Source organism: Triplophysa dalaica, chromosome 14, assembly GCF_015846415.1.
Source record: "Triplophysa dalaica isolate WHDGS20190420 chromosome 14, ASM1584641v1, whole genome shotgun sequence".
Lineage (NCBI taxonomy): Eukaryota > Metazoa > Chordata > Actinopteri > Cypriniformes > Nemacheilidae > Triplophysa > Triplophysa dalaica.
Window position 1 is genome coordinate 13,448,933 of NC_079555.1, and position 144,179 is coordinate 13,593,111.

At 37.5% G+C, this 144,179-nt stretch overlaps 5 protein-coding genes across 10 annotated transcripts; 2 read left to right on the forward strand and 3 right to left on the reverse strand.

The window, feature by feature from the left end:
• Positions 1 to 32,894: 32,894 nt before the first annotated feature.
• Positions 32,895 to 43,619, forward strand: loxl1 (lysyl oxidase-like 1). The gene is made up of 7 exons (XM_056766734.1): positions 32,895 to 34,401; positions 38,074 to 38,182; positions 38,499 to 38,636; positions 40,761 to 40,917; positions 41,007 to 41,102; positions 41,680 to 41,795; positions 41,876 to 43,619. Exons 1-7 carry the CDS (start codon positions 33,306 to 33,308, stop codon positions 41,880 to 41,882), a joined length of 1,719 nt encoding a protein of 572 aa, XP_056622712.1. The 5' UTR covers positions 32,895 to 33,305; the 3' UTR covers positions 41,883 to 43,619.
• An 8,802-nt stretch (positions 43,620 to 52,421) lies between these two features.
• Positions 52,422 to 56,569, reverse strand: scamp5b (secretory carrier membrane protein 5b). 4 transcript variants are annotated; one of them, XM_056766418.1, is made up of 8 exons: positions 56,552 to 56,569; positions 54,746 to 54,812; positions 54,525 to 54,644; positions 54,397 to 54,424; positions 53,871 to 54,027; positions 53,682 to 53,783; positions 53,250 to 53,367; positions 52,422 to 52,858 (listed from the first exon to the last, which is right to left on the reverse strand). In XM_056766418.1, the coding sequence occupies exons 4-8, from the start codon at positions 54,422 to 54,424 to the stop codon at positions 52,670 to 52,672; spliced, it is 594 nt and encodes a 197-aa protein (XP_056622396.1). In that variant the 5' UTR covers positions 54,525 to 54,644; positions 54,746 to 54,812; positions 56,552 to 56,569; the 3' UTR covers positions 52,422 to 52,669. The 4 variants fall into 4 exon arrangements, with proteins under 4 accessions (XP_056622396.1, XP_056622395.1, XP_056622398.1 ...); XM_056766417.1 differs by having other exon boundaries at positions 56,393 to 56,555; XM_056766420.1 differs by lacking the exon at positions 54,397 to 54,424 and having other exon boundaries at positions 56,393 to 56,555.
• An 887-nt stretch (positions 56,570 to 57,456) lies between these two features.
• abcc8b (ATP-binding cassette, sub-family C (CFTR/MRP), member 8b) lies at positions 57,457 to 82,188 on the forward strand. The gene is given in 42 exon segments (XM_056766878.1): positions 57,457 to 57,479; positions 57,591 to 57,642; positions 58,280 to 58,439; positions 59,589 to 59,730; positions 59,881 to 60,002; positions 60,105 to 60,271; positions 61,667 to 61,888; positions 62,609 to 62,797; positions 64,302 to 64,466; positions 64,900 to 65,055; positions 65,197 to 65,331; positions 65,469 to 65,631; positions 66,531 to 66,571; positions 66,744 to 66,895; positions 67,093 to 67,195; positions 67,447 to 67,578; positions 68,073 to 68,145; positions 68,239 to 68,344; positions 68,490 to 68,522; positions 68,623 to 68,649; positions 69,825 to 69,923; positions 70,222 to 70,339; positions 70,403 to 70,483; positions 70,581 to 70,718; positions 71,390 to 71,503; positions 71,599 to 71,683; positions 73,104 to 73,133; positions 74,115 to 74,359; positions 76,803 to 76,969; positions 77,066 to 77,135; positions 77,258 to 77,415; positions 77,509 to 77,601; positions 77,680 to 77,782; positions 78,705 to 78,818; positions 78,911 to 79,031; positions 79,510 to 79,640; positions 79,719 to 79,797; positions 79,871 to 79,979; positions 80,151 to 80,254; positions 80,338 to 80,471; positions 80,560 to 80,622; positions 81,945 to 82,188. Coding segments are annotated over 42 exon segments (4,857 nt in total). The 3' UTR covers positions 82,083 to 82,188.
• Positions 82,189 to 82,478: 290 nt separating this feature from the next.
• Positions 82,479 to 116,339, reverse strand: mob2b (MOB kinase activator 2b). 3 transcript variants are annotated; one of them, XM_056766466.1, is made up of 5 exons: positions 115,902 to 116,339; positions 87,117 to 87,277; positions 86,013 to 86,106; positions 85,020 to 85,144; positions 82,479 to 84,118 (listed from the first exon to the last, which is right to left on the reverse strand). In XM_056766466.1, exons 1-5 carry the CDS (start codon positions 115,916 to 115,918, stop codon positions 83,847 to 83,849), a joined length of 669 nt encoding a protein of 222 aa, XP_056622444.1. In that variant the 5' UTR covers positions 115,919 to 116,339; the 3' UTR covers positions 82,479 to 83,846. The 3 variants fall into 3 exon arrangements, with proteins under 3 accessions (XP_056622444.1, XP_056622443.1, XP_056622442.1); XM_056766465.1 differs by lacking the exon at positions 115,902 to 116,339 and adding an exon at positions 96,479 to 96,682; XM_056766464.1 differs by lacking the exon at positions 115,902 to 116,339 and adding an exon at positions 93,921 to 94,152.
• Positions 116,340 to 125,229: 8,890 nt separating this feature from the next.
• dusp8b (dual specificity phosphatase 8b) lies at positions 125,230 to 134,806 on the reverse strand. Its single transcript, XM_056766736.1, has 5 exons — positions 134,415 to 134,806; positions 128,937 to 129,103; positions 128,232 to 128,391; positions 127,880 to 128,003; positions 125,230 to 127,119 (listed from the first exon to the last, which is right to left on the reverse strand). The coding sequence occupies exons 1-5, from the start codon at positions 134,521 to 134,523 to the stop codon at positions 126,030 to 126,032; spliced, it is 1,650 nt and encodes a 549-aa protein (XP_056622714.1). The 5' UTR covers positions 134,524 to 134,806; the 3' UTR covers positions 125,230 to 126,029.
• Positions 134,807 to 144,179: the final 9,373 nt, after the last annotated feature.

Below are 144,179 nucleotides of genomic sequence, written 5' to 3' on the forward strand. Positions count from 1 at the left end.
AACCAAAAGTGCTGCAGGATGCCTGAACACATCTTGCTAAGAACCCCGATGTTTTTCTATGTTTTTGGGCATTCTTTCTCTGTTTCACACCGTCAATGATATACTGACCCATATTCTAATCCCCGTGCCAAATACAATTTTTTTTCCCCCACAGATTTGCTCAGCAAACACAATGTCCGCTCCTATTTATGTGTACTCGTGTTCCTTCCTTTTATTAAAAATAGATCAACATTGATTTTCGGACTGGTTTTAATCTAACAGCTTTTAGAAAAATCAGCGTGACTGAATATATATTAAGCTGTTCCATTATGCATGCGGAGAGCTGAATGAATAATGTGGACTGCTTTGCTCTCGGTGTGTTTTTTGATCGGGGCCACGGCTAATAGAAACCCTTACGTCAACAAGAGAGAGAAAATACAAATCACTGTGTCCTCTGCCCATCCACATCTTGTGGGCCGACCTCTTAAAACAAGCCGTCCACTGTTAATACATCATACAGATAACACAATGTCAACCGCTTCCGATTCATGTGCCGCAGTTGTTGCTGATGAGAGTTTAAGCCTTTGGGTATCCAGAGCGCATGGAGTGTGATGTTGGATGTGCGAATGGGAATCAGCATGCGGCATGCGTATCTGCATGCGAGGAGCTGTTATCGGTGGATTGTTATCTTAGCTTGACGTAAAAGTGAATTCTTTAGAAGCGGAGGCGAACGCCGCAGATGCTCCGAACCTCAGTCGTGACAGGCTGTAAATCCGGAGTATTCTGAGGTAAAGCTTAAAACCAGGCCATAGATCATTGTTACTATTAAATAATATAGTGATTTAATATAATATTTTTAGGGCAAGCAGGGAGTCAGAGAGAGAAATAAACTTAAGGATACTGCATATAAACTTTAATCTAATGCAGGTTGTGATCTATCAACACTGCGTTTTAAGTTGAAAACACTCCACACAAGAGCGTCTTATTTTATAGTCTGGAAGCAGCCTGTAAATGTGGCACAAAGACTCGTAAGCATCCCTCGAGTCTTAGGTGTGTAAGTGGAGTTAGCCTACAATTTCGAGACACTGTTTAGATAGATCTCACCACCATTGTGATAATCCAGTTAAGAAAACACGGCACACTGTTAGTGTGACACAAATTGGCTGAAAGTGTGTTGGCAGCTTTCCAACCGTGACTCAAGGTGAAGGCACAAATACAAGGCTTTAAGAGGGCATTCGGTGGACAGATCAATGTTGACATGCGTGTGCGCGGGATCATGGATGTCGCGGTGAATGTTCATACCTTGAGATTGTTTAAGTATCAGTTTTTTTAATATTATGAACATATTATCTAGATATTACAGAGAGAGTAAACTATGAGATCGAATGCAACAGACAGTTTAGAATTTATCGCACGAGAGCCGACATGCAAGGCCAAATTTCAGTCATTTCAATCATCTATATGCGTGTACTGTACATGTGGCAGAATTGACAATAAAGCAGACTTTGACTTTTGACTCTTCCAGTGTGGTTCAGTGCAAGCAAGGAAGTCTGAACTTTTGTCAAAATTGTCAATCTCACTTTTGATTAGTGACCTTAAAATATCATTGCAAAAACCCACTAAAGCATCACTTTTATCCAAAGAACTGAGCACAAGCAGCACAGACACACAGGATGGAATACAAAAATACATGGCCAAAGCTATAGCCAAAGATCATGTATGGGCATCAGGGGCATTTGCTACGGAAATATTATTGCAATTTAAAACAATTAATTTCAGTTCATCACCTTATCAAATAAAACGTTCAATCAAAAACCAAAAAAATATTTCACAGCGATAACATTATATGCACGGACTACCATCCAAATGATTTTAGGATCCTCTTTATCTTTATAACAGTAAACGCTACCGTAAACTGTAACTACAATCTATTGGTAACAAATATCTATCAAATGGAAATATATAAAAAATTTGTGATCAACAATAAAATATAAGAATTATATAAAGAAACCCATAGCATTTAATCTTAGACCAGCATTACATCATCTATATCTAAATATTAACCGCAAACAGCTGATTTATTGTCCTGCAGTCCTGTGGCTGTTATCGCTTAAAGCACACATTCAGTCTGACACACTGTCTGATGACCGACTGTATGTGTGAGCAATATTATAGCCTTAAATTGCATCTTTTTGATACAATCCCCAGTGTAAACGCATTTGAGAGACAAGATTATAAACGTAAATGTGTATCTATTGCAACATGCAGAATACAGTAAAACAGAATCTAGCAGGCTACTGATATAACTGATAAGTTTTTGTTTTATATTTTCGAAATACAATTTTCTTTAAAGGTGCAACTTTTAATGAGTGTAACTTTAAGAAAAAACTTTGTAATCAAATGTGAATATCTTATAGCTTTGTAAATGCGGTTACAAATCGTGACAAACATGCATAGCAGACTGCTTATGATTTTATTTCAAACTTTACTTTTGATAGTGATCAGTTTGCCATACCACTTTATCTTTACAAACTAAGATGGTCTCGCAATCTCCTTTGGTGGCTTTATATGGTTCTGCTCCACTGGAAGACCCCAGTCAAACATATTTGTCCATGTGTAAAATTAGATTAGGCACAAGTGCCACAGTTAATTTATCAGTGATAGCTATGTATATAATCTATAATTTAAGCAGCTTTTTAATTTCATTTTATATTATTTTATGATTAATTTTTATCAGGCTTTAGATTAACAGCGAGCCTTGAAGCAGAAATTCGAATTCTCAGCACTTTAGTGGTTTTTTTCAGAAAGTACGTGACTTAGAGGGCTGATTACGGAGCACTAAATGTGAGAGGACGTGCGGAGAACACACATTAAACCGTTATTCTTATCGGCTTCGGCTCACAGAGTCCACAACATCTTTATTTACTCGTCTCTTTGATCACATTTTCTGTGTACACTAACAAATATATCTTGATTTTTGCTTTGTCGTCTAGGTACCGAGATTAAAGAATTGATCTATAGAGAACCTGGTTTCTCCAGCCTGCTGCCGTTACACATTTATATCTTTGACCAGGCCACGGATACAAGAATACATGCAACAGAAAATAAGTTGTTTATATACCTGTTTATCATGTGATCCGATCACAAGTGGTCAGGGAAGATAAACAGTTTACACCTACACAGTTCTTGTGACCACTTGTGTTTAGATTTCAGGGAGATGCTCTCTTATTTTGTAACTACTAACCTACTTTTTAGGGCAAAATCAATTTGACTTGAAAATATTCCAGAATAGCCCATGCAGAATGTATTTGAATCCCAAAAGTCCTTTTGGAACTTAGTCAGATGCAAAGTTATTCAGCCATCTTACTGTTGCTGAAGTCTCAGGTGACATGCAGCTTCAACACATCCAGTGTAGTCAACGCCATGCGCTGTAAAACCAAATACTTCTAGAGAAGCCAAGATAACAGCATTAATAATAGAAATGAAAAAACTGTGCTCTATATGCATTTGGAAGTTAAATCTCCCCTATGAATTAAACAGTGCATCTGAATGTAGGTCTGTACCTGTTTGATGAAAGAACCCACGGGTCTCAGCTTTACATTGATTTCGCAATATCCATGCATTAACCCAAGAGCCATTAGCAATTCAGCGTATCCTCGGTGGGGAAAATTGTTTTAAACATACAAGCACGTTCAGTTGATTCATTCGATTTTTTTTAAATGCATAATGCATCCCATCTTGAAGCATCTTCCGTTATGATTTTTTTAATATATCAAAACAATACTTTTATGGAACAATACATTTAGGAAGCATATACAGCCGCAGAAAAAATGAGAACCCATTTCAAAATTATTTTCAGTTTTTCTGAATTAACTATTTACTAGTATGGGTTAAGGTAAATAATCATTTTGTTTCAATGATGAACAATATTTATCCCAAATTTCAAATATAAATTTCATGTCTATTTGAATTTATCCGCAGAAAAAGGTCAAAATAACAGAAAATATGCTCTGTATTTTTTCAGACCTCAAATACTGCCAAGAAAACAAGTTTATATTCACTATCAAGCAATACAACAGTAATATTTGAATAGTTTGGATCCAAAACGATACAAATCTATTTGGCTTAATTTAAGTAAAAATGTGTTTTCTTTACAAAGTAAGTGGCAAGATGAAAACCACTATTGTCAGTTATTTTTTGAAGTTTCACATAAAATCTTTAAGTTCTAGTAACCAAAAAATTAAAATCCAGATTTTGATTTTAAAAGATTTATTATAAAAAGTTTCCCCAAAATGCAACAAATCCATGACATGTTTTTTTCAAAATGCAATAAATCCATAGAATCAATATAAAGTTATTATTCATATTGAAATGAGTTGATCCACATATGACAGCCTCTGAGTCAATATACAATACTGAAAAAAAAATACTTTCAATCAGTCATCGCTCCTAAAATGAATTCAACGAGTCATCATTTTAATGCTATAAATTAGTGCCTCATCTTCTTAATCTCCTCACGTAAATGATTAGATTTCGATGGCTTATGTTTCTACCCCACTACAGAACCAGCACAGGTTCATCAATGTCATCAAAATTATACATTTTTTGTTTGTTTGTTGAACACAAAGTACAAAGTAGATCAGGGAAACTAGGATGCCGACCGAAATTGTGAGCGCCGCCATTAGTGTTTACAATGCATGTAATGGTGTGCTGTGATTGGTTGAGTGGATATAAAAGTTCTAAATTAATTTTATGTGATAACCTCGATTACTATTACGGTTTTCATGTGCTTGTCAAATTGCAATCGAATGATTTTATGTCACTCCTGATGTTTGATTTTGTTGGAATTCAACAGAGACTGGACTGAAATGAACACAATAGATCTAATAAGGCTAAAAAAAATTGCGTTTGAAATGGAACACAGTACTTCTTCTTGCTAAGAGTTTTGGCACATCTTTTTCCCCAAAATAACAGCATGCAATGATAAGCCTGTAGCATTAGCAATGCAAACTGTATAAAGCATTTAAGTGATTTATAGCACCTAAACCGCAAGGAGGGTAATACATTTTGACAGAAGCACTTTATCAAGTCTGTATCAATATTATTTGGAAAGAGAGTGAATGGGAAAGAGGCAGACTGTATTTGTGTCTTTTGTTTTCTCTATGGAGTTGTAATGCATAGCATGATTAATGTGTGTGTGTTCCCATTCAACTTGGGGGATTTTTTGTGAGTTGTTGTGTGTGGAAGAGCAAGCAAGCAAAAGAGAGAAAAAGAGAAATAATGTGTGTGCCAGCATGCATGTGTCTGCAGTTCTCCAAAGTTTCCAACATCTTTTTAAAATCATTGGACCCCCACTCGTCTGCTTGTGTCGTTTAATTCATCTGTCAGTATTTTGTCACATCGAAACCAGTCACCAAATGATCTCAACAAACAAATCAGAGGCCATATTTTATTTTCCTTTAATGTAAAGCTTTGCCAGGCCGAGCTCAAAGCACAGAGTGGTCTCAGTCGAGAGAAGCAAGCACTTTGAAAAGCTCCTGTAGTGTCAGCGTATCGCTCGTGTTAAACTAATAGTATCAGTTAATTGATTGGCAGTGACTGACTCCTCCGGTAAGAGGCTGAAAGATGAGCCTACAGAATAAATGAGCAGTATTGTCGGTCTCAGCGCTTGGCTAATGAAAGAAAACGAAATTTAAAAGCTGTGGAACAAGACGGACCAAATCTGTGAAAAAGAGCGAAAGAAAGATCAATAAAAAGAGATGTATGAGATTTTCGAGAACATTGGCAATGTTCGGTTTTATTGTTAGACTCTTTTGATAAAATCAGAAAGCGGGATTTCAAACATCTATTCATTAACGTCTAGAAGGACTTGGGGGGGTGTAGCAGAAATAAGCTCAATCTCGACATTGTTCAGGCTTTTGATGATATATTGATGCATCTCTTGATATTTGCATGTATTGGGAAATGAGATAAAAGGCTGTTTCTCATACAGAGGAAGGAAAATACAGCAACAAATTATTTAAAGACCCATGACATTTTTTAATGATATTATTAATAAATTAATACTTTTTCTTGAGATTATGATTATTATTATTATGATAAAAATGCTTTATAAATATATTTGTCCTGCTAAATGAAAAAATATATATATATTTTGAAGAATATCTAGTTCTGGGGCAATTTTACTACCGTTGTTGGTGGCCAATGTTCATCAAAACAAAGAAAGCTATGCAGATTTGCAGCAACAAGAGGGTGAGTACATGATGAAGGAATTTTCATTTTTGGTTGAACTGTCATTTTAATGTCTAAGAAGTGTATTAAAATCACAATGTTAATTGTGAAACAATTGTTACATTTAATTCTTATTCAACCTATTTCACCAGCAATATCTTTGTGAATATACCGGGACCACGGACACTTTTATTACCTTCGAGTGAAGATCAAGAAACTAATTAAAACGTGCCTTGAGTTAATATTAACCCAACGACTTGATAGAGACTTAGACGAAAATATTATAACCTTTCTGTTCATCCAGACTCTCAAAGTTTGATCTTAACCCACGGCAGTGCGTTTCTCAGTCATTAGATCACTTTGTTTAATTTTTCTTCCTCTCAAGCCATCTCATTCATCACTGGATGGAGGCAAGCCTGAAGCTTCAAACACTCCTGTGTAATTAGCATGTAGATAAGAAAGCTACCAAACAGGTAATATGTCACTTTAAAAGCTCTTTTTAATGAGACAGCGAGATTGGCAATTGTATTTACTAGCAGGTGTGACTGTCAAATTATCCTGTTTACACAACAACTTTCAAGTCTCGCTTGTACAAATAAGCAACCAGCATCTTTTCTTCCGCACTTGCAACAGCCTTGGATAACACCGGTGACCATATGGTCAGTGACGTCAGTATGAGAAATCACGGTTTCCATAACATCACAGTTCTTATCACAATTAACAAGACATTTAATAAACAAGTCTGATCGAGGTGCGAGTTCATCCGTCAAATCTTAATTAAGTAATGTGGCTTTTGTGTGTGAAGCACCGCATATGGCTCTCACCCGGACCAGAAAACTGATGCCCGCTGTTCCAGAAAAACAGGTAAAACCTTGACCTGACACGTGAAGGCTCGCATGAAAATAAAAAATACTACTTATACTAATACTGTACTTTTCCCCAAAGGTGTGTAATAGCGCCACCTGCTGTAAAACAGTACGAACACTGATTGCCGTCATAACTCGTCTTGTGGCGGGAACCATTGAGATAACTCGTCAATGGCGGTGAAAGAGTAAACAACTACACTGATAAAAATGTATACTGTGCACTTTCAAACATGCTTCGCACACAAGAAAAATGTGAAATCTAAATTGATCAACGGTTCTGAACTGGTAAACGTATGACGATTTTTCTAACAAAAGAAAAACCTGACACAGAAGTGGGCATCAAATGTCCCATGTGAAGAGACACCAAAAACACAACAGGAACGATTTTTCAAATTTAGCAAGCATCTGCTCTCTGCTTTTCAGGTGAAAAAGAGCATTATTCAGCCAGGTCACTATAAACAAAACCCCCAGTGGCTGGTGAAAAATATCTGAAGCCTGTCTTCACAGTTGAAATGCTATTTAGGTCGAGCTCTGTGCCATGGCTGTCCTATGTGGTAGTCTTAACTAAAACAAATGGTCTTTTATTTCCGGCCTTCCTGTGCTAGTTCAGCTAGCCAAGCTGTAGGGCGGTAAACAAGACAGGCCAAAACCGCAGACAAAGATATATTTCATGCACGGACAGCAGAATCCCAATATATTCAGCAAACAAAAGTATCAGAGGAAATCTGTTGTGTGAAGCGCCATTGGCAAAGTCTGGCTGCGTAGGTTTGATCTCCTCAGCGTTCGCGTCTAATAGGAACTAAAATCATTTAGTTCTAATGATTCTTACATAACTCAGAAGGTCCACTCATTATCACTGACCTTGCTGTGCTGAGCATGATATCTAAATCTTTTTTTTTAACTGGGCATATGGTCCATCAGGGTAACTTGCTAGAAAGTGCCCAAAACCATCTCAAACCAGGGAAGACCAGCAATCCAGCTTAGGCTGGCATAAACATCTGGAAGACATCTATTTAATGTCTGAATTTACATCTGCATGATGTATTTTTTGCTCATCTGTAATACGTCATATACTGTATGTCACATTGATTGTTTCATCTACATTGACATGTAGCGGTTGAGCTTGGTATAGAAGTCCACATTCAAAATATTGGAGAGACAGGTTCGCCAAAGTCAAGTTTCACTCTATTGTTTATGAATTTTCCGCAAGTACTAGAGAATATGCAAAACAATGTAACAAAAAATTGTGACCAAAAATATATATTAAAGCGTGTTTTGTAATACAGTGACTTCATGATATGTAGGCATCCAACCCAGCCCCACTTCTTAATCAACATCATCTTTACTTATCCTGTAACACTGAACGGTATTAATCATTCTCTTCTCGTGCTGACTAACAGTAGGATACTTGCGAACTTGAGAAAATCAACATGCACTTGGGCAGATTTGATCAAGGGTATTCATTGGCTAGCGAGCAGCAGAGAAGACGATAAGCCATCTTCTATAAGTTAATTAGCTTTTTATCGCACAACACAATTACGAAATTGTCAAGCCATTGCTTTAAAGGGGGCGCAGAAAGCGTTTTGAAAGGAATACAATAACAGAAAGGTCGAGAGCAGAAGCAAGGGGAATGTCCATTCTGCAGGGGTGACACTATAGCTGTAATTCAGAGGCGGTGCTAAATCAGTGCCGGGAGCTTTACTCTACCTCCGTTGGTGAGTGGTGGCCTCATGCAAAGTACACAGTACAGGGGACTGAGCTCTAACTGCCATACTGATAAGGAAGATTAATGGGGTTGTCTCACCGCTTGGCATACGATCAGGGCTCGAGCGATCCAAATGTGACTGCTATCGCAGCCATCTGTATCCCCGCGAAGCAGCGAAGTGGATGAAACGAAAGGACAGTCTCGCAAAATCGTGAGAGCAAACTGTACACGCCGTGAAAGAGCTCAACAAAGAATCATCCAGCACGGGCCTTCAGCGGTTGTGGAGTGAACGTGCAAATCAAAGAAAATCGTGAGGTTAGAAAAGAGCAAAGGAAGGGTCGAGGAACATGGAAAAAATATTTTCTCGAAGATATTTGCATGGAAATTCCATCTCTTTCCATTGGTGTGATGTGAATCTGTGCCATTATCAGTCTGGTAATCTCAGCTTTCCGCAGCGCTGAGTCTTACACGCTGCTATTTTCTGAACACTTTTCCTTTCTGCATATCTCACAAACTTTCTCAAAGCAATAGATATGCTAAATGGAAAGCGCTGACTGAAAATAAAGAAAAACACGGTCTTGAAATAAAATAGCACGACAATCAAACATGTCCAGATTTGTCTTTGACAGGAGATAGACATGAAATGTGTGGGAGATTTTGACCCTATAGTCTGACTTTTGTATCGCACCCACCCCTTTAGCCATTTAAAGAAAATTCCAAATTTGTATGCATTTTAGGCTTCCATCTATCAGTCTATTGTAGCACAACATTGGGTGAAGCCCCTTAAGCCTGATGAAGTGTCTGTTAGCTATGGGTTTATAAACTGCAGCGGCTTACATTGTTATAGATTTAGCCTTGAATGGCATTGTTATAATTAAAGTGCCATTTTTTGTGATAACAGACAGAGACAGCATCACCAGCAACCATTCTGGTGCATTCCTTGTATTTGACAGATGGGCACAGCACAGGTTCTTGTTGAAGCTGCTATGTGCACCTGATTCATGGCAACCATAATCCTCATGCTTGTGTGTGTCATTAAACAATTCTGAGAGATGTTCTTGTTTAGGAACGTTGATTTGATGTAAGCAACACACTCCTTACCAAAAAGTATAATTCAAGTAAATGTTAAATTACAATGAACTAAATTATACTTGTAAGCATATATATAGTAAGTATACCAATGTAATGATAGCATTATTTTGAGTGTACTTTTTTAAAACTACTGTTCTTGTGTACTTTAAAAGGTACAATGTTATTTCGAAGATCTTTTGACAGAAATGCGATATAATATACATAGAGTAACTATGTCAACAGAGGTGTATAAAGACCTTACATCATGAAGCGTAATGTTTTAATTACCTTACAATGAGCTATTGCTATCTACATACACTGCGTGTCCCTTTACATGGAATTCATCATGTTGTTTTTTTACACCCTAAATGGCCAAACTGCTCTACAATCCACGTTTCATAAATATGTTATCTTCTTCGGCAAAGAAGCAAAAATTTGACAACATTTTAGTTCTGTGAAAAGGTGAAACTTAAGTAGACTTTGATTTAAGCCTTTACCTAGCAAAGAACACTGAATGCAAGGTCTATCTACAGTATGCATACAGTGAGTCTAAAGATGTGTGACTCTGGGCAAAGATATTAATATTAACCATATGTTCCACTGACGTTACAATGAATGGCAAGGAATCCAACGCTCAATATGGCCTCTATAGCGAAGGAAGTCCTACCTTCCAGTAAAACGAGCCAATCGTCAAGCAGTAAAGAATGACGATTCTCTGGGGCAGGGCTCTTGAGAGGTGCTTGCCAGCCTGTGTGCAAACTCAGTAGATTCTTTTTAATGCAATTTAAGCTTAGCAAAACAAAGTTATGAAACAATTCATTTCAGGTTTAATTATATACTTCCCCCATTCAAGTATATAGGACTGTGGACTTGCTATGATGTAAATAGCTGCCCAGAGGCATTGCAAACATGGCCGCCGAATGGCACGACTTCTGTAAACGGACTTTGCTCTGGGTCTCATGGGATTCCACTGTGAAAGACCTGAGGCCACACCATAGTTAAGATCTGACAAATTTTACACAAATTTGACACTGTCAATCACCAGATACTGATAGCAACCCCGTTATCTCTAGGAATCTCAGGCTCTCCGCAGAACGCAGCAGCACGCCACACTTTACAACAGCCTAAAATGGCTCTTGTGACACCCCTTTTCATCCCTCTCCACTGGCTACTTGTGACTCCTACACCCCATCAAGAACCCTGCATTCAGCAAACCAGCAGCGACTTGTACTGCCTTCCCATAAGGGCAGTAAATCGTTTTCACGCTCATTCTTACATTACATTACATTTATCCATTTGGCAGACGCTTCTATCCAAAGTGACTTACACTGCTTTATCCTATACATTTTACCTAGGTATTTGCAATCCCCTGGGATTGAACCCACAACCTTTCGTTGTTAAGACAATGCTCTTACCACTGAGCTTCAGGAAAGCTACAGGAAATCCTCATTCACAACTCCTTCCTGGTGGAACATTCTTCCTAATTCTGTTTGGTCAACCACATCTCTAACAACATGAAAAAAAAACTACTTAAAACCCATCTTTCTCTCAACAGGTAGTGGTCTAGCATTTGTTGAAACCAGTAACTTTGCATTGGCCTCCATTGTATTATTGACAAGTCGCTTTGGATAAAAAGGTCTGCTAAATGTGAAATAATTTAATAATTAACACAAAATATGAAATTCTGTGAAAGATTTTAGGATGTTTCTATAATACAGTCCCAAATAAGCCTTTTCCCCAACAAAATAACACAGACGTGTATACCTTACACATATTTTTGCGCATTAACAGTAAGCAACACAGCTTTCCTCCAAAGCTCTGCTAAGTTTATCACCATTTCTCTGCCCTTCGTGTCCAATATGAGGTCACTGTAAAATGTCATGAATAACTATTAGACTGTGCCATAGTTTCTCCCTCTCAGACAACGAGCATGATATGAAGGGCACAGCGGAGGAACGATCCGGGGCCGAGCTGAAGACAGCAGCCCGAGGACCTATGTCAAGTCGAGACTCTCCCCTCCGCTAATCTGCATGGCATTTATCAACCAGATCGCCCTAATGGAGATGTCAGCAGAGAGAGGGAATACGAGAGAGGGAAAAGAAGAGGCCATTGGCGGCACTTTTGCCTTCTGAAAGGCATCGTGACAGAGACGAAGAGCTGAGGAAAGATTAGTGATGTCTCCAAATGAGACCTCGGGCTACTTTAGTGAGAAGGAAATTGTAGCTCTTTAATCATATTAAAGCGATGTCCATGACCAGGTTAGGATGGGAGGTTGGTCAAACCGGAACTAGATTTGGGGTCAATACATTCAGGATCCTACAAACTCTATAACCACGGAACAATGTATTGTGGAATGACAACAAAAAATGAAATATGGCTAAAAAAGATTTTTACAGAGATGGTGACCCTTTGGAAAAAAGGTGAGCAATTTTATATCCTGACACATCTCTGTGACATATCTTTTGGAGAAGCCATATTACAAGGTCTTAAAGACAAACGATTCCAATCAAAGGTCAAAAACAAAGATGGACCTTTGAACCAACGTTTAGCTTGTTATCATGCTTACAACTCCTCTGTTCTAGTTACGGCGCTGTCAAATGATCCTACCCACCTCCTCCATCATGTTGACCTCACACAGACATTTGTCTTTTCTCTGTTTGGGCTTTTCGAAAACCAGGGGAACTGTTGCCACTTTGGCCTTTAATATCTCTCACGCATCCACTATGATAAAGGACGGTCGGGGCATGGCTTCTCATTGCCGTGGAGAAAACGGACTGGCGGAGCAACAGATTAGCACAAATATGCTGAGTCACTTAGATGGAAAACTCTGGGTCACTTTGCTATGTGAATGTCAGCTGGAATTGTTTAGAGGCAACATAGCTCAGTTAATTCTGCATTTATAAAAATCATTATTTTTCATTAGTGTAAATATTTTTTATGTCAACCACCATGCAACTGCCAAAAATTCTTAAGAGCAATGAACCAATGATCCACTTTTAACCTCCAAAGAAATTACGAAGCATCAAAGTCATTTGTAACAGAAATTAAAGGGACAGTTTACCCCAAAATGGAAATTCTGTCATCATGTATTCACCTTCTTGTCATTATAAACCTGTATGAAGAAAAATGAAGATATTTTAAAGAATGTTGTTAACCAAAAACAAATGAAACCCGTTGACTTCCATAATATGGACACAAAACCAATGCAAGTCAATGGGCACTACCATTGTTCGGTTACCAACATTCCTTAAAATATCTTCTTTTGTGTTCTGTTGAAAAAACTAACACATGCAGGACTGAAATTACAAGAGGGTGAGTAAATTCTTATGGAATTTTTATTTTTGGAAGAACTATCCCTTTAAAAGACATATTTCTGCGATAACATTACCATAACCTTGTGACTTTAGTTTAATTATAATTTTGCATCTGCAGGGGGGGCAAATAAACTCATGTGTAGGTTCAGACCCCAGCATGAGCCTTGTTAATGAGTCTTCTATTATACAAATAAAGTTCTTAATGAGCTACGTTTAAAACACCAATATAATGAACCTGTTCTGTGCCCGTTCCCCTCAGTGGAAGAAAGCTCCATGTGGCTCAGTGGTCCTTTAGTAGAACTCCATCTCTGCAACATCTTTATCTCGGGCAGAAATTGAGGATTAGTGTGAACCCCTCTTGCACAGCAGTTCTCCTTCAACGTTCCTCTGTGGATTTCAATTATGTAAGGCCCATCTCCTCTCGCACAGCTCAAAGGACCATCCTCGTCTCTGAAGTCAACCTCAAACTACCATCTCATTATATTCACACCTCCTGAAAAAGGCTCCTTTTATCTTCTATGAGGTGTTGCTTAATCAGAAGTAAAGAAATGGGTCAGACGTGTTTTGGACGAGAGAGATGCAAACCCTCTAAGCGTTCTGCTAAATTAACGTGTTTCAGTACAGTGCTTTTTTCATAAAACTACAATATAATGAAACTTTGAAAGTTACTAGAAAATGTTCAAAATCAGCTTTGGTAATGAATTGGATGTAAATTCCAATGGTCTTATTTCTAATTTCTACTTAAACACATATTACACTGCAAAGATGACATAGTACTGATTCTAGTGCATTTGCAGAAAACACGACAACTAATGATTTCAATAAAAGATACAAAATATAAATTAACATTATTCATATTTTGCGTTTAAGAAGTAGTTCATCCCCCCCAAAAAAATCATAATTACATTCAAAACCTGTATGTCGCAGCTGTCCTTCTGAAAACTTGTATCTCCATATTTTGTGAATTTTATTTTCACCATAAATTATTTACTGTATGCTTGTCACTGGGTTCTACAGTAACCAAAAAAAGTATTAAAAACTGCTTGTCAACTTTGTCCTTTTAAATGATGTTAAATGTTTTTTGTATTCCATTTCCTGAAAAACGGCTCATTTGGACATATGAGGTTTTAGATATGAGTTACTTTTTCTTCGATGAAACACAAAAGATACTTTTTAGAAAAGTCTGTTTTTTGTGTCTATACAATAAAAGTCAGTGTAGTTCAGAGATGTTTGGTTACCAACATTCTTCAAAATATCTTCTTTTGTGTTCTGCAGAGGAAAGTACAATTTTTGAAAAGTGAAAGGTTTGAAATAACATGAGGGTGATTTATTGATCAAAGAATTTTCATTTTGGAGTGAAATACCCCTTTAAAAGCAGTGACATTTCCTTTAGCGTATGCAAATCGCGTTTCATTTGGTTGCGCACAGCTCTGAGCATTTCTAATTTTCTGGACAGCCTTGAGAAGTTTCATGTGTCTTAAGATATTTGGCGATTCAAGAGAACATCGCTGTGGATAAAAATCATGTACAAAGAGTGACTGAACATCAGATCTCGCATCTGAAGACACAAATGCACATATACACGAACAGTCATACAAATGGATTCAAGTGGGAACATTCTGTGAGGAAATGATGAGACTTTAGATGACACACTCCTCTGAGCGACCTTGTTTATTCCCTGTGTTTCATGCGTTGTGTTTGGCTCCGTGTGAGTTTTCATTAATGTCAGTCAGCAGGGCTGTGAAACAGAGGCAAATCACTGTCTCACTTCTGTCAATCCTGCCGTCTCGCCTTCCTCTTCGCCTCACTGGATCTCTCGCTCTCCCTCTCTCTCTTTCTTTCAATTCTTGCTCTCTCACCCACCTCAGTCACCTTACAGGGACCTACAGACACAGTCTACTTGCCATTTAGCTGACCTAGCAGTATATTTTTGAAGTGGGATGAGGACTGAGTTTTAGGAAGGGACAGTCATTTAGATAGACATGGAAAGAGAGTGAAATGTGGTTCAGAATTTAAATTCTGTGAAAGAGATAAAGGCCACAGCTGAGTGAGACTGACTGATGTACACACCCAGATTAAACTGTAAAGAAATGAATGATAGTGGCAGAGATTTGCGTAATTTGAATGTATAACTAGAAATACATGTACGTGTGATCTGCTTGTTTTATCATTATAGATTAAATGATTCTCTAAACTGTTGAATGCGGAAAACGAGTATGTTAAATATCTACATCTTAAAGTCCCCGTGAACTAGAAATTGTGATCGTTTTACTTTCGTATTTTGACACATTTCCGAGTGAAAAGGAATTTCGAATGGGAAAAATACTGGCCGTGGCTTTCATTTTTTCTGCGATTTCATTGGATCTAGCTATAAAAACAGCCGTTGTATTTTGAAATGGAACTGGCAGCAGACTGACAGTTGAAGGGGAGGAGTTAACAGATAGGGGAGGAGTTAACAGATAGAGGAGGAGTTAACACCGTCCAAGATGTCTAACATATGAGATATAAAATGGATTATGAGGGCACACAAATTTTAATAAGAGAATGACCCACATTCATAAACCATTTACAATAAAGGTTGCAATATTTCATGAAAAAATAAACATTGTAATTTTCACTGGGACTTTAACCATAGCTTTTTTAACTATTCTATAACCTGATTTTCCTAATTCTTATAGTAAACAGGGTGCTAAAACTACATCCCTCCAGATTGCATCTCAGAGGAGAGAGGGGTACGTCACAAAAGCGTATTAACTCCCATCCGACACCATTCTTTTCTCCCTTGAATTCAAACATGAATCTACATTGAAAAGAATCAGACACCCCTACATAAATGCATACAGACCAAATTGCAACCAGAGCCGTTGAAAGAGCTAGTCACATCAACTCCGTTCACTTCAATCAATTTTTTTTTATTCACAGCAATGGCGGTTCATGGAGACTCTCAATAGTTCCTGGAAATTACTAGAAACGCATTGAGCTACAGCAGATTAGACCAATAAAGATGAACTTTTAAGAAATTTAAAGGATAAATAATAAAGTATTAAAGAATTAAAAGAATAACCCTACATTATGGAACTACTGGAAGTCTTCATGAATCACGTGACCCTCAAGCATCTAGAACTTACGTTGTCTCAACTCTCCCTCTTAACAGCTCTGGTTGCAACCACGCAGCTACATCTTCAACCTGGTAGAACATCTTAAAAATTGGTGGGTGAAAACCAATTCGAGATAAGCGATGAGCTAATGATCACATGGGCGGCACTGGTGTGACCAGTGGATCTGCACACACGGCTGAGAAGCAGGGGAGCTGCAAGACTCTGAGGGATCTAAATCAAGAGAAACAATGTCAGAAGAAAGTGGTCTGGCCAACTGGCACCAACTTTCATCGAACCTCAAATAGGCAACAGCTGCTTGCTAAATCATCTGTAAAAAGAAGCAATGCCGCCCAAACTCTATTTAAATACCACACCTTCATACCATTCATATTTAATTGTTGGGAGAACAGCTGGTGGCTTGTTTTAATTAAAGGACAAGCAGGTTTCATTGTCTTGTGGTGCATTCAAGTGCAAGGTCCTCCATCTCCAGAACTGCCGCAGGAGGAGATAACCGCGCATCCAACTAGTCGAATGCGGCCACATTTAAGATAGATAATGACCCATTACTGTCGCAGATCTTTATGTTATTGTCTTACACAGCACCGATTGCTTTTAGACAACCATAGCTAGGTCTTGATTGTTTGGACTAAAACTCAAACTCGCCCGTTGCATCAGAAGCAAACTAAACTACATTTACGATGCAACATTTTTGGATGTTTGCTTGTGAAAGTAAAACAGAAAATGCAAGTAGTACATTTCACAAATAATATTCCAAATAAAATGAATTTGAAGTGACAACAGTAATGTACGCCATTGTGATAACGAGGCTTAGCAGTTCAGTTCGCTGTGATGATTGTATTTGCTGCGATTTATACTGTTTAGTAGCAACGTATAAATGATCAAAGAGGTAAATGGAATAATGTTTGATGGCGATTCAAAAAGAACGAACAAAAAATGTTGAAGGTTATTCATCTGCATGGTACGCAGAACATTTCTGCCACCCAGCAAAAACACAATGCTGAAGATTCAAGGTTAATTCAAGTGGAGGACTTTTTTTATATTTTGTAAACGTATAGTAAAATGTGTGTTTATGCCTGCCTAATGCTATAACTCATATGAACTCTGTGCTCTTTGAGTCATGATTGTGTAGTTTCGCCTACTGAAATTCCATCTACAGAAGTCATAATATAATAAACCAACAGGGGGCTTGAGACTTTTTAAAAGTCAGATTTTTTTAATTGGACTGAACAGTTTAAAATAGTAGGGTGGTAAAAGTGCACTTGCACAAATGCTTGTTTTCTCTAGGAATGTTTTTCTATGTTGGTTTCGAGTACCAATTTCAAAATGGCCTTGCGCAAAAAGTCAAAACTAGATATATTCATGCAGCTGTATTATGTAGTAGCGTAACGCTGTAGTATTTAATAAAAGGTTAAATGTGTGACTTTGGAAAAGGTTTAACTTTTTTTCAGGTATTTGAATCAAGATTATACAGAAACTACCGGTGAGTTTTTGGTACCCCCAGTATTACTTTTGGCTCAACAACCTGTTCCTTTTATCTAATCTGTAGCCACAGGGCACAACCACCTAAAACTTTCTTTTATTCACTTAGTCCACTCAAAACAGACCAAATTATGTGAATGTGAAATCGCCGAAATATTTGATGTGTCCCACTGCTTGATTTTTTGCACCCCGAACCCCATCCCCCCCATGCCTTGTCTATGGCCCAGTGACTCTGTCCAGTTGGGCTTCCTCTCTCTGCCTAATCCCTGTACCCTCCAGTGCAGAAAGGGGCCATGGCTGAACACGGCCTGCCGCCGATCTCAATTAGTACAGGGCACAGGCTTGCTGGAAAAAAATCAAGTCATTTTAGAAAGATTACTTTTTTAAGCTTCTCTGCTTTTCCATTATTTTCTTCCCACATCAGGGGCTCGAGTCCATCTTCCTCTCCATCCTCCCATTTCCGTGTTGATATCCTCTTCTCGGAACACACAGTGCTCGCCTTCTGAGATAAGTTCTATTGTTTTCTGCGCTTCGAAATGGACCCTATTTACTTTAATGCATATATCTGCTCTTATTATGCATGGTTAATCTATAGATGTTATACTGTTGCTTTCACAATTACTCAACCACCAAAATGACCTACATAACGCTTTCTCTTCACTCGGAAATATGCCAGCGGGCTGAAACCCAACAATAAACTAATTCTATAGCATTTTGCTTCGGCTCTTATGTAAACGTAACATTTGCAAGATCTCCATGTCATGGATTTGTAATATTCAGAGTCCTTTAAAAAGTTCAAAATCAGTCAATTTTCCATGCATAATCATTTGCATAGCTGATATTATATTTATCAATGACTTTATGAAATAGGTCAGTGATCAAAGTCAGATCCATTCACTCTATCACAGACAAGACTCATGCTTTTCTGACTCAGCGTGGCACTTTTGGAGATAAAATATGGGTGCAGGAGTTGATAAGGAAGTACAGCGTCATTTCTTGCAGATAAGAAAAACAAAACAGAGACTGCATTCTTATATAAGTGAGAACCCCATTACTAAAAGCGTGCCCACCTTTGGTCTTGCTCTAGGTTAAAATGTGGTCCACCTCTGCCATCTACTGTTCTGGATGAGCAGCTAAAAGTCCAGAAGAATGCCCTCAAACACTCAAATGTACTGAACAGATCCTCTAAAGGTATTATAATAATAACAACTTCTTAAACCACCCCTAAAAGCAGTACTTTGAGCCTTCCAGGCTTACAGCTATCTCCTGCCTTTACTTCACAGCATATAAACTTCAAACTATCTTAGCAGGAAGCCATACATTACAAAATCACACATAAAATCACTGACCATCTGTTTCTTTGGCAAATGGCTTTCCGCACCGGGGAGAAAAAATGTGATCAATTTGAAAGGCATGAGCAAACTGAAAAACGACTGTTGCCTTGCTTTAATTGTAACCACTCAAGTGGCTCTCGCTTTGGCGAGCTAAGTGTCTTGATATTTGAAGCGCTCGCTGACTGCGGAGTCGATGTGGAGGTTTCATGAAGCAAAGACGTCTATTACAATGTCTCTGAATAAACAAAGAATTTGTTTATAAATGAAGGTAATGATTCTTGGTTTGTAAACATTTATGACTCAACGACATCATTTTAGATTAACCCTATAATGATTGAAAAATGCGTATTATCCATTGTTTTAAGTCACATGTCCGACCAGGGAGGGTTTTTTTCGACACCGGTTTATTATTGTGGTACGTTCAACCTCATATATAGAAAGAGGTGAATAAAAAAACAAGTAAAATTGTTTTCTTACATGTCAGTCAAGTTTCCCAGCAAGCTTCAATGTGGACAAGTCAAACATGGAGCTACGTGAGATTGGAATTACCTTAACACCAGAACAAATTGATACCCCAAACTTGCCTTCACCTCTGACCTTTACCCTCTAACCTGACCTGTAGCTCATTCCATGTTCTGCTGAAGGGTCATTATTGACAAGAAATTGTTGTGTGAGCACCACAAGTTGAGCTAGATGGCATCAATGTACCCAAGGGAAAGCTGGAGAGATGCTGAAGGGAAGAGCCATGGCTGATATCTACAGTGGATTGTCCATTCAGGCCTCCCCCGAGTGCAGTCGAGCCCTTGCTTTGTGCTTTATGATGTGTGTCTGGACAGTCGCTTTTCCCTGCATTCAACAGGCTGCCAATTAATCAGCTTCTTCGACCCACTGAGAGTCACTCATGCCTGCAGTCTTTTCCTCTAGAGACGTGACACCCCTCTCTCTCTCTCTCTCTCCCTCTCTCGATCTCTCTTCTCTCTCAAACATGATTAATCTCCAGACAGCTGCAATTTTTCACCAATGGACACTCAGTCTCCCAAACATATGTATTACCTTAGGTGTGCATTATCAGGACCCTACTGATTAATTGTAGCAACAAATGTTACAAATTGAAGTCTCAAGATTAAGAGGCAACATATCTTTGTGCCCCGAGCAGCCTTTTATTCTGACAGAGATGTAAAGTAGCCACAGAACCACCTCTTCTAATTATAGACTGAAATCTTTTGCAGATTAAACACGTCATATCACAAGGAATCAAATGATGCTTTGTTTGTTGAGATGAAGTTCTTTGTTCATTACCCAAAATATTTAGTAATTTTACTATTTTGATATCAAACAGATGAACACATGTTTTTTACATTCCACATAAATTGAGGGCACACATACAGCTATCAAATGTGTAGGAACGTGGTGAGCCGAGAAGAAAACAGTAGCTATTGTATTATTCTTAAACACAAGAGGTACTAATGAGAAAAATGTGCCATTGCCATTCCTACAGTATGAATGGGTAAGGGAATCCAACGCTCAATATGACCGCCATCGCGAAGAAAGTTCCATTCCTGACAGTTGATATCTGGTTTACCTGTTGGAAATATGCTATTCAGTTGTGATTTTGGCCAGTGATGATCAGGACATATATACAGGACTGTTTTCTAGTTGTGACTGAAATTGCTGCCCTGAGGCGAAACATGACCGCCAAATGCATGACTTCCCTAAACGTTCCCGATTAAACCTTGGGCTCATAATGGTCGTGTGTGTCTACTCATCCATGCTAAGGAGACCAGCTTTCGAAAACCAGTTAAAGATAATTACATGCTTTAATATGATAATATAACAGATTGCAAAAGAAACCGTTACTGTATGACGAATCAGTTAAAAGTATTCAATGGGTTGGGCGATGTCTTCCAAATTGGCATCGGACGATGTCTACAGTGAAACATTGTGATGGTCGATGACATAAACATGTCATGACATGTTGTTATAAAGTGTGGCGTGTCTAGGCATGAGCTGGGCAGAGACACATCTTTATACAGCGTGAGCTGAGCAGTTATAAAGTAAGGCTTGATTGTATTGTCTTATGTTATATTCAATAAAAAAAAGTTAGAAACGAGGATGTTACGAATCACTCAGCTCACGATGCGATGCGACTCACCATACTGATCTCACGATACGATTAACTCAGTTTATTTTTACAAAATGAGTTGACACAAATTAGGAATTAACAACTGACCTTTTATTATTTCTTATATGCTGCACGTTTCTTTGTGAAAGAAAACTAAATCCAAAGCGAATTCTAAATCAAATAAAAAATGAATATGTGGTGAGTGATAGTTTGAATCACCTGAGTGCACACCGGTCCCGCATATCTCACGGAGGAAATCGGGAGTATAAGAGGACGAGCGACGGTACCGCTGAGGGCCAGGACATGTTTAAGTTTGTACTTATGTTCTTATGGCCGGCAGTCGACCGTGAGGTGGCTGCTGGCCTTTTACTTCCGTGCTATTGTTTGTTTATTTCGATTAAACTTTAATTACATGTTTGCAGGAATCTCTTCAAAATAAACAAACTAAGACTTTGTCTGTACTTTTATCGGCTTTTTAACATAAATATCAGCATATCCGCGTTTTACAAGATTGCAGTAAACACAGCAACCCCTGCTGTTCAAAACATGTATTGCGATTTAAATAAAATCTCAACCGTCACATAATATAATCGATTTTAAACCAACTCACGGTGAATCGAAACATCCTTATTAGAAATTGAGGCATGTCTTCTTTAAACAACGCAGGCTCCACAGACACCCGTCTGTATACAAAGAGGGCAGCACAAACACACATCTTCGTTATACAACGCGGGCTTGCGCAAACTGTGTGTCCTGCTTTGCATAATGCTGTGTCTTAAAATCTAAATCACATTATATACAATTTAATTGATTAAACTGAATATTATGTATGGGATTGAGAGAATCATCACATGTTGGAAGACCTTAATTAACCTAAATTGACTCAATTAGAGATGTGAATTCAGGTATGGATTCTATGATATACTATTCATCACTGAATATCATCGTCTTCATAAAGAAAGTCTTGTTACATGAAAAACAGAGAAATTTAGTTATTACTTTATAAACTTCCTTGGCAGTCATCTACGAGAAAACTAACTGCACACAGTAATTCCCCATTATTAAGCTTCCCATTCTCAACGTGCCTCTAGACATTGAAAGCTCTCGGACAGCTGCATGTATGTATCAGAAATGTGCTCCCGTATCTCACTCCTGCCCCAAAGATGGATTACATTCATTTCTCACGCACGGGTCCTGATTTTCTTTACCTCAGGGCTTTAAAAATGAATGTATCAGAAATCTGATGAATGTAAGCTGTGAAGGTGATGTGAATACTCTATAGGTATGACCTTGTTTTATATTGTATATTGTTTTATATTATAGAAACGCCAGGATCAAAGGAAGAGACTGCTCAAGTGCTACTAAAAAATTGACATTCTCCACCTAGGACCCATGAGCCATTATCTGCAGTGAGTTTATATGTAAGCAGCCTGCATCCGCAACCTACAAAAAAACATCCCTATACCGGTACTACCAACTAGCTCTCTGTAAACAATTACGTTAAAGTAGGAGACAAATGTTTAGACTGTGAACTGAGCGCAGTTGGTTTTATCTCAGCTCAACCACTGGGTGGATAAGATCAGCACTGGGGCCGCGGCGGCCTCGGGTTTGGGTTCTGGAGGACTAAATAAGACTCTGGATGACAGAGCTGCACCTCGGTGTAATGAGTAAACACATCACAGCGGTCAGTGATTTATAACACAGCTCGTAGTGACATTTTTGCGGCGCTGCTGGGCCAGCGTGCATCATCCTTGATCTCTCTTTTACTTCACCTCTCTTATACCTTTCTCTCCCTCATTTTCTCCAGTACAGACGAGTGTGGAATTCTGAGTGCTGTACTTCAGCAGTGAATAAAGTACATTGCCCTTGTGTGTGTTTTAGAGGTGTTGGCAGTGTGTGTGCTGTGGGAGGGTCTGAGAATGAGGTGTGTGAATAGTGATGTGCATTAGACAGTAATAAAGACCACAAAATAAAGGGGAAGAGTAACGCTTGTATCTTTGACACCGCCCTCCATCTCTTGTGTCTTCTGAAGGACGTTCGGCTAGCATGTGCGCATATAAAACCTCTCTCTTGCCCCGTCTCTCTCTCTCCCCGTGTCTGTCTCTCTATCTCTCTCTCTTTCTTTCCCCTTGTCTCTCTCTCCCCGTGTCTCTCTCTCTCTCTCTCTCTCTGTGTCTTTCTTTCCCCTTGTCTCTCTCTCCCCGTGTCTCTCTCTACGTGTCCCTCTCCATCTCTCTCGGTTTTGTGATTGAAAGTATGCTAGTATCTACACTCTACAGGCACCTTTCCACAAGTTCTAGATTTTCATTGCAAAAAACTAAATCCTGATTTGTGTTTGCATTCCAGGAAAATAGTGATTAAAACGTGATTCATTAATTAATTAAAAAGACTTCAGAAACAAAATACCACAGTTAATAAGTCTTGTTTAAAAAAAATCTGTATCTGTTATCGTATTTCTAAATCACTGGTAAATAGTTCAAATCATTTCCATTTCATGAATGTACAAAAATAAATAATTTTGAAATGTATATGTGGAGACAAAGGCAAAGTCATATCGGTGGCACATCTGAAGCATTTTAAAGCTGATCACTACTTTATCATGGGTAAAATGATATAACCACTTACAAATGACTTTCATTCATTTTAATTGGTAAATGAAAGAAGTCAAAATGGAAGATGTGTAGAAGCTCTAGTTCTGTGTTCTGTAACTGAGAACACACATTCGGTTTACATTCATTTGCAATAAGTTTACAGTATTACAATGTACAGCCCATGATAAAAATGTTGATATACACAAAATTTATTAGCGCTACAAACAGAAAATTTCAGTAGTATATTGTGTTGGGAAAAGTGTAATAATACAATGTACTAGAATGTCATGCATTTAATATTTCTTTTTTAATGTAAAGATGATTTGCAACAATGAAAAACAACGATGCTATATAATATGCAAAATACAATATAGAAATAAAGGATATAACAAATACTAATACTAATATTTGCTTTACATGATGATCCCCCTCGACAACACTAAGTGTCAGTAAATCCAAGAATATGCCATAGAAGAACCTGGATGTGAAGAAAACTTTTCAGGTACCTTTAGTTTGTGTATGGTAATACAAATGGTAATCAGTCTTCTAAAAATACGGTTACAACACTTACTATAATTAAACCGCAGGTTATTTAAAACGTGTTCAGACCACCATCTATATCTGGACTAGTGTACTTTTTTAACACAACAAAAGTGTTGACTTAACACTGCCTGCAGTATTTCTATGTTGTAGGCGATGTATTGTCCCCAGCACAGCACTGCCCAGTCAGGAGAAATTGTACATTATGAGGAAAGAGCGACATATGGGCTTAATTAATGAAGTAGCACATTGACTACAGGGTAAGACTTTGATGGTTAGTTGTCCAAAGCCTGAGAGAGAGAAATGAGGTGATGCTCTCCTCCTATGAGAGCAATAAGAAAGAATTAACATGCCGACATCAGGCAGTTTTAAAGCACTTCAGAGCTGCTCCTTTTCTGTCATCTGTACTTTTATTTTCAGAGCAAAGAAACAGCCAGCTCAACACTTCCACATGCAAAGACCAGAAAATGTTGGTCTAAAAGATGCAATGGGGTGCGTCTTCAACTGAGGGCATTGTTAAGTCTCAGCACTTTTATTAAATCAGATCATGTTACAAAAAAAATATTTTTTGCATAGAATTGCTATTTATTTTGTATAAATGTTATTGGGCTGTCAAACCATTAATCACGATAAATCGCATCAAGAATAAAAGTTTGTGTTTACATAATATATGTATGTGTACTGTGCATATTAATTTTGTATTTATAAACGCATAACCTGAGATCATGAAAATTACATTTCATGCAGCGTGTGATGTTGCGGTGTTTAAAATTATGCAGTCTGCTTAGTTGTAAATCCGAAGGTGGATGAATAACAAAGTTATTGGCTTGGAAATAAGGGAGTCAATTCTGAATCACTCAAACGAGTCTTCCGTAGTCCAATTCGCGAACCACCACGGATTAATGTAACTACATATAGTCCCCGCCCACATTTTGCTTGGACTGCACTTGAAAACTACCCCAAACCATGTAGCTCGTTAGCCTCCTTCGCGGTAGACCAATCGCAGCAGAGTAGACCATCTGACCAATCACGTAAAAGTAGGTTAGTGGAAAGGAGGGGATTAGACGGATGAATCATGGAATGAATCATTTGAGAGTCAGTCAAGAAGTAAGGTAAGAATAACTACCTATTATTACACCTATGTACATAAACTTTGTTGGACATTCCATATACTAAAGTAGGTGATTAAAAATCCCTAGTTATGTATGCTTTAAATAAGTCCATCTCAATAATTATTTACATAATATATATTCATGCATGAGTATGTTTTTGTGTTTAAAGCGCACAGACATATGTTATGTAAACAAACTTTTATTCTGGATGCAATTCAATTGTTTGACAGCCCTAACATTTTATTAAATTACACTGAAATATAAAAATCCATTATAAACATCTACATTAAGAAAACAATAGATTTACAATACGGCATGTGTAAATAAAAATGTTAAATTATTCATGATTATTTTATAGATTTCATTTTAGGATTATTTTTATATAAATGCTGGCTACATGAAGGAATAAGCCTTAGCCAGTAAGAATAAACTGCCATTTTATTAAAAAGAAATTTCCATCATTATACCATAATAGGCAACCCTGTGGAAATAAATACTTCATGCTAAAGTGTAAAAGACTCCTACTCTGAAAAATCAGTAAACATCCAATTGTTATCACACTAAAAAATTACACAACAGGCAATATTTTCAATTTTACATAAGCAAGATAATTGTACTGAAGATATAAAATTACAAAATATTGTGAATATAAAATATTATTGAAAATTAAGATACTGTATTTAAATCATCTGACACTAGATGGCAGAACGCTGCATGTATATTCACCATTTTGAACATCATTTTAGCAATGCTAATAACAAGTAAAGTAAGTACCAAAAGCAACACTCCAAAGAAAAGCTTACTGGATGCATTATACACAGTGCTATACTCTGAAGTAACTTGGTGTTTCATACAGATCACAAAGTACAGTGAATGAATATGATAACCAATCGGAAAATATCATTGCAGTCTTTTATTAGGGTCATCTGCATAAAAAAAGTGTGTGTTGTGTGTGAGTGTAGGGTGGCTGACAATGTGTTTGAGTTTTGAGATTTGTTTAGCACTACAGATGTGTTTATGATTTTTATTGTTGTGCAACTGCACTGTTTATTATGGGTGTTTCCATGCCATGGTTTCCCCTCAAGAGAGTAAAAAACTGCTCTGAAGTCCAAATAGCTGACTGCTCAAAATAAGAGTAAGAACGTCTGTGTTATACCCGTTTTTAAAACTATGGCTATAGTTATACTAGCAATATTATTTTTGCCAGATTGAAGCCTGGAGAGAGAACAAGAATAGGGCATTTTTACAGGCACAAACATAAAACACTCTCATAAAATAAAAACTGCCTTTGAGCAAGCATAAGATACTAAAGACGTGTCAGAAACTCTTTTAACATTTATGTTTTAAGAGGCGTTTAGAAAGCAATTCAGAAAGAAAACTTCTTTCCTCTGAGTGCAGTAAAAAAGCCTTGTGGCGTACATCAGAAACATTGTAGTGATTGTATTGATGAATGGAGAATTAAACGGACAGTTCACCCTTCATGTTGTTTTACCTCCATGACTTCGCTGGAACACACCCAGAGTTATTATCTAACACTAACAGAATGTTCAATCTATACTTAGTTTTATTATATGAAAGCGAATGGTGACTACAGCCATTCCAAGTCGCCATCCACCTCCATGTCACGGAACGGAAGGAAACAACCCAAGCGCAGGCAGCAATGAAGGGGTAAACAGAATATTTATTCGATAAAATAATAATCCTACGATGGGGAAAACAAGAAACTTTAGAAACTCTAACAGAAAACTTCCCTCGAGGGGGGCAAAACAACAAGGTCCAGGATAATCTAAATAATAAGTCCAAACACACGGGAAACAGGAACAAGGCAATCCAAAACACAAAGACGTCAGACAATGCACATAAGTAAGCGTACAGCGGCGTACAGCGGCGTACAGCGGCGTACAGCGGCGTACAGCGGCGTACAGCGGCGTACAGCGGCGTACAGCGGCGTACAGCGGCGTACAGCGGCGTACAGCGGCGTACAGCGGCGTACAGCGGCGTACAGCGGCGTACAGCGGCGTACAGCGGCGTACAGCGGCGTACAGCGGCGTACAATTAACCAGCACAGGACAATGAACACAAGGATGTTTTAAAGGGAGACAGACAGAGGTTAATTAACAAGGACCAGGTGATAGGGAGGAACACTCGAGGAAAGCTAACGAGGAAACAAGATGGCGGGAACAAAGACGCAGACCAGAGAGAGAGTATAGCAAGCCAAAAGGATCACCATCTCTCCCTCCACGCACAACCTTAGGCTATGCCATGACTCCGCCCCAAGACCAAGAATAGACATGACATGAAAGCAGAATCATGACACTCCATTGTATTGAAAAACAGTCACGTAAACTTTACAATGGAAAAGGACATGTGACTTTACACTGTAAAGTCTAAAACAATGGCAGCCTAAACGTGCATTCAAACTAATGACTGTAGTTTTTCCATAGGAATTTATGGAAGACAGCATTAAGAATTTTGACCTTCATGACCTCTTGAGAGTAAGAGAATTTCAAGAAGGGCCACTACATTCAACACCCCCTTGAAACACATGAAATTCATAGAAGCCTCAGACAATTCTGTCTGTGAACCCCCATACATAACCTTCCTTTCATAACACGCTGATGTTAACGCTTTTAAATCGTTTAATCTGACAGTAAAATTACAAATGTGTCTAGGTTGGAACTGTGCCATACTGTATCACATAGGCCATTTAGATCTGAAGCAGACGGAGTTGGGAAATCTGTCTAATCGTGTTGGATTGACTTGTATGTACATGAGCCAAAGAATAAGCAGGAGGCATTTATGATTCAGGGGGGACGTGTTGCTTTTGTGAGGTAAACTCCTGAGGGAATAACTAGCGGTGTTTGACTATAATTAGCCATTCGCAGGTCACCAAAGGTTCAGTGTTTGTTGTGTCACCCTGCTTAATAGAAAACCACGGGGGGTGACTAAAAACCATAGTAGTACCAAATTACATCAGATCTACTTAACGTATGGTTTGCTGCTGTATAACACCAGGGGTCTGATTTACAATACATTCTTAAGAAAACTCTGCTTAACTGCCATATTTCTGCCATAAGTCTAATTTACAATAAAAGTTGGGAATATTTTGTATTCCAAAAATGTGTATTCCCAATTTTTTTCTCACGAATCATGTAAGAAGAATCCAAATTCTCGAAATAAAAGCCGTTGTAAATATCATCTTAAACTAAGGAAAACCTCAGTTGTCTTAAATCTCAAAACTATAAGATATTTTATGCTTGTATTTGGTTGTTTCAAATGTGACGTATGTTGCATTTAGCCAGAATAATTAAGAATCATCAATAATTTTGACGGTTTACTTGTCTGTGAGCATTTTTTTATTGATGTTTTAAAAGTCTATGTGCCTTACTTTAGCTTTCATAATAAAAAAAAACGCGATTTTTACATTTATTCTTGGACAAAGGAACTCGAAACAGAGAAGTCACAAATATAATGATGTCATAAAATAAAGTAATAATATTGGAATGCCTAGCTTATATTTGAGGTAATGCTAATGACGTTGCACATCGCACGCTAATATATATTCACATGAGAATGATGTATATGTATTTTTGGATAGATAAAAATACAGTCATCTCACATGTAGGCAAGTAAATTTTTGACAAAGCTTAGCATGTTTCTCATTTAAAAATCTTAAAATTTATTAAGAATTGTGTTTGAGACACATTAATAAAAACTGCCCAAATACAAAAATGACCAACAGTTTGAATTAGTGTACAACCCATTCGGCTTTAAGTCATGTCTGTTCAGTATTATAAATCATTTTCAGAGGATGAATTGACATAATAGTTTCTGAGCACTTGTTCAATTGTGCAGAGCCAGAATTCACACCTGGCTCCCCTTAACCAACACAATAAATGACCATAAGGGGAATAAGAATAGCCTTTTTAAGAAAAAACATAAAACCCGGACACTTGCCGCTGCTGTAAATGAGCACATTGTCAGCTCTAGCTGTGGCCTAGCTGCTAACTAACACAAGCAAATTTGAGGGTAATTGCTTTGGACTTGTAATAGGTTGCGCAAGTGAATGAAAGGTTGTTGGCATTTTAACAGCACGCCGGAGCTGCTCAGAAAATAATGAGCTTTGCATTGACAACAATGGTCAGGAGAGAGAAGTCTGGCCGATTAATCAAATGTTTTTGGGGCCGGAAATTCTGGAATACGGGAATACGGAAATCACACTGCGCAGGTCAAAGACCCATCTATTTATATTGTGAAAGCGCTCCTTATGTTGGGTTGATCTGTGAGAGTTTTTTCATAGCAGAGCTGCCCCAGGATTTGTTTTGCTGACCTGGGAAATGTAGAACTGAACATTGCTGATGAATATTTCTACCAAACACACACAGATAACAGGATGTCGGGACATTTAAAAACAGCAGGATATTGTGGCACATTTTCTGCGTTTCATTCTTTTTACTGTCTGTCCTATTACTGATGAAAGCCACTAACATATTTTACAATTCCTAAGAGGACTATCAAAAGCATTATCGCACATTTCCACTTCATTGCACCTAATTCTGTCTCGCCCAGCCTTTTTTTCTCAATTCATTTTTCTCAACAAACCAGCGTGATTTTACCAGCACCTGGAACTGATTTGGGACCAGGCAGCGAAGTGTTCGACAACACTGGATGGACTGTTACAATAAACATCCTCCACATGCATATTGATGCCCTTTGCTTGAAGAGTGTGGCTAGTTTAATCTCAATCTCAACCTTCTCTCCCTCTTTCATCCTAAAAACATCAAAATATAGCTTCACTTTGAAGCACGTTGCTGTGCGTCTGCCAGAAATGTGCTGCTAAAATGCTTGGTTATCACGTACGTGTCTTGGTAAATTCGATACCGATGAGCGACCTTAAAACGATTGGTTTCAAGATAATCTGGCGAGGACTGTTGTTGTGCCCTGTTCTCTGGTACATTCTGGACTATACCCACAAGGTGCAAGGCCAATACAAACAGCTCGGCAACTGTTGACACTGATAACAAGCGCTGGCGAAACGTGATATTTGGGACCCTTTGAACTCGCTGTCCCAGAATTCATTCCAATGTCATGTGGTAATCTGATCCTCTTTGTATCCTTATTTGGAAAGTAGTTACAAATGCTTCTTTAGCTCATCTGCCTTCAATGTGTTTTAAACAGTATCAATAAGACAAAATAAAGCAATAACAAAATAAAGTAGAATATTTTCATATTCTGCAAATTTAACTTAATCAAACCGATATGGCTCGGCGAAAGACAATGTTAAAACAACTTGTATTAAATTTTCGTAGCCAAATTTAAATTAATTTCTTATTAATCCTTGAATCAATTGCCAGATAATGTGTTTTTATTTGAAGTATTGGTAACACTTCACAAAAATGTCGTATTTGTTAACATTAGTCAATGCATTAGCAAACATGAATTTTATTAATTTTGTTTAATAAAATATTTGATATATTATATAAATATAAGATGTTAACATTATGCAGTATAAATTGTGAACTAACATGAACAATTGTATTGGCATTAACTATCAATAACAAAGATTCATAAATGCTGTAAAAGTATGATGTTTATCGTTAGTTCATGTAAACTAAGCTAATCCATTTTTTGTAATGCGTTACCAAATTTTTCCCTTTGATGTACATGCAGACATGCCAAATACAGTTACCCCAAATCTGATAAATAAACTGACCAATCATCATAACAGCTATGCAAATGAAAGAACAGCATATGTTTTATGACCATTACGGAGATATTAATTATTGTTAAGGAGAGCATGTCTGATCAATGTTCATTTTTACATCAACTTTCCTGTAAAGCTCTTTAACAAGCTGCCAATGCATTCCAGCATGTTTCAGACCTTTTCGCTTGGTATGTCAAATACCGAAGTGAGATCAGAGCCAATGGTTTTATGAGCAAATGAATAATCCTATAAAAATGTCTGAACTGTAGAGATGCCAGTCCACATGATGGTGGTGAACAGGTTTACAAGACTTTCTCTTATGCTTTGTAGATCCCCTAGTTGTAAGCCAATCAGAGCCAGATGAGCACTCATCCCTCTTCAAATATCAATTAGCAACACTTAAAGTAAACAGACATTTAGATTAGATAAAAAAATGCATTCACTATTCCCCAAAATCAGCCACAGTCATGTTCAGAAAACACAGAAATTGTGTAAAAAACTGATGACAGTTGTTATGTGACATTGCAACAGGTGGTGCTGCCTTTGGTGAAAACAAGGGAGCAGATGAACATTAAAAAAATGCTTCTGATATAGAATTCATTGCTCATATCGCCTATATGGCTGGTCAGGACCAAAACTATAAGTAACATGGAAAATAAACCTCTTCTAATGTGTTGCAATGTAGCGTCTATCTAGGTAATGCATTATAGATTGACACACCGATAACCGTTCCAAGAGAACAATAAACAACATTTCAAAACGTATGACTAAACTGAAAACAGTGATAAACAATAATTATTAATATTTTCTATTTACATTACTACAAGAAATTTAAATGCAATGCAGCGCTGTATTCACATCATAAAAATAAAGCAAACTTTTCAATGATTCAACTGCCGATAAAAAGAGAGGACACATTATAGAAAAGTGAGTTGGATTATTGCCTCCATCCATCCAGCTGTAAAGTTATGTACCGCTACACCATTAGCTTTTCACTGGGGAAGCTTTGTTTTAAAAACAGACTTAAAAAATATGTTTGGATGGCAACATCACTGCTATTAGCATGATAATCAGTTTACAGCTTATGAATGCTTATGAATCCTACTATTACAAATGTTATTGTTTTATATTGTAACAATTTCATAATATTACAGCATGTTTGTGTAATTATTTTTCACCCATTAAAAATACAAATGTACAATAAATCTGTACTCCCTTTGCACACTCAAATAAAGCGGGTAGTGTTTGTGTTTTTGCAATGTTATTTCACTCATTTAACTCGTTTTTGTCGCTGTTAACAGGAAAGTACTTTCCTATTAAATGGAAATCTTTGTTCCATATTCTAGCCTAGTGGGCCCTCCAGAACTTTTGAATATCCTGCCTTACTGATGCTATCCAGCTGTATGCTTACTAAATGACGATGGGTGCAAAAGACACCTGGCTAGGTGAATATAGGCCATGCACCAGACATCCCGGAATGATCAAAGGAAGTCAACACAGGCACGTTAGATATTCTGTGAAGTGCCTTCACAGATGGTGACGTTGACTCTGGAAGCCTGTGTAAAGATCTGGCATTGCTGTGGCTTCAGAAACAGCTATAGCACTAGGGCCATGTGGGATCTCACTTGGTGAAAAAAAGCATGTTAGAATGAGTGAGAGAGAAAGAGAGGGAGAGAGAGGAAGGAAGAAAGAAATAGAGAAGGAGGGGTGTGATGAGAACATTTTTCTTTTTTCACGGACCATTGTAAGCAGTCAGAGAGGCAAACAGAGAAGCGGAGAAGAGAGCAACAGGCAGTCGTGTCCTGAGAGAGCTTGAGAGCAATGCTCAGTCCACTGACAACAGCTCAACATCCGGACAGTAAGGAAGAGGAAGGTATTTTCATACTGCTGTCTGCCCTGGGGCCTCAGAAAGAATCTGCCTTCACAGCCATGTCTGTATCACATACCAAACCAGGGCCAAAGTTTCTCTACTGCATGTAGTATGATTTGCACACGGACACTGTAGTTATCTAACCTTCTTTCACCTGCTGGATCAAAGGATACAACTTTCAGTTCATCACTGTCCAGTCCGTTCAACTTGTGGAAGTCACTGTTGATGCAATTCCTTTTTAGGACTCTTCCATCCAAGTCTTTTCAAGATGCTACCGGTAGCTTTCGTGACATGGTGGGTGTTGATTGGAACCACTGGAGGACAGTCCCAATCTCAGCAACAGTCTCAGACAGAGGACTCCAGCCCCTGGAGACAGATGATTCAATGGGAGAATAATGGACGTGTGTACAGTCTTCTGAACAGCGGGGCTGAATACGTCCCAGCTCGGGCTCAGGAGCGAGAAAGGAACCACAGGGTAGTTTTGGCTGACACTCCCAACCGCAGATCACAGGGAGGAAATGTACGTAGACAAGCACCTTCAAGAGGAATCTCAGAGACTGTGAGAGGACAAGCACCTTCAAGAGGAACCTCAGAGACTGTGAGAGGACAAGCCAGGCATCCCTTCGGATTTGGGCAGGTGCCAGACAATTGGCGTCAAGGTGCTGCAGGGACAGGTGAAACGAGTCGCTTCCAGTCGCCTACAGGAACTCGTTATAGACTGTCCTCTGGATCAATCTCCTCCTCCTCCTCCTCCTCCTCATCATCATCATCATCATCATCCGTCAATGTCCCACCTTATCCACAGTATCCATTGCCTCAACAGCCTTCCTATGGTGCTCCCTATGATGCCGTTTTGGACAGGTCATATGAACCTCCATTCCGTGGAATAGGGTATTCCACAGGCACTGGTGGTGGCCTTACTGCAGGAGGTTATGGAGGGGGTGGGTACCCTACCGGCAGTTTTGGAGGAGGTAGCTACAATGGAGGGGGTCCTGTGTCTCCCGATGAGAGATATCGCTACTACCCCCCCTACGGTCAACCATACCCTGGCGTTCCTCCTCAAGCTGCACAGCCACCACTCTCAGATGGACTGGACCACAGATATAGACACAGTCTGTACAATGAAGACTCTAGAGACGCTGGCAACATTGCAGTACCTGTCCCTAACGGTGCATCAAGCAGCACTGGGTCGGTAGTTTTCCAGCCTGCGGTACAAAGCCCACAGTATGAGCAATTCCCACCCTTCGGAAGGCCCCAACCACAGCCTCCATTCATGCAATCTTCTCCACGGAACCCTCTTGCATCCAACAATCCAGAGAACCCTAACACCAATGTCGGAAGTGTTTATCGTCCTCAGCAGAGAGGTATGATTTATTTCCAGGTCACTCACAAATATCTGTATATTTAAGAACATTGGTTTTCTTACAATATGTCTTATATACGTTTGCTTAATAGCATAGACACAGACCAGAAAACCAGGAATGTCACCTCTTGTTGTTTTTAGCCTTTTCTCATATCTATAGTGTCATGAGGTACTATTGCAGTGTATGCTATAGCTAGGTTGAATTACCTACTTTCAATTTTTATTACTGCACCTGACTTACCAAACTTGAGCTAGCCATTTATTTAATGTTACGCAAAGTAAATTTAATCACAGAGGACTAAAAGTAGGTGCTTAAGGTCTCACACGACTGGAGATTTAGCGAAGTATATGCACGTGTGAAGCTTATTTCAAAGTCTCCTTTGAAGGAAAGGAAGCAAGAAAAAACAGAGCCATCTAAAAAATTTAGTTTTTCTGCCATCTCTTTGTGTTTTCTGGCAATCATAACCCCTTTGGATTTGACCGACTTTGAATTACCGGCAGCCTGCAGGAATAACTCTCTAATGACATCAAAAGTCACCCTATCATCATTTCTTTCCATCCGTCTTCACATTGTGTTTCAATTTACAATCAAAGTTCAAGATCATATTTTCAGAGTTGGAGTTATTGAAACCAGGTGTTGTGAAACGTGAATGTGGTAGTCTGTATGTGTAGCTCCTATGTACACTCATTCTGCACAAAGAGTGTTCATTGTTTAGAGATTTGGTCTGGTTTTGGTGATGACCTAACTAGGGGGAGCTAAGGGGTGAATGATTTGCCACATAAGGTGGGGTGAAGGGCTCAAGCAACTTGGTTGTTGCGAGGTGGGCCTTGTGAGTAGGGGTGAAAGGGGGATTGCAGAGTGTTATTCCAACGCAACTTTGTGGAGTGGGGAGATGGAAAGTTTCCAACACACATGGGGTCCAGTGGCTCAGGAAACAGAAAAGATTTTGCTAGCTCCTAAACAAAAGTATGAGTATGCAAACAGTATGTACAAATGTGTGTGTGGATGAGTATGCGGGTGTGAGGAGAGTGGTTTTGAGTAGAGCCTTGGGACATGGCGGTCACTGCCAAGTCTGCAGCCTGATTTTGTAACATGAAATCCTCTGTCTCATGGCTAACCATCTCAGTTTATCAAATGCAGACATAAGGCAAAAGCTCAATTCACTGGAAGGTACAGATGTGGAAAGAATGTACATAAGCATTTCGAGAAATGATGTAATCACTGACATGTAACAAGTGAAATCGGAGCTCTAGCCTGTAGAAACATTCTTTTCAGATTTTATTCTAGCATATTAGCATTTTAACTACATCAACTCAAAATAAAATACAAGACACACAGGTTAACTTGGAGTAGCATTTTATCATACAAATTATGATAAAATCAGTTTAAAGGTTAAATACTTGTTAACTCATTCCTCGCCAGCCTTTTTTTTTTAAAAGTTGCCAGCCTACGGCAGCATTTTTTAACATTTTCACCAAACTTTAATGGCTCACAGTAAATTTTCTGTAAAGAATATATGGACAAATAATATGTCAAATGAATGAACAGCTTTTAAACAAAAGAAACCGTATTCTTCTATCTTCATTTGTTCGTTTTTTATCACTCCGTAGATGTGGGTAGGTTTCTTCAAAAATGCATCACTTTTATTAAAAAGCTGAGATAATTAACGTTTTTTGTCAAAGATTCCTCCCAGATTCCACTCAGAACAATCCTTAAAAACCGATAAAACATATACGTTCTAGGTTCTGGGATTCTGTACTTTTTCCCAAAGGTGTGTAACAGCGCCACCTGCTGTACAACAGTACAAACATTGATTGCCGTTATAACTCGTCTTTGGCGGGGAACCGCTTTTTTTTAAAGGAAGAGATAACTCGTCAATGCTGGTGAAAGAGTTAAAGAACAGTTTACCCCAAAATGAAAATTCTTTCATCATTTACTCAAATAAGGTTATTTGTTCAGATGAACACAGAGAAAGATATTTGAAAGAATGCTCGTAACCAAACAGTTCTTGATCACCACTGACTACCATAGTAGGAAGAATTGCATTGTACATTTCTTTGTTCTATTGAACACAAAAGAAGGGATTTTGGCGAATGAAGGAAAGCAAACAGTTCTGGGGTACTTTTGACTGCCATTGGAAATTTACCCCTTATGTGCCTAAAAGGACATTTCTATTCTTTGTTCACATAAAGCACCAGACTGGTAATGTTACAACTCGTAATGCCAGTTCTGACTTACTAGTGTTTTTGTACAGGAAGATATGTTCTTTTAATGACTATTTCCCAGTAATTTACTAGTAAATAATGTAAAAAATTATTATCTCATTTTAAAAGGTGATCTGTTGGAAGTGATTTACACAAGGACAGTACAGAAACCAAAGGAATTTCAGTGATAGCATTCCATTTAGAATATCTGTTTCACATAGGCTCTCTTTGAGCATTTCCAATCCATTCTAGTTGGGTTCATTTGGAGCCTCAGTGTCGTGCAGGCAGCCAAAGAACAGAGAAAAGTGTAGATTGTGTGAAGAATTTGCCGCTGGAGAACCACAGCCTTTCACACACTCTTACCACTGTTTACAAGAGCTGACCAAGGAAACTTCCTGAGGCCACAAAATCAACCTCAGAAAGAACTGGCCGAAGTGCTCAACAAACACCAATATCTCAGTGGAGTGAAGAAGTGGTTCCCTAATGCCTGAAATGAGAATGACCAGCGCTGTCATGTTTATAGAGTGAAAGTTTCTCCAAACATGCCTTCAGCATAACTCTGATTAGATCTGCTCTCTAGGTTGTTACTTTGAAAGCCTCTCTTCTCTTCAAAAGTCACTGCATGCAAAGCAGGAAACCAGATAAACAGATTTCTAAAGTGAACACTCTTCCCTTTGAAGAAATGTTAATGTCCCCATAAAAACATGTGATGCCAGAGTTGCTATAAGTTTTGTGAACATTAGCCGTCGTCAAAACGTCTATTTTTCTTTTTATTATTTATTATCCATTTTAACAGAATTTGGACCAGCAGGGAAATGAGATCATTTTTATTTCTATGTCACCCCTCCCTCATTCTTTGTACACTCTCTCTTGCAGCGACCTGCAATACTTGTTCTTTTTCGTATTTTTGCGTGACCTTGAAACCAGATGAGAAGCAACATTTGATCGATTGAAACTTTGAGGCTTTAGCATTACCTCATCACAAACACTCTTCATCTCCTGTGTACGCTTACAGTATTTGGATCCATGATCAAATATTTAACTTTTACATTCAAAAGTAAGTCACATCAAAACAACTCTGTGATTAAAAAAAACATGTTGTCCCCAAGACAGCGTGTTTTGAGATCTGACCTTGTGATTACCCTGCTAAAAAAAACAGTAAACCGTTATGCTGGTTTGCTGGCCTGAGTTCTGAGCACTTGTGTGTTCAGAGAGTTTGGGGGTTGCAAATTGTGGGGATGTGCCATGTGTATCTTCCAGATATCTGGAAGGGCTTTTGTTGTAAAGAAAATCTGGCTAGATAAGTTGACCAACCAGCAAAACTCACAGATAACTAGGTTGGCCGAGCAGGGAGACCATCTTTAGCCAGCTTAAAGATTTAATGTATGCTGGTTTCTGCATGGTAATTTTATGTTGCAAGGTTCAGCATCTGGTTCTGGAATGTGACTCACATGAATTCTGTCTGCAGGTTTGCCTGACCTGGTTCCTGACCCAAGCTATGTCCAAGCCTCAACATACATTCAAAGAGCCCACATGTACTCATTACGCTGTGCTTCAGAGGAGAAATGTTTGGCCAGGTGAGATCTTTCAACTACAGGGCCTGTATTTTTCAATTTATTAAATGGCTAATGCATGCATATAGGAAGCTATGCAGGCTATAGTTTACACAATCTTAATCGAACACTTACTTGTGTAAAACACTTTCAGAATTTCATTATCAGTCTTAACAGCCAATGCAAAGGAAGTAATCTGGAAGAAAATAAGTTCTTCATTTAAAAATATGGGTGGCATCTCGTCGCATAAATTCCAGCCTGCTGTTATGAGCTCATTTTATATACAAAGCGTTTCATCACTCAATGCTTCAGTGCCTTATTATTTTTCCCCTATTCTCAGCTCCGCCTATAATGCTGAAACTACAGACTATGATGTCAGGGTTCTGCTGCGATTCCCTCAGAGAGTGAAAAACCAAGGAACCGCCGATTTCATGCCCAACAGACCTCGTAACACCTGGGAGTGGCACAGCTGTCACCAGTAAGTCGAAGTTCCAGACCACAGGACTCTATAATCTATACTTATACTATCACTCTCTTAAATTATGTACATGTGGTGACCAAACAAACAATACACAAATACAATAAAATGTCACCTTTTCCTTCACAGAAGAATTGAAAGGATCTTAATATAAATAGGAGAACGAAATGAGAAATTTGTGTGTTTGTCAAAACATAAAATATTACATAAATGAAAACATTTGAGAATAGTACACTTTGAAAAATAAGATTAATATTCAAATAATATGAAGGAATTTTCCGTATTCATTTTTACAGTTACTGTATTTTACATTTTGTCTTAGATACAGTTGCCATCATCAGAAGTCAGAAAGAAGTTACAGAAACCCTTCAATGGTGACCCTAAAATAGCACTTAGCCTACTGTAGAGGGAACGATTAAAAAAATCTGACATCTGGCTCTCAAGATCAAAGAAATTGTAACAATACTAACTAGTTTAAGTACGAATGCTCATTCAAACACTACCTACGTACTTTTCATGTTATTCACGTCTGCCATTATAATAAAATTATAAATAATATCCTAATTATTTTTGGGATATTCCACAGCATAAACCGAAATGTAAGGTAAGGATTTAGTAGCTTTAAAACGTTACAAGCGTTTATGTAAACACCGCTCCAGAAATATCATAAATCCGAGGTGTCTCGAACGCAACATACCAGAAAACAACCACCTCTGACCGCATTACATCCCATAAGAAAACTATCTTGTCATTTTCACAGACGATTAATCTTATATAATATAATTTATTTGATTCACCTTGATAATCAATGACGTCGCAATTTTTGCGATCACCGACTCAACGTTTGTCAGTAGTAAACAACAGGCACATAACGCGAATGAAAGTAAAATATAAAGTTGACTTACTGTTACTCACTGTAACAACTTTAACAGTCTATAATTCACAGTATCATTCGATTTTTAACTTACTTGTTTAGATGTCGACATTTGACTAAACGCACTTGTTCGTTTCAACACCAATTTAACCGTTACCCGCGATTAACAAGCGGCTTGATGACGCGCTGAGTGACTAAAGCTGAAAGCTGATTGGCTTAAAGTCACCAGGAAACGGAAGTTGCGATTGACTTCTGTCCTTCTTTGACGTGTTAAATATTTTATATAGGTAGGTCAAAAATGTTCTGTCAGTTTCAAGATTAATGGCTAATATTAAAACTTATATAAGAAGACACTTTTTTAATTTGAGCAGCAATAAAACACGTATGTTTACAATATTTAACCAGAACCCAGCTCAGATAATTTCCCAATCTCCTTTCGTCCTCCTCCACATCACGTCCTGTCCATCATATCCCATGTCCATTAAATCAATCAATAAAATGTCTAAAAGAACCAAAGTAAAATGTGACTGCAGGATGACAGCAAGTCCTCTGAGCAAGTAGTAACTTAGCAGTAACATACTTTATGATTGTCTTCCCAACATAGTTTCTTCTTTTTAAGTTTTGTAACTTAAATCTCTTTGGGAAATAAATAAGTTTCAGTTACACTAGTAGGTAAAATATACTTGCCTTAAGTGATTAACTGGCCCAATTTCTCTATGGTTAGCATTCGTCTGTGTGTTCTCTGTCATTCAAAGTGTAGTTTGCTCAGGCTGTTGGGATTTGGCTACAGGCCTCTAAAATGTCTGTCATCCCCTCATCAAATAGGATTTTAATATGGCTGGCAGTATCAGGCATAACTTATGGGAAATATACTATCCCTGTGGAAAATATGAACTCTTTCTCTGTCGATGGAAAGTACCTGTGTTTTCCCTGCCGCAGTCCTTCAGGTATTACCAGAGCTTTCCTGAAAAAGTGCTTTTGCCAAAAGACCAAAGACAAGGTAAGGAAAAGCGGTGTAGACTGGAGTTCTGTAAGTCCAATGAAGAAGTTTTCCTCACCAACTGAAATATATTTATTCTGTTAGAAAGAGTTTGTTTGAAAAAGAAAGAAAAATTCATTTGTTTGAAAAAGAAAGAAAAAATTTATGCTGATTTCGGCTTGGTCGCTGACACTTAATTTAGATTTAAGATTGATGTTCATTCTTTCTCTCTCTCTCTCTCTCTCTCTCTCTCTCTCTCTCTGTTTCTCAGACATTACCACAGTATGGATGAGTTCAGTCACTACGATCTGTTAGAGTTAAGCACCGGGCGCAAGGTGGCAGAGGGACACAAGGCAAGCTTCTGTCTGGAGGACACCACCTGTGACTTTGGCCACCTAAAACGATACGCTTGTACTTCACACACCCAGGTAGAGTACCACACACATACTGCCTTTCTGTTTTCCCATACCTGTTTGGAAATGTATTTTAGTTCATTTATTATTTTACATTTTTCCAGGGTCTCAGCCCGGGTTGCTATGACACATACAATGCAGATATTGACTGCCAATGGATTGACATCACAGATGTTCAGCCAGGAAACTACATTCTGAAGGTAAGGATCTGCACAAAGACAACAACATTTACGACGCGTCTCTTATTTCAAGTTGATATCAGAAATAATCATTTGCGAAGACATTTTTCATAATCCTACGAAGAGATGTTAGGAGTGTAAATCCATCATGACAAGTCTTGCAAAAGGTGAGGCGCAAGGAGCTTTTGGGTGTGCATCAGACATGCCATCCAGCTCTTACGTATTGTATTGTTGGTGCTGGTGCAATGTGTTTGGTATGCTTCTGTTTTGTACGGTACACCCTGTACTCATTAATAAAACAGATACAGACATGCCCTACTGCCATTTCAAGCAGACACTATCTTCCCTCTTTTTGACCCTTTGAAGAAAGACAACCCAATCTCTTGATTGTTTGAAATGCTGCCTTTTATTAACGTTACATTTGGCGAAATACTAGTGTCTGTGATGTTGACGTACTGTACAGTAAAACACATACAGTATCATCTTTACCGAATAAAATAATATAGTTTAATATGTTTATGTGACTCATGTAGTTGGAGTCAAGAAGAGATTTTCCAATGCCGTCTGAATTCTCTGTCTTTTCCGGTTCCTTTTCCAGCTCCAGGTCAATCCCAAATACTTGGTGCTTGAATCCGACTTCACCAACAATATAGTCCGGTGCAATGTCCACTACACGGGACGCTTCGTCAAAACAACAAACTGCAAAATATCTCAGTAAATACTTCATATTCTTAATCTAATCCATTTGTTTTCTCATTTTCTTATTGTATAACGGTATTGCTTTGTTGTTGTAGGTCATGATCTGCCAGGTCTGGAGACACAACGTGGACGAATCTCCAATCGCTGTTGCATTGCAATGTGAATGTGTTCTTATGACTGTTTATTGTATTCGTCTTGGTTCCTTTTTATGTGCTGTTCCAGGCATGTGAGTCCATTGTGAACCCGGGTTCATCTTGTGCCAAGATGAATAAACACCCACACAGACACACTGAACCAACTTCCAAAGCATATTGCAAACCAATGTCTATTTCCTTCCTCCCAGCCAACCAATTAATAAATCAACACATACACATTGGCCTGAATAACTCTGAAATCTTAACCATTTTTAAAGTGATTAAATCTTGACAGTTTATGTAAAACGCTACCCACATGGCCAGGTATGGCGCTATCGAATTTAGGTCTGTAATTCAGATTTGAAAAAATACATCATGTACTGTTTTTAAGGAGTAAAAAAACTGGAATGCATTATCTTCTTTCCCCGAGCTTCTCTCCTTTGTACAGTTCTGTACCGCTTTGGCAAAAGTACAAAACTGAATAAAGCTGAGAAAGACCAACTTGTCAATCATCATCCAACTTTACCAAATAGGTAAAAGTGGTTTCAGCAAAATAAGGGATCCACGAAAATGGATTAGGGAGAAAGGCACTTTGAATAAAAGCCTTGGATTCAAAAGTCTTCATCTTACAGTAACCTGCTTCAATTTACCTTTGGTTGGAATGTTGCATTGTATCAGTCCAATAATAATGTAAGTTAGTAAACATTCAAGTGGATGCTGAAGCGTCAGTATAGCAAAAATGTGGTTTCCGTTGATTAAGATGGGCTTGGAATGAGCTGAAGAGGTATTATCTTGTAAACCTTGGTCAGACAACACTGGTCAGATGCCAGAAGTCAGCGTTTGTTTTCTATGATAAAGTTAACCCACCGATGCATGCCATTAGCTAAACAAAAGATGCATTTATTTAATCTGATTGAATTCATATACTCCGTTTTTATGTACTCTGTAGGGGGAAATGCTGTGTTACGTTCCAGAAATTCGTATTTGTATCTGAAATCTAGATGTATGCCTTGATTTGTTAACTAGAATACAACTAAGATTATACTACTGTTGAAAAGTTAACATTGCATAACTTGATGTTACAGACGATCTTAATACCATCCGTACCTACCTCGGAATAAGAGACATGTGACTTCAATTTAGCATACAGTGAGAAAGATTCCCCTCATATGCTACACTTGAAGGGCATCACGCTTCCATCTCCATATTCTGCATCATATGCTGATAAGTAGTTACTCTAAAATCATAAGCTATACATTTGGTGAAGTGTATGCGAACCTCAGCAGCATGTTGTCTATGACGGTTGTTGGAGATATTCACTCTAAATGGAATGTGCGATATGTCTTTGCATGACGTTCCTCGGACAAAGCTAAATGAATTCCTTACTATAGTAAGTAGTTCTGTTATTGACTCCACCTGGTTTCTGGAAACAAAGACAGAATAATTTCCATTATCAAGATACAGATCAAATGCAGAACAGAATTTCGGATTTATATTCTTTTATATCCTGTATAAATGATTATCATAACATTGTTTATAATGTAGATTGTAAATCTGTGTCCGTCTGATATCTGGATTGTGCTCCAATAGGTGCACACATCAGACCACACATCAAGCTCCTAGTGCTGTTTTTATGGTTGTGATTTCTTTATTTGTGTAGAGTTCATAAGGAATCTTTAAATAAAGACTATAGTGTATCAAGTCATCTGTTGGTCCATATCACTGCACAAATGTTTATTTGAACAATTTACAGAACATGATTTTCCTGTTTTCCTTTGTGTTTTGTGTGGCATATCTCTTTTTCCCTTGTAGACAATCAAGCTGGTTTGTGGAAAACACGACGATCCATGCTATACCAAGGTTGACAGGGTTCCAAAGACATCATTATGTGCTTCAATGAAAGCAAAGAGTTATGGTTAGTGTTGCAAACTGGCTTATATTTGTTTAGTGATCTAGAAATGGTCTCAAATATTTCTTTGTCGTTTGATCTAATGTTGTTTCTTGTCCAGGATTTAAATTATAGTAGATTTTGATGCCCAGATTTTTATGTGGTCTCAGAGTTTTGTACACCACTGAAAAATATAGCAAGTCAATATACTCTCATTCAAACAGTTTAGGGAAATTTGGCATCTGTAAAAAACGTGTACTGTGCTTTATACCAGCAGTTTGGATATACCAAAAAAAAAACTTTGTTTTCTGAGCGGTTTATATTATGCCAGGAATAGGAACTCCTTTGTATCTCAAGACACACTATACTGGGTCTCCTCCCTTTACAATCCTGAAAAAAAGGGGCCTAAAAGGTCTTTCAAAGCGAAGCCTTAGAATAACCATTTTTGGTTCCACAAAGAACCATTCATCTCTTTCTATCCTTTTTATAATCTATAATACCTTTTTTCTCCAACAAGGAACCTTTGGTGAAACAAAAAGGTTCTTCAGATGTTAAATGTTATGGAACCATTTAGACAAAAAAGCCCCTTTATTTTTAAAAGTGTAAACACAAGAACGCACAAACACTCAAAACATTATTGGTCTAGCCATCTTTGTGGGGAAATTTTGAGTTTTCAGAATGGTGAACATGATTTTCTTTCAATTAGAAATTAATAACAAATTTATGTTTTGCATCAGTTGGCCTGCATAACAGAATAACCAATACAAATTTAGTTTATGAAAAACTTTAATAGCAAAGTTCACAAAAGCAATAGACCAGAACACAATAATATTTTTTGTTTTACATCATTAGCATTCTAATGCTGGCTCAGCAACTCAACATTTTTGGCATAAAATACTCTAAACTAAAAAAGCGTTCGTTGTGCTTTTTAATTGTATTAGTTGTGTAATAAAAGTAAGGTTTTTGAACTTTGTCTGAACAGGTTTTTACAGTGATCAAAAAGGGAGTGTGAACAGTTAGGTTTATAGACTACACGCTTGTAAGTTTTCAGTGAGCAAAAGTGGCCAAATAAGATCAAATCATAGACCTATTAGTAAATTCCAGCAACATGACATCAGATTTAAAACAGACCGAGGAGCCATATTCAGCGGAGCTTCAAGTCATCGGTGGTGTATGGAATAAACACGTGAACAGTCTTAGCGCAGGGTTTTACTGTAAGAGAAAACGAGAAAAGAGAGAGCAAAAACAAGAAAGAGAGGGAAACCAGCTCTCACAAGTTAAACAACTAGCTTTTTTTTCGAGTTATTTAACATTACAGTAAATCGACCTGAAAATATTGGGTAGTCATTTTTAAAGGTCAGATCAAGTAGAAATGCCTCCTTAAGATGACAACAGCACTTATTCCTTATCAAATCACATTCAAACGGGTGTTTTTAATAGGGAAATGCATTTCAAGCAAGAGTATGACACATACGTCTCACTTCTTCCATTAAAATAAAAAGTATGCCTTGAATTCTTGTAACTTGATGTTAAAAATCTTCCATTACGAGTTACCGAAGAGAGGAGTGTGCTATGATTCATTCATTTTCCTGACCGAATGATTTATTTAGAAATCCAGTTACTTGTTTGATCTGTTCTTCATTATTTCGCCGAGCGTGACTTATAATGTTTTGATTTATAGTTAAAGTTAAGGGAAAACACATCAGCAGGCAGTGGACCTGAGATGTTTGTGCAGTGACAAAACACAAGCCTGCCTGTTTTGCTCCCAAACAGCAAAACGACATCGAAGTGGCGGTGGTCCTGATGTCTCAGTGATTTATCTACAGGCTAGTGCTGTTCTTCACCATTAAATCAAATGATTAACAACTTGCACTCAATAGGAGATTAACTTGAACTGTTCAGATGTGAAGAGGAAAAGCGAGAGGGGGAAAATGATGGAGAACGCAGAGGCCGTCGAGGGCCGTGGTAAATAATTTAACTATCACTTTGCTGTGAAAAACAAAAAGCTTGAAGATATTTCACTTCAACCTCAGCGGCCGGCTTGTTTACTTTAATAATGACGGCTGCTTGCAAACTCGTCTCCTGCAGCGCGGGGCCCGTTCGGCTGAGCTAATGAACTTCTCATCATCCTTATTCTGTGCGCCATTAGATCCAAGTCTGGGAATAAAGGAGGTGAGTTGTCATTTCAGTCAGACTCACACTGCGCTGCCTCACAGTTAAACGCCGGGAGTTCACTTTACATGACATCAGTCCTGTGTTTTGTGAAGATGACTTTACAGTCTCAGTCTTCCACTCCTGCGTTTTGGTTCAGCTCTCGTTTGAATGCAAACGCCAGCTCCTGAGGCAACTAGGGAGGCCAAACGGAGGCAGCAATGGGGGAATAAATTCTCATTACAGCGGTGCTGCTTAGAGAGGGCAAAACTGTAGCAGCAATACGCTTGTTTATAGACTCAGACAATTGGAACAAATGACTAGGAAAGGGAGAAGAGCGTGCTTGCAGGTTTTTAATCAGTGTCTTGTTAGTTCTGATGACACAAAGGTCTTGAGTTCACAGATGCTGATGTTGACAACTGCAAGGCACTTAATGTATAGCAGTAACACCGGTGGACTGCAGTATCAAACTGCTCACTTGAAAGTGCGATTAAGGTAAAATTCTGATGTTTTTAGATACAAGGTGTAGAGATGATATTCTGTAGGCTACTGCATGAGTGTTTAATAAGAATAATGACAAAGGTGCTGGAGGCCTCATCCAAATCCAACACTGCTCCAGAAGAACTTCTGTTCAAACTTTCATTTTTGTTAACACTACACAAAGGTGTGAACAAAATACCGAACATTTATAACTGAATCAAATTGTTAAACGAATATCAAATTAGATTGAATTACATCTGTAAGATTAAAAATGTAATAAGAATAAAATAAAAACGGAGGGCTCCCAGACCCAGGTTACTGCTTACATCTTGCGAAGTGGTCTATAAGGTGTTGATTAATGATTTGATTTAGTTTTTTTAAAGTGAGTTTTTTGTTTTATTGTAGTTTTATTGTTATTTAAAAAAATATATATATTTTTTTCATTTTTAAGTCATTTGATCTTTTATTCTTAAATATATGTGTTTTTCATTTTTGTTTAATCTTTGCAAATTTGTTTGTGCTTTTGTCATTGTGTCGTTTATTTTTTTTAATTGCTTTATACATTTTATTTTCAGTTCATTAAAACAATAAATAATTATTAATATTTAAAATAAGTAAAAATAATTTAAATTATTTTAATGTCTAAACAATTTATTGGTAGGGGAATATTTGTAATTTTCATAGTTTTAATTTTTTTAATAAAATACAGTATACATTTTATTTATTTAAAAATATTAAAACATCTGTTTATAATGTTTGATTTGTTTTCAGTAAAAAAAGTATAGTTGTATTTTACTTAACTTTAAGAACCTTGCTTAAAACAAAAAACATATTTAACCATAATATTATGTCTGTCTCTAAAGACATGATCACATTTATTTCACAGGAAGTAATAGACTTCGGCGACAGTGACTGTTTGTAACTGTGAGTATAGTGCTATAGAAGCCATAGAAATGTATGTCAGGTTATCCCTGCCAAGTGTGTATTTAGGTTTACTTAAACCAACCAGAAAGACATTATTGTATTTGTGTACTATCTTTTAAAACAGAGTTTAAAGTGTAAATAACCATGATTACTTGCTGTACAGTAAAAATAATATGACCCCAAACATGCAGAATCGAGATTTAAAGAGGTTTCACCGTGTTTGGCTTTTATTTGCTGCTTGTAAGGCAGTCATAGCAATAGTCAATAGCTGGAGTCAGCCAGAGGCATCAGTTAAGAGTTGATGATTACATTATCTGTCTGCAGGTGTTCGCAAGAATTTGATGAATTTTGTATACGAGTGGAAAATATGAGATGAACAGCTGATGTAATGTAACATTACTACCAGCAAACTGTTTGTTTTCAGAGCATGGAGTAACCAGATGTCTTGGTCCATCAACTGTAAACAACACAGCACTTCTCTGGCACCCACTTTAAAACAATATTATGGAAAATGTATATCAACATGAGTAAAGAAACAGCAAAGAAAAATCTGTAAATGTATACAGCAAAATATATTCCACACAGTATCTTGATACTTAAAGGAATAGTTCTTCCAAATAAAAAAAATATATTATATATGTCATGTCCCATGTCATTTCAAACCTGAATGTCTTTCTTGTGTCAAAAACAAAAGAGGATATTTTGAGAGATGTTTCAGTGTGTTTGTGTCTATACGATGAAGGTCAGTGGTGGCCAATATTGTTTTGTTCCCAACATTCTTCAAAATATCTTCCTTTTTCCTTTCAGAAGAAAGCTATACAGGTTTAAAACGACATATGGGTGAGTAAATCCTGACAGAATTTTCAGTTTCTGGCGAGCTATCCCTTTATGATCACAATGAAAACGTATGCACAATACTGTGTGTCATTGGGTTTGATAACAAAAAATCATAAAAAGTGCCATTTACAAACTAAAAGCTTTTCTAAAAACACACTTTTCTTAGGGAATAACTTTTAAACGTCTGGTGCCAATGTGATTTTAAGTGGATGTATGAAGTCAACTTCCTGCAAGTTTACACAGGTGCCTTAGATAAGCATGTTCCAGTTCTATCCAGTCGACCAGAAACTGTTCCATTTTTTTTTTTTATTATGAAATAACAACTAACAACAAATGCATAAACACACATTTATATTTACGTATATATAGTCACATTGGGACCAGATGTTTATAGGTCAACTTTTCCTGTGTCAACTTGTGACCCCAAGAGTGTGTAAATTGCAACATTAAATAAAATTCCAAAAAAGGTAAATCAAGACAGAATGCATTGGACATCTTAAGCTAACACAACATAACACAGTCATGTGGTTGTGTTGAAGAGAGTTTGTGAGTGTGCATGTGTTTTCATTACACAAGGATAAACCTCTCTTACCCTTGAGTGAGAGAATATAAAGCCCCTCTGTGTTCCCTGAGCTCTGGGGTGGAGAACTGACTCCCTCTGTGTACCCCATTGCCCCACCTATTCCTGCCACTACATTCAATTTTTGCCCTTCCTCCCGTATATCTGACCTCTCCGTACCCTGATCACAACCCATAACCATGTTTACCATGTCTTATCACGATCATGTTCATCACATCAATAAAGTCGTGAGGGGCAACCAAGTCATTCCAGAATAAAATGTAGTTCATTTGAGTAATGAGTGTTTATTTTAGGGTGGTACACGTAATATTCTGGAATGGCCAGCTGTGGTCTGAATCCTCATGTTTGCCATGGTGACCCAAAGACCAAAACAGAGGGATGAAGTCATGTCCCAACCACTCTGCTTTATCATGCGTCCATGCCTGAGCCAAGAATATTATACAGAATGTCTAACGGCTTTTTTCGAAAGGCAAGAAACTGCTTTTTTAAGAAAAAGTATGAATATGCTGTCACTTGGCCAACTGATAAGATACATTTATATTTGACAATGTTTGACAATAAAGTACAATGCACTGAGCTGTTTTCTGGGATTCCACAATAAGGAATATACAAGGGCCCTTGCACGGGAATAATTGAATTTGGAAACCAAAGGATGTCATAATAGATGTTAAAGGCAAAGTTCAACCAAAATTAAAATCTGTCATCATTAATTCACCTTCACATCATTCTCAAACTATGACTCTGTCAATGAGACTTTTCTGTCGAGCACAAAATATTTTCTACCCTTGCAATGGAGTTCAATGGGGGCCGATGTTGTTTGGTTACCAACATTCTTCAAAATATCTTTGTACTCAGTAGAAGTCATTACTTGTCATTCCAAACCTGTATGACTTTCTTCTGGAGAACATTAACTTGATATGAACAGACACAAAATCAATGCAAGTTGTTAACAACATTCTTCTAAATATTTTTTTGCAGTTTCTTCTATTTTGTATGTTGTTTTTAAATGAAAGATTGATTATAAAGGCATTTTTGTAACAGGACTGAGTTTTTTTTAGCAGAAAATTAACAAATACATGAAATCACATGAAAATGCTATTAGTAAAAAGAATCAAATAACTTCCATGAAAGATTTTAGGTAACAAGACTATTTTGAGATTGACCCTCTCCAGTCATCTAAATCACAAAATATACAAAAAAGAAAATGAGAAAATGAACTTCTGTTCTTAATATGGCCTTCATAACGTTTTGCTCTGAATGTCTTATGGAACGTTTTCAGAGGCGATGAAGTGTAAAGGTAACAGGACTGAGTGAAAACAAATGTGTAACATATCTAAAATATTATACTTTTTTTCAATTAAAAATAGAAGCATGTATGGAACATGGAATAACACAAAAAAGCATAAACACATTTTTTAGGGATTTAACCCTTAACCCTTAACCCAGGGATGCATAACAAAAGGGATTTTTTTCCGTGTCCTATGCAGTTTTTATTCATGTTATAAATATTAAATTTGCAGTTAGCTTACTGTGCGAGGCACTTTGTTTAATAATAAAATGTATTTTAAAGTTAATATTTACACATTTTTACATGTATAATGGGAGTGGGACAGAAATATGACCGATTTGGTGTAATGGCTCAAGGAGATGCAAGCAATTTCCACCATTTGGCAACCTTCAGCTATTCCCTCTACAAACTTTGATTCCTTTGGCAGCCCTATTATCTAAAGCAACTTTGTTTTTACAAGATATATAGTTTATTACTTAATGTGCTTCCATGAGAATCAAGCCCATGACCTTGGCGTTGGTAATGTAATGCTCCACCACCTGAGCTTTACGCTTAACAAACAGTAGTTCTATCTTTCTAGAGACATTGCTTTAGTAATATACAGCACTTTCACAGCATACAGCTTTGATAATACACAGTAGTCGGTGCTATAAGCAACACATGTTTCACTGTGATGGTTTTGACTTTATTGGTTATACTCCATAAAACAGTTTGATTTAAGTTGGAAGCTGGAAAATATGTTCATCTTCATAATACAATCTCTGAGTTTTATTACGTCGCCTCTGTGTTAGTGCAAATTGAGTCCCTCATCTTGCTAAGGCGGCGGGCGTCAGCGATGTTTATGGCTGTGGTGTTGCATTGCTATCTTCTGGGATGCTCGGTGTGTCTAACTCTAATGTGAATGATTATATAACCTTTCTGCACTGAGAGGCAACAGCGGTCTGAGAAAGAGAGAGAACAAATACATTATTGTGTTCAACCATATGATCTGGATTCATGCATGTGCTCGGCCAGATGTCCAAGGTGTAATGGGCTTGCTTAAATTTGTGTCTAACTGAACATAAAGTTATTATCCCGACAACGTAGTGTTGTTGTCTTACTGCAATCTGCAAGTCAGGGCTATGGGCCCTCTGTGATGTCTCTAGGGAAATCCCAGTTTGGAAAGGAAGAAAATGAGAAGCTATAAAATGTTGATAAGAGTGTTCTACAGTCCTAACATTGAACAACACTGCACCCTGCTGGACAAAGACGCTGAGTAAAAGACAATGGTTTGCTTGTTTTATTTCGTCCTGTTGTTACATTGTAATGTTCAGTACTTTCTATTTGATTCAGTGCTGTTGTCATGAATTGTGTAACATAATTTGGTGTTTTGCACCACGTCAAAAATGTTACAAATAAAGTTTTTCTTTAAAATCCAGTTGCGCAATTCACTATTATTTTACAAAAACATGGTGCATGTGATGTTGCCTTTCTAAATGTAACAGCCGAATCTGTGGTTCTACTTTAAACATAGATAAACAAAGATAAACATTCAGTATTTAATTTATACCAACAAATAATATTTAGGTCGCCCTTTAAGACAAATGAGCATCTCAAACTAAAAACTATATCTATGAATTATACTATACATATTAAATTATATATTACAGAACATTATATATTAGATGAACATTAATTCACGTTACAGCCTGTTTACATTCTGTCTTGCATATGGCTCCCTTATTTTTCGACTAAGAGTCAAAGTGTTCATGACAGATAACTCGATTACTAAATTAGACTGTGCTCACAAAGTGCCAATTCTAGCAAAAAATATTTTAAAGACGAGCATAGTTTGGAAAAAAAATACATTTACTATAGAAACTATCATGACTTGTATCACCCTGTTTACAAACATTTACAGTACATACACTTCCATCTAAATTATTTAATAATGTCACACAAATGACACAAGTTCTCTTAAAAGAACAGTTCAGCCAAAAATACAAATTCAGTCATCATTTACTCACGCTCGAGTTGTTCAAAATCTCTTTACATACTGTATTTAACACAGAGAAAGATATTCGGAAGAATGCTTGTAACCAAACAGTTCTTGGCCACATTGAACAATGATGGTCAAAAGTGCCCCAGAACATTCTTAGAAATATCTGCTTTTGTGTTCAACAGAACAAAGACATTTATAAAGCAATTCTTTCCCAGTCAAATGTTCCTCAGAACTTTTGCTTTTCAATCAAAGTTAAAAATATCTTCAGAACAAATAAATGTATGAAGGTCTTTTTATTGTGGTCAATGATGGCCAAGAATTGTTTGGATACAAGCATTCTTCCAAATATCTTTTTTTGTGTTTTACAGAACAAAGAGATTCATACAGATTTGGAAGAACTTGAAGGTGAGTAAAAGAAGATTTTTATTTTTGGGTGAACTGTTCCTTTAATCATGTATTGACATAAAAGCTACAAAACAAAGACGGATCAGAAATGTTAAATAAAAAAATACTACTTGGTTTTTACAACATCACACGGCCGATTTAACCTTTCACCAACATTTTTCAGTTGCATCGTCTCATAACCCAACAAGGAGTTTCATTCATAATGAATTATTTTAACTATATTACACTTTATTATCATAAGTGGGTGTGGAGTACTGAGGTGAAGGAGGGCCCTGCGCGGCCCCTGTGGCGGCCCCCAGAACTGCCTGTTGAGCTGCCTGCTGAACGTGAGGATTCTTCCAGGCCCCAGAAACCCACTCCTCCTGAGCTTTATTCATACTGCCCCCACTGCCCCGGTAAAAGTTATGAACCTGCCATGCACAACAGACATTAAAGAACAAAACTAAAACAACAAAAAAAATTATCGATATTTATTTTGGGTTTTCAGATCAAAAACTCAAAGTGAAGAAATGATTAAATCAGCCAATCAAATGCTTTTGAGCTTGTCAGGCTCACTGCTTTGGTAGACACTTTCTTAAAAGCTGTTATTTAGTCTATTATCTAATTAAGAACCACAACGTGCTCCAGCATCACAATTAATGACACATCACACGACAGACACCAGACTCAGTCCTCTATATACATGTCGGCCAAATGAGCTGTAACTGCTGCCAGACAGGCCGACCGAACGAGCAATGAGGCAAACAGAGGCCTGTCCCGGTTTAATAGATGTGCCTGTGTCAATCGGTAAAGGACTTGTACCTTAGTGAGGACGAAGAATGAAATGCCAGCAACTGCGGTGAACATGATCGTGGGGATTAGCATAATGATGGAAGCTAAGATACTCGTGCCAAAGAAGGAGATGGTGCCCAACCAGCCGCTGAAACCGAGTTGGCAGAGGGAGATATATCGATACGTGTGAATAAAGTAAAGTACAATTTAATACAATTGAACAAACCATATTTTATTTTAGCATTGAAAGGCATAAAAGCTTTCCTTTGGCTCAGTGGTTAGAGCATGGCACTAGCAATGCCAAGGTCGTGGGTTTGATCCCAACAGATTACATATAGTTAGAAACAAAGTGTACGATACAATGGAATGTTAGTCGCTTTGGATAAAAGCGTCTGCCAAATGGATACATTTTAATATAAATGCATGTGACATAATGTACAAAATGTTTAAAAAGGCTCTTACCAGACACCCCATCCTGGAATACCAATGGCTTGTATTATGGAAATGAAAAGTTGTGCCATGAAGACAAAGAAGAAAGCCATGAAATAGAACGAGCTGTCAGTCCTGAGAAAGCAACAAATCACATATAATACACATGTTATACACATTAAAATAACAGATGCAAAAATCTACTTGTGGACTGATGCTCACTTGAACGCATTGTAAATGGGTCGGAACCAGCAGACATAGGAACACGGGGTGAAGACAATGACCCACATGATCGACATGCCAAAGTTAGTCACTCCTCCACCTCCAAACATCCACGCCAAACAGCCGAAGAAATTCACCAGCAAGGTGGCACAATACACTGAAAGACAGAAGCAATAAGAAAGAGAAAGCTCTTAGGCGTTTGGAAGAAAGCACCAACTGTCAACAAACAGAGTAAACGCTTCAGCAAGCGGTGCAACCTGAAGACCTGCTGTGCACAACAGCTGAAGTGGTGCGTTGCAGTTGCACAAAGTTTATAAATGCAGACTGCCATACAAGCTGAAAACGTATTCTTTCTGAGGAGATAAAGCCACAAAAATAAATAAAGAAGTGTTGACAAAAGAAAGGTTAGAAGGTATAAAAACACAACAACAGTGACATACATCACAGAAACCACAGAAAGAGGGAAAATAGACTTCATGCCATGGAAATGCCATTTCACTCAGATACAACATGTGTATTAAAATACCTTTGGTGGGATCAGCTACAGGGATCATCTACAGCAAGAGACGACAATAATTAAATGGATAAACATGTTAGCTATAAAATGAACTGTTTTAGCCACTGTAAATGTTGACTGCTGATTCATAGACTCACACATCCACAAGTAGTAGAGTCTCTTGCACATGGTGCGGTGCTGGTCGGGGATCTCCTCAAAGTCCTGGTAGAAGCATGGCCTCAGTGGAACAAAACCAGGCAGGGGAGGAAAGTTGTTTTCTGTAGACAAATAAACAAAGCAAGACTGATATTGTTGCACTGTTAATGTTATTTATTATATGTGATATACTGTATGCATATGGGTGGATTGGAGGTCTTACCAGCCATTGAGAAATTGGCGTTGATTATTTGTTCTTCAAGGATATGAATCGACAAACAAAGAAAACACTTAAAAAAACAAAGAACAGTTGATTAGAGGCGAAGAATGGTATTATAAAATAGAATACCCTTATCATTTAATAAACCTTATATGTGATCCTGGATCAAATAAACAGTCTTAAGTAGCACGGGAACATTTTTTGTAAAAGCCAAAAATACATTGTATGGGTCAAAATTATCGATTTTTCTTTTATGCGAAAAATCTTTAGGATATTAAGTAAAGTTCATGTTTCATGAAGATATTTTGTAAATGTCCTACCCTAAATATATAAAAACTTTATTTTTGTGAGTGGATGGCCTGCTACAGAGCCCCTGATTAACAACTTCAAAGGACATTTTTTCAATATTTTTTTGCACTGTTTTAAACTGTTGTATCTCAGCCAGATATTCTCATATTCTAACAATTTATACATCAATATACATCTTAATTATTTATCTTTCAGATTATGTAAATATCACAATTTCGAAAAATTGACCCATAAGACTGGTATTGTTGTCCAGGGCTCACATCCATCCATTTTCTACCGCTTATCCGAACTACCTCGGGTCACGGGGAGCCTGTGCCTATCTCAGGAGTCATCGGGCATCAAGGCAGGATACACCCTGGATGGAGTGCCAAACCATCGCAGGGCACACACACTCACTCATTCACTCACGCACTCACTCACGCACGCACGCACGCACGCACGCACGCACGCACTCACTCACTCACTCACGCACGCACTCACTCACACCCTAAGGACAATTTTTCCAGAGATGCCAATCAACCTACCATGCATGTCTTTGGACCAGGGGAGGAAACCGGAGTACCCGGAGGAAACCCCCGAGGCACGGGGAGAACATGCAAACTCCACACACACAAGTCGGAAGTGGGAATCGAACCCCCAACCCTGGAGGTGTGAGGCGAACGTGCTAACCACTAAGCCACCGTGCCCCCCCCAGGGCTCACATATGCCAGAAAAATGTGATGACTCTTTACAATAGAATGTTCAATCATTATATTGTAACATAAACTTCTATTTCTTATACTTGTAATGGGTGTGGGGACAGTTTGTGAATGCCTTTTGAATTGTATTCATTTTAATGATATCCTACACTTTTGGAAATAGACAAAAACATGAATGTAGTGTAAAGTTTGTCCATCTTTATTTCACAAATTATTTTTTTAACATATTTAATTGTTGTAATCACTTAAGTATAGCTTGAATTTTCACATTTTAAGTAAGTTTGTTTGTCATGCACACAAAATGTCAGTAACATGCATATTGAAATACTTGATCTGAAGCATTCTACAACAATACTGTGTAGAACATTATAAAAAGCAAAGCAGAATTAACATAAAACAGTAATGTAAGCAATTTTAAATTACATTTGAGAAAACGTCTCAAGAAGACCCTTTAGAAAAGTGGAAATGTATTAAAAACTCTTGGTACAACATTTATCTCTGAAAAAAATTACAATTTAAATCAGTTTTGATGCATTGTCTTGTTTTTTTGGTCTTTCACTGCAAAAAAATAAAATTCAACTAGCAGCTCGACCTAAGCCTTTCGGCCTGGCTTTACAAGAGATAATTAAAATAATCGCCTTACCTTTAACAAACCGCGCTCTCCTCTCTAAAACATCAAGCCTTACCAGTGCATGTGCACAGACACTTATCCAATAATAATATACTGAATAAATCTAATTTACGAGAAGATCGGACGGAAAACCAGATATGTTTTTTAAAACTGTTCGTGGTTAATCCTTACCGAGTGACAGTCATCACTTCCGACTTCACAGATTTATTCTCAATGCTGTAATCTCCAATAGAAAGGCTGCGTTGTACTGAAGACACGCCCTCACCCGTCTCGTAAGCAAATCATCGCTGTGCACCGTGTTGCTGTCCCAGGTGCTGAAGTTTGGTGGGTGTGTTAAGACCGCATTGAATCAAAGAGCCATTTGTGCATATCACGACATTTCCAACCACATCAATCAAACACTATTCCTGTAGATTACAAAGATTTCTACAATCGAAGTTAAGGAATTGCGTTGCAAAGTTTCACACAAATACGTTAGAATATATATTCATAACCACAAACCTTTTTGATGGTTGAACAATTGCAAAAAAAAAGGTAAAGAGATGCCACCACTGGCTACACCAAAGTGATCAATAAGTTATAACTCTGTGAAAAACGGTGGCGTTATAAAGATTTGAGAGTCAAGAATAGAGCTACGGACCTCTATTGGGTGTTATTGCAGATTTATATTTTACCACTAAGGGGCAGAGTTTGCTCACACGAAGCTACATCTACATAATGGTTTATCTGTGATCTATTTATATATTAAACGTTACTGTATAAATTCTGTATGTTTTTCAGGTTGTTCTACTACTACACACAGACACACATTATATTGTAAAGGTATTAGGGAAATGTTGACTCATAGGATCTGAAAGTTACCTTACATACAGAATCAAGGCTTTGTTTTTATTTCTAAATGATTAGTTTGCTTATGTTGGGAGAAAAACCTGATCACAACGAAATACTCTGGAAAAATATCATGTTGGCAAAGGGCTAAAAATCACACTGGACTTCAACGCCATCCTTTAGGATGAAAGGCTCATGCTCATAATCTCGCGCTCAGATCATCTCATGTCAGTCACAGAGCAAAACTGATGCAGAGCGCTCTGTCCACAATGTAGACTTTACTACTACAACCCATACAAAATATCAATTGTATCGTAATTGCATAATTTAAAACATTATTTCATTGATAGAGAAACACATTTTTAGTAACCGTTTTTGTAAGGAATGTGGGAAAAGCGAAATCTCTTTTCAAAATGATGCGAGGATACAGACCGGTGAGTTCATTTTTATTGCATCACCACTATTTAAATATACGCGTTATTTGACATTAAACTGTTTTTCGTCAATATTTTTTGCATAATTTTGTTACTTTTTTAGAATTGCTTGTCGTTAATGAAAATATTCAAAACTTTCTTCTTACACGTTGTAAATGTTTGTATAAATAAAAATAAACATAATTTTACCAATGAAAACCGAGCTTGGATCGATATCATAATATTTGCAAGACGACTGAAGTACAACAGAATACACAACGTGCAGGAAAACAGCTTCAGTTGTTGTACTGGTGACGTCATCTTACTGCTAAAGTAAACAATGTGAATGATAATTTAATAAATACAGATTTTGCCTTAAAAATACGTTTTTAAAATTTAGCTATATGTGGACATTAAAACACAAAAATAAATTATTATACACTAAAACGAAGTGGATGGTGAAGGATGACTTTAAAGATGCACTCAGTGAAAAGGGCATTGCATGTATTTGTAATATGACTCTGAGGATTATATGTGTGAGCTCCACCTCAGAAAACCCCAGCCTTCAGACAAAACAAATCTTTTAACAATTGCTTGCATGCATATACTTGCGACATTTAGTCATCAAACATCATTTCTGTCTCTCTTGTTTCCTCAGTCTCCCGTCTCCAACAGCACTCTGTCCTTCTGTGGCACTGATAACTCCTCAGCGTATAAAGTTGATAATGGTCTACTGAATAACGGCTGCTTTTTGGATGCTCTAGGCGTCGTTCCACATGTTTTCTTACTGTTTAGCACCTTCCCCATCCTCTTCATAGGTGAGATGTTTCTTTTGAAAATATCATAATCATTTTATAATGAATGTCATCATGATTTTATATTTGTTGCTGTCCTTCTGAAACCTCTTATGTCCAGATTCAGTTTTTCAGGAAATGGAAAATACACTATACTTTTTTAGATGACTACATAGCGTGTTGTTTAATTTGACAAGAAGTTTTTTTAAATGTTTTATCAGTGAAAAATAAGCAAAACCCAGTGACAAACATAAAGGGTGACTAATTGATGGTTTATGGCAAAAAAAATAAATCTCGAAATATGGAGATACACGATTTAAGAAGGACAGCAGCAATATGTTCCTGGAATAACATTTATGTTAGAGAAAAATACTCTTCCCTAAATCCAAATTATACGATCAAACCATCCCAGTCTTAAAGGGGTCATATGACACGGCTAAAACGAATATTATCAGTTGTTTTAGGTGTAATGTAATGTGTATACTATATAATTTAAGGTGCATGTTTGTATCTCCTCTTTGCCCCGCCCCTCTGAAACGCACAGATTTTTAGCAAAATATACACTACATTGTGCAAATACACTCTGAAAAAAGAGGTGTGCTATGATTGGCCAGTTAACCAGTGCGCCGAGGTTGGTCGAATACTGCAAGCGTGTGACGGAAATGTAACGCCTCTTTCCATATTTGGAACATCAGGTTCCAAAGCAATTGTTCTGACAGGTGCACCCACCTTACTTGCATATACATTTGGGGGGTCTTAGTCTACTCATACCACGAACTGACGTAGATTTGTGGGGGTGTGGTTACACGAGGTGTTTCAGGCAGGTCTGGGTGAGCATTCACTTTTAGATAGAATGCATCTTTTGTTCCAACACTTTCATTTTTCCAATTTTACGTGTCTAAAACATGCATGAGGGACTTATGACACAACAAAGTCACAGAAAAACACATGTTCACACCATTTGACTAATTATGCAATCTGATTGAGATAGAAATGTTTTTGTGCTGGATGAAACACATTCACCCATAACAAACACTTGGTTGAAAATAGTTCTGTAGCATTAAATCGACCTCAATCTTGTTTCAAGCAAATAAATACTTTAAGTGTGGATCACAACGAAATAAGTACATAAAAGAAAACATGAGGGCATCATTCTGTGTTTATGTTGTTTAGGTTGGGGTAGTCAGAGCTCTAAGGTTCACATTCACCATAGTACATGGCTTCATTTCCCAGGACATAACTTCCGCTGGCTTCTCACAACCATTCTGTTGTTCGTGCTGGTGTGTGAGATCGCTGAAGGAATCGTCTCAGATGGGTGAGAACTGTAGTTTACTGATTACTTGTGCGTCACTGGGTTACAGACACAGTGGGGTTTACAAAGATAATATTTCATGTTTTGAAAATAAATCGATATTTTTATCATTTGCATACATTCATCTTAATATAGATTTACCTTTTTTACCAGGTTCAATCAGTCCCGTCATCTCCATCTCTACATGCCAGCGGGGCTTGGAATACTGGCTGCCATAACATCGATTGTCTATTACCATAACATAGAGACATCCAACTTTCCCAAGCTGCTTATAGGTACTGTAAAGAAAAGGTTAGGGTTAGGAAAAGGAATCACCGAAGCAAACATGCTTTTCATAAAGTGGTTAGAAATCATGAAAGATGTCTCTTTTTATCTAGCATTGCTGATCTACTGGATCTTGGCCTTTGTCACCAAAACTATCAAGATCATAAAGTATGATGATCACGGTATCGGCCTGAGGCATATACGCTTCTGTATCACAGGACTGCTTGTGCTCATCTACGGGCTGCTGCTGGGCGTAGAAGTCAACGTTATATTGCGGAGGGTGAGCGTGGGATTATAGGGATGTGTTCATGTATATTTTTAACACAGAGAGAGGATTAATAGAGACAGTTAAACAATCTATATTAGAAATACATTTATTCCTTTTTCCAAGCCTCTAAAATCAGAAATGCCCATTCAAACTGGTGAAAATAACAAGGATGATTGTGCAAGTATCATTGTAAAAATCACCTAAAAAAATTATTATTTTTTGCCATTTGGTGTGCCAGAAAAATACTGTAAAATAACATAACGTTGAAAATAATAAATACGTAAAGGATCTGTAAAAAATCTGTAAAAACAGTACAATTTTGTAAAATAATTTGATAGTGTATTTCATTTGTGGTCATATTCATTGTCCAGGAGAATGCTTACTAACTGTTCGACTCCATGTCAAATAGGAACAAATTAAATTTGCAGGGACAAGCTCATCATGTAGGTACATCTTGATTCCCTCTGTCTGTTACGTAATAGTGTAAATGCTCGGTGGGATTAAAATCTTGCGTAGTTTACAGAGGACTCAAATGGCATCACAGTTCACGATGAACTTCTGTTTATCTGACAGATGTTTGCTACCCTGCCTGAGTTCCTGTAAGATGGAAGCCAAATCCTTTGCTTTACTAAGCTGTTTATTGGGGTCGATTGTGTTGTGTAGCTTCCGAGATGAATAGAGGCTCAGTCTAGAACTTTTTTAGACTTCTGAAAAAAACATTTATAAATTATGAGGGATAATCTGGTTTTGTAATCATTGCATGTGTAGCTGGCAGTTGCTGGGAGAAATAAAGATGGAGAAAATGTTTTTATTTTCATTCAACTTTTGTGATAATCAAGAAGTTTAGCAAAATTATGTTTAGTCTCTATACAAAGAAAACAATTTAGCCCCAGTAAAGTTCGTCTAAGATAACAAATAAGTTTTAATAGAGTTACTAGGTTGAGGCGGGAGACTGAAGCTTGTTTGTAAGACTTTAATTCTTACACACAGTAAAAACATGATTTGCTTGTTCCTGAAAAAAGACAGATGGTATTAGCGGAAGGTTTATTTTTTTTGAAGGGATAGTTCACTCAAAAATTTAAATTCCATCATTATTCATGAATATAGACAGTATGCATGAATAAATCATGCAAAAAGTTTTGGTAAAAAGTTTTGGTTTTGGGTAAATTTGGGTGAATCCTTTTAAGTGAGACCCCATCACTCAACATCGCCGCCAAAGCTATGGTGAGGTCTGGCAGTTACATTTTAAAACATATTAAAAACTTTCCAAAAAGAATGTCACAACATGAAATCCAAAGGGGAATTTGAAGAAGAACAAAGGCGAGCAGTGCACTGCAGTGTACTCACATGTATGTCTCTGTGATCTGACGTTCTCTGTTTTGTTTCATCACTGTGTGGTTTCCACAGTCCACAAAGGTGAAGCCTCCAGATGATCTTCAAGATCTTGGCGTTCAATTTCTGCAGCCATTTGTGAACCTGCTGTCTAAAAGCACATATTGGTGGATGAACACCTTTATCACCTCTGCACATCAGCGTCCCATTGACTTGAAGACCATCGGCAAGCTGCCCATATCCATGAGGGCCCTTACAAACTACCAGAAGCTCCGCAAGGCTTTCGACACTCAAACGGTACATTCATTTGAGTTCAGATTTGTTTTATTCAATTGAGTATTTTTATGTTTTTGTGTCAAATTGTGTTAATTTTTTTATTTATTACTATGATTTTCAATAATATTAATATAATAAATATTAAATAATACATATAATATAATATAATAACTATTCAATAAAAACTGAGTTCCATTAGATGGCAGATAAATTTACACTTAACACAAAAATATATATTACAGTTCAATGGCAGTACCCGGTTTCCTTATATTTACAGACTGTTTTTCTGTTAAGAATATCACAAGGCAGCACGTAATGTTCAGATTAATGTGACCAGATATGCAATGATGTCTCCTACCCTTTCAAAATCATCTCGCAAACTCATGGTGCCAGGCTAGAGCTTTTCTGATTTATAGTGGCCTTTGTTTTAATGCTTTTATTAATTTATTTTGTGGATGATTCTTGCTTTTTTAATGCAGACATCCACTTTAATTTAGTGTACCAGAATGGACGTTCTTAATTCATCAAAACACAGAGGGGACTTCTTGAAATCTCATTATGTAAAACGCTGACATGATAGATGCTGCAAAATGGGTGTTTCTTTTACATAATCTGAACATCTTCTAATTTACCAGATTAAAATTGAATAGTCACCAAATCTCATCATTTTATGTGACAAACACACTGGTCATGAGAGTTTCTTTGGTTTGGTCACTTACTAATCACTCTTTGCGTGTGTAGGAGATTTGCCCCGTCCCGCTGAAAGGGTCGAGGTGGATCTGGCATGCTCTCCGTCAGGCATTCGGAGGACCGCTGGTGCTGAGCATTACTTTCCGCTTCATGGCTGATCTGCTGGGTTTTGCTGGTCCTCTCTGCATCTCTGGGATTGTTCATCATATCAGCAGTGATAACCACACCGCACTGCCCTCGGTACAAATGCTTAAATAACATCACGCATTAAAGAGTGTTTTTGTAGTGTTGTGATTCAGCCTTCAACCCAGGCTAAAGTGATGCTGATGTGATGTTGAATATAATGGTTGCTACTGCTCTTACACAACATTTAAAAAATGCATCTTGCTTGAGATGTTGGTTATCAGCATTGCACACTAATAGATTGACACATACATTGATAATGTAAAAAAACAACACAATCTCATGGCAAAACATAACTATTTTATGATGTGGCTAATTTTGGCTAACTCTATGTATTCGCGTATGATCTCTTTCATACATCTTTAGTTTGATTTGCATTAGCACCAGTGACGTTAGGGTTTGGGGCAGGGCTGGGGGGGCTTTAGTATTGCTTTTTTTCTAGTAATCGGGCATTTTTGCACGTTCGCAATTTTTTTCTGTTTGATTCAAAACGTACACATTCATACAAATAAGCCATCTCATAGTTAATCCGACAAAGCCAGAAAAGTGTAATTAAACATTTATGTTTACAAAATGTAACTGTTTTTCGTGTTATTTTATACCCAATATGTAAATTTCCAGTCTAATAATGCAACTTCGCAAACACGTTAAAATTCTGTTCCATTTTATTAAGGTCTTTTAAGTTGTTCTTTGATGTAGCTTTATTATACAGTTGACCTATACTGTACAAAGTCACATACAGTACATTTACCAAAATGTTCAGAGACCATTAAGTTTAGGACAGATGTCATTTTTTAAATAACAACAAAAACATCGAACAGCAACACACAGTACCAGTATGTGATGTCTCACCTCTCAAGCTCATTTTGCATTCCACTTTCAAGTGTTTTATCCATGAATAGTAATAGTCGATCAGTTGGGGAAAATGCTCTTCTGTTCCTTCATTTTGGGAACTGAGTGTGTGCTGGTGCATAATATCTTATCTAATACCCTGGACACAAAAAACATTAGCATATTGAGATATTGATGATGTGTAGTATTATTATTGTATATTATTGTAAATTTTAACCTCATTATGTTCCTTTATAGTTTTGTATGAATTTTACAGGAAAGAAACACTGTAGATGTCTTTAGGTTTTTTTCTCCTGGTAAAAACAATACTTCAAACATAGAGGATTGCATGTGCTCCTCACATCCTAAAACATGGTTAAGAGGCTATTAGCACAATAATTGCTGTGATATATGACTTCAGGAGTCGTTTCTGTGCCTTCAGGTCTTTAAGGCGTATTAAATGCTATTAGAGGATTAGATGCTCCAGACCTCTTTAATAATGAAATGTGTGGGGGAGAGCAGGCTGCATAATCTCTTTCTCCTCCTCCTCCTCCTCCTCCTCCTCCTCGTCCTCCTCGTCCTCGTCCTCGTCCTCGTCCTCCTCGTCCTCCTCGTCCTCCTCCTCGTCCTCCTCCTCCTCCTCCCCTTCTCTTTCTTTCTCACTAAAAGAAAAAAAATCTTTATTGGTCTGTATAAAATGTTTACAGGTAATTTACGTGCTCTCTTACAGGTCAAGTTTCTTGGAGTGCACTTTATTTCCTCAGAAGCATTCTTAGCCAACGCATATGTTCTAGTTGTGCTGCTTTTCTTGGCTCTACTGCTGCAAAGGACCTTTCTACAGGCATCTTATTATGTTGCTATAGAGACTGGAATAAAGCTCAGAGCGGCCATACAGGTACGACTCAAGGATTGATCAATAAACTGTGTTTGCAGGAGGGCCGTGTACACATTTTATGGGACAGGTTCTTAAACGGGAAATTATGCCACCTCTCTCATAAGTTTTTATTGAAAGAAATCACTTAAATATTTATTTACTTGTTTAATTTTATTGTTGTGTCAAAAAAAATATGTAAGTGTCGGGCAAGCGTAAACAAAAAGTTTTTATTAAAAATGACTTTTTTAGCAGAAATTGTTAAATCCTACTAGCGTGGACCAACGACTGGCTGTAATGTAGATTGGTCCTGTCGAAAAAGGATTTGACAGTATTAACTCTCATAATCTTCCATTATAGTGATGAATGATGTAAACTGTAATCAATGAAACTACTTAATTCATTTGTAATTACATTTAGATTGCTATGGGTAATGTTTTTCTTTATTTTCCGACAGACTAAGATTTATAATAAGATCATGCGTCTGTGCACGTCAAACATGTCTATGGGTGACATGACAACAGCTCAGATCTGCAGCCTGGTGGCCCGTGACACAAACCACCTCATGTGGTTCTTCTTTCTCTGTCCAAATCTGTGGGCCATGCCAATTCAGGTGATCATGACTTTGGTCTAGATCACATTTTGGTTTATCATTATCTCATCTTATCATCTAATAAAATCTGAAGAAATATAATTTTGGCCCTCTTTTGTAAAATGTTTTGTTGAATTGATAGATTTTTTTGTCTTTGAATAGATTGTCATTGGAGTTTTACTCCTGTATTATCTGCTGGGAGTAAGCGCTCTAATTGGTGCGACTGTCATCGTTGTTCTGGCTCCTCTGCAGTATTTTGTGGCCACTCGACTCTCACGCGCACAGAAGAGTACTCTGGTGAGTACTGGATATTTGAAGTGTCAAATCTGTAATGTTGTTGATCATAATAGACTCAAAAAGCTTCATAAAAGCTTTGATTCATGAGCTGGCAGAATGACTGCACAGTGTTGTTTCGTGCTGGACATGTTTTGCAGGAGCACACCAGTGAAAGACTAAAGAAAACCAATGAGCTGCTGAGGGGAATCAAACTCTTGAAGCTATACGCATGGGAGCACATCTTTAGATCGAGTGTGGAGGAGACACGCACGAGAGAACTGACCAACCTCAGAACATTCGCACTGTATACCTCCATCTCTAGTGAGAAAAAAAATGAAAAAATGAAAAGTTTATTTAACTTAATATTTTACGGGCAACTCTCTGCACAGCTTTTTTGAGTTTACTCAACTTTTGGCCAAGTATTTCACCTAACTCAATTAACTGAGTAATGTCACATGACTGTCAATTGAAAAAAAGTGTTGTACCAACTTAAAATAAATATGCAACAATCAAATATCTGAGCTCACTCAACAAAGGACTTAGTTGACCTAACTCAAGATTATGTTTTTTATAATACTCAGCACATGACCCTCAATTATGGTAACAATCATCAAACATCATTAAACATCATATAGTTAAAAAGTACCTTTAAATACTAAAGATAGCTTACAACGACGACAAAATGAAAACCAAAAAATATACAGCAAACACTAAAATAGCAATCATTTTAATAATTTTATCTGGCGAATTGAAAATTCTGCAATGCATGCTGGGAACTTTCATACACTAAATTTTTTTTTAAATCACAGTTTGGCAAGTTGGTCAAACTTCTTGACCCGCTTTGGACAATCACTTAGATATCACAAGTACAGTCAACAAAATAATATTTTTGGTACTACATTTGGACTTTAGATTTTGTTCAGCATACTCAAAATAAAAAAAACTCTTCTACTAAAAAAATGTGTTCAAGTTACTTTATTACTTTTGTTAAAAGAACAATTTGTTCAACAAGTATTTTTTACAGTGCAAAATAACGTTTATTAACACATGGAAACACTTCTACAATAAATGAGATTCTCCTCATATTTTAATCCAAAAGTCATCATTAGAAAGTTACAAATAAAGTCCATTCATTTCTACTTGAACTTTTACAAAAATCAGGATACATAATTGTTCAGAAACTTGATCTGAGGTTCATTTTTCTTTCTATTTTTCTGCAGTTTTCATGAATGCTGCCGTTCCAATTGCTGCTGTTCTCACAGTGAGTTTGTCACTATGGTCATAATTCTTCCCCAGTCACAGCTTGACCCCAAAAATTATGATGCTTAAAACCTAAAGTAATTTTCTTAAGGATCATAAACAAACAAATACGACTTACATTTAAGCAATACTTGTGTGATTTTTAGTCAATTGAAGTATTCTCTGCTCAACAGATATTTGTGGTTCATGTGCACGTGCACAGTTCTACAGACTTCGATCTGTCTCCCGCTGTGGCTTTCGGGACCCTTTCGCTCTTCCACATCCTGGTTACGCCCCTCTTCCTGCTTTCCAGTGTCTTACACTCCACGGTCAAGGCTCTTGTTAGGTGATTGACAGTCCCTTGCCCTAACATCTTCCAATATTCAGCATATGATGCATTTGTATTCAAACAGATGAATACCAAAATTCTGCTTCACTGTTTCTTGTGTTTTTTGTATCAAACATTGGATTTAATTCCATGGAGTTTAAATGACTGGATAGACGTAATAATCACATATATTTCCTCTTTCTATCTTTTCTCAGCGTGCAGAAGCTTAGTGAATTTCTTGGCAGCCCAGAGATTGAAATCGATCACGTTCCCAAAGCCCAAAGTCCAGTGAACAACAACGCCAATATAAAGTCTGTTGTGAGTAAAACAGTACAGTTATAGTTTACACTTGAAAAGGAAAAAAATATATTCTTGTCTATAAGTTTATTAATTAACTGAGTTTATTAATTGAGACAATAGTACTGAATAAAAAAGTTGACTACTATAGTATCAATGTTAGATAAATATCAAAGCTTGATCATTAACCAAATTTATTTGGATGTTTCAATAGTTGGAACTCAATACAGGTGTTTGTGAATTTACTGAATAATTTTCCACTCAATCTTCAGTATGCGTTACAGCTTCAGGCCAATCTGGTGAATCGTAAGAATAAAGCCAAACAGGACGTTAACAGAAACTTTAGGCAAGAAGAGCAGGAACTGAGACAGACTTCCTCCCAAGAGGACGAAGTCTGTATGAAGGTTAGATTTGTGTGTTTAATACTGTTGAAAGATAAAAAACGCTATATAGTAACTGTGCAACACATTGTTGCTGTCCTTTTGAAATCTTGTATGTCCAAAATTCTGTTTTTTCAGAAAATTTAAAAACACTGCACTTTTTAAATGATATACATTCCGTAGTGTTGTCAAAGAGCAGTTTATAATACTTTTATTGGTTATATATTTGCAAAATCCAGTGACAAACATAAACAGTGACTAATAATAACGATATATATATATATATATATATATATATAACTAATAAAACAATCTGGGGATAAAATGTTTCAGAATGACAGCAGCATAATGGTAGATAAAAGTTATAACCAACTGGAAAGCAACACTTTATACTAATACAATAAATTATTAATTGAATAGTATGAATATTGAATATTTTAGTTACCTTACTGTACTTTTTGCAAATTGCACATATCAACATTAACAGCTGAGTTTTCTTCTTGTTTACACTTTGCCAGATTGTAAACGGCTGCTTCGCATGGACACAGGGATGCCCGACTCTAAGCAATATTGACATTAAAGTTCCCTTCGGTGAGCTTCTGTGTATGAATCTGTATTTTGTTGTTTCCATAGTGCTATATTTGTATTTATCAAATATAATTGTTATCTCTTTGTGTGTATCAGGTCAGCTGACCGTGATTGTTGGGCAAGTAGGAAGTGGAAAATCATCCCTGTTGCTGGCGGCACTTGGAGAAATGCAGAAGATCTCTGGAAGCATCACATGGAACAGGTGAAACAGAGACAACCATGAGCTGTATTTTTACATCATACTCAAATCATTCAAATCTATTTGTTAAATAATAAAGAGGTATTTTTCTCTTTTGGTAATTTGATTGTTAAAAAATCTAATGCTCATACTTTGCTTTATCCCACAGTTTGCCCAAGACTGATTCAGAAGACAACGTGAGGTATAAAATAATGTTAACATTAACTTACAACTTAAAACTACTTTAAAGAATGTACCTTTTGTAAATAAATTCATGTCTTGTTCTTCTTTTTGTCTTACAGAGCACACACTATGAATGGACGACCCACGTAAATTTTACTTTAATTTGCATCATGTACTACACTTCATTTGATATATTCATATTTTAAATATATAAAATGTATACACATCTATAAATGTATGTACTGGCTAATGCTAACCAGTATCTTTTTCTGATGGCAGTTTGAAGTTATAGCTGCACTCAGTTACATTATGCCTCTACATTATCCCTGCCTAAAACGTTCCTCTGTTGTTTGATATCGGTTGCAAAAGCAGTCTTGGTAAAATCAGACTCTAATGGCTTCAAACAGATATAAATGTAATAGATGCCAACGGGGGCCCCCCAAGGATGTGTACTTAGCCCCCTCCTCTACACCCTGCTGACCAATGATTGAAAACAGTCACACGACTCCAACCTATTCATCAAGTTTGCAGACGACACAACTGTGGTGAGTCTCAATAGCAACAGAGATGAGAAGAGCCACCTAGCCAGGTGGTGATAAAAATCTCTCTCTGAATGTGGGGAAGACGAAGGGGATTGTTGTTGACTTCGGGAGAGTACACACTCAGCATGCTCCTCTGGCCGTCAATGGTGCGACTGTGGAGAGAGTGAGCAGCACCAAGTTACTGGGGGTGCACATCACTGAGGATCTCTCCTGGACTAACAACACTGCAGCGATGGCTAAGAAAGCACAGCAGTTTCCCTACTTCCTTAATTTTTATTAAAGTTACTGAGTGCAGCTGTGACAAGTCAAAGGAAACCTGGCCCTCCCGGCTGAGACTGGTTTCTCCCAAGACTTTTTCTTCATTTATTCATCATTGGAGTTTTGTTTCCTCGCCACTGGGCTGTGTTGGCTTGCTCACTGGGAGAATGCTGATATTAGATTAGCTCAGGGTTCTGGTAATTGGTCGAATTGTCTTACTATTTCTACACTATGTACTGTTCTGTACTCTACGTTTTTCTGTATTTTTCTTTTTTGCTTTGTTTTATTCCTGTAAAGCTTATTTGTAACATTGTTAAAAGCGCTTAATACCATGGTCTGTTTGAATACTCGATTCTGATTGGCTTGAAGGCTCTGCTTCTTGTCGTTGGTTCTTGGCCTCCACATCGTGCATTAAAATCCTTTAATGCACAGCTAGCCATGGATTATCTCTTACATTGAATTGAATATATGTTTATCATTTTATTATAAATCAGAAATATTTTTGTATTGTTGATTTTCAGGAAGAGAGGTTCCGTCGCCTACGTTTCCCAGAGGCCTTGGCTCTTAAATGCCACAGTTGAGGAGAACATCCTGTTTGACTCGGCTCCCAATGAGAAGAGGTATCCTGAAATTCAGTATTGCTCCGTAATGTCCTGAAATCTTTGTACAGTCATGTGAAAGAAACGTGCAAAGGAAAACATGGTCCTCGTGTCCCCTCGCACCACTCTGCACAAACACAATGCCTCCTGCTGTAGATTACTGTCAGCCCAAGGCTTTGTAAATAAAAATGCTATATTAGGAAAAAATGTGTTAGTGGAATTCCTAAAGGGCAGTGTTGTCATGGGGAAGCAAATTTTTTTGCTGATATGTGAGATGTTATATAAGAGTGTGGCCTTCAAAATGAATCCCTCTCCACAGATATAAAGAATTGATCGAGGTCTGTCAGCTACAGCCAGATATTGATACACTACCACAGGGTGACCAAACAGTGATCGGAGAAAGGGTACGTCTGGAACCATATCACCTTATGAAATAAGTTCATTCTTCTGCTCTGTTATATTTCTCTGGAATCGTCTTTGGTCATGTTTGTCTCCTGCAGGGCATCATTCTCTCTGGAGGCCAGCGCCAGCGAATCAGCATAGCTCGAGCTCTGTATCAGCACACAAATGTAGTTTTCCTGGTGAGTTCAGCCAAAAGAAGATTCAGCATATCTATACTAAAGTCTTTATAAGATCAAACATAATAAAAATAAGACAACATCACATTGTTACTTGCAGGATGACCCATTTTCTGCTCTGGACATTCATCTCAGTGATCACCTCATGCATGAAGGAATTCTCAAGTTTCTTCGGCAAGAAAAGAGGACGGTTGTGCTGGTTACTCACAAACTGCAGTACTTACCTAACGCAGACTGGGTGAGAATATTTCTAGGGACTATTATAATACAGTAGTGTATAAAACTTCAAAATTTTCATTTATTCATTTCAAGATGCATTATGGCCATTGTAGTCCAGTTGAATTTCAACAAAATCAAACCTCAGGAGTGAAACAATGTCATCCAACAGCAATGTGAAAGTGACAAGCATGACAAGACACATGAAAACGGGTTTTCACATGGAAAATAACTGTTAAACTTTTTCTGAATACTTGTAGAAATATTACTGTTGTATTGCTTGAAAGTGAACATGAATTTGCATTACTTTCTCGAAATTTCAGAGCATCTTTTCTGATAATTTGAAATGTTTCTTCAGTTTTCATATTCTGCACATGTAAATACAAATAGAACCAATGTTTTTATATGAAATTTGGGCAAAATATCATTAAAAGTTCACAGAATGATCATTTTACCCAAACAAGTAAACTGATTTTGAAATGGTCTCTTAATTTTTGCAACGGCTGTATATTAATATAAATGAATAATAATCTTGTTATCCATAAATTTTGATTGTCAGTGTATCATTTAGTGTTGTATTGCATTGTTAAGTATCGTGACACAAAACTGCTTGACCAATTGTGCATTTCCATTCACTCATTTAGCATTTCATTTCATTTTATTCAAATTCATTAAACTATTATGATGTCTCAGATTATAGCCATGCGAGATGGGACGGTGCAGACACAAGGGAGCTTAAAGGACATCCAGGTTTCCGAGCCTGAACTGTTTGAACAGTGGAGAACGCTTATGAACAGACAGAACAAAGTAAAACTTCACTTCTTTTGTATTAGAAAATCTACTTGGAATACAGGACCATTCACGTCTTCATATTGTCTTGTGCTTTTGAAACATCTCCACAGGAAAACAGCACAGAACTGAAGAGAAAGAGTTTCAGGAGGGCCATGTACTCTACAGATACTCTGGCCACGGAGGATGAAGATGAAGGTAAAACATTTCGGGGATAGGAAAAATACTAATTACATTAATAATTCATTTACAATGCATTCGATGTTGTGATGTCACACAGTATTCTTTTTGTTGTAATCGATGGAGACATCTAATTTGGACTTAATGAACATAAAAAAATTTAGGGATGCATCGATATGAACATTTTGGCCGATAACGATAACCGATAATTATTTAATACTGAAAGCAGATAATCAATATATTTGCCAATATATAGTATCTAAATATTAATATAACATTTTCTGAGACCGAAACAAACGGCAAAAAGTGGACATCCGCTTTTATTTGAAAACATTCCCTATTCACTATTTTCCCTGAAAATCATGTACACTAAAAACAAAGATTTTTGCTGCTTGTTCAATTTACTTAACTTGCTTAAGTTAGATCAACAAAACTTTTGCAAAATTTGATTACATGAAAACATGATTTTTTATGTTGAGTCATATAACTGAATACTTTCATGTTGGGACAACATAAAGGAGTTGTGTAAATATAAATAAGTTACAACTGGGGGAAGAATTTTATTTCCCAGCATTCTCTGCGTATAACTGCATTTTTCAGTAAAAAGAAACACTCGTTAGTCTTTAATGTTCATTTATCTTTAAGGTTTTGAAGAGTTTGGTGTATTTTAGATTTTTGTGGTTACCATTGTTCAGAAAAGCGTTGCCTTTGGTTAGTTCGTGGGCAGTTACAATGTTTTCTTTACATTTCTCTTGAGTTCTACTCACTCAACACCTTCTTATTGAAGTTAAATGAAAACGTATTTAATTAATGTAAAAAATATATAATATAAAAGAAGTTCTTGAGTGCTTTCATTAATATGCATGTATATGACACAATTGAATCTAATCAAGACTATTAAAAAAATGAAGTTGATACAACAAGATTTTAAAGAATCGTTTCAAACAAAGTAGATTTTGTTGGAGAAATGTAATCCAATTTCATGGAAAAGTTTTCCTTAATTTAATTAAGTTTGTTAAACATTTTTTGAGTGTACAAAGCCTACTTTACAATAGATACATTTTCTTTAACTATTAAACTTTTCTGGTATGTTTATTTAATAAACGAATTATAGATGTTCTTCCAGAACAACCCAGAAAAGTGTTCTTAATAGCCACATGTCTAACAAGACAGAAAGGATTCAGATAGCAATCGGATTTAAAAATGATTGCTTTTGTTCCTGTAATTTACACATTAATAAATATCTACACACTGTAGCTACATTAACAATGTTTTGCTAATAATACAAAAATGCATTATTTATCGTGCATCCCTAAAAAAATAACCCTGTTACATTGTAACCTATGTGTAATTGTGTCATGTGCTTGCAATGTAACTTCTGATGTTTTTGTCTTCATCTACGGCGGCTTCCCCGTGTGGATTTGTGTTGTTTACCCAGCTGCTGATGTTACTGTTAGTGAAGTGAAAGGTTTGGATTAAATAGCATGAAGCATTTGAACAACGTCTTTGCTTGCATGCCGCCTGGGGATGTTTGGAGTTGTCTTATTCTCCACTCTTACAACCAAAGAGGGCTTTAAGTACCATTCATAATGTTATGCAACAACAACAACACAATTCAAAAAAAGATTTTATACTCTCCTGTGAGCCAAGTATACAATGTTATATTGAGAATGTACAGGTACTGTTGTACTGAACAATCCTGTTTAGATCGTTCAGGCATGAAATGTGCATGAACCACTCGCAAAATAGCTGCAATATCTCCTGCTTTATTCTATCTTCTTCCATTCGACCGCCGACCAATTGCATGCAAGTTTTGGTCCGTTAAAGGGACAGTTCAACAAAAACAACATTCTGTCATTTACCCTCCTCTCTAGTTGTTCCAAATCTGTATAAAACTCTTTATTCTGAAGAACACAGAGAAAGGTATTTGGAAGAATGCTTGTAAGCAAACATTACCTGGCCACCATTGACTTCCATAGCAGGAAAATGGCAATGTTTGTCAAACGTTCCCCAGTACGGTTTGCTTTCCTACATGTTTCAAAATATAGGTTTTAAATAGGTTATAAAGCAATTTTTCCTACCATGGTTGTCAGTGTCTGATAACTTTAATGCTTAAAGTTGAAATGTGAACCTTCTTTGCATCTGGTGGCAGTAAACAAAAATAATGCATTTCCATAATCACTCAATATATGTACAAATAGAGTTGACCATGCCCCAGCATCTCTCTCTATCTTGAGCCAATGTTCTTATCTATGTCCTTTCCAGTCGGGTCACTCAGCAATTCTGTGTGGTGCCACTACAGCAGCTCAGAAATTACACGCTTCACCTTTAAATAATTGAATAGTCGGTTTATTCCGGCTGATCTGAGTGTCCTCTTCGTGCAGAACAGGCTCAGATCTGCTTAACCTTTTCCGGAATGAGATTGAACGGCTTGTTATTGTATTTGCAGAAGGATCTACTACAACAGACGAGGAGAGCCTCAGTGCGGAGCTCCGTCTTAGGACCACTATTCCCTGGAGCTCATTTGCCACGTACCTGAGGGCTGCCGGTCTGCTATTGCTTCTTCTGTTAGTTCTCTCTCAGCTGACCAAACACTCCCTCATGGTCGCCATAGATTTCTGGCTGGCTCACTGGACTTCACAAGTCATAGCAGCACAGATCGAAAGTGTGGATCGGAACTGTACTGTTACACAGGTGAGAGAAGCTGTAAGTTTGGATAAGAGGCTAAAAGTGAGCTGCTATTAGTTTAGTGTTCTTCCTTTTTTTTGTCTGAAAAGTTTAACACTATGACACTATGAAATCGTTGTGAGAATTTTTTTTTGAGGGTTCCTGTATAGATATGTTTTCTCAAACAGTAGTAGGGATGTAAAAATATAAAAATCTGGATAATACCATTATATTTATTGGAATATTTAAAATGACAAATGATGACTTGGAAACGTGCCATAAGCATCCTCTTTTCTTTATCCTCTAATCATAAGTGTTTCTTAGAGGTGTGAGGTATAGTATGAGATCGGTCAAATGACCTAAAATACAATAATTGCACCAGATAGACCTTGACAAAGGTGACATCTAGAAACACACACAGTCACACAGACATGAAAACATGCACACACACATTTCAGCATCATTGGGCTTTTATCCTCCAGGGTTTGCACAGCTGTGTCCACCTCAGTTGAAGTCCCAGTAGACTTAATGTCCACATTGTTTGTCTTTGTCACGACACGACATGATAGACATGGCGTGGGAACCCAATTGCAGGCAGACACAGGTGGTGAAGGTAGGGGTAACAAGGATTTATTATACAAATAGCAAGACTAATACAAAAAGGGAAAACAAAACCCACAATGGGGAAAACAAGACTTGAAAACTAAATACAGAAACAAGAACACGGACTAACTAAACTAAGAAAACAAACACTGGGAACAAACACTAAACTAAGACTTACTAGACACGGGGAAAACAGGAACAGGGCAAGGCACAAGAACGGGCATGAAACAGCAAACATCCACAATGACCAGGAATCATATACAATGAACGAGCACAGGACAATGAAACATGAGGACTCTTTATAGGGAGACGAACACAGGATAATTAAATAGGGACCAGGTGACACGGATCAAACACTAAGGGGAAGCTAATTAACACCAACTAGAAACAGGAGGGTAGGAACGATGACGCGACTCGGGGAGAGTATGGAAAGCCACAAGGTCAAAAACATCTCTCCCCAAATGAAACAAAGGATTCTGTATGATTCCACCTCTAAACCAAGAAATACCTGACAAGGAGGGGTGAAACCATGACAGTCATTTTTCAACTTATTGTTCTTCTTAGATGAATGTCTTGTTATTTTAAATGATTCAATTTTATAAGAATACTACAATTATATTGAATTATTTCTAAACAATGAAATATACTGATTAAATTAAACCAAAAACTTTTTAATGTAAAATCAAACTGGCTTATTAATGCATTCACATTTAAATGATATTAAACAGACTTAAAACATCTAGGCCTAGTTTGACAGACAAGGCAGCCAGGACTATGTTTAAGTTAAATTATTGGAGGTTCCTGGGTGGGTGTTTGTGGGGGGGCTCGTTGGCTGTGGTTGGGGGGATTCATTTGCTGGGGCTGTGTGGGTCAGGTTTGGTCTTGTTTTGTGGTCGATGTCGGACAACAGAGGAATGAAGTTACAACATGCCATTACTATTTTCCCTGGTTGTTCCTCTGTTTTCTGGTGTCGATCGTGGAGTGGGACCGGATTAAACCTGCACGGTTACGGCGAGTGGGATTTCCTGGGTAGCGGGTGGTGGGCTCTTCCTCGTGGATATTTGCTCGGTGGCTTTTGGTCGGGGTCACCGAGTGCAGCTATGACACGTCAGAGGGGATCTGGCCCTCCCAGCGGAGCCTGAGCCCAAGGTTTTTTTTCTCCATAGATCAATCATTGGAGTTTGGGTTCCTCGCCACAGCAGGGCACTGTTGGCTTGCTCACCAGGAGACTGCATTTATTTATTTATTAGATATTATTTATTATAATGATCTTGCTCGTTCCATAAACACCATGCACTGTGATGTGTTTTACCTTGTCTGTTTTTCCTGTTTGCCCCTGTAAAGCTGCTTTGGAACAATGCACATTGTGAAAAGCGCTATATAACTAAACTTGAATTGAATTAAATTAGGATATTTAAGTCACTTTCATAAAAATGCCTTAAAAAAACATTACTGGTGTGAATTTGAAGATAAAACATTGGCACTGACATATTTTAAGAAAGGTCAGGGCTCAGTTAAGACAGCTCAAACACTCACTTTAGAGTTGGACTAGCCTTGTCTGTGAAATAGGGTATTAGTGTGCAGATATGTTTGTAATCGTTTAAAGAGGTTTTTTTATTTGAAAATGCAATTTGCTTTTTTTTTACAAATTCTATCCAACATGTATTCATGAGATTACACAGCACATGTATGACAAATGACAATAAGTTTTTCAAGTGACCCACCAGCAAAATAAAAAAAGTGTGCTATCGTAATGACATTAAATAAAAAATGCATGCTATTGTGATGACATTAAACACAACAAGGTATGCTATCATGATGACATGAAATGTTAATATGTTTTATCTCTTATGTATTTCTCTCTCAGGACTGTGAGTTCAGTCACTCCTCATACCTTCAGGTGTTTTGTGTGTTGTGTGCTTTGGGTATCGTCCTGTGTCTTATCACGTCTCTGGCAGTGGAGCGGACGGGCCTGCGGGCGGCCAGAGAACTTCACTGCAGCCTCCTGCGCATCATCGTCCTTGCACCCATGAGGTCTGTGTGTGAAAAACCCTTTCATTACTCAACAGTTTGTAAAACCTTCAGACACATTAAGATAAAGGTTAATGTTGTTCACTTTTTTATCCTCAGGTTATTTGAGACGACTCCTCTGGGGAACATTCTGAACAGGTTCTCAACAGACACCAACACAATTGATCAGGTAGAGACACGTGAACGTTACACTACAGCCTAAACTATGTATGTTATATTAAATATATAACATTTTAAAATAGATCCATTAGATCCCATTCACTTTTTTAAAACTCTGTGTCATGATTTCAGCATATTCCAGTCACCATGGAGTGTTTGAGTCGCTCCTCACTGCTGTGTTTGTCTGCAGTGGGTGTGATCGCTTATGTCACGCCTGAATTTCTCATTGCTCTGCTTCCATTGGCTATCGCCTGTTACTTCATTCAGAAGTATTTCAGGGTGGCATCCAGGTTAGCCTTTCACTAAACTATTCTGTTATTCTTCTATTATTATTATGATGATTATAATTATTTCAGCCTGTAAATGTACCCGGTGTGTTTTAGAGATCTGCAGCAGCTGGAGGACAGCACTGAAATGCCTCTACTGTCTCATTTCTCACAGACCGTAGAGGGACTTACCACCATCAGAGCTTTTAGGTAACAAACAAACAGACATATAAACAACAGAAGCAATGGTCTGATGGATGTTTATTTAACTCTATTTTTTTATGTCAGGCATGAGCAGAGGTTCAAGAAGAAACTGCTTGAATACACGGATGCAAATAATATTTCCTCCCTCTTCCTCATGGCAGCCAATCGCTGGCTGGAGGTTCGCATGGTAATAAAAAATCTCAGAATTTATATTTTTTGGCATGAACAGTGTACGATCAACTTCAAACTCATACATTTTGTTTTAAGACTTTATAAGCATACTTGTAATCTTAAGTCTTTGTCACATTTATACTATTATTGGTATTTATCTTATTTAATCTAACCAATTTAGAGGCCAATGCTAATAATAATAATCGCCATTGTCTATTGGCCGATAGTTTTAAAACAGGATCGGTCGATATTGGTCTGAATGGCTGTCAGTATCAGTGGAGAAATAGTTTGGTTTATCTCTAATTTAATCTATTCATTATAAATAAAACAATGTTACACCTTTTTTAAAAATGTATCGCTTTCATTTTTACTTTTTCTTTGTGAAGTACAAACAAGAAATATTTTCAAATATTTCTACATTACAGTATTATTACTCGTATGCAGAAATGATAAGATACTGTCATAACGGTGAGCTCAAAACAGCAGTTTAACATAACAGTTAGTAAAAATGAGTCGTCCAAAACTTCACAAAAGTACATTTGATGGTTTTTGTCTTTTATGTCTATTATGTCTCTTGTCTTTTATGTGTAAATTCCATACGTAGTCACCCATCATCGCTTCACCCCACCTTCCCTGCGGTACAGATATTTCCAGAATTTTCTGACAGCGATAATTGGAAAATATATTTTTTATATGTGAAATTTTTACAGTTTATTCACTTAAAATATACCGATATATCGGAATTAATGATATAAGATCAACATTAACTTTAAATAATTGGGACTCGAATGTGTTTAAAATAAGAGGAATTTAACTACATTTAGTATAAATGGTATAATTGCAACAGAAAATGTGCAATCCATTTTTCCACAGCACACCGTATAATCCCTCCATCCTCCATCTATCCTCTTTATGGTTTTGTTTGTATTATTTTGCAGGAGTACATTGGGGCATTTGTTGTTCTCATAGCCGCTGTGGCCTCAATAAGCAATGCATTATACAGACAGCTTTCAGCAGGACTGGTCGGGCTGGGGCTCACATACGCGCTCATGGTAAACTACAGTATATACATAAACCATCCACGCACCTGTCTGCAGTGTGTGCAGATGCTGAATAGCATTTCACTGATACTGTATCTGTGCAGGTGTCAAACTACCTCAACTGGATCGTGCGTAATCTGGCAGACATGGAGGTTCAGCTGGGCTGTGTGAAGAGAGTCAACAGTCTGTTACACACACAGCCAGAGAACTACGATGGACTCATGAGTGAGTTAATGATTGAAAACTACACATTTGGGCTAAAAAAATTGAAGAAAAACGGTACCACGGCAGAATACAAATACAAAGTTTAATACTAGATAAAGAAAAATATGCACTGTAAAAAAAATCATCTGTTAAAAAACTGGAGCGACAGAAATATACAGTTGTTTTCCTGTAAAATTACATGATATAAGGAGCACCAGAAAACAGAAAAAAAAATCTTTGTAAAATTACAGGTATTTCATGTTTTCTTGTAAATTTGCTGTCTTTTTCTGTAATTGTACATAAAAAAAAGGTAAATTTCCTAAAATGATTTACATTGAAAATCTTTACAGTGAGGTTATTGTTGTTTAAGATAAACCCAGAAAGGAGGGTTTTTCCATATATTTTCCTTATTATTTTAAGGCGTATATATTTATATTCTTAACAGAATGTGTTTTACCAGTGTTATCATCAGCAGATTTCATGTTGCATGTGATTCCAGCTCCAGCTCAGATTCCTGCAGGTTGGCCGAAATACGGAGAGATCCAGATCAAGAATCTGAGCGTGCGCTACGATAGCACCTTAAAACCTGTTCTAAGACACGTCAATGCTCACATTAAACCAGGACAGAAGGTAATACTCGACAAGAAAATTCAGAGTTGCTTATGGACGGATACATTTTTCTAGACCATCATTTTACGTTTCATTTAGGTGGGAATATGCGGGAGGACGGGAAGTGGAAAGTCATCCTTTTCTTTGGCACTCTTCAGAATGCTGGACACGTTTGAGGGTACCTTTTCAAAATGATACAACGTGTATGGTCAGTTGCTTTGCAGGTTGCAGTAAATGTGTATTTTTTCCAGGGCAAATTATCATAGATGGTATTGATATCGCCAAGCTGCCTCTTCAAACTCTCCGATCAAAGTTTTCCATCATTCTGCAGGATCCGGTTTTGTTCAGTGGAACGATTCGGTAAGGCCCTTATTAAAAAAGTGCCTTTTTACTTATTGTACAGATGACATAATTACCTTTTTTTAATCTAAAATCTTGCGTATTAGATCATTTTAGACAAAAACAATTGTGTTAGAAGCATGTGGGTCCTAGTCGAACCTCAACAAGGATTCACTGACTTCGTTCTCTTAGGTTTAATCTGGATCCTGAGAAAAAGGCCACAGATCAAATGCTTTGGGAAGCTCTTGAAATTGCTCAGCTTTTGTCTGTTGTTAAAGCTTTACACGGTGGTTTAGGTGAGCTAGATTTCTGTCTGTTTTAAAGAAGCTGTAGATTTTTAGGGGTTGTGCTATTCACAAATATTCTGTCCTCTCTACAGATGCCATGGTCACAGAGGGAGGAGAGAATTTCAGCCAGGGGCAGAGACAGCTGTTCTGTCTGGCCCGAGCTTTCGTGAGAAAGAGCAGCATTCTCATAATGGATGAAGCAACAGCATCTATTGATATGGCCACGGTGAGAACAGCATTCGGTGCATATTTAAAATTTCTCCTTACACTTGTAGATCTAGAAGTTGACTTAAGATCTTTGTGCGTTCTTACAGGAAAGTATTTTGCAGAAAGTGGTCATGACGGCTTTTGCAGATCGAACAGTGGTCACAATAGCAGTGAGTATGCACTTGTCTTATGCATTTAATTTCTGCGCCATTAGTACAGTATTTTAAGATTGTATAAACAGCATACAAAATACTTAGATGCATTTATGTAAGAGTTCATAGTAACACAGGCTGTCAAGCTCCAAAAAGCACAAAAAAGTGGAACAGATTAAAATAAACATACATATTCAGAACTATGCAAAAGTGCAATAAATGTTTTACACAAAAAATCTTCACAGTTTTCAAACATAAAAAAAATTGTTTGCTTTAGTTTGCCAGTCAAAATGTCACAATTACGTTGATAGAAAAAAACATGGAGACTGCATAAATCCAGAACAACTTTGGCAAGATTTCCAAACTATCTGGAAACTCTTCAGTAATGTAATCATCAGCTCCCTGTGTGGGCCATACTGTCTGTTGTTTAATAGCGGACTTTTATTTTGATATATGCACTGCAAAGCTAAATATTTAATTATTAAAAAAGATAAAAAACAGCCAATGTGCCGAGATTAATGGACTGTACTGCATGATACCGTAATATTTTTTTTCGAATTCTCCTTAAAGGATTTTTCCTAAAACAAAATAAAACAACAGAATCAAGGAGTTTAATGACACAAGGTCAGCAAACAATAAGTTATTATTCCTTTAAAACATGTTATAAAGCTCTTAAGAACTGTATGCATTGCACTCCAACTAACACTATTATTAATGACAGGAAGTGATCAGATTATCACAAAAATGTGTTCCAGCAAAACTTAAACTAAAGAGAGTAACTTTTACAATGTCCTTAAAATTACATTACATGCAGTGTGTAATGTTGCTGTGTGAATGTCAACAGTCTGCCAAGTTGTAAAGCCTTGGCTTGGGAAAAAAAGAGTAGACTCTGAATCACGGGTCTGTCGATCTAATTTTAGTTCCGGGTCAGATTTGCATCACTCAGTGTAATGCCCGCCTACATTCTATTTGCGACACTGCACGCGGTAGACCAATCACAGCAGACAAGACCATCTGACCAATCAGATCAGAGTAGACTGACAGAAAGGACAGGTGAATATCAAACGAATCATTTTAATGATCATTCAAGAGGTAAGGTAATAATAACTGTAGTTAGAAATATATTATTAGAAAATGAGTACGTACATAAACTTGTTATTGGACACTCCATAAAACAAAGTAGGACCTTAAGAACACAAAATATTTACTCCTAAACTTACATAAACCTCATGAAATCTATCCATGTTGATCTTCAGAAACAGAATAGATAGTGATTTATCAAAAGACTGACAGATTGGCATCTGTGAGAGTGATGGTGAATGTCTTCTGGTGTTCTGCAGCATCGTGTTCACACCATCCTGGGCTCAGACGTGGTGATCGTGATGAAGCACGGTGGCATTCTCGAATATGACGAGCCAGACGTCCTATTGGAGCAGAAGGACAGCGTTTTCTCTGCATTTGTCCGAGCAGACAAATAGGATACATGTTTGGATAGTGACATTAGGTGTGGTTTATACTGTATGGCTTGTATAATATTTGTATAATAAATGTAATGTAAAATAATAATCAAATTATATGAAAATGAATTATAATATATACTAATGATTGACTGTGAGAAGTTTGAATTTTTTGGGAATAGTATTCATAAAATATCCCAACTACCTAACACATAGCAAGTCTTTGCGACCACTCCAGACTGTAAAAAGAAAAAACAAGTGTCAGGGAATCAAGCGTGTGTTTCTTATCAAATCTGAAAACTAGCCCAACAAGCCAAACGAGGCCATGATCATTTACCATAACCCAACAAATGACATTGATATAATATATTCTATTCATATAAAAAAAACAAAAAATCCACAAACAAGACCTTTTTGTGACTTTTAAATATTTTATTAGGTTATAATTTGCAGAGCTTAAAATATTAAATCGCTTTTAACTTAAGTATTATTAAAATACATAAAACAAAAGCCAGAACTGAGGAGCCCTGAAAACGTCAACTAAAACCAAAATGGAAAACAAGAGAAATAAATTAAAAGGTAAGAAGGTCCAATCTTCTCACAAAGAGGTCATCCTGGCATTACTCTCTCTTAACAGTGATGAAGGGTGAACTAAAACATCTTTTGCTCTGTCTTGCACGCTTCGTCTCGCTCTCTCAGTCACTCCTACATAATAATCTTTGCCATCAATAACACAGAGACTAAGTTTACATTCTTTTCCATTCAGAAATTGTCTTTTCAAAATAAGTCTAGACATGATTACAAGCCCATGTTCTCCTGCATTCTACTGCACCCAAGACACTTTACTCCTCGAAATGTCAAAGCGTTTGGACTTTTCAACGGGACACATGGCTTCCCGCGCCTGAGTAGCAGGGTTTCCATTCAAAAAATGCTTCAGCAGACAACACAAATGTCTTTGTCACTCGAAAGAAAACACATGAACCCAGGCCGTGAAGCCACCGTGCACCCTAGGTAGAATCAAAATGACGGGCTATTTTTGTCTGAGAGCGACCTACGACCATCTCCAGTGGTTAACATGCTAATACGCAACAGAAGTCTATGCCGTAAGTATACGGATGTGGGCCAATGGGCTGATGGGATTGTTTAAGGATGAGTAAAGTGACACTGAGAGGCTTATGGGTAAGCAGGTAGCATTGACAGCTCTCTCAGTTCCTGAGTGCAAAAGCCTTTAACACACACACACGCACGCAGACACACACACACCCCTTTTACCCTATAAAATAAAAAAGAGAAACCTTTATATCATACACTAGGCTCTGAAGAACCAGGCCAACATCTCACCCTTATAAGAACCAAGAGGGGAAAAGTGCTGCTATATTACGATAGATCTAGCATCTTTGTGTTACACTAACAACAAACGCTCTTAAAAGGTACTTATTGTCCTACGGGGCTGAACATGTGGGAAGACGCAAAATAAACCACGAAGCGGCTTTCTTTCGCTGCACGAAACCACTTGTGAAACGAAATCAAAGAGGCTAGAAAGAAAATAATCGTGATGTTCTTTGTTAAAGGGTTAGGCTCACAGATCCGGCAGAAACAGCTAGTGCTGCCCTCTGCAGGCCTGGCTGACCACTCCTTACTGGGTCCTAAAGAGAACAATGTTCTGGAAGGGTGGAAGGTCTATGAGTCCCAGCAGCATTGTGACTGGTGTAGTCCTTCTCACCTCCCTGTCAGGGGCAAGGGTGAACCCCGGCTTGGCAGGTGCAGAGAGCGTGACCCTGGGTCTCATCTCTCGGTCACGTGGTTCTGTGGCTGAGGGGGAAGTGGGGTGCAGAGGGCCTCCGTCAGGTCGTCCATTATGGACGTCTCCTTGGGGTCCATCAGATTGAATTCCCTTATAAAAACCATGAAATGTGTGTACAGTGTGTTCAGATGTCCGTGCAGGTCCATCGCCACCGTTTCCTTGTTGTGGGACCAGTAGATGTGGCCCAGCACGTGGAAGAGATACCTGCAAATTTTTTTCACCAGTGAGTCGAAAGTGTTGGGGAATTCTTTACCTGCACGGGGAAGCAGACAAGAGAGAATGGTGAAGTGATGCACAATGGATATTCATCGGTCTTATACTGTGTATTTGTTTACAAAGAAAAATGGTCTCACAAAATACATTTTTAATGTGGCTAATGATCACTTTGCAAAACAGCAATTTTTGCTTTTTCTATGTTGCCATTTAGGCACATACAGCCATTGGAAACATATTTTTCACATACAGACATAGACAAAAATAAAAACATTTGATTATAATAAATAAATGTATTTATTTATTTGTTTCTGCATTTATATATCTATTTATGTTTGATTCATTTATTTATTTATGAATGTTTTATTCATTCATTTGTTTATACTCAAGTCATTTTTCGGCCTCCAAACACAACTGAAATATGTAATATTTCATAAAATGTATTTATTATATAAAGATAACATTATATAATTAATATTACAATATAATGTAATAACTATATATAATGTTTTATTATTATATATGTTTGTAAAATATGTTTATAATACATTATAATAATACATCAAGGATTTTTGATAAATTTGAAAAATTTATTTAACATTAACATTATTAACAACAAAAAAAATCTATGGCTGGAAAGTTTTTTTAATGCCCGTAGGAACTAGAGGAAGGTTGCAAGACAGAAATGTTTCTGGTTTAATAAACTATTTGGATTTCCTAAACATATGTCTGTGTCTTGTGCACCTGCTAGCCCAGTCCAGGCTGTTTATCACTGATTTACTGTATGGCTGTCAACTTGCCTAAATAACCAAAACAATGTATATTTATAACACACATATTCTAAACATATTATGTTAAACTAGCATAATTGTTATATACAACAAACTTCTTTCATTAATGTAGTTCACATATTCCTCCACTAGGTGGTATTAAAGACTCACCATATTTTGTGGGAAAGATGTCCTCATCCGTCACAAGCTTCTGAACTGAGCTCATGACAAAGTCCACATACTGCGGTGCTGTGCATTTCGTCTTCTTCCCTTTTTCATCATACCAGTAGTATATCCTGAGGAAGATAAAGAAATTATTAGTAGAAAGCCTCAATTTAATCTGCTCACCCTTAGCAAGTTCTAAAGTATTAAACTTTCACGTGAACGAAAGGTCAAGAGTTTCATTACAAATTTAAAATGAAGAAGACATATCTAGATACAAGAATATCATTTTATTTGAACCCTGGTTATTTTCCCAATGCAAATATAAGCTGCAGACGTGACATGTTAAATAGCAGGTGATTGGTGGAGAGTTCAACATCCGAGTGTCAAAATGAGTGCACAGCACTTGTCCGACATGCGTTCAGCTCTGTGGTTGTTCATTAACCAAACCGTCAGCCTGAAGCAAGATATTTATCATACGTTTACAGCTATTTACTATCTATAGACAGTGCTTGTGTCTTTTCCCACCAGTCAACAGGTGACTCAGATCTTGAGAACATCCACTGTGACCCTCATCATAAACCAAATCATCACAACAGCCTTTTATAGCCACGTGATACTAATAATATTTGAAAAATAAAAATTCATATAAATTCTCTTTTCCACCTCTATCAAACAAATTTGCAAGCCATCTTCATAATGATGAGACTTGGAGTAAACTTTTACTTTCATTTGCAGGACCATGTGGTTGTGAAATCAGCCATCACAAGATTTATAGTATTAATACTCCCGCTTCCCTCATCCACAGAAAAAACAACACCTCTCGCCTCATCTTCCTGAGGTCAAACACGGCTGCGGTCTGTGACCTCAGCCTTCGGACGAGACCCCTGAGAGTCACCTGTCAAAGGACAGTGTCGAGTTGCCGCTCTGCATCTCTCTACAGGCTTAATAATGGATCACAGAGCCAGGATGAATAAAAGATCGCACATCCGTGCTACTTACGTATTGCACGCCGTCATGGCAGGACACGTTTCGCCCGTGCAGAACTCTGAGATTGTGCTGTACTGTAGGTTGATGAGATTGAAGAAAGTCGTGGCTGGAGAGAATCGAAGATGAGAAAGATATAAAAAGACGTTTTTTGGTAATCGTCGAAGAGTGATATACATTCAACAAAATGACTAATGAATAATTGTTATTTTCCAAAGCATTGGAAACCGTTTACTCTTAAAAACAACCGACAGAATGTGTGCGGATGTCAGTCATCCGTGAAACCATAAAGAATTAATATCTACAAATATTGAGTCCGAAATGCTGTTTTAAAGCGAATAAATGAATGCTGAATAAAAGAATGATGCAACAAAATGTAAGCAACCTCCCCGGCTATATAAAATAACGTTTCATCAAAGGGAACACAATAAAGATAAAGCTGTAAAGTGAACTGGATTCAGATTCATGAACAGTTTCAATTATACATAAAAAACAGCAATTTAGTTAAATAGGTGTTTAGGGCATTTGCAAGAGTAATAAAATTTTCCAAATTAACTGGTATTTTACAGCTTCTCACATGTGCTTTCTTTCAAGATAAAACTGGGAGAAATGCAAACAATGGTCTGATGTGTGGATTTGTGCATGAATGTTATTTTAAACCCATTTCATTCCACAATTACATAACTTTAAGGTCATGTCATGCATTCTCTATGAAGGAACGAAAGGATGTTTTCAAAACACCGCCCAAAACTAGACACAACAAGACCAAAACAACCAGACCGCTTTTCCGAGACTAACAGCAAACCTCCCACAAAATAACATATCCACAAAGCATCTTAATAAAAGACTTGGAAAGTTAGTTTCCATCTCTCTACATTTCCATTTAGCCCTTTGGTAAAAATAGATTTTGATTAATTTGCACGGATTACAACTCCTGGTCGTTTTGATTTTTAGAATTAGCTAAGAGGTATTAGTTGTGTATAATTATCATATGCTTCTAATGCACAAAGATGTCATTTGCTATCAAAGAGCACAGATTACAAACACCAAATTTTATTTCATACAGTCTCATTCTTAATTTAATTAAAGTAAACCAGGATGAGAACCCGAGACACATACTGTTGCAGGCGAGCCATTCGTTCAGGTCGATCTCTCTCGGTAACACCACCAGCTCCTTGAGGTCAAAATCGACGACTCTTACTTTGGTGTACTCTGCATCCAGATAATGCTTTTTCTCTTCTGTAAGTGGCTTCTTTCCATTGGGCTTCCCCTTGCCCTTCCTGTTTCAGAAAGAACACAAGAAAACAAAGATTAGCAATACTGCACAGTTGGGAAGTGTCATCAAAGCAAATAATTGGAAAAGGTGCAACTCTAAATGTTAGTGGACAAGCTCCCATACATCGTACCAGGTTGGAGGGCTAGGTAGCACTAAAAACCCTGCTACGTATATTTACGTATTAAATCACTTTAATATATAAAGATTGCATTGTAGACACCTTTGATTTTATTGTAGTGTGATGATGCAAAAATGTTAAAACAATGCATTACTTAATTTAAAAATCAGCAAGTATAAAAAACACGAACTAACTTGTAAATATTACAATCTTTAATAGAGGTAAAAACTGCTCTCTAGATAAACAAATCGAACTGTAATTAGGTAATAATGCTTTGAGGGGCCCCAGTACAGGGCCGTGTGGTTCTATTTGCTATTTCTCAAATCATTTTGGTTTTATAGTTTTAAAATAGTTAGAACTTTCCTCTGTTTCACCCATTTAAAACTGTCCTCTGATACCTTTGATTTTATTTGCATGGTGATGATGCGAAATGGTAAACAATGCATAACTTAATCATAAAGATCACAAGCTCAATTTTAACCTGCACTTTCATGTTTCAAACAGAGATGGCGATAGAGAGGCAAGTTACAGATTGCAGCTTTAAATCAAAGTTTTAAATGCTAGTACAAGTAACTTGGTGACGTAACCACATGCGAACACCTCTTGTTGCTGACTAACTTGCAACAAACTCTCATTCTGCACACATCCATTTTTCCACTGCAGGTCTACACACTTGCCCTGTAATTAGCCGAGCAGACCACAGACATCCAGGCTTTTCCTTCCACGTTTATTTTTAGCACAGGCGGGTTATATTACCAGTAGGCCCACCGCCCATTTCCAGTCGTCTGCACCACACCCGCTCCCAACATCAAACGCTCCACTGAAGCCAACGCTCTGGAGGGGGAAGTAATACATGTAACAGTCCAATAGTCTCGCAGCTAGAAAGTACAAAAGCTGTTTTACTGGAAAACCAGATCTTTAAGCCAGCAGTTACCTAATGCTACCTTCAAAAAACATGACGATTTCTGTGACAATGTGTGAGACGTTTATTGTTTAAGGGAGCACTGTTAACCCCAACTATTTTAGGACTTTCTCTGATATCAGCTTTGCAATGAACAATATTTTCCTTTGGTACAAAAAAGTTTAGTTTGTTGATTTTAATTCCACCACACACCCATCCAATAACTGCAAGAGAAAATAAAGCTGGGTCTGTTTGCTTCTGAAAAGACTGGCCGTGCTCTTTAGCCAGCTGCTCCCATGATGTTTAACTCTGGGGCCCTCGGCCAGTTTATCCTCTCCGCACAGAGCCTGGCCTTGTCGCTCCAATGCCAAAGAGGCTGGTCCCAAAACCTCTGCCGGAGGCCAATGCTGCAAAACACACAGGACCCTACCATTGAGCCTTTTAGCCACGCTTCCCACTAACTACCACCGTCACCAACCCTTCCAAAAACCTAGCGCTAAGAGCCGCAAGTCGCTGGCTCATGCCAAGTTCTCCTCACACAGTTGTGTCTGTGATAATGGTGGAGGAGAACGTTTCTGTGCAAGTGTTTTACGAAATCACTTCACTGCTTACACAAGTTGCTCCATTCCGATTGCAGGTTCAGAGGTCAGATATGGAGTAAAGGAGAAGATGGGTATAATATTTAGAGAGACTGTCTTTATCAAGAGTAGCTTACACAAATGCATACAGTCTACACAAAGACACTTCCCTTGAATGTCGTTAGTTTAGTTCCCCTTTTGAGACCTTTAGAACAGACTGATCCCAATTCCTGGAAAGCCATGGCATTAAAGCCAAGAAGTGTAGTCTGAAAACTGCTTTTTAGGAAAGGAAACTAAAATGTGTTAAATGGAGTGTTGCATATTGACATGGTACATAACGCACAGTCTGTTTGATATAAGGTTTCAGTTTGTTGCAAAATTGTCTTCAGAATACACACTCAAACCATGCACCCCTACAGTTACAGAAGAACTGTGAAGAATATACACTACATATTATTTGAATTAATGCTGAAATAAAGCACTACCATTGCCTATCGGCAAACACCACAACCACCCCCTCATACTACCCAATAAAGAGAAGTGAAAGAGAGGACAGTAGCAACTATTTAAAAACTTTAAATCCAAAATGACATGAGAAACTGCAAACAGTTGGGATGTCGAGAATCATAATGTTTTAATGTTTATTCCAGTCCTGCTATTTGAATAAATTGAACAAAAAATACTGTCATTCATGTTTGCTTCAATATGTTGAGCAATATTTTATAGTATAATGCAGGATTAAACTGAACTGTTAAATAGCAATTTAACAACTTTAATATACCTGGAGCGTGCACCTAGCACTAGGAAAATTGCCTGATACTCAAAATTAAATCACTCGGATCAAAAAAACGTGATCGGGACATCCCTAGCAAACAGCACCACACGGCCTTGTGTTTGGCCCTCTCACAGCATTATGAGTTAATTACAGTTTGATTTGCTTATCTGGAGCAGATTCTAGAGCAGACAAGCATTCAGGCTCTATCCATTCCACATTTATGCGATTTTGTCTGAAAACAAATCTTTTTCCCAACGTTTTTGCCTTTTGTCCACAATGAGACAGCGTATTTGTCTTTGAAAATTAACTCCTTAGTGGATACATTTGAAAACGCCGTTTTCGCGTTGTAGTACGGATGCAGAAAATGCAGGAGTTTAAAACCGCTGGCACGTTTTCATCATGCGATGCAGTTGTTTCGGCTTCTCTCCTGTTTGATAGCATTAATGTCAGTTCATGCATATTTTAGATTGCATTTTACAAGAGGGAATATTTAATTACTCGCAGTTATTATTTGGCAGAGGAGCGCCAGTTAAGTTTCACTTTTGTAGCTTGATGTTCTTTATTACCTCCAGCAACATCAAGTTACCTCATTGTCTGTCTATTTAAAAAAACTGTGTCTTTGCTCCATATTGACGCAACATAATAAGGCATAAAGTAAATAAATGCCTGACAGAAATGACAAATGCTGACATGTCTTAGGTTTAACTCAAGCACATTACATGGATGTAAGCCTATTCAGACGATTCAGTGTGGACGAGGAGCGTTTTGAAAACGAAAACTCAGTTTTTAAATGAAAACACACTAGTGTGCACAGAGACTCATAGATCGAAGTTTCACTTTCTCCTCAGAATTAAAAAAGAAGAGTGATTCCACTGAACAGGAAAGCACAATAAGCAATTAGTAGATAATTAGTGACACATTTTCAACAAAAGTCTAATCCTAAAGTTACACAGTTCATCTGTACTATAGATTCTTCACAATATGTTTAATTTCCTGAATTCATATCATGTACTGTTGAGAGGTTTTCAGTTTTTTTCCAGTACTCAACATTCCTGAAAGAGCCTGGTTTAATGTCAGAAGATTCCAGCTTCACCAGAAACAGACATGCCTCTTAAAGGGATACTTAACCCAAAAATGAAAATTCTGTCCTCATTTACTCACCTTCGAGTTGATCCAAATCTGTATAAATTTCTTAGTTCTGATGAGCGCCCCATTGACTCCCATAGTAGGAAAAAAGAAAATTTTGTTCTCTTGAACAAGAAAGAAGACATTTTGAAGATTTTAGGACAGCAAACAGTTCTGGGGCACTTTTAACTACCATTGTATTTTTTCCTACTATAGTAGTCAATGTGGGGCAAAATCTGTCTGGTAATAAGCATTATTCCAAATATCTTTCCAAAAAATCAAAGGTGAGTAAATGAAGACAGAATTTTCATTTTTGGGTGAAGTATCCCTTAAAGCCTTTCCTACTGCTTATACAAATCCTTCGAAGCATTTGGTCTAGCAAATATAAAGTCACTTTCCTACAAGAAATATAGAGAACCAAGGAACACAATACAGTGTAATACAATCAACCCTCTGATGGTTTAATACCACACAGCAGGCCGAGAGCAGTACAACCACAAGTGCTAGTATGTGGAGCGAATTTTAATCATGGATGAAGATGCAGTTATTGCACAGCATCCATGACTCCACAGCCCAATTCAACCACCGTATCTGATTACTGTGGTCTGATTACTGACCTGGCGGCATTGTACACCATTTATGGTTAATAAAAGAGGGTGGAGAACGTCAGACCATGAAGATACTGGCACAGATGTTTTCTTTTCCTCAGAATAGTCTAAGCCATGCCAGTGGGTTTTAGGAAGGTGAAATGATGCAATGTACATGCTTAATAGCTGCAGTCTACTTCCTTTCTGATCACTATCTAAAATGAAGTACAGACTGCCAAAAGAAAAATGTAGATTGCAGCTTGTTCCTCAGTGGATACTACAAAATCCCCAAACTAACTCCCCCCCCCCCAAAAAAAAACCCTCAAACATTTAACTCTTGAAATCACTTTTTTATGGTATAATTTTTTTTATCTCCACGAATGTTGTTTGGCAAAAAAGTAGAATGGACATACCTTGTGAATTATGGGATGGACATACCTTGTGCATTTTAGGGCCAGACATGTTCAAAGACATTCCACCGCCATTGCTGGCGCTTTTTCGTACTTTTTTATTTCAAGTTGAAGATAAAACTCATTCCGAAGCTTGTATATGCATTATGATATAACATTATGTAAAATATTTCAACCCTCTAAACGCTAACACATAAAATGTTGATGTTTATATGTTGACAAGCATTTGTGTGTGTGTGTGCGTGTTATTTAAATTATACTGCATACACCTGAACCACCTCTACGACAGAATGTGAACTATTTTAGCTATTCAGAAATAGTAGCATGCTACGCATGAGCTGACCTTTAAATTTCAAAACAAAGTAGAAAATGCAAACACATTAATATCCTGACAGAAAGGGTGCGAATACAGAAAGCTGAATTAATGATAAAAAAATACACTTAACATACCTAACACTTTGGCTAAATTTACAATATATACATACAAAAAGCAAGATATTTTAAGGATTGCTTTGCTAACTGTCAGCTGGGTTTACTTAGTAAGCCATCCTTTTGCTCTGTCAGACGCCTTAACAGTCAAACAGTTTAACATTTGCGAGTCTTTACATATTTTGCTTAAGGAGGCGATCCCGACATATTAATAAATCTAAGAGACCGAGTTTAGCATGCAAGCTACAGAAACACTATTTTGTGAGGCAGACTGAAGACTGGCTGACCAGCCACCAATGCTTCATGGCATTGAAACTGCCATTTAAATTACTATTTTAGAAACAAGAAATTATCCCTTTCTCTGCAAAGCCACAGTCTGTGGGAACACACAGCCAGTAAGAAAAACCAAGACTGTTTATGGAGACCAAGATTAGATGGACAACTTGCAGCTCATACCTGTCCTACTGTTAAGGAAAATTGCATTTTAATTCACCTGTACAGGTGCAATGAATGTCTAGTAGATTAAAGAAACAGACTTATTTAAAGTCTGCAATGTTGATACATACAGATTACACACACGCGTGTATGAAAGGAGTCTAGAATTGCATTCCAGGGTGTCTGTACACACACACTCACTCACATCACATTTTCACTTAAAATAAATGGACTGCAAGAGCTGGGGAAGAATTAATGGCATTTATCGGGTACTTGATAATCCCTGCCGTTATCAAGTGTCTGTGAAAGACTGTTGGGAATGTTTTTAATAATAAAATAAAATGAATTTAACCGATTATGTATACTTTATGAAGGGATCCCATCATATCACGAGAAAAACGCTACTGAGATAATTGATGGGTTGTTACAACTTCCCCATAACATGCATTGGCATACATTTGTACATGGGCCAGCACAACCTTGTTAAATGATTAACTGATAGGAAAGGAAGAGCTTTGTTCCTCTAGTAGCTGACTTTACAGTTTACCTGAGGCCACAGACTATCTTCTCAATCTCGATCCACTGTGTCCATGAATATTAATAAACATGTAATAAACCGACACAGTAATACAGTTGAACCAAAACCTCACAGTAGCCTCTATAACCTCCAGAGAGCTTTAAATCACAAACACACTCCCTCTGTAAAAACGTAAAGAACACACATTTAAAAACACAACCTTGACATTCTGTGCGTGCACAAAATACATTGGGACAAGACTGAACACTGTAGAGTTAGGGGACGTGACGTCAGCAACGCAAAGCTACGTTTTAAAATTCATGACGCAAAATTTAAAAGGGCAATTCATGATTTTACATTAGGTTTCTCATGTTATCTGTATTGTACAACGTGTCAGATTTGCACGATTCTTATAAGAGATTTCTCAAATCATGCATCACAAATGCTGTCTAGGTTACTTGGGCAGCCCACGAGGTTTTGACACACGGCCTGCTACCCCAGTGAAGGACCACCTGTACAAGAATAACACTGTTATTTACCGCAACAATTCCTCTAGAAGGACATCGCACGAGGAGATATAATCACAGCTTTGAACGCGCACACTGACGTACACTGAAGCGCGCATGCAGCAATTAAGTTAAACATTGGTGGAAACTTTCCGTTCCGTCAACGGGCTCGTGCACATTCCTCTGGCAAATTTAGACTCGCGTCTGACGCACGCGTCACGCACTGTGGAAGACTTGAGCAAAAAATCATTGCAGCAGACAGTTACCTCAAAACTTTCCCGACCGCCTGAAGCACCATTTTACAGCTCAGACCGCTTTTAGGGGACCTCGGTGAGATCGCGCTCTCGCCGCTTATGCAGTGATCTCCGACCATGTTGTCAAACTCCCGGTGTCAACGGTGGTGAAGGACCCGTCCGTGAACGCGGTCATCGGTTCTGATAAACTGAATTCAGATTCTGCTGAAGTGCTGCACGCAAAACAGTCGCGCTGCTGTGTTTCTCTCTCAGCCCAACTTCCAGCCAATGGGAGAGCGGGTGGGCGGGGCCGAGGAGAAACATTAGGAATGTGAAAAAACGCACATCTCCAGTGTACAGTCCGAGTCACATGGAGATGATGATTCAATTGTGTATAGCATACTTGCATTTCGCCCTAAAACAGTCTCACAGTTGACACTTACACAGTGGAACAGACTTTTAATGCTCTAAGTAATATTTTGTGTATACTTTTTTTAAAACTAACTAACTTTTTAAGGTATGCATTTTAGTGTCTGATCAATAGCTTTTCTCCAAAGCAAAAACATTAACATTTTAAAGTGACATTACATTCATTTTATTATGTATTGTCTATTATGTAACATAAACTTTGTCAACAAGTTTTATCTAAATGCATTATGAGTCTTTATTGCCTTTTCAGCATTTTAAATCAATCAATGTTTTCCTTTACAAGACGACGTACAATATGAAAAATTAAAGGGACAAATATTGCATGATGTCCATCAGCTATTTCATATATTTTTTAACCCCATGTCAGCGTCTATGGATATGTTCATACAGAGAGGCGAGTTAAAAAAATATACAAAAAAGATATTTAAATAATAACCTAAAACTCTGAGAATACATTTGGATTAACTAGATGAAAAACCTTCCAAACATTTTCACTCAATAAACCAAGATCCTCACAGGGCTAGAAATAATACTGTCTATGTTTAACAGATAGTGGGTTCTGATGAACACTTCTCCTGATAACAAATATGTGTTTGTTAGTTTTCAGTGACCTATCCGAGATTGTGTGATTGACTTGATGTCTATCAATTATTATGAGGTCATATAAGCTCCATGTATAACTTGACAATGCCATTACATTAGTTTTCTATGTTATGACAAAGTCATGTACATTGGAAAAACATACTTTAATTTTCCTTTAAAGCTCGCAGGCATGTTCAGACCTGACACTGGACGGATTGGTCTGGCCTCAAGACTAGTATTTTCGTCATCTCTTAACAGCATAGCAAGACAGACAACACATGGTGGAGACTCACAGGCTGCATGCATGAGCCCTATTTAGAAATTCAGTTCATATATATATATACGTTATATATATATCAGAATGTGAATAAATAAACACGGAGGATATATATAAAACCACCACAGCACCTACACATCCTCCTGTTTTTAGGTCTCCGCAGAACAAATTAGTAAAGGTCACAAGGCTCAACGGGTTCTTTTACATTATCACCAACCCCATTACTTCATGGGTTTGGTTCTTCTACCAAACACCAGCACAAGGCATCAATCATTACTGTATGAGCCTTAAAAGGTCAGCGTGAAATAAGTGCTGGAAAAAAATCAGAAGAGAGACTGCTAAAAGTGCTTTCTAAATTGAGGTCTGGACGTCAGGTTGTACGTAGGAGTGATGAAAATAATGAGGGGCTGTGTAAACGGACAGGACGGGTGGGAGTAGATGGGCCTAACACTGACTTGGAGGCTTCACAGACTCAGGGTCCAAAAAAATCAGGGGCGGGGAGGTAGACCGGAGCGAAACAGAGGTTTCTTTCATTGCCTCTACAGGTGAAAGAAAATGAAAAGCTTGCTTACGAAAGCAGTGACGCAAAAGCATGGATGGCATATGGGCCAAATGTTTTCTTAGTATCTCTAATGCTTTAGGAATTTGAGATAACTCCCTGCCTTTAGTACACCAAAAATATCTTTATTGGATATTTTTTGTCAAAAAGGATGTTTAATTCTGACGCAGTAGAACATTGTATTAGGACAGGGCCAACTAGAGCAATAGATTTAAAGGAACTGTAGTATATCATCCCCATGTGATTCCAACTCATTATTGAAGCACAAAGGGGAATGCGAGACAATGCTCAAGCAGCTTGTTCATATGAAAGTGGAAAGTGATTTTTTTACCGCCAAGCCCTAAAACTAACAATTAAAACATAAGCATGGTGTGAAGAACAGAGCAAATTTAGCTTGTTACTCGTCTTACTTTGAACACAAAGTTATGGCATGACTTGTATTGTAACACTTATATGTAACCATTCATACAATTATGGCACTTCCACATTGCCAAAACATAACTACCATTTACTCTCACCGTATGGAAAATAGAGGAACCTATTTAATATGAGTGAACTATTCATTTTACAGTAAAAGAGGAACCTGTAAAAAAACACAACAAAAATAAAGCTAGAAATACAAAAAATCTAAAGCATTGTTAACATAGTGTCTAAATGAGCGGACCCCGCTGAATCCAAATTTTTCAGCAGGACAAATTCTCCTTTGGAAACATGCCTACGCAATGCATGAACAAAACTAAGTACCTGTGGAAGATGTTCCAGAGGAGACCACGAGGATTATCAGGTAAATCAACCGCTGGATCTCCCTCTGTCTCCGCCATGTTGAATAGCCCTCAGAACATTCCTCTAACACGGAACAACCGGTTTCTCACCCTACGTTTCTTAAAACTTTGTCAAAAATAAACACAGTCTGTCAAGTGTCAAACCAGCAACACATTCTCTGAGAACTACACAGCGCTGGGGGTAAAAGAGTTTACTGCTGTGGTCTCTGGATAAGTTCCCGTCTCGTCTGGTGGAGCTGATAAGAAGGTCTAGAGTAGGCCAAAAACCATGTAGATTATCGTGCCCTTGACTAGATGATGAAGAGTCAAAGTGGGACTCCGCCCAACATGCAACATGATGGACAGCAATATCCAACCGGGGAACAATAAAGTGCGCAGAAGTTCTGTTAAGGGTCAGCAGTTTTTAAAAGACTTGAAGGAGAAACAAAAAAAACTGAGAAAATGTAACTGCAAGGTTTACCATAGTTGCTTTAATCTGAGGTTTGACTGGAGATGAATGAATATTTGGCAATGGCAACAAATTATTTCACAACAAGATCCATTAGGTAATGCAATAGCTAATATGAAACAGCTTATAATCTTTGTTATTATCAATTTCTACGTACTCTACCGGTTAAATGTTTAGGATCACTTCAAAAAAATGTTTCTCTTTTATTCAAAGCGACTTAAATAGAATTGTATTATACATTTGTTTCTGACTATATGCAATCCCCTGGGATTTAACCTGGACCTCGGCATTGCTATTTTAAAAATCTTAAAAACCTATTATTCTGAAGGTGAGCATTCTAATGTTTGAAATCACTTTTGTAGACAAAAATATAATTGTGCCAACATATTCATTTATTCTATTAGAAAAATACATTTTAATAAAAAACGTCAATAAGCGTCCAGCTAGATTCCTTCAGTACTGTATAAAAAGCTTCCCAGGTAGAGAGACCTGGATGATAAGATGCAAAGTATACGATTCTAGTCAAAGTGTGGCTACTTTAAAAATGTGAAAATATAACAAGAGTTCATATATCTTCGATGCTTTATGTCACAACATAATCAAAAGATTTTTTATATTTCATAGTTTTGATGGCTTTATTATTATTCTAAACTGTGAAAAAATATGAATAAAGAGTGATTATAATGTTTTGAGGCTATATTAATATATTTCCCATAAGTCTTTAATTGCAACCAATTTATTACAAAGTTCATGACCCAATGCATTTACCTTTGAACCAGTTGAACCCCATTGTAGCGTTAGCAAACATTCCTGTGTAACATTGTTCTAAAATGACTAGTACATATTTTGTCAATTATATAACATGTACCTTACTGTTGTGGGAATATTTGGGGTTAGAGTTTGTCTTTTGAGGGTCTGTACTTTCACTACTTCCTGTTTCTCAAGAAAAAGAACAGCAGGAATGTGCCAATACATTGTTTGGGCCCCACGGAGCAATTTCCCGACACTCTTGCACGAACACGAACAGCTTTCCTGTGTTTATGTGCTGCATGAATAAGACGAAGCCAAGCCTTTCTGTTTGATGGTAAGCCTCAAGCACCTTCCTCAAATATTATTGTTAATGAAACGGGTGTTATATGCTGTCTGGGAATGGGATGGTTTACTAGATCAGATTAAGGTGATGGGATGGCGCACCTGTGTATCAAGGATATATATTATATATATATAGCAATACTTTCAAAAATATGTGTACTGTTCTACTGAAAATGTATAAACTCCCCAGTGGCCATGGTAAAAACCAATGTACTTTAGTAAAAATGTATTTTATTCAGGAGCATGAAATAAAAATCAACTCAATTTATTTCCACAGATACCACATTTCTAATTCTTAATTTGCTTGAGTACTCAAACACTACCACAACTAATAAGCTTGTTCAGGAATATCCCTTTAGCTTTCCTGTGGCTCAGTGGTTAGAGCATGGTGCTAGCAAAGCCAAGGTCATGGGTTCGATCAGGGGATTGCACATAGTCAGAAACAAATGTATAGTACAGTGCAATGTAAATCGCTCGTCTGCCAAATGTATAAATGTTAATATTTCAGGAATTAAGTTAAAATGACCTAGTGCCCCCTTTTTTAAAGATCTAAAAAGTGCATCCATCCATCACAAAAGTAATCCATAGGGGTTTAATGTCTTCAAAAAGCAAGAAGATATATTTTCAAGTAAATATGTTTACGATCTTATTTAGAGATTGATTCATTGCATTTGAATGTAAATCGGACACATGACTGGGCTACACCCAAAATGGCAGAAATTAATCTTAACTTCGAAATCTCATTGGTTCTTGCACATTTCATCACATTAGTTTAGTCACGAGACATGCGAGAATTAAAATTCTACTAATTATCGACCCGTCACCATATCTGTATTTAGCGTTCGGATCTGCCTGTATTGGTTTAAATTTCCATAAGCTCAAAATATTTCTTTCTTTCATATTGTTTTTTTTTAAGAGGATATTTACTAAACCACTGGAGTCATTTGGATTACTTCTATGATCTATGTGCTTTTGCAGCTTCATCATTTTGGACCTAAATATGTAAAGCATATAGACCGATGAAGAAAACAACGCTGGTTTAACACTGGTCCAGAAGAACATCCTGTTTCACTACACAAAAGTTTAAACAAAATAAAACCACTAGAATATTTATAATCGATTTAAAAATGTTAAACAAATATGTTTAGGATTTAATAATATATGTTATAAATAGAATAAATAGTTCTGATAAGTATTATTATGAAAGTAATTAATATTATTTTAAATAGGGATGTAACAGTATCAAAATCTCACTGCATGGCAATACCTTGGTATAACGTCCACGGTACAATATTTATGCAATGTTTAAAATGACAAATGATCTTTAAGCATCCTATTTTCTTTTTCCTGTAATCATAACTGTTGCTTATAGGTGTGAGTTTTAGTAAGAGATGGGTCAAAATATCTAAAAATACATTTATAAAATAAAATAATTGCACCAGATAGACCTTGACAAAGGTTTTTTTCTAACATTCTCTGTGTTAGGCCCGGAAAACTTATATAAAGCTAATATTAAGATAATTGTGCTATTGCGAGAACACAAAATCGATAAAATGTAATAAATATCAAGGTAAGTTCAGCCGAAGAAAGGAAGTTTAGATCCAGGATGGCATGCAAGCTAATAAATTACGCGGTTTCATTTTTGGAGAATTATTCTGTTAAGCAGAGGCGAGCTACAACCTGAAGAATTTATCAAAATTTCCAGGGAAAGTTTTTTTTACCGTTTCCTGGCAGTCCATCAGAGAGATCTCATCAGGAAGTTATGCAACTGTCTAGGTACTTTCAACGTCTATCAACAGCTGCAAAGCAACACCCATGCAGGAGGTAGTTGGATGTTCTCTTACTGTGCATTACAGTGCACAGATACTGTACAATACCATATTACAGTAGTTACTCTTTGGGCTGTTTTACAGTGTTTTTGTTTTATATGAAAACCAAACCTAACCTAATCACTTAATAGGACCACAACACGAAGTATCAATAAAGCTACATGAAAACAACAAATTATTTCATAGATTGTAACAAAATTAAAACAACAAGTCAGAATATCATTGAATAATCACTGGGGCAAGTCGTATCACAGACGCATACACACACTTGTATCTCAGTTCACAAAAACAATCAAATTAATATCATTAATCTCACCGTCTGTATTGATATGACTCATACACCTATGTGGTTATAGCTAAAAAAAATTGCAGATCTTTGTGATCAAAAAAACTAAAATCCATCCCCACAAATATTACAGTCTGGTATGTGTTGAGCTATTGCCACAGTCAATTTCAAACAATCTTACTCAAAGAAAATAACTTTTCAAAGAAATCCATGAAAGTACAAAAAGGTTTTTCTGGAGGTGTTGGGTTTTTTAATACTTATTATAAAGGAGCTCTGAATATGGGACACACAGCTCACTTTGTTCTCATAAGTGAAAGGGAGAGGATGAGGTTTAGAGGTGTGGGCTCTGAAAGAGCTCCACCCAGACCAACTTACTGCACTATAAAACTAAACATGGCCAATTTTAGCATCAGCACATCCCAAACACTCACTGGTAAGACGTCTACACTGACTGGCAAGGAAGTGCAAGAACTGAGCACTGACCTGCGGAAATTTGATTGGTTGAATGGAAGAAAAATCTTCGATAACTCCGCAGCCCTGCAAATTAAACTAAATTGAATATCGCTCAGGGATGTGGTTTAACTTTGGTGTAGATTATTTTCGACAAAACATGATATGATTTCAAACCATCAGGCAATCTTTGGGTGTCGTCTAGCACGTCTCTCATTCTCAGTTTATAACGGCACAGATACCAAAAATAAACCCTTGTTAATGAATTACACACCCTGGAAAACAACAGAGACGATATGACTATAGAGCGCACACTCTGTGGTCCACTTAGTCAGAAGAAATATGATTTTGAAGAGGTGTACTACTTTGGATGCAAAGTGATCGCGTCATCACATCAACAACACTAAAAACTTTTTGCACCAAAAAAAATGGGATTAAACATTTTAAATTCTAAAAGAAAATAACAACCAATACTTTTTGAGGCATATTATATGTGTGCATGTCTTTTGACCAGGCAAGTATTAAAAAAGCTTAAACTAGAAAACTACTAAGCTTTAACGTAAATCTTCATAACTGCAGTGGAAACAGTGATAGACCCTTTAAAAAAAACAAAGTTTAAATCTGCTTTATACATTAACATCTGCCTAAAGAGTTAGAACATGGCACTAGCAATGGCAAGGTCATGGGTTCGTTCCCAGGGATTGCAAATACTTAAAAAAAAACAAATAGTACATTACAATGTAAGTCGCCTTGGATAAAAGCATCTGTCAAATGGATACACATTTTTTTTTCAGCTGAGAATACCTTGGCCCAATTTGATGACATCATTGGAGAGGTCAATGGCTGTACACTGCACAAAAGAGTAAGACGCCTCTCTGAATTTATGCTGACAGAACTCAGATATGACAAATGAGCTTCAGTGGTCATTCTCCCAGAATGCTTAGCGGCTCTTCATTTCCATAGCAGAGGAGCATCCTTCATCCTGATATAAAATCCCATCATTCTTGCATCATGATTCTCTAAATGCTGATCTAGGTTTTGAATCTTCATGGCTGTGTGCAGAGTATTTTATCAGAATGTAAGGATTTTCTGAGAATAAAAGGCAAACCCCATGAAATCAGTATTTTATAGCTCTGTAATATTATACAGATTATATCAAATGCATATATACAAAAAATACAAATTTGGTGTATCTTTAAATGCACTCATTGCACCCCAAAAATCTCACAGGGAGGAGAGTGTAAGCCCTCCCTGTTTTACCCACTTCCTGCCATCATGACGCGCCCACTCCAAAGCCACAGCGGAAAAGATGCAGCATTTTATCAACAGTTTGGCTTGTTTGAACAAGCAGTATGCATTTTTAAAAGAACTGTAATTACTTACCACAATGAAGATAAAAAACAAATGTGAACAACTATATAATAAATACGCATCCTGTGACAAGTAAACCCAGTGCCCATTTCCGCTTATTTTCACAGAATGATAACTACTAAGCCAACATATGGAAGAATGTGTTTAAGAGTTTCAATAACCAAAGGGCAAAGATTTTGTCTCGATGTTAGAGCGCCATCTGCTGGGTAGGGCCCAAAGTACATCTGCTCCACAGCAAAGTTATCTCCCAAAAAAATATCTCATGGTTTTCCTCATCCATCTACACATCTGTTAGGAAGGGCATACTCTTATTCTGTTTTGGAGCATTGTGCACAATATGCTCGATTTAACACTGCATACTGCCAAAATTAATACAATATCTCACAATGGGGTTGACTTGAGCCTCCATTTCAAAATGCAAAAGACCAAAGATAAAAATCTCATAAAACAATATCTGACTATTATATTCACATATGAATTAAGCTTACAATATACACAAGTCATGTCACGTAACATATTGCTTGAAAAGGTCTCATTAACTTTACATCATTAAATTATTAAATATACATTATACTATTACTTTAAAAATGACTGTATATGAGAAAGCCTCAACTGTTAAATTATTTTGTTAGTCTCATCGATTGGATCAATTGGATGCTGGACTTGATGCTGTCTGCTGTGTCATTATTCAAGGTAATTGACCAAAAGCAAAGCAACAGCCCTGAAACCTGCACCGACGTGAAAGCCTTTTATATAGCTTGAAGCTGTACGAATCGAGCCAACTGTAAAACACGTTTTGGGAAACACCATCAGCCAATGACGTTCCAAACCCTATTAACAGCCAATAAGCGATGATCTCTCTTCCTTTCTGGCAGGTGGCTGAGGGCATGTTGCCGAGCCAAAAGCACAAGAGACTGTGTGGATATATTCCTAAATAGCAAAACAAGCTGAACCTGAACAGGGCGAGGACACCATATGTGTCTTAGCATGCCCAGACAGGAGCAGGCAGTGTTTATGGGGGAATATCAGAAATAACAATATATTTTTTAGGAGAAATTTAGGAGAAGGTTAGGTTTCCGGTATGTCTCCAAGAGACATTGAAATGAATGAAATCTTTAATAATTAGAGATGCAAAATAATCGGTAGAAAAAAGGCAGATAGTTTAAAAACAGCCGATTATAAGGGCCGATTTATCCTATCATTTAAATGAGGGCAGGAAAATGCATTGAATTTGTACTCCGTATATATATGTTTTTAAAACATCACCAGTTTGTTTATAGTCATTATATATATATATATATATATTTTTTTTTTATGACATTCAGAAAGAAATATTAATCTTATCTTCAGAATCGTTATCAGCATTGGCAGATATCACTCTGAATAATCGGCAATTGGTTTCGGAGCATCTCTAATTATAACTGGATGATTTAATACTTAATACAAAAAGACATAATTTCATAAATAAAAAACACATTTATGCCTTGTGGAATGCCAAGAAAAGCATTAATACTATCACTGCCTCTTTAAATCTATGCAAATAAGCAGTGTTAGGATTGTTGATGTGCCAAAGAGATTTTGAAATCATACCCATACCGATATTTGAATGACCTGCTTAGTGTCCATAAAACATGTTTAATGGTCCGGGGAGGAGCTTTGCATTGTGAAACTTGTTTTCCATGATACACAAAAATCACAAAAGCAATGCCATGCTCATGAGGAAAAAGAGCAAAGTCAGGGGAACGGAGACACAACGATCATCAAGGGAGCACTTCGCTCGCGGTATTGTAATGCTGGGGACTGCTCAATTCACTAATCCTTCAGTAAAAGTGTTGGCATGGGAGCTGTGAGGGTCTAAAGCTGGAGGTTGATGAAAGAGGAGAGCATTCTACATGAACGTCAGCAGAAGCGGTGCTGGATTACACAGGCATTAAGTGGAGTGCATTCCACAGCTGGCTAACACTTACATAACATTCATATGATGCTGCACTCAATAGGGGGCCCTGGGTCAATATAATTGGTATCGAACAGTCACAGTGATACGCACAGTATATATACACACACACACACACACACACACACAGTGTATTTGCATTCTTGATGAGTCAGGCAATGTGAAGTATTTGCACAAAAAATTATAAATCCAAGTTTGGCATACTTTATGTAACGCTAATGAGGGGATCCTAAAGGTCCAGTGTGTAAAATAATTTTGCAGGATCTATTGAAAGTAATGTAATATAATATAATATACATAACTATGTCTTCAGAGGTGTATAAAGACCTTGCATAACAAAGTGTTATGTTTTTATTTCCTTAGAATGACCCATTTCTCTCTACATACATCGCGGGTCCCCTAACATGGAATTCCACGTTGTTTCTACAGTAGCCCTGCTCTACAGAACGCGGTTTGTAAATATGTCTTCTCCTTCTGCAAAGAAGCAAAACCCAATGACATCTTTCTACTTTGAAAGCAGCCGTAGTGCTTCGAAAGGAGGGGTGGAGTGAGCCGTTGGTTGCAATTCACAACCTCACTTCTAGATGCCGCTAAAATCTCCACATTATAGTTAACCCCAAAACACAAATTTGGTCGATATTAATTCACGATCATGTATTTCAAAACCCGTATGACTTTCTTCAGTGTATGCACAAGATGATATTTTGAGAAATAACTTTGTGTCCATACAATGAAAGTAAATGGGGGGTGTGCTGTTTTGTTAACAGCATTCTTCAAAATATCTTCTTTTGTGTTTTCCAGAAAAAAGTAATACAGGTTTGTAATAACATGAGGTGCAGATGGCAAAGCAAAACTCTTTACTGACACAAAATTTTGACTAGGGCAACACAATAATTTATCGCGATACCACTAAATCTTATTGAAATCAAGCTGGCTGCAATATGCAATGTGTCGATATTTTTTTATGCGTAGCTTGTCCGTGGAACATGGCTCTGGGATCAGTAGGAAATTCTGCTCGATCTAAACGCAGTGCGAGTATATATATATATATATGCTTGTAATGTGCATTTGAAAAAATAAATAAATATACTTTATTATCATAAAAATACTCGATGAGGCTTGAGTAACAGCGATAAAAAGATGCCCACAGGCATTTCCTAGATTCTAGAACATGTTATGGTCGTCTTCGCTGTATATTTGGAGTTTCCGCATGAGAGCGCCCTCTGGCATTTGGATGGAGCAGTATTTTCCCGTACTTCACTCAAAAGCTATGCAAAAATCAGGTGACATTTATCGTAAGTTCTCTACACAACCTATCGTCTCAATTCATATCACTGCTATCATCGGATACGCTTTACTTTCATAGCGAGAGCCAATAAAGCCCCAAAAAACTTAAATAAGTTCCTCTCCCAGGCTGACTGTGAGGAAAGTGCTAAGCAGAAACGCAATGCAGAGTACACTGATGGTAGAGATAGCCAACAGAAACCTTGTTTTCAGTAACTCTAGTTTCTGGGTCACCCCTTCCTGACACTCACCCTGAAACCTTTGTGTCAGCAGCCAGGTCCTTTACCATGAAGAGTGGCCAGCCCCACTTACATCTTATATTGTACATCTTATATATCCTCGCTGTAATCCCAAAACCTCAGATGTGCAATTTTTTTTTTGTTGAGGAAATGGAAAAATACTGTACTTTTTAAATGATTAAATACTGTGTTATCAAAGTTAACAAGCACTTTTTATGGGTTAAATATTAGCAGAACCCATTGACAAATATAAGTAATATATAATCTAATAATAATGATTTATAAAAAAATATATATATATATAGGGAGATACAAGGTTTCAGAAAGACAGCAGTTACACCAGTTACATATTTTGTCAGTGAAATCATGCTAATAAAAAAAAAGATCAACCTGAATAAAACAAAACAAAACTTCATTATTTACAGTCCAACCAAAATATATACAGACACCTTCAAAATTTCTCCCATGTTTACAGATTATTCGCTATAGTTTAGAAAATGGTAAAAATATGAATAATATGAGTGTGTCAGAACAAATTCATCTTGATAATATTACATAACTTTCATAGAAAGTTATGTAATAGATTAGGTTGAATATCTATCAGCTGTTCAATTTAAATGCACGACAATACCAGTTAAGGGCAACCAAGTTCAGTCTGTGGAATAAAAAGGTCACATAAGCAAAAAAAAATGTGTTTTATCAATTTTACTGGTAGTCCACTGTATAAAGTATTTTTGTGTATAATAATAGGATTCCTTTATTTTGCTACCCTCACTTACAGTACATTAATTAACTACATTCTCCTGCACCTATTAATAAAAGAATATCCAAAATTATATCTGGTGTCCGAATAATTTTTGGTTTGAGTTTAAATGCTAACTTTATGAGAGAAAACCAAATAGAGTCATAGAGCCTCTTATTCAACTAAAACTGCATTAATATGACATTCTCAGAGGGCTCAGGTTAAATTGGTTGAAAATACAAACCAATCAAACTGCATTGCAACACTGAAATACGGCTGAACCCTGAACGACTAAGAAGCGAGTGATTTTTTCAAAGAGCTTATTTAGTTTCCTTATATCCGTTCTCAAGGCTACTAAAGGTCAACAACTTGTCCAACCTTCCTGCCTCTTCTTGACACAGTCACGATAATCTTATTTAAGACAGTTCTGGACAGTATGTGCATGTCTTTGTGTGCGGCTTACTTCAAATAGACAAGTATTTTAGTCTATGGTTAGAACGGATAGATTACAACCATACAAACAGCTTTAAAATCCTGGTCGTGACCTCCAAGTTCATTAGGTAAGAATAACACAGGCTTTCTTGATGCACTTTTATTTAACCAACGATTAAAGCAACATAAATACAGACAATATTTCAGAGAAGGAATATTTCTACACGGAGGGTTCATTGAACTCCAAGAGCACTTCTGCCACCTACACAATGTTTAATTGGTGTTACTTGCCAGATCAACCATCAATGCGTTTCTGCTTCAGGTTAGAAACCTGAACAAAGCAGAAGTTTTGCATGGTCTGGCACAACTCCCATTTCGTCAGGGAATGTACAAATCGGGTTTTTGCATCTTTTGTGGGAGTGCACCAGGATTTGCACAGGTAAATGCAGAGAAAATGCCGTTCATTATTTGGATGACTCTTATCCAAAGTCATTTAAATATTTTTTTCCCCCACCATGCTGTGAACAAACCCAGCCTATGCAAGATTTAAACAGGATCTTTCAATAATCAGACTCAAACTGAAACCAACAAGCTACACAGGACCCATAGTGTGTGCGTGGCTGTGTGCAAGTGCAACGAGGAGCTCCAGGACCGGAGGAGCATTCCTTCAAATTAAGCTGCACTCCTGTGGAGAAAGACAGGCCTAAACTTTGCTTTAAGAACTTTTGAGATGGTGCCAGCGAGCAAAGAAACCTGGTCTTAACAAACTGACACCTCACGGTGGATCTGTTGGGTACAGGCAAAGCTTGCAGGAGGCCTGAATAGGGCTGTCACAGTGGCAGTTTTTACCACCGAGGTGTTAATGGACAAATTGATTGCGGAGGTTGGGTAATATATATTATTTATATAAATAATATTTATATTATTATATATGCATGTAGCAACCACAAGAGGAGTGGAACAGAAATATTGACCTTATTTAAATACGGCCAATGTCACGGCCATTGTCACCGCCCTAAATAATCCAATAAAAGCCCATTGCAGCTCCATACAATGCTTAAGTTGGTCTGTTTCTGTCTCTCACACATTTGCTTTGCATTTTCCTCAATGCATTTAGTTATGCAAACCTAGACCTTGTGATAGTTCACCCAAAAACGAAAATTCTGTCATCATTTACCTACACTCTTGTAATTTTGAACCGGTATGACTTTCCTTAATTCCTTCCTCCGCAAGACTACAAAAAAAGATTGATGACCGAACAGCGATGGCAGCCATTCTCTTGCAATGGTTTTGAGTCCAAACAATAGAAGTCAATGTGTGCCACCGCTGTTCTCTTATCAACATTTTTCTAGATATCTTCTTCTGTGTCCTGTGGAAGAGAGAAAGTCGTACAGGTTAGAAATGAACAGAGGGTGAGTAAATGATGACAGAATCTTCATTTTTGGGTGAACTATCCCTTTAACTCTGTCAAACCTAGTTAAGCAACGCTACAGTAAGACATTTACTTGCAATAATGCTGTCACACCAAAGTGCAAGAAACAAACTGTGGACACCCTGAAGGATGCGCAAGGCCAGAGAGGAAAGGGAAGAGGAAAGATGAAGAGAGAAAGAAACTGTCGCTTCTGCACGTTCTGTTTTGAGGATGTAATGTAGGTCAGCAGAAGTGGTAGGAACTGAAGAACATGTGAGAGGAAGGAAGGAGGAGTGATATAAATGCCACCTATATTTAAAGTCAAAGACTCTGTTGACTTGACTTGAAGTTTTTTCTCTATTGACACATTTCATATTGAAATAAGTCTGGTTGGGACTACACTAAAGAGCTTATTGGGGGTGCCAACAGGGCAGAGAAAATTCATTATTATATCATTTTATGAATGTATTTTTTTAATAATTTGAACTGAAGAAATATTTGTCTATAAAGTAGAGGCATTTTGAATTCTAGATGTTGTACACCTAAACACCATTAATAGTAGGGATGCACTATAAATTATCATAGTGCATCGATACTACTGTATCGGCTGATAATAACATTTTGGCGGATAAATTATAGCCGATAAATGATGAATAATTTTCTCTAGTTAAAGCACTTCAGCTGCAGGCTGCTCATAGTTAACATCCAATACAGTACTGTCTTTCTATCATGATCATTCACTTACTGTTATTAGCAAAACATTGTTCATGTAGGTACAGTGTGTAGATATTTTTTAATGTGTAAATTATAGGAACAAAAGCAATTTTTTTTTAAAGCCGATTGCTGTCTGAATGCTTTCTGTCTTGACACCAGTTAGACATGTGGCTATTAAGAACACTTTTCTGGGTTGTTCTGGAAGAACATCTATAATTAGTTTATTAAATAAACATACCAGAAAAGTTAAAGAATCTGGTACATGATTTTCAGGGAAAAGAGAACTAATGGTAACCTGTTTTCTGCAGTGAATTTTTTCAAATAAAAGCAGCGGTCCAATTTTTGCCTTTTGTTTCTGTCTCAGAAAATGTTATACTTAGATTAGTTATCTGTCAATTTATTGGTTATCGGCTTCCAGTATTATTATTATCGACCAAAATTTACATATCGGTGCATCCCTACTAAATAATATACAGATTTTGTTTGTTTATAGGTCCAGTGCATGACATTTTTATTGGCGTAAATCATAAATGTATTCTGCAAATTTTAAATGTAAATGTGAATTTTGACATTCATTCATTTGCATATAGGTTCCATCAAAGCTCAAAGCTAACATACATAGACCACACAGGACATTACAAAACCAAATTAAAAGCAATTTTGACTCTCTCTCTCTCGCTCTTACGTTATACATGTAGTCTGCTCTATAGTTAGAATTAACTTCCTGTCGAAAGGACAACAACCTAAGAGTGAAGCACATCCCTTTACAGAAAGAAGAGGACCGAAAAAGAAACACATTTTTATCGTTCCGTCTCTTCCTTCACCAGCATCTCCTGGATTCTTTCTTTAAACTGTCTCTGTTTAGCTGGCTATTAAAAGTACCCGAGCCTGCAGGGAGGCATGAGCTGTGTGTTGATCTCCTCCTCTGTGCCCTGGCAAAGGGGACACATGTTCCCAACCAATGGCCACAGGCTGCAAGTGTGACATCACAGAAATGACGTCTGAGTGGGAAAGCAAGGGATGCAGGAACAGAGAGGGAAAAGGATGTCTGACTCACAGGCCAGGGCGTGACTCACCGGCTCAGATGAGTGAGATGATAGAGCACATCTCTGTCTGTGAGGAACAATTTTCATCCAGAATGCCTTCATGATAAACAAGCAATGCAAATGTTCAACCGTTCTTTGCAATATTAGGAAACCACATGGAGCTCCAAAAATGACGAAAAGTTGATATATTGTAAACAACTGACTTAAAGGAAAGTTAACCCAAGTTTAAAATGATCTTAAAATTATCTCACCCTCATGCCATCTCAGATGTATATGGCTTTCTTCAGTTAAACACAAACAAATTATTTTATGTTCAAATGTAATGCAGGGCTGTATGTTAACGCTTTTTGCACATAGCACAGTCACTGTTGCTACATAGCGTTTAGTAGCACATGCCAAGTAGTTGCAGCAAAGGCATAAAAAGTGCAGTTCATTACAAAATAAAGGCAGATAATTTACAATTACATACAGATGGATAAATTAGGGCCATATTTGTAAGTTTTTTTTTTTAAGTTTATCTCCAATTATTTTTTTCCTTTTTACTTGTTCTGAGTTCTGCATTTTCAAAGTTTTGCTATACAATAGTAGATTCATTAGTCCATAGAAAAATTGTAGTATACTATAGTATTAATAATATATAATAATTATTTTAACATAGTGAAACTCTTGGGCACTAAAAGTATTGTTTAACGCTAGTATAGTACATGTTAAAGTATTCTATAGTGGAAACTACAGTTTATAAATTTACTTAAAGTAAATACTTTTTTTCAGCTGACTTTTATTTTGGCGGGTCATCGCAAAGATACTTGAGTTGCAATGTGTTTGATGGTGGCTTCACTCAAACAGTGAAATGCTTGTAAAATAAACTCATATGACATATAAGACATATGAAATGTCCTCGTATAGATACAGACAAACCCACGAGTGTCACGCTTGTAACATGTTAACGTGTGCAGCTCATTCACTCATACACATGCATACCAGCAGATGAGATATTTAAATAGTAGAATACCGCTAACGCTGTTCCTTCCACGTTTTCACACATCTCGTGGATCAGGGCTTTAGATAAATGGACTCACTTCAGCCGGAGAAACAAGTATTAATCGCAAAAACTAAATATAAATTATATAAATAAATATATATAAATAGTGGTGTGGCATTAGTTAACCTCACACACGCACAACGACAAACGCACTTCACAAAAACAAGAACATCTGTCTACTGGATGTTCAAGACTGTATCCCACGCTTGTTACATTATTAGATTTATTCTTAGCACAGACTGATTTTCTCGTAGCACATATATTTACATATATGTTAGGGCTGCTCGGAACGAAAATCTAAACCAACCAATATTGAGATCCCAAATATATAACACGATTACTCATTAACTTTTAAAACAACATAGAAAATTTAAAAAACTTGGCTTCTAAACTGTGAATTCAACTGAAAAAGAAAATGTAAAGAAATAGTACAGCTGAACCATAGTAAAGGAAAGAGAGGATCCTTGCAAAACGGAATGTGACACAATAATGTGGCACACATATGATGAATATGTGTGCTTTGTGGAGGTTCAATATCCTGGATCTTGATAGAATTTAATATGAAATTATGTGTTCAGCCTATGTATCTGAGATGGCATGAGGGTTAGTGAAGTATGGTTGAATTTTCATTTTTGGGTGGACTATCCCTTTAACAAACTTATATCTTGAAAAGAGCAGAAAGACTGAATCCCAAAGTGCATTCGAACCCATCTAAAAAATTGAAAAACTATCTGTGAAAATACGAGCAACAGCCAGAGAAGAAAACAGATTCTTGCCACACCTAACTGAAGTTGTTTGCTTTTACCACAAGCTCAGATAACCAGAGGCTTTAGATCTGGGTATGGCAAGACAAAATCAAACTTTGCATCCAAATTTGCACTATTTAGAAGGCATGTGTAGGTTTTTAATGACCTGTTGGAAAAAAAGGAAGCACAAGATAAGAGTTATTCTGCCAACTTTCTATAATATGAATAGGAAGTATGGAAACGGTATAGAATCCTATTTGTTCTGTTGTCAACATGGCAATTCAAACATATGAGGATAAAGTAACAGAGAAGTAACAACTTTGCAAGTATAGTTTCACTTTCAATTCAGTCAACACAAGCCATAAAAAATTTGCAAGGCCGTTATTTAAGTTATGAAATGAACTGTTGTATAACTTCCTGGTTTGTAGGTTAAATTAGACCTTAAAAACAGAATAAGCCTGATTGACATGTAGCTCTTAAAGGAGTAGTTCACCCAAAACACACATAAAAAAAATCAATCATCATTAACTCATCCTATTGCCATTTTAAACCTGTATGACGTTCTTTTCTTGTGCAAATTGCAAAAGATTATATTTTGAAGAAGGTTGGTAATCCAAAACCATTGGTCCCTATTGACTTGTATTGGTTTTGTGTTCATACAATGAGAGTCAATGGGGACCAATGGTTTTCAGTTCACAACATTCATCAAAATATCTTATTTTGTGTTTTGCAGATGAAAGAGTCATAAAGTTTTAAAATGTCAAGTAAATGTCTTGTTTTTGGTGAAAAACTCCTTTTGACTAGTTCATCCAACCGATGGTAATGAAATGATTAAAATATGTAAGCTTCAGATTCAGAATTTAAATAAACAATTGTTTACACAATTTCTACATAAAAAAACCTAAAGTATGAATAAAATGAATTAACGTTCAACATCAGTCCCTAGAACTAAACAGGAAAGCATCACTCAATCTTGTTAAACAATGACGCATATGCACTACGCAGAAGCTGTATCTAGGTATGTGTAAACCACAGCTGTCATAAGAGCACCTCAGGCTCAGCCTCTCGAGGTCTGTCATGTCCGGCTCACCACTCCAGACCTCGCTTTTCCCTTCTTTGGCCAGAACATGGGTGCTCCCGCGTCTCTTTGTTTTACCTTCTAGTGAAGGAAACTGTCAACTAATACCCATCAGACCTACACAGGCTCGCATCAGAGCAGAACAGACAACAGATCGGATCCACATGAGGACACATGCGGCAACAGTATTCCTTCTGTTTCCCTCTCTGAACCAACACTACATCCACCAGGCCAATTATTCAGTCCTATGAGGGGCGGGGCTGGAGACAAGCACTACCACAGCCATTCAACTGGGTGCTGAGATGGGAATTTAACGCAGAATATAAACCTACTTTCTATCAAGGTCAACTGGAGGTATAACTTTAAACTGAGTATTGCATATTGTCAGGTACTGCTGACCATCTGAGAAAAATGCCATACATTTACATTTAGCAGACACTTTTATCCAAAGCGACGTACAAAGTAGTGGGGAAAACAATAGAAGCAAATGTGTGCAACAAAATAACAACAATGCATAGGTGCATTAAAAACTGGTCTCAGTCAGCCTAAAACAGTATACGAAGCTACGATTTTTTTTTGTATTTATATGTTTTTTCGGGGGTAGGAAAGTAGAAAAGAAGTAGAAGACTGTACTTATGGGTCAGATGTTGACGGAAGAGATGTTTTTTAGACGATTCTTAAAAACAGCTACAGAAGGCTGATGCAGTCTGATTTTCTGTTAACTGGTGTTTTAAAACATTATTTTGAACATTAGCTTTATATAAGAGAGAGAGGGGGGGGGGGGGTAAAACAACTAGCCATATAATGTGAAATTGTTAAAGGTGGTGCTGTGTGTAATTTTGGGGGGGATCAACTGACAGAGATGTCTTTGCTCATATTCGCAACGCAAGAAAGAAGCTCCCGAACCTCGTCGAAACTATGTTAAAGGAGTAGTTCACTTTAAAATAAGCCTCCATTGACTTTCCATAGTAGGAATGAAAATGTATATGGCAAGTCAACGAGGGCTTATTTTGAAGTGAACTACACCTTTAATTTGTGTTGCGAAGATAAATGGATGTCCTAGGCTTGCCGAAAGAATTGAGTGTGATCAATGAATGGCAGAATTTTCATATTTTGACAGAGAAAAGGGATTTGGGAAGCATATTAGTATTAAAGGGATACTTCACCAAAGAATGAGAAATCTGTCATTATTTACTCACCCTAGCGTCATTCACAAACTGTTTGTGTGACGCCTGACTTTCTTCAGCTGAACAAAAGGTTATATTTTTACAACACTGGCCCCCATTGACTTCCATTGCGTGGACGAAAAACCACAGAGACATTTCTTCAAATCTTCTTCTGCGTACCACAGAGGGAAAAGACATCAAGTTGTGTTTTACATGAGTGTGAATTAATGACTGTTTTATGGTGAACTATCCCTTAAATACATTTAAATGTTTACACTAATTTTGTAAAACACACAATTGGACATTAAGTGGTGACTTTTTTTATATACCAAATTTTAAAGAGCGATGTCTTAAACCAGTTCTCTGTAAAACTCTGTTTTTAATCCTGCACACATTTTTGTTGAGGAGCACCGTACGGCCCAAACCTGTGCTCGCTCAAGCCACACCCTAACATCAGAGTCGAGTTCTGAAGCACTGATAGATGGTCACTTGTCTGTGCCAGGAGTGGGAGGAATGAAATAATCGCTTTGCAATTCTTCTACTCCAGCGGAAAGAGGGAGACATATTTGGGCATGGCAACCACACACTCAATGACCTTACACGTGCCTTCACGCTAACAAAAAAGACAAACTTATCTTTCTTAATTGTATTACAGCAAAAAAAAGCTATTTCCATAATACTAAAGCAAGGTTTCAGACAGGCAGGAACGGTTACAATTTGCTAATAGTTTCCAAAATGCATGTTGAATGCTGCAACTGGAAGATGAATTTCCTTAATTAGAGCTAATTTGCTAAAAGACAGAGTCATTGCTGCTTTTTGCTGTCCATTTGACAGCTTACTGCCAGGGTGTTTGAAGGAGATATTCACAAATGGATTCGCATCAGCCGCCTGGAGACAGATACAGCGAGCGAAATACCACAAGACATCGTCATTAAAGACATTATCGGTCATCCGCCAAATTATGATGCGGCTGACACAGGAATGTAAAGCTTGGTCATACTGTCGTCTGCTAGTATTCCAAATATGTTGTGATTGTGAAGCACAGAGGTTTCTAGTACAATGTGCTCAGCTCCATGACACAACCACTTGAGTAGATTTTGAAATATAATATCACCTCAGCTTATCGGTATTACCGACTAAAGCCTAATGAATGCTGCAGTGCAATGCGCAAAAAGCCGACCATTAAATCCGAAAATACATAACAAAACATGAAATCTAAAGTTAGAGGTCAGAGTTTTTGATTTGAAAGACCAGATCTAAGTTATCCAAGAAAGAGTTGCAATTTTACAGATTTCATAGCAGCCAAACTATGGTAAAAGTTCAATTTTAACCATTGTGAAAACTTGCACAAGGACTGTGAAATAACTGCTCTCCTCACTTTGGACTACACATCTAGAATATGACAACGTTATTTACAGAATAGATTATAACACTAAAATAATAAAAAAAATCAATAAAATTCATCAGATTTGGCCCAACAGAGGCACATTGTCCAAATCAACAGCGAATCTCATTTTTCTGATGTAAGGTCAGCACAGAAGTAAACACAGGCCATGGCCATCTGACACCCCCACAGATGTCTCTACAGATGAAGGTTACAGGTCAAAAAATGACGAACATTAATGCGACATCCAGACGCAAATCATGCAATAAATAAATCCCTTGATCGATTACTTTCCATCATGTCTAACATAAAATGTCACAGATTAGATTAGTGTCATAAATGTAGCGCTGAAGATAATGAAGCTGACAGCGCGCGCTTCCTATGGCACGCGATCGGTTCAAACGCGTTGATACAGTGTAACGTCATTGCGTCACAGTAACTGTAAATGCTACATACTTTAAACGTATTGGAGCTACTACCTGCATGCAAAACGCAAGCGCTCACTCAAAAGATCATTTAGATTTGTTTTGTGGAGAGAATGGGGACAACGAAATTGTCTCGAACATCCCCGTATAGGTTTAGCGTCAGTGCAAATTGTTCACCAAATGCAATCAGAGCAAACACAGCGAGCCGACTAATCGAGAATTATCGTCATCATCATGTGTACTCACCCCATTAACCACTCCATGATGATTGAAAGTGATAAATCCAGCAAGAGTCGCCGTCCCCCTCTATTTATCCGGGTAGCCCGAGCAAACAGTCCGGATCTGGTCTCTTTATTCGGGCTGGGAGGTGTTTAAGCGTCCTTTTCCGAATGAAAGTGTGTTAATAACGAGCGTATGAGAGGTGACGGCGGGGCCGGTGGATCAGCTCCAGCTCTCTGATCGAGGACCGCATTGACTTTGACGTTTGGCGAAGGATACTTTCTGTCTTGAATGGTCGTCTAAAGCGGCGGTAATCTCTCTGCCGATGTCCTGGAGTATGGCCGCTCTCCGGTCACCAAACCATCAGGCTTCGACGCAGAGAGGCTCGAATCGGCGTTTTCTGAGCATGGAGCTCTCGCTAAGGTTGTAGGGCAACTGTAGTGGCTGTTTTCAATCTCTGCCATATACAGGAAATCCGGAAGTAAACACAGGTTCGACGCCGACCCCCTCTCCCGGGATGTGGTCGGTTCAGAGGGGCATGCCGGGATATGTAGTTCTGGGCTACACGCAGACGTAATGCACCCGTACGTTCTGCGTAATGGCGTGAGACGCACTTACGGTTGAAAAAGAATCCAGTTTTACAAAACAGAGCGTCTTTCTGTTTATTTTGTCTTTTGTCATTTTCACGAATGTCAAATAATTTTGTTGTTTAATCACATTCTCAAGAAAGTGACTTTTTTTGGCGCAAAGACAAAGATCATCGCACTTGTATCTACGTGCTGGTTGGTCTCACTTTTTATACAAATAAATGCACTCTATAGATTATACGTAATCTTTTTAACGTCTTAAATAAATGAATATATATATACATATATATAAATGAATATATGTATTTATATATTCTGTAGAAAAAAACAGCTCTAGCTCCTACTGCATAAAACGACCTTATTTTATAAATACGTTAAATGCGTTCCTGTGCAAATAATCACTATGTTATCACAAATACATTTATTTACATACTTTGTTACACATACTTCTTCAAACAGCCTTTGTTACAGAAAGATTTTAAGTTTTCAGTTTACATGTATTGCTGGGTAAAACACTCCATAAAATCCACCAGAGGGCGCTGGGTGTCGTAGAAAAAACTCGAGCTCTGGTTTCTCAGTAAATTGCACTAGGTGAAGCATTGCAGCAATTGTCACTCTTGTCCTTTTTAAGTAGACATTTACGCCATAGCTTAACTGTGTGTATATTCCAATATAAGACTTTAGAATATGGGACGCTTCTGGGCTCAATAAGACAAAAGCATAAAGCATGAAGCTTAACAACATAGTTAGTAAAGTTTAGCCGTTAACAGCTTAGTTTGGTCTAGAGCAGACTGCTTCATGTCTTTGCTACACACCACCTTTTGACCTCCCCTGTTCCTGCAGGATTTCATAACACTGCGACTGAGGATAGAAACTGCTGTTAAGATTCCCTCGGGGGGAATGATGACACCACGGCCTTGGTGCCAGGTTGGTGCACACAGGCAGCACAAACAGCCTGTTTGGAATGGCAGAGCTGAATATAACACCTACAGGGCAGACAAGGTCGTTCCTGGGAGCCATCTCACTTCGGATCGATAAGAACAAATCTGAGCCAGCAGCGTGAGGTAACTGTTGATTTGAGCTCATTCAGATGTATGACCTCATCCCGTCTCTGCATCCGATCTGTCCCTTTCTGTCATTCATAAACATTCAAAGACATGCGCACACAAACAACTGCATGTTTGTTAAAATAAACACACAATCATTGTAAAGAAAAAATGCTTTTATATGAAAAACAGATATCAGAAGTGGTTCAGGAATTAAAAACAAACAAAAATGCAGTAAACAAAGTTTGTCGTACGTAATGGAAAAGCATTGGAGTGATGGAAAAGTGAGATTCTGTTCGATTGTTCTAGGGCGAAAACGTAGTCTAAAATCTTGAACACTTATCACATAATGAAAACCTTTTTGAAATCAGTATGCCCTGATCCCGACTTATTAAAATATGCTGTGGTCTCTTCAGTAAGGGTGGTGACCCAACGATGATGTCTGACTGTGCATGCCGACTATGGGTCTCCACTGCGGAAGCTACAAATCGTTGAGCTAAGCTCCTACATTATTATTTATTCATAAATGGTGGTTGTTGTGCAGGGCTCCATTAAAGGACATGAGACTTGAGATAGCATTGCATTACCAACTCATACATTATGAATGAAACAAGGAAAGATCACTCTTTGCTGTCATGGCAGAAAAGAGATGCACTTTAGGAGTGTTAAAGTGCTGTTGTGAACGATTTAGGGACTGTAACAGACTCAATCTGAAATAAGATCAATGTTGCCCAACGTGTTCTGGAAGGAATCGGATCTTAAATCTACATTAAATCAAAACAGGCCCTGTTTCTTGGAATAATGCACACTCTTGGCAAAGCGACAATATTTACTAAATAAAGTAAACAAGGAACAAAATGTTCATGTTTGTCATCTTTTATCAGTAGTATTTATTTAAGAACTTGTTTCACCTCTGAATCAACTGACCTTTTTAGATGATGTCATACAGCCCAACATTTATCCTTATAGAATATTCTGTTTCACATGAAAATATGTTGTAATGTGGAAGTGGGTCGCGATTTGTGTCTTGCTTTGACATTGTTGACACTCATCCGATACAGATCGGATTTGTATTTCATGTCTGATCATTGCGACTGACTGTCAACACCTTCTTTTTGCAAGTGCTGCAGTATGAAGCATTAGTTTAGAATATGTGTTTATCTGTGACTTATTGTGTTATCAACATGTTAAAGTAAAATAAATAAAAGAAGCAGACAGTGTGGAAACAGAACAGAAAACAGCTCAAGTATATTGAGACATCTTGCCGCAGATAAAAAATAAGCCACAGGTGAATTTTTTTCCTTCATGCATATATTGTGTTTAAAAATCTTTAAGTCATTTATTATTCACCACATGGAGACTGTCACATAATATGAAATGTGAGTGTAGAGTGAGTAAAAATGTTTTTATTTTTAATGTTTATATTCCACAATTGTGGAATATAATATAGCCTAGTCGGCATGTCCTACATGCAAATGCAGAAGTCAGAGAGCTGGGTTTCAATCCACATCTGGTCTGGATCTGGTTTGTGCTGTTTACATTGCAAAAGGAAACAAACAAACAAACAAACACGAAAGTCATTTGAGTTGGACGCACCACCACCCAAAACTAATAGTGAAACGTGTGTAACTTCATACAACCTCGAAGATATGCAGGTTGTTATGGTCGTCTTATCACAATAACAAAAACAATCTGATAATTTTCACTTCGCGTCGACTCAGTCATTACACGAGGACAAAGTGTTAAGATCTGGAAATTGAGCCAAATCATAATTTACCTCGCATCCTGTTGAACTTCATGGACCTTGCAAAAGTAAACAAACCCAAACTCCCAATTGCATTTTAAAATATATATTTTTGTGAAATATATTGTGACATGTATACATATATGCTTTAAATAAAGTATTCATTCATTTACAAATTAATATTCTTGCACTCTCTATCCCTTGAAAGGAAAGTAGAGCACTGAATGATGGTTATGTAAGTCAAACAAGGGGTGGGGGGGTGGTTTGTGAGAAATGTTGTTTATTTTTGAGGCAGCATTTAGTCACTTGCTCTACATCATGGAATAGGAAAAACTGGCCTGATGACATAATCATTCTTTAACAGTTTCCATATAGAAGGCCTGGATCTGGGCGCCGGCAGGCCACATTACACAGTCACGTCTGGATGTAATCAAACATTCTCTTTATCTGCTGTTAACACACTCTCACGCACAGGCCCACAAACACATGTAACCTTACACTACGTTTTGTCATTGTAGATTAAACCTCCTGAAAAATTTAAACCCTTTTGATTGTTGAAAAACTGTTCTGTGAGTCTGAGTACTGTACATTAAGTACTTTTTTTAAGCAAAGCAAATAACTATAGCAGTAAAAACAATACATTTTTGAAACAATAATCCACAAAAATGTATTTTAATGTATCACAAATTTATTTCTGAAAATCATGTTTTTGTAGCGTGCATTCCAAGGAATTTGAATCAATCTGTAGATTACTTGTTTTGATTAAGTAATAATAACAAAATAATACTGCTTACTAACAAAACACAATAAAAACACAGTAACTCTATAAAAACATGTTTTTAAAAATAAAAAAGTAATACATTTTTGCTTATTAACTCTTCATATATATTACATACAATATATGTAAAAAAGAAAATGCTTTTAAAAATATACATTTAAATAGAATAGCACATTGTTAATATTACATATTACAACATATTGAATAATATAAAATATAAGGGATTGAGGGTTTTCATATATAAAAATAAGCACTTGCTACCATTATACGGGAGTAGTTTCCCGGACAGGGTTTAGGCTAGTCCCTAAAATACATTTTAGAGCTGTTTAATTGAAAACTTCTTGCAATGACAGATCTTAAAATATATCAGAGCCATTGTTTTGTCTTAAGATGCACATCATTGATGTATGTTTGTAAGGCATGTTAGGTCAAGATATCCTAATTTAATTTAAGGCCTTGTCCTGGCTTAAGCTAATACCTGTCTGGAAAACTGCCACATAGATATCTATAATTTGATATATTGCATAATATTTTCCAGTATATTCCCATATATCCTTGTTTCGTCAGGTCTGTCTCAGCTTTTTCAAGCTGGTCTAACTGGTCTCCAAATCTGACCATCCTTTATTTCTCTTAAAGAAACTCATCAATTCGCTTCAGAAGACCTTAGTAAAGATCACAGAGCCCAGTCGAGCAGTTCTTTATGGAGCTTCAAAAAATTACCCCCATTCTACCTCTTGGAAGAAAAAGGATACTTTGACTGCATCAATCTTCAAGAAGAAAGTCATATTCATTCAGGGTGAGAAAAACATGAGGAAATTTTGTTTTGCATCTGAAATATCCCTTTAAGTACGTCCACAACAGACAGCACTCACTTTTGACTGCCCTGACAACATTTGCACAGTCTCTCTATAAGTTAGTGTGCCTTTGCCAAATGAGGCCAGCGGATGATAAGTGAATTATATCTCTCATACTCTCATCATGATGTCCTGCTCCTAATTACACTCTAACAAGGAATCTGGCATGCAAAAGACAATTAGGACTCATAGATTTTAAACCACTCAGTCAGTCAAGTGTGGCTATAAATTTGAGTGGCAATGGTGTGTGTGAGACATCGGATCATTATCGAGTGATTGGTCACCTTCGGTAGTGCTGAGCTGTCTGCATGCACTCGCAGCTATTGATGTGAAAGTCTTTTCATCGATTGCACAAACACGCCTATAATGATGAGAACAGACACGCATAAACACATCCAAAATTAGATTCTGCACATAAAGCATACAGAACACAAATCTTCGTCTGTCAAGTCTATAAATGGATAGTCTATAACAAAGCATCACAAATCAGTCTAGCCCAAACAACACAGCGGTCTCTAACACTTAGCAATGAACGTCACTTATACACATTTAGATTTGGATGTTGATTGCAATGTTAATATTGGAAAATTAACCTCAGTGCTCTACTCTGTTATTGGTTATATTGTTGTTCGAGTCTGCTTTGAGTGATTCAGAATCCGTTCTTTGTTCGGTTTTTAGTGAAAAGGTTACTAAAGAAGTAATCTGTAATAGTTTTGGGGTTAAAAATAAACATTGTTTAACATAAGTGTTCGAATGGTGTAATGCTCTTGGGGGTCCTCTTACCAGCGCTCCAAAATAAATAAATCATGATAGTTTGTATCACGGTAATTTGACCTCATTACATGCATAAATGTTCTTAAAATGTTAATAATCCATAAAAAGAGATCCACATGAGGTAGAGATTGAAATATATATTTCTTATTTTTTTTACAGTGACCATACTATCGCTATTTGTGTTATTTTTTATTTTGCATTGTAAGTTTTTTATTCACCAGGTTTTGCTTTTTGTAAAATCTCTTAAATGAATTGATAATAATACGAAAAACAAGCTTTTCCAAATATATGATAACATTTTTCTGACTAATTGAGATTTTCTTTCACTTTTCTTTTTTGCACTATATCTTTTCTTTTCCTTTGTTTCTTGTTAGTCACCTTCTGTTGGTATTATTGTTCTTCTTAAGATTAGAGGGGTCTATTGCCCTATGGCACATGACCAAGTATGGGGTCTCTAGCCCTCACTCTACAGCGCCACCAGCATTTCAAATATTCAATTTTCAAATGGTTGTAACTTTTGAACCCATTAATCTACAGAAATTCGAATGCACTCGTCACACTCATTGCATTGCATGGGTTACACTGAGACTAATCCCATTACAGTAACGGCTATCTCGAAAAGTACAGTTTTGCGTATTATTTGATCTAAGGTACGAAACTTTGTACATTTCATCAACACCTCGAACTAGCCAAAATGGGGAACAGCGCCACCTATTGGTGACGAGATTAGATTTTTATTTTTGCTAGCAACTTTTGAAATGTTGTCAGAAAATTGAGATCTCTGTGTCTAAGGATTCCTTGTGTCATGCCGGATCGTATGATTAAGATTCTGTCACGATGGGATGATGTTTTTCTACCATTTTGAAATTTGTCATTAATCAAGATATCTTTTGAACTGTTTGATATATTGGAACCAAATTTGAAACAAGTCACCAAATTACAGCTCCAAACTTAACTTTGAAGTTTCAGGACAGCGCCACCTAGCGTTCATGAGATTTAACACTTTATATGATTGCTTATTACTCTTGAATACTTTGTCTGAGTTTAGTTTTCTGAAGATTGTTATTTCTCTTGGTCCGTGCTGTGTCTCATTTGTCCTTTTCTAACACTCAGTTCATGACTCATTGTTAATTATGTGAAAAATATTTTTGTCTTATCTATGGCGGAACTGATTTTTGATTTCTGAGATGATTTTTCGAGAAATACTGACTGTGCCTGTGACATTTTATCTTTCTTGGATTCAACTATTCTGACGGTATGTAACGTGTTGTGCATTACTATACAAAATTGATATTCTTGCATTAATTGTCACTTCTGATGTTGTTTCTCTTGTACATTGTGTTTTTGTAAATTTTCCCTACGCTGCCGTTTCAGCCCCTTCGGGGATTGGCCCATGTCTATGCTTTAAGCTCTGAAGCACTCCTCGGCAGGCAGGGTGCTCTAAGTCAACTCAGTGGCTCAACCTAATGAAACACACCCCTCGAGACCTTTCTGCCTTTTTTGCTCTCGTTGCTCTGCGCGGCTCAACTTCACTGTGTTGTGGCGCCTTGGGGGGCTTGGCCCCGTATCGCTGCTTGCAGCTGTATTTATTTATATTATTGTAATGCAGTGCTGTAACCTTTTTCTTGGAATATTAATAAACTAAATCATGCATGCTTGCTTGTAGAACGGAGCGCAAAATAATCTCTTGGGAATCAATCGTTTTCTGAGGGAAGAAAAATATTCTTGGAGAAACGCAAAAGTTTTGCAAAGGAACGGGATGTTCTTGGGGAGAGCAAAATATAAAAAAATAAAAAAATATATGTTTGCAAAAAATAAATTAGGGTTTTAGGAGTCTAGTTTAAATGAAAAACCAGGGGACCCTCCAAGTTCATTATTTTAGACCTTATAAGAGGTTCTATAAGGCTTATGAGGGGTCCGGGACGCCCCAGCTCCCCATCAGTTCGAACCCTGAACATAACTCAAGTTTTGAACCCAGGTTTTTATGTATGTGCTCAATAACTATCTCCTTACTTATTTACCAAATGATACGATTATAATAATAGTTTTACCTCAGATTTTGTGAAAAATGTCAGTTTGATGTCATTTGACTTCAACACACAAAGAAAAGTATGTAAACTGCAATTTTGGATTTCAAACAGAGATGAGAATCCAGTTAAGATTTTTTTATAAACACTTGAATCCACTTTTAATGGCATGTTTCCACACTGGGGCATGTTATCACAAGTCTTTAGGATGTGCAAACTTAGAAAATGGCTTTATAAAAAAACCCACCCTGAGAAATATTTAGAGTAAAAAGTCTGTTTAAAAACAAAGTCTGTTCACGGACGTCGTGCCACTCGGCGGCCATGTTTGCAATCCGCCTCAGGGCAGTTAGGGCGGTTGTAACGTAATTCAAGCAATATGTGTATATTTCCACAATCGCTTGCTAAATTACTAATTAAAGGACATATTTAGAAACACCATTTAAACCTACATGAACTGTACCGTGACATTTGTTTCATCCACATTCATTGTAATGGGAGTGGTGCATCTTGTTAATATTTATTATCCTTTGTATAAACAAGCCTCAGTCTAGTTCCCTATTAGTTACGGTATATATGATTTACACATGTCTTTTTTTTATATTTTTCATGGCATTATCTCTAAAGCTCTGCCTCTAATAAATTCTAGTGCAGATGTATGAGCTATTTTCTTCATTAAACCATATGGTTCCATAATAATTTTTTGACTTCCTGCGGTGTGGTGAACTATTAGCATGAACATTTCTGATGTGAATCCCAGCAGGGAAAGAAAGATTTACAATAATCTCCAAATTGCAAATCTACCAAATTGCCTTATGCATTTGAACTTTAGATATCCAGACTTTTAATGGATAATTAAACTGTTTTAAAATTGTATATACTGTTTTATTCTTATGCGTACATACTTAAGTATGAGAGAAAAACACAGGGCCAGATTTACCAAACAGGGCAACAAAGCATGAGAGGATAGCAACATAGCACCCTCAGATGGGTGCAAAAATTTCTGTAGGTGATTTACTAACAAGGCGCACATTAAAGAACACATGCGAAGTATTTCATTGCCATAATGGCCAACACAATCTACTGTCTAATGTCACGATCTACAATCTACAAGCAATCGCAAATTAGTGCAAAGTTTAACACTTACTATTTTTGGGCATTAAATAAAGCTGTAAATACCTGTACAATGATGTGAGCAAACCTTAGAAAATTCCCTAAAGTTTGCATCCGAACAGATAACTCCTACAAATGCATATTGAACAAGGTCCACGCCTTTTCAGCGCTAATTTTAAGTGTGTGTCTTAAGTAAATACAGACAGTGGTTATTTTTCTACGCCAAAAGGGGCGTTTGCACTGCCGCAAGCTGTCAGTAAATCTGTCCCGTAGTTTTCATTTATGTAACTTTTTTGGTCACTATTATAATTCTATTCATGCTGTTTCATAGTTTTGATAACTGTAATAAAAGTAACAGTTATAGTTCTGGATGAAAGGACATTATTATGCTATGTTTATTTCATGAGTGTATACGTTGTGTTTGCACCAGACACTCAAACACAGACGAAGAAAACTGAGACTTTTTTTCAAATAATATATTATTGCTCATTGCCAGAATGAAACCCATACAATAAATTAAAGCAACAAATGCGTGAAACGTTAAATAAACCATTAAAATCAAAGTCAATTTCTTTTACACATATATATGTAAATATGTCTAGATTTACAGCTTAGTACATAGTGCTGCTGAATGCAGCTTGTCTTGTAGGTAGCCAGCCGTTCTGAGCATGCTCAGTGCACAGTAGTGGTGCCGAGAGTATCTCAGCTTGGACACACGCTTCATATTTTCACTCAATTTATATAACACTGAATAGTGACGATATTGAATGCAAATGCCCTTTATACTCAATTCGTAGCTAAATAGAACATCGGGCAATTTCAAAAAATAAATGTCGCACAGCAATTACATCATCTTGAAATTGGGCATACATATACAGTTTCACCTCAGGCAGAAGGTAAGAAGTTTAAGTGTCGTTGCCCTAATTTGCAATCGAATCGGTATGAATACACACCTATGTCATTGTCTTTGTGTGGTCATGCTAGAAGAATATTGTGTGCTTTTATGTCCTTCATTGCAACTGTACCAGTGACAATACAGAATAAGGTCGCTCTGTGAGGTCTTTGTGTGAGTGCATATTTCGCAGTCAGTCCATCTAAAATTCACCAGTACACCAACTCCATAATCACAAACTACATCACACCGCAGACTGCTCTTCCACAACTGCACTGTCCTCAGTCATGCCACTCATATTATTGCTTTAGTCTCGGCCAAGAGCGATTTATTCTCATCTTTGTCATGATACCTCAATGACCTCCAGGCTGCCGGAGAAACTGGACTGCTTCCCCAGCTTCCCAAATTCCTCACTGCTTTGCGTCGTGTTAATACCCTCTTCAAACTCCATCTGGCAGCTGCGCCGCTTGTACTTCGTGTCTACTTGCGATACGCTACACACCACCACTTTTCCTTCCTCCAGCCAGCTGTTCTGAAAGTCCCGTTGCTCCTGCGTTTTGTCTCTTTGATGAACGCCGGAGCTGGAGGTGTCAGCTTTGCCACCGCGGCTAAAAGCCACATAAGCAGGACTGTTGCCAAAGCGCAGGGAGCTCCCCGAAGCCGTTCCAGATGGTGCCAAATTAGAGCCGAAGAACCAAGGGCAGTCGCCCGTGGGTGTGATGGGGGTGGTGGTCTGATTCGTGCCTCTGTGCGTGGTCCAACTACCAGATGTACTCAACGGCAAGCTGAGAAAAGAAGGTGTCTTTAAGTTTGTCTCACAAATGGAATCCTGGGGTGTTGGCCCCTGGTTCAGATTCAGGGACATTGGGGTGGCGGATAACCTCTCAAAGTTGACGGATTCTCGCCTCTCTCTTTGCGGGCTTATTCTAGACTTGCCATACACACCAGTGCAGTGTGACTCCTTAGAGCTTTGAAAGTCCACCGTCGTAGGGTGTCGACACACATTATTGCTGTTATTTAAGCTGTTGAGTCTGCACAGCTTGTTCTCAGAGTCCGATGTTGAGAGATTAGCCGAAGATTGCTGGTTTTGGCTTGAGGAGTAGACAGACTTTATGTCGAGGGAAAAGGAGCACTTGAGCCTTTTGTTTTGAAGGTTTCGCTCTGAAGACAGGTGAAGCGAGCTCAGGTCTTTCTGCAGTGAGGTAGGCGATGAAGGCTTTGGGGTGATCTTTGAAGGTTCCGGAGTCCTCTGCTCGAAGTGATCGGTCTTCTGCTGCTCCATGCTTCTGACCTCCGCCTCCTCATGGTGCTTCTCTGTTAACCTCATGGGGTCACAAGGTACTGTCTTCAACTGCAAAGCTCTCTCGAACTCCAAAAGCTGACCCAGGAAGTTGAAGTTTGGAGATATAGTTTGCCGACGATCTTTCACAAATCTGATGAACATCAAATATAAGCAATTATGCCTCTGTTGAAGTCTGAGTAAAGATTAGTTATATAAAAATTAATTCTGTGCTGATTTGCGCTAGATTTGACATACTTTAAATAGAACTTTAGTGATTAATCGCGATTAATCGATTCCAAAAAGAATTTTTGTGTTTATATAATATGTGTAAAGGCGTGTACTGTATACGTATATTTATATGTATATGAATACACACACACACACACACACATGTATTTACAACAAATATTTACATAAATATATTTATATTTAAATATAAATTACATTATTTCTAAATATAACTTTCTTAAATATACATTATATGTATGTTTGTATACCCATATTTAAATATCCATGCCACACACATATATTATTTAAACACAAACATTTATTTTGGAATCGATTAATCGCGATTTTCTGATTTGACTAATTTTAAACCATACGGCATAGGCCTATCTGCAGTTAAACTGTGATAATGTAACAGCTTAACATGGTTTCAGTTTTACTTTCATTACACAATGGTTGTTTTTCATAAGGGCTGCATTGTAATAATGCTTCTTAGCACAACCTTTCTATTCAAGACTGTAATTCTGGTGAAACTAGTTAAACAAGGAAATCTTGAATAAGCTAGTTAAAAAAACCTGGCCATTTCAGCTCGTGCTAAAGGTGAGCATTCAAACACAACCTGTGCAACAGCAATGCTGTTTTTTTCAACATCAATTGTGCTCGAATGTCAATAGAAGTGCAGTTACCTATAGGCATCGTCTGATGACAGACCCATAGTTTTCATTATGTAAGCGATGGCGATGGTTGCAGAGCGGGATATGCCAGCCAAGCAGTGGACGATGACTCTGCAGTTTGACACCTTGGCTTTGTCTGTGGATAGACAGAAATGGCAAACCGGTCAAAAGCAGCTCGGCTGTTAAACTGCAGACAAAGCATGAGGTGATCTCATTCGTACACCTCAAATGCTGACATCACTCATACCACCCTGCACACTGCTGATGCACACATGGTTTGTGTTAACCCAACTGGCTTTAATTACGACCATACGTTAAATAAGGTCGAGGTTTATCGGAAACAGTGTCGGTACAGCATTCTTACCAATAAACTCGTTGGTTTTCTCCAACCATGGAAGCAGCTTCTCACAGTAGCTGTCGTTGACGGGAATGCGCAGGAAGTGGTTGTCGATGATGAAGTCAGGTTTGGGACACGTGTTACTGGCATTCAGAACGTAGGTGATTCCATTTTGTGCCATCAGTTCCTGTGAAAAGGTTTGAAGAAATTCCACGTTACTTCTCAAGAATATCTAAAAACAAAAAATTGACATATGGGGAAAAAACCCAAACAGATCGTTTCCAACAAACTATATTTGTATCCTCCTCTACCCCAAATTCCAACTGTATCTGCTCGTGATGCATGCCTAAGCTCTTTTAGGTGAGAGAGATATAACGATATGTCATGAAAAAATATTTTGCTGGTGAGTTTCATTTCAACTTGACATGGCTAACATTTCAGTCAAGCTGACATCAATGAAAATGTTTTTATGGAATGCATTCGGTTGCCTGTTATCTAATGTTGAGAGATGTGATACATTTCACTGATTCCATGGTATGCGCAAACACCCTTCAGGTAAAAGAAAAGTATTTTCGGTTAGCTTAAGATTACATATGAGTTTGTTATGTCTTTGCGATGAAAATCGTTGAGAAAGAGTGAAAAGGAATGCCTTTGATAGTTATAGGTGTATGGAGGCAATAGTAACACAACAAGCCGCTTAATCGTTTTTTATCTTGTTGTTGTTGTACTGACCTTATTGAGAACATCTCTTTGGGAGCCCAGGTACAGGTGGGGAAGTATGCGAGTGGGACCAATGTTGGCCACAGGTAGGCAGGGCTGGGACAAGCTGAGGGGCACAAGTGTGGCTGGTTTGCTCTGACACAAATCGGGAAAATAGGATGAGAAAGCCGCAAAGCCACCTGGACAGAATACAGAGTAGAAAAAAGTTTTAGGACAAATGAAGCTAATGTTAACAAACTGAGGGCAAACAATGTAACCAGAACATACAGTATGTTGTATTCCTCTTGAGCATTGTATTTTCTACACACACACACTTTACTGCAAACTCAATTACTAAACGGTAAGAATGGAAAAATAGCAACAATGAAGGGGGTTTCCAAACATCCTACCCAACGGAATTACACATGAACCCCAAACACAAACTCCAAACGGGCTTAGAAGCCTTTCCGCCGCTGAAGAAACATCCTGTTGTTTCTGTTCTGACAAAGCCAAAGTACAGTAGATCTAATAGAAATGCAGTACGTGACAACCCCACCGGGACAAAACATGTCTTGCTCCTTAAGAATATGGGGTACATTTTTTAACTGTCCGAGGACACACAAGATATAGTTCACCAAATATAAAAATCGTTCCTTCTTCCACGGAACACAAAAGAAGACATTTTGAAGGATGTTGGTAACCTGCCCCCATTCATTCGCATTGGTTTTGTGTCCATGCAATAGAAGTGAATGGGTGTCGCAGCTGTTCGGTTACCAACCTTTTTCAAAATATATTCTTTTGTGTTCTGCGGAAGAAAGAAAGTCATACAGGTACTGCTGTATGTAACAGATTTAGCGTATAGCTACACATAGCTCTGCTATATAGCTGGCTACTTAATGACTTTTAATGCAGGGTTACAGAGTGCCTAACCCCCTTCATGAGAAGGAAATGGTGAAAACAAATGGGCGGTTAAAGGCAAGATCTGCCGCTTTACAAGGTAGATTATGTGTCAGTGTCTGGTTCTCCGGTATTCTACTTCCTGAATGATCTCATCTCCTCTCCCTAGAGGAGACACAGTGCGGGAATAAGGCAGGCCACAGGAACATAGACACCCAACCAGATTTCAGAGGAAACACACACTTCATGACACACATGCGCTCACACGCAATCATTCTGACATGGTGCCAGCTTCTGAGAATTAGAGAGCCAGCGTATTGCCAAACACAAACACTCGCTTGTGTTCATAAAAGTTCACAAAAAGCCCTGACCTGTGTACCAAAATATTAGATTTTTTTTATAAAACAATAAAATATAATATAAAATAAAAGTCATTTGCTGATCCGGCTCCCCATCTCTGTCCTGTCACAATAAAAGCATAAAATATACATATATATATATATATATATATATAGGTTGTCTAAAATTCAGACCAAAATGGCTACCAATCTCTGTGTTAACAATCAGTAGTCGACAACTTTTCTGTAACTAACATATTTTTCTGTAACTAACCATTTTTCCCATTTGTTTTAATGTGATATATTAACTAAATTATACAAAGAAAATTATTTTTAACTTGACTCGGAACTATATTGTTGCATCTAATTAAATTAAACTAAAAACACCATTTAAAAAATTAATTAATCACTGGCTATATGTAAAAGTATAAATACATAATATTTTATTTTGGTGATCAAATGTTGACACAAATGGTACTTCTTCCATGCAAACATAGTGGCTCCTGTACTTTCAGGGGTCTTGCTATTCAGGGGTCTTGCTTCTCTAATGCAGCCTATTTGATCCCACCTTCTTTTCATTAGCCGCAGATTACATCAGACCCCAAAACAGCATCATGTAAATGCTCATTCAAATGACTCACAAAGAATCTTTGTAATTCTACTAAATGAATGTCAAGCCAAATAAAGACAGCAAAGGAACCATACAAGTTCCAATCACGACCAAGAGAACACATGGCAATTGGTGTCATTTTAAACGCTTATTTAGAATCCCTACTCGTCTCAAAATCTGGGTCACGTTACCTCACGCTCCATGAAAGGACGCAGGCAGGGCAATGACATCATTCTGGGTCAGTGTTTGAGTTTGACTGGATCATTTGTCTTACACACACAGCTGCATGCAAAAACCAAGGGAAACATTTGGTGATGACTATATTATGAAACAGAAAGAAAGGATAAAGTGACCAAAGGGGTAAATTTAGGCAAGCAGATGAGCTCAGAGACATGAGGTAGGCGCCTGCAAGCGAATGCATGTGACTGGAGAGTGTTGACACAAAAGCACAGTTATTCATCCACTCCATTCCTAATTTATTATTCACGGATGCATTCATTTGCCCAACCAATTCAAACATTTATTATCTCAAATCATAATCTTTTTCACAAAAGACTGCTCTCTTTCAATGAGACGTCTGCATGACATCATTCGGCAAGGCCATTAGATATGCTGTGTGACCAGTGTTGAGTCAAACCAAACAGACCTGTATAAAAAACCCTTTTCACACACTGACTCACAGATGACATCACGACCCGTTCTTGTCACGGAAAAAAGTGTCAGTGTTACTCAAATTACACCAGTGTAACCTGAGGGCATTGGCGTCATGCCTGGAGTTTAATGAGCTACCTCAGACTAGTTGGAAGCTGAGCATTCATTCACTCGGCTTGACGAAATAAATCAACATGATTATATGAAAGAAGACCAGAAGACAGAACTTTAAAGGATATTCAAATCCGTGCTTTGCTTAAGAGATCCCAATGTTCCAGTTGTGTGCATGGCCCTTTAAGGCTCAGCTCAAGGGTTGCCTGTTTCCAGCTATTAAAAGCAGGATGACATCATTGCTCAGCACGCGGGTGGCCAGCAGCCTGTCTCTGGGCTGCTACACTTTAAGATGCACACACACATGTGCCAAACTCTGCACACTACCAATTTTAACTATTATTGTGTGCATGGGCACTATAGCAGGCTACATTGTCTGAGCTGAGGTCCAGTGTCTGCGGAAAATATTAGCCAGTTTTTGACATCACAGGTCAAGGTGAAAGCCATTTACGTGTCCAAATTAAAACAGAGAGTAGCAGAGAGGTAAGAGAGAAGACTCGTAGGAGAGCTAGCATTGGCTTTAACTGAATTAGGGCAGACCAGCATCGCGGTCCTTATGGCTAACATTCCAGAAGTGTGATGTCACTGTTCTAGTGTACAGGGCTGGGGCTGACGGACGGCCAGGAGGATCTGCTTTGAATGAAGAGGTGCTTTACATGGGGCTACCTCGCTGTAACGAAAGGCTTTGTTGTTTTTGTTCATTTTTGTTGTGTATAGCTATACTTAGGTCAAGTGAACATTTCAGAGGAAGCAATTTCCACACAATTAGAACAACCTGCATTCAGAAAACAGAAAGCATATTTTGTACGTTTGACTTATGGAATCATAAGCAGTGACATTAAATATAAGTATAGAAATCCTAGCTCAGTTTACAACAGTTTAACATATATTGCACAAAGCACTGTTTTAAAATGTATTGCAAGGGTATAATTTGTATAACACATTTACATATATTATCTGTAGCCTACTCTTAATGCACACTCAAACTTTTTGTTGTAAGGCCCCCTTTGTGAAGGGTGCATCGCTTTACGCCCCCCCCCCCCCATAAAGACTTATAATCTTAGACTTATAATTTTAATGAAACCAAAAACATAGTTCTACAATGCAGGAACATTAATTCTTTTGGGAGGTGGTCTTTTTTCTGATGTTCGATTGCCTAAAATGTATGATCAATATCTATATTTCATAAAATTACATCCAATTCGAGGCCCCCCTGGATCCATTTTAGGGCCCCCAGTTTGAACACCACTGGTCTAAACAATGTTACAAGATCAACAAAGGAAGTAGCGTATTGCATACTTGAAATTTGTGAATTCAGCAACAATCACAAAAATAAGCTTATATGCTTATGGTCATATACAAAAATATGCCGTGCGTAGTTGTGTTATCTGAACTGTCAGAATTTCCGAACCTGATCTTTGGCAAGAACTTCTTTCTCACTAAGCTCTCTAGGGTGCTCTGACATCCACAATTTCATTCCCCCAAAATATCTTTATTGCTCCGCATGGTGCCCAAGAGTAACACTAACCCACTGTTTTCAATCAAGTGTAAAACAGGTCAGTACAACCCTGCACTATACTCTCCTTCAGAACCCTTATGCTGCACTGGGGTAGTTTTTCTTTTTCTTTCTGGAACCATTATAACTGTGGGATACGGTTAATTTTAGAAATTCCTAAGTTTGTTTTCCACACTTTTGGGGAAAAACTCAGTATACTGTAGCATTTGGGGGTTAAGTAAGCTTGGCAGAATAAGAAAAAAATACCGGTTCCATGAAAGAACAATTTTAGAACAGAGTTAAACCCTGACAGTCGGGTCGCATTAGCAATGAAACAAAACCAATGCGCTACTGTGGAAAGTGCCCATTTACCTGCCCTAAGAAAATCAGTTCAGAGAACTCCTGGAACGTACAATGTGTTGCTTGATCAATATTCATGAGGCACACCCTACACACTTTTAGTGCTGCTTTAAATTGTTTTAAGCAGGCCTATAATAAGATTGGGTGTACGAACCATTTCATGTGTTGCGTCGATTTACTAATCACATTACTTTTTTACATTGTAATCCTAGAAAAGAAGAGCTGTGCTATGGAGTTTACAATGAAATATGCATAAGCCGTGTGTGTGTGTGCGTGCACGCACGCGTGTGTGTGTTGACTAAATACAGATCTTTAGTATTTAGGGCCTTGCTTTGCAGGGGCTTACGAAAAGCATGCTAAATTTGTTCAGGGGGACATGATACTCCGGCAAGCACAGACACTTTCAGGCTAATGCACAACACAATGTCACATTTCAAATCTCAATGTCATCTTGTGCAGTTGATATCAGTGCACGACGCAACTGAAGTCTGCATAAAAATGTAATTGATCTTTCACTAAACACAACTGCAATGTTTTGGTAAACTCCATATAAAATATGTACCGCAACCAATTAGCTGAGATTATTGGAATGCATTTGGGTCCCACGTAGAGACGAGCACATATTCAAAACCCCAATTTTTAAATGCTTATAAAGATTAAAATGCATTAAAAACATCAAAGACAGTGACAGAGCCCTAAGGCCTATAAACAAAAGACATATCGAACAGTCATGGTGAATACTGTTGTGTATATTGATCGTGATACATTTTCATTAAAACTATACTTAAAAAAAAAAATGGCACAAATTTTGCATTTACCTACAGCTCTTTCGTAAGGAGTAGTCTGTGTGTCTTAAGTTCTGTCTGTGTGAATGGTAAGATCTTCAGTCATTGTGTAGCCATCGCATTAAGCCACAGAACACCATATATTATATGTATAAATTCAGTATATGCAACTAATACACAAACAAGTAAAAAATGTATGCAACACATGAATGCAAAGTACTCACCACCATATCAAACACAAATTCATATCTAAATCACACACACCTCTCAGATCCCGTCCCTCCTTGATGCGCCTGACACGCATCTTCAGCCTCATCTCGCTCTCGTGCATGTCTGTCCACAGTGGAAGAGGGATCACCAAGTCTACGGGCATTCAGGCAACACGGGGAGGCCGGCGGTCTATTTCCCACAGCAGAAGAAAATTCTACCCGAAACGCCTCTCAATCTCAGCCCTGTAGGATATCAGAGGGATTGGTGCTTCCTCCGAAGATCAGGCCAACAAGGCTTTCTGTCCACGCTCTTTCTGCTTGATGCGTCTGCTCACTTCTGAGTTGAGCCGAGAGCGCTCCTGCCTCTCTATTGTTAAGCCACCTCCCTCTCTCACCCTCCCTCTCTGTGAATGAGCGCGCTGGCTGCGCTCTAGTGGGGCCTGTGTTCAGTAATAGCTCATGTTTAAGGCATGTAACCACATTCTTGACTCATCAGACAGCTATGCGGCCACTGATGGGGCCAGCGCTGCACTCAGAGGGAAGATCAAGCTCCTATGGCTGCTGGACGCTACTGTGCCCTGTGTGTCCGTGAGTGTTTTGAGGTCAATAAAGGAACTAGTTGTTTTGTTAAGAACATGTTCTCTGCTTGCTAGTTAACATCACTTACATAAGTTGCACATTATCGTAGGCAAAATAGATCCAGTCATGGGAAAGTCCATGTTGACTCATTTAGCGGAACATCACACTCTTAAGCAAAGGCAGTGATGGCCTTGATCTAACATTAATCAGTTTTAATCACGGGTGACATCATAGCTCTTAATCATCCATACTGACATCATCATGAACCCATTTTCATGCTTTGATCAAATTTCATGTCATGTTCTTTCATGATTTTTGACCTTTTATGCTAAGTTATAGTATTATCTTGTTTCTTATTAATGTATTCTCTTATTAATATTGTATTATCTTAAACATCTACTGTGAATTTCGTTTATATATCGTATATATCGACTTTAATGTTTATTTTTGAAAATTAGGGCTGTCAAATGATAAATCGCATCTAGAATAAAAGTTTGTTCGAATACTATATGTCTGCGTGTTATGCTTTTTAATATTTGTGTTTATAAACATATACTCATAAATTTGTATATTTCAGAAAAATCATTTGGTAAACGTTCATAATTTCAATTATTGCTCAAAAGAAATACTGTTAATACATCTAAATGTTTCATATTTATATATATAAACACAGCCATGTGTATGTTTTTGTGTTTATAAATACAACATTAATATGAACAGTACACTGACATATATTATGTAAAAACAAAGTTTTATTCTGGATCGGATTGATCGCGAATAATCGTTTAACAGCCCTGATTAAAAAAAAAACTGAAAAGAATTATGTGCATGCAAACTTTTATGCTGAAGTATCTTTAAAATTCATTTTAATATTTTCTTTTAATGTCATAAAATATGCTTTCTTTTTGTATTAAGAAGCACATTATGTCACACCATTCCATGAAAGAACCTTGTCAAACTGCAGAATGATCATAAAGTTATTGTTTGTTTCTGACCTTTAATACTAAAATATTTTATCTTAAAATCTAATTTATAATAACAATATCTTCTCTTGTTTACTGTATATCTTAAAATATCGAAATGTTCTTATCATCTCTTTAAAAGCACAATCTATTTTCACCCACTGCCTTTCATGAAAGGGTATTTATTTGTTTAGTGCTGAAATCTGTTAAAATACAACCCAAGGTCATGTACCAAAGTAGCTGTTGTTTGTTTCTAACCTTTTATACTAAAACCTCTTCTTGTCTAATTTCTATATCTTATATATTCTCTAATTACTACATTCAAATATCTACATTTTCTTTAGATCTCTTTAAAATAACTACTTTGTCTCTCTGCCACTCACGAAAGAATCATAGTGATTAGTTAAAATGACTAATATCTGTTCAAATTGCAGCCCAACGTGCATGCAAACAAAGTAGGTTTGTTTGTTTGTTGCACGCCGAGATGCAGTTTAACTTGCCTCATTCCTTCCCCCATCTCCCCATTGGCTGGCTGCAATGGTGCAGTGACATTTTTCAAGGTTGTGCGGGTTGCCAGATCAGTGAAACTGGAGAAGGCAAATTAGGACCCTGCGGGTTCATGTTCCAATTTTAATTGAGGGGCTTTTCGCTGACCGGCCTGCACGTTTCTGTCCGTCCGGAGGTCTGTGTGTGAGATCACTGCAGTGCTGTAAATAGGTGTGTGAGTAAGGTGGCTATTTCAGTATGTGCAGGTGTTGAGGGAATATACCACAACTTTACTGCAGGAACAATGACACTGAGCGCTGGATTGTTGCCAGAGATCATAACACACCCCATAGACAAAATTCACTCCATCAGTCACACACGTCACTCACACTTTTGCGAGCAATTCTAGGCTGATTCGCACTTCTAAAAATTAGAAATGTGATAATTGCAAGAATGTGTGCAGGCTTGTGGGAACACAGGTGCTTTTTCATACACACACACTCAAGCACACATTGAGAGAGAGAGAGAGAGAGAGAGAGAGAGAGAGGGAGAGAGAGCGAGAGAGAGAGAGAGAGAGAGAGAGAGAGAGAGAGACGCTGCTTGCTGCCCAGCAACAGAGGACAATAATAAAAAAATCACGTGATTATTTTTTCCTGCAAAAATGAATGTAAAGTTTATAATAACCACTAGATGGCAGTAGACTGACACAACTGACGTCTCCCTACTCTAGCAACTGTTGGAGCGCTCAAGTTCTGTTGTGGCTATTAAGGGATACAGCTACCTCCACTGGGTACGCGCACTTCAATACAGCATATTTTAACAGTGAATTACTATTTTATTAGTATTGTAAGGTTAGGTTTAGGGTTGGGTAGGTGTGGGCGTTAGCTAATGTAATTCATGGTAATTTTATGCCAAGATTTTGCATCACTTCCGGTCGTAGCTGTATCCCGTCTAGCCACAACCCTCGAGTTCCTTGTAGTGACTGACTGTGTTTAGAATTGAATAATGGCTTTGTGGCTACTGTGCATCCTCTGAATAATACAAATAGTACACTACTATCATTTAAAAATATAGTACATTAAAAAAAACACGTTATGCAATGGTTTTTGCTTGCAGCAAATTTAAGATGTATGTGACCTCGATAGAAATGAATACAGAAAAGTGCATTTCATTTGTTTATCTAGCGCTGTGCAAAATTACAGTTTTGTGTTCAATGCACTCTGCTGTATACTGGACATTTAGTCAAATCTAGCAGGTGACCCCATAGTAAAAATTCTGTCATCATTTACTTACCCCGTAAACCTGTATGGATTTCTTTCTTCTGCAGAACACAAAATAAGATGTTTTTAAGGTTGTTGACTTGCATCGGTTTAGTGTCCGTACATTAGAAGTGTGAGGGAACGTTTTTTTATTTACCAACATTCTTCAAAATATATTTTTTGCGCATCCTGCAGAAGAAAGTAAGTCGTTTAAAACGATAAAATGGTGAGTAAGTAATGACACTTTTATTTTGTGGTGAACTATCCCTTTAAGGTATTCGTTCAATGTATTTGAAGTCCATGACTCTTCTGAACACAGCTTACGCCTTTCAAAAAGGAGCTGTGATCCAAAATAACACAAAGCTATGAATTCAAACCGCAGTAAATTAAAAACAGCTCAAAACAAGAGCAACCCGGATGTGTGATCTTGTTTATTTCTTGAGCCGGAGATGTGGGCAGAGAGGAGGTGTGGAAAGAAAGGGTGGAAGGTTGAAGGGAAATAAATCATGCATTCTTACATAGTGAGCTAAGCTCAGTACATCTTTACATGCCTTTGCCAAAGACGCAGCATTCACGCCACCCACCATTTCCTACGAAGGACATCATTTTAGTCTGCCATAACATAATACGGATTCAGAATGATGCATCTGGTGAGCATTAATGTTCCAGAGCTCTGTGTGTTTGTGTGAGTGTGTGAGATAGAGCTTGTTTAAAGAAAATGAAATCATGCACCAGAGCAAAAATGTGTGGTGTGTGTGGAGATCACATGCACAGAGAAGCCATGAAAGCACTGTCACGTCCCCCATCCCTCGCCCCTCATAAGGCTATGACACCTAGTTCCATCTCATAATCTTTGCATGATATCAGCACACGGCCAAGCTGTACAGGTTTTGCCATAACTATCCGTCTAAATAACCAGAGCGGGTACAGCCCTCTGCAGTATCATCCTGTGAGTTCTGTGTTGACAGTGTCGGTTGTTAAGGCTCTGGCAAACAAGCCATTAATATGCAATTCCAGCCGTGACGTGCTTCCCAGACTCTCTCCTGTCATACCACAGTTGTGATTTAGTATCCCAGAGAAGTGACCCATCAGTTGCAACGTACACCCTCTTGCCCCACTAATAAAAACCCCAACAGCTGCAGAGCTCCAGTGACCAGTGAGGGGGCCCCTAAGGGTCACTGACTTGGAAGACATTTAAAGTGGGGGAAATGTTATTTTGCTGGCAGCTCTATGGGAATTTTGATGTGTTTTGTTGGGCTCTGTCAGTGCTTGCCTAGGGATGTGGTCATGCTATGATGTTAGACAGCAGTCACCAACAAAACATGGATTGAAACATATTGCACGCATGTAAACACAGACGGCGATAGCAGATGCATTTTGAGCACCCCTGATAAACATAAACAGGTACTGTTAAAGATAGGACGTGTCATTTCGATGCAGACCAAATCAATGTCACTAAATCAAATTGTAAAAATAGACAGAGGACACCAAATGGTCTTCTATTGTTCAGAAAACCTATAATTTAATGTGTTTGAAAATTGTGTGTGATATGTTTGAGTGCAATCCTTGTTTTTCATGCCTAAGAGCAACTCAAAATCTGCAAAAACGAATCCTGTTGAGGCTTAAAAAAAAAAGAGTTAAAACCTGAATTAAACTAGGCTTTATTATTAGTCTTTGTCAATATATTATAATGCTTTATGGAACACAGAATCTTGCCTGTTTAACCGCTGGTTATGATTCTGTGAATAAAATTTACCTAACCCTCTCTCTTTCTCTCAGTAGGTATTGATCTAGCTTTTGTTGAAACCAGTAACTTTCTATTAGGACCTATTGTATTATTGCTCCTGAATGACATATCGCTTTTTGCTCTCTGAACTCTCTGTGAGTCACTTTGGATGAAAGTGTCTACTAAATGACAAAATGTAAATGTAATGTGAACATCACGACACAACAGATTATGTTGAGGGGGCAATGTCAGGTATTTGGGTTAAATTGATATATTAAGAGCTTGCGTGTTTGTGTGCACAGCCCTGTTACTTAGAGAAATAAACACAGCATCTAGTAACAGTGATAAAGAATGCATTCCTCACACAGGATCCATGCACTCCAGATTTATGACGCAATGGAACACATGGAAATAATATATATATCACAGTGAGAGGATATGGGTGTTCAGGCCTGAATGAGTCCATGCGGAAACCTCATCTTGAAAGAGAAAGAGACACAGAGAGAAGTTTAATTTATAAAGCGCCTTTCCACAAGGTCAAGGTCGCTTTACAATGAGCACTTTCAAGGAAAAATACATTTTGAAACAAACATACAAATAAACAGGAAAAGATACAAGATTTATACATTTCAAACAAGGATGTTTTTCATTGTGTTTTGAAGATGGATAGAGAAGAAGAGTTACGGAGCGATGTGTGTAAAGAATGCCAAAACCTCGGGCACTAAATGAATTTCCACCTGCAGTGAAACTTGGGAATGCTAAGCAGCCCCACATCAGATGATCTAAGAGAGCGATTTGGTATATATGGGTGAATTACGTCTTTGATATAGCCAGGTGCAAGACCGTTCAAAGCCTTAAATGTCAGCAATCAATCAATTCAATCATAAACGAATGCTTGAGGAAACAGGTAGCCAGTGAAGACTGTGTAGATGTGGAGTAATGTGAGCTCTGCGCCTGGTCGAGGTTAGTACCCTTAGCAGCAGGACATCTGAGAGAGCCGAGTGAAAGAGATGTGTTAATCAGGACACCTAGAACAGAGGTTGAAGGTTTAAGAGAGAGGGATAGAGAGAGAAAGTGTGTGTGTAATAATGTACAGTACTCTGTACCCTCTCATATTGAAAACCAAATCTTTAATAAATCATATGAATTATTGAGGCACATTGAACCGGTCATTAAAATAAACCCCCTACAGGGTGATCAGGACCCCTGTTATGTGCTGGCTAATTATGCCGCCTATTGCATGCATACTTTAAGGAATAGTTCAACCAAAATTTAAAATTCTGTCATCTTTTACTCACTATCATGTAATGTCATAATTCACATTTCTTTGTTCTGCTGAACACAGAGAAAGATATTTGGAGGAATATTAGTCATTTTCAGTTCCGGAACATCATTGACTACCATAGTAGAAAACATTAAATGTAAGGTAAAGGCACCATGGAACTGTTTTTTTTCCTACATTCTTCAAAATATCTCATTTTGTGTTATCAATAATTATAAAAATTATTTTCCTGCTATGGTAGTGGATGATGTCCAGAACTGAAAATTGCTAACATTCTTCCAACTATCTTTCTCTGTGTTCAACGGAACAAAGACATTTATTCAGGTTTGAGTAAATGATGATTTTTTTGGGTGAAATGTCCCTTTAAGAATTTTAAAATATTGATTTAAGCAAAAATTTTCTTAACAACAAGAACACAACAGCTACTGCATCTATATAGACAACTGTTTTTTAGGGTCGAAAAAATTCCAGGGTCAAGTATTCCAGATAACCACAAAATATGCCAAAATAATAGGCATATTATAGGAAAATATAGGAAGTGTACATGAAAGACATGCAATTTTGCTGAGAAATGGTGGTGAATTTATAGGATCTGAATATTCCCCACCGAGTGTTAGCTTTAGAGGTGGGATCTAATTTTTCATGACATACAAATTAAAAAATATGATTTTTTATGTATACAAAGTTGAAATAAAGATAACCTGTATTTTATTTTGACTTCTTTGAAATATGTTTTTTCATTATTTTAATTTATTATATTTATCTTGTAACTGGCATTAGCAACATGACTTGGGTCTGTCTGATAAAAATGTTCCACGCCCTGTGTATAAAAGGTATAATGCACATTAATACACAACACTACACATTAATAACACCAGATGTGACATAACACAACATTTAAAGAAATAAAATGTTACTAACATAATACAGTACTAGTATAATATAGTTAAAAATAATATAGCTACTAATAGAGAATCCATTGTTGCGTATCGCCATTGAATTTGGTGTGGACAAACACTCCTAATAACATAGAAAAGAAACCTTTTAGTTCTTTCTGAGTCTGGTGTAGACACACAGTAATACTTAAAAATAAATCAGACAAAATTTCACAATTCTTCTACATGTTTATCCCCTACAAAGCACAGAGTAAAAAAAACAACAACAGGAAGCAAGTAACATAAAACAATTTACATCTCATGACTAAAATGATCATTGTATAACAGTGAAACACAAATAGACTGAGCTTCTGCACACAAGCATCATTACAGCCTATAAAACCATACTTTAACATTCTCAAAATACTGATGCCAACTAAATGCTCTTTCCCAGCACAAGATAAGTCTTCCAAGACAAGATCCACACATTGTTGACTTTCACGTCACTTGTTGTACTTGGGTTTGGTGTTTAACGCCTCGCAGTTATTCAGTGTGGTGTGGTAATCTTGTAAAGAGAAAAGTGTGGCAGGGTGTCGATTTACTTCAGGGCTACCGGCAGCTGCCAGGCGACTCTTGATGCTGTTTTCAGACTGATGATACCAGTGTTTGTGTTGCCCGGGCGACTGCAGTGATTAAAACACCGGGCGAACAAGATGCCTTACGTGCATCGTGAATGTCAACAGATGCACTTCTATTTCAGGACAGCAGAGATAGACCAATCCAGATTTACTTACATATAATGGCACTCTGGTCTCGAAAGTTTAACAACTTGCCCCACATCTATATGGACCAATCACATCAAACCTGGAGCATACCTTCGACTTCTCTAAAAATGCATTGGATGTTCACCTCCAAATGAACTTCAATCTGGCAGAGATTTCCCTCTGTTCTGGCTTGCTACAAGACTGCTGTATATCGCAAGCTGTTCGTATGAAGGTCTAACACCATGCCACATGCTACGCTGTCAATCAGAAAAGTGACAGAGCTTGGTCAGCATGCTTCCATTTTAAAGATGCAATCCATTTTAAACTCACTGTCCCACAAGATTTCATTAGTAACAAAATATATTTCAATGTCAGAAAATGCAAGCTTTACTGATTTTCATTTGACAAGTCAAACATTGAACCTTGATACTAAGTGAACATTAAACCATGAATGATAGGTTACCCCAAAATCATTTATTTACCCTCTTGTCATTTCAAGCCTGTATGACTTTCTTTCTTCAGCAGAACACAAAAGGAGATATTTTGAAGAATGTTCGTAACCAAACAACATAGGACGCTATTGACATCCATTGTAAGGACACAAAACAGACATTTCTCAAAATATATTTTTTGTGTTCCACAGAAGAAAGAGTCATACACAGGTTTTGATTGACATGATGGTGAATAAAACAGAATATGATTTTTTAAGTAAACTTACAATGAGATCTCAACAGCGTCTCCAAACTCCTCACAGTTGCCAAAATATCAATGTTTGAACAAATTTGTTCAAGACCAAATCATCTTATAGCTTTATATGTCACAAACAGTCTCATTTCTTATTTTATTAACAAACGTTCACGTTTAATTTCATTTAAAGACTTCAAGAAATACACCTTAGATCGAAAAAAGTTGAGATGAAAGTAATAAAATCTGAATCTCAAAGTAGCCTACCTCTGATAATATAAAATAAAGGTTCTTTGGGATTCACAGTGTGGCATTTCAAATAAAAAACAGAAATAATAAAAAAAGTAAGTGGGTTTTTTATTCTTTCACCTTTGCTTCCCCAAAGACATCTCAACTTTTAAATGATAAATTGGTGCTTGAAAGATCAAAAAAGGCAGAAAATATGCTTTTTAGTCTCTTTCTCACACAAGTGCGCATCTATGTGGACATTTTAATTTAATGTCAAACAATAGCAGAAATGGATGTAGGGGTTTGATTGTACGGTAGTTCACTCAGGAGAACAGCGGGACATTCAGCTCAGCATGCGTTTCCTTTCAGACAGACTGAAAAGCAGTCAGATCGGCCTATAATACAGAGAGAATTCAGCAGGACAAGCTTTTATAAGAAATGTTCACACGTGATGAATAAGTGGAGAAAATAATTTGAAGTTGGAGGGTTTCTTTCGTTCTTCCATTGATGGCAAACATATTTTATGTTCATGTAACCTTTATGCAAATGCCCTATAGATTTGTTCTTTGTGTTGTACATAAAGGCCTTTAAAGAGGCTACAGCAGACCCATCATCAGCACTTTTTAAAGACGAGAGTTACACCATTAATATCGTTCTGCTCCAGTTGGCACGACGCCTCCCAGTTATAACCACCCCTGATACTCTGTGAAGTGTGAGCCAGACTCAGTTAAGGAGGAAATAATAATGTAAAATGGTGGATAAATGGGCCAGAGATGACAGAAAACAGAATGGACGTCTTCTGCAGTATACTGTAGGTGGAAGAACGGATCCCCAGCTCTGCGAAATTAAATCCAGAAAAGATCCATTGTGGTCTTGAGGAGATGACACGGTGGCCCAGTTTCTGTGGCCAAGCAATTCTGCAAGGCTCCAGGAAACTGTGAGCAACGTAACCACGCTGTTACAAAACAGTGAGGC

What these genes read in the sequence shown, in the direction of transcription:
- scamp5b (XM_056766420.1), bottom strand. An exon ending in ACTCTACTACTTGTGGATGT is followed by an intron (nt 54,028 to 54,524) that starts GTGAGTCTATGA and finishes TCTGTCTTTCAG; the next exon opens with TGTATTGTGCCACCTTGCTG. An exon ending in CATTCTTCGTCCTCACTAAG is followed by an intron (nt 52,859 to 53,249) that starts GTACAAGTCCTT and finishes TGTGCATGGCAG; the next exon opens with GTTCATAACTTTTACCGGGG.
- loxl1 (XM_056766734.1), top strand. Translation starts at nt 33,306, where the DNA reads ATGCTACCGGTAGCTTTCGTGACATGGTGGGTGTTGATTGGAACCACT. An exon ending in TTATCGTCCTCAGCAGAGAG is followed by an intron (nt 34,402 to 38,073) that starts GTATGATTTATT and finishes TTCTGTCTGCAG; the next exon opens with GTTTGCCTGACCTGGTTCCT. An exon ending in GAGGAGAAATGTTTGGCCAG is followed by an intron (nt 38,183 to 38,498) that starts GTGAGATCTTTC and finishes CCCTATTCTCAG; the next exon opens with CTCCGCCTATAATGCTGAAA.
- dusp8b (XM_056766736.1), bottom strand. Translation starts at nt 134,523, where the DNA reads ATGCCCGTAGACTTGGTGATCCCTCTTCCACTGTGGACAGACATGCAC. An exon ending in GGAGGGACGGGATCTGAGAG is followed by an intron (nt 129,104 to 134,414) that starts GTGTGTGTGATT and finishes TATTCTGTCCAG; the next exon opens with GTGGCTTTGCGGCTTTCTCA. An exon ending in AAAGAGATGTTCTCAATAAG is followed by an intron (nt 128,392 to 128,936) that starts GTCAGTACAACA and finishes ACCTTTTCACAG; the next exon opens with GAACTGATGGCACAAAATGG.
- mob2b (XM_056766464.1), bottom strand. Translation starts at nt 94,027, where the DNA reads ATGGTCGGAGATCACTGCATAAGCGGCGAGAGCGCGATCTCACCGAGG. An exon ending in GCGGTCGGGAAAGTTTTGAG is followed by an intron (nt 87,278 to 93,920) that starts GTAACTGTCTGC and finishes TTTCTGAAACAG; the next exon opens with GAAGGGCAAGGGGAAGCCCA. An exon ending in GCCATGACGGCGTGCAATAC is followed by an intron (nt 85,145 to 86,012) that starts GTAAGTAGCACG and finishes TATCTTCCTCAG; the next exon opens with GATATACTACTGGTATGATG.